The sequence below is a fragment of the Trachurus trachurus genome (genome assembly GCF_905171665.1).
Source record: "Trachurus trachurus genome assembly, chromosome: 20".
In the NCBI taxonomy this organism is placed as follows: Eukaryota; Metazoa; Chordata; class Actinopteri; order Carangiformes; family Carangidae; genus Trachurus; species Trachurus trachurus.
Genome location: NC_139911.1, coordinates 2,263,204 through 2,407,382, shown reverse-complemented (window position 1 = coordinate 2,407,382; position 144,179 = coordinate 2,263,204). Strand labels below are relative to the sequence as shown.

Genomic DNA, 144,179 nt, shown 5'->3' with positions numbered 1-144,179 from the left:
TCTGGTTAACCTTTTCACGCCTGAATTCGACTGCTTTTTTTCTTGTCTTCTTCTCATCTGTTGTGCTCAAACTTCCTGAAAGAAAGTTCCAGAGGGATAAAAAAAAAAGACTGTGAAGAACTGAACTCCCCATCGTCGTTACTGCAGAGCAGATGATTCAGACTCCAGAAGAAATTAACTTTTAAAAGAGTGATAAGATGTTATTATCTTAACTGTAATACTCTGTTATTGTCCCCGCTGGTGTGAGGTGAGTCACTGGCTGGTGGCGTGATTCATCTCGGCGTGCCCACACACACACACACACACACACATGCAGTGATGAGCGTTGGATGTTGGATGTTGCAGTTGCAGGACCAGTTGTTGCTTATTATGGCTCCGTCTCAGCAGCTTGTCCTCCCCCAGCGTGTTGTTCACCACGGACACACTAACAACAATCAGAGGAGTGTGTGTCAGTGTGTGTGTGTGTGTTAATGTGTGTGGAGGTTTGTGAGGGAGTCGGCTGTTTCCTGGCTACACGGAAAGATCACAAATGTTTCATAAACGACTTATTATCACCGACTTATTACCTCCAGTAATAAAAACATAAAAAGACAAACCTTAGGATTTTACAATAGATTGAAAATGAATGAAAAGCAAAAAAAGAAATAGAAAAGAAGAAGTCAAACACTTTGAGTTTCAGTAACCAGACACCACATATCTATTTTAATCAAGTTACTGAATAAAAACAGTGCATGACTCAATAAAAAGAGAGACTGGGCACTTTTTACATAATTGAAAATTATTTTTTATCTATAATTTAATAACTCTTTTTCTTCTTAAGATATTTAAATAATTAACCTTGCAGATTATATATCTTTGTGTAATTTTAAAACTACATATTTACATTTTAAGATAAAATAAGATGCCTTTATTATCACTGTATATTTGAATATAATGAAATTGCAACTGCCCATCACAGTGGTATTACAATCATGGTGCTTTATAAAACTACAACATGCAAGGAAACAAAATGAGGAAGGTAAAAATGTCAAATCATGGCAGGTGAGTATGAAATAAAGTGTTGTGTGTGCAAAATATGTGTAGATACACATACAACAGTACAATGAAACTACATATTACATATAATATAATTGATTTTTACAATAAAAGTACTATTGTAAGTCCTGTGAGTTAGAAGTCGGTGCTGCAGCTTCATGAACATGAAGACAATTGACCCTTTGTTGGCCTTCTGATTGGTTGCTGATCCACCAATCACAGGACCACAACAAAAACGAACAAGGGAGGACGGAGGAACGATAATAAAGATATAATTTATTTACAAATAATAGAATGTGCAACATAACCATAACCAAACAGAAAACAAAGGAAAAAAAGCAACGGTGGCCCGGACAGAGCTTCGCTGGCGGCAGGCAGAGAGAGACCGAGCAGACTCGCAAGCCTCTAATATAGACCACGGGACACAGGTGTTTCACATCAAGGCCCCGCCTCGCCATCAGCCACTGCAGGGGGGAAGGGAGAATACAGAGACGGAGCACATAGACCGGCCTGGGCCGTCACCCCCCCCCCCCCCCCCCGAACAGGAAGAAAAAAAATAAATTCCTGCACTCCTGTGGTGATGATGGCACATGCACGTTATCATGGTGACCCAACTACCTTAATGCATCAACATGTGCTATAACGATGATGACACCTTCCTCATATATATCACCATGTGGGTTGGGTTTTTTTGCTCAAATTCGTTTATTGTTCAGACGTGTCCGAACAAACCACCTCCCTCCTCATCTCGACTCAAGGTGCAGAAAACAGAGACGAGTCCACAACAGAAGTGACGGTTTTCACACCGGCTGTAATGAAGTGAACCAGAGGGCAGAGTGAAGTGAGGTGGTCGGGTGTGAAAGCAGCCGCGACCGGTTCCTCAGATCATTATACCACCACACTGACAGGAAGTGTGTAAGCTGCTCTTGTGTGTGATGTCAGAGAAGCAGTCCAGTGCAGCTGCAGGTATCGATCAAACCCCATCAGAGAAATCGTGACTGGGATGGAAGCTGCACCTCTATTAATAACTGTAATAAGTGACTTCTGATCATTTCCTTTTCCCTTTTTTTTTTATTGCTGCTCCTGCTGACAGCTGGACTGAATTCACTTTGAGTTTGTTCTGCATAATGTTCACTAAATGATCTCAAAATAATCCAGTCACTGTCTGTTCAGGCTGCTCCAAATCCTGCAGCTGCTGACACATGATGCTTTCATCAAGTCCAGAGAAAAAAAGGGAGGCTTGAAGTTTTTTATTCTGTAGAGTGACATGAACATTATTTTATTTTATACATGATCAGAAATTGAAAATGCACAGGAAACACGGTCACAGTCTCCTTCTTCCTGAAGTGTTTTTGCAGAACGTCACCGTGTCGCGGTGTCGAAGTCGACCTCCACTCTTGAATGTTAATTACGCTGCTGTTGCATTAAAGTCCGATGTGCTACATACATCCTTTAATTTACCCCCTTGCTACACAAAGGACACACTGTCTGTGTCATGCTCTGAATGCATAAATAGCAAAAGTGGAAAATTGACCATTATGGAGGAATAATTGCTCTGCATTCTTATCACCGCGGCTCCTGTGAGAGAGTTTTTAGTCCTTAGGTGAAACACCATCAGAAACATCACATCTACAACCACGTCCACCGCTCCACTTAATGAAGAGATTCTCATATTGCCTAAGCAAACATAGTGATGGGTCGTTATTGACCAATCGTTAGCTTTATCGACATCCCGTTAGAGGCCTCCAAGTGTAATGTCAAGTTAAAGACGTCGATAATGGACTGTTTTAGGCTTTTAGGCTTTTTAATGTTCGGCTGCATCGTCGTTGCTCGTTGGGTTTTTTCCCCCCAAAAGGTTCACAGGGTTTATGATCCATTACCAGCTCCTTTCAATCACCGGCTCCTGTGGAGAGGAGCTCCAGATACCAGGATTTAATTTGGTAAAAAAAAACTTTAAAAAGGGAGAAATATGTGAATGTATGACATGTGGATCAATAGTGATGGGTCTGTCCTTTGTGAAGGATGATTAAGGTCTGTTTTACATCAAAGAGAATCTCGCCTGGAGTGTTTTTCTTTGACTCTTTTTGCCTGATCCAGTGAATCCGGGGCTTTAATGGACAGCAGGGGAGGCCGAGTGCTGCAGCCCGCACTGCCGACACTCCTCCATCTGTTTATCTGGAGCCGTGATAGATGGGCTGTGGAAATTTCCTCCCCCCTCTTGTGTAGCTGCAATCAGTCTCCCCATCACTACTGATAACACAGCGTGCCAAAAACACAACCTCACAATGGCAGCGGGTCCTCACAACAAAGTAGGTTAATGATGCAGGAGGACTGCCTGTCACCCTCTGGACTCACAGAGGTCCGGCCTCGTGTTCGTCTGTCTATCACCAGAATTTGCTGCTTCTTCTCCTTCTTCTTCTGCCGTCAGAGCGCCGGCGCTGAAAGAAGCAAACATCACAACTGAGCTATGATAAAGGAACTGATTTTGACTCTTCACCTGAGCACGGACACACACCCTTTTTGTTTTATGGCCTCTTTATATTGAGACCCAGACTGAGACTACGTTTACACGTGCCCGGCAATTTTCATAAACGGACATTTCACCCTCTCCGTTTACAAAATTAAAGCAGAAGTAAGCGATCCGGTGGTTTTGGCTAACTTCCTGTCAGCAGATGGAGTTAGCAGTCCCCGTCCTCGTCCCTACGTCACCACATTCACGCGCATCCCTTGGCTGCACACACAGAGAGGACCGCCCCTTTATGCCGTTCTCTCTCCTCATTGGATAATGGTTGTAGGATACAAGGAAAGTTTTCTCCTCGGCTCAGAGCAGAGTGACTGACAGACCCGTGTTTCAGACCAAACACTCTATAGAAGTGATTGCTGTCGGAAGATACAACTATTTAAGACTTATATTAACACAAACATTCCGCTTACTTCTGCTTTAACAAGTGCCCGGCTATTTTCACGGACATTTCTCCCTATCCGTTTACAAAATTCATATTTTTTCATGTGAGAAAGTAACTGTTTAGATCCCAAATATACGGCCAGTTTATCCAAATGACGACTGTTTAGAAGTTTGCTCCGATGTTTTTTCGGAGAAGTGAAGCTCCACCTGTGTGAGCAGCGACCGGGACATCACAGAGGCAGCAGCTGCTCTGCAGAGCTGCTCGGCCGGCCAACCTCCGTCGTCATCCCGGGGGACAAAACGATCGCTAATTAAAGCAGAAGTATTCTCCATTTGCGTCTAAACGAAGGGTGCAAACGATGGTTAATGTTTAAAAATAACCGCGTACGTGTAAACAGGGCCTGAGTCATAGGAAAAAAGAAACCTGGAGGAAAGGAGTGGAGAAAACAAAGCTGTGACCTTCACAGGCACCAGATCTCAAACAACCATTTTTCTAGTTATTTATATTTTTTTATTATGAATATGTTGTGTATGTGTCACCCGTCTGTACCTGTCACCAAATAAAAACCTATTCATGCTTCACATGATGACACTCGAACAGAGAGCTGCCGAACTGTGCCATTCAAACAACAGCACTTATGATGATGAGTCAGGAGAACTAACTTCTACTGAAGAGCAGCTTTTATTTGTTCTTTTACTCTTTTTATTATTCAGATTATTCACCGTTCACTATTTTTCAGAAAGCTGCAACAATGAGGCCAATATCACGCAGGAGCCACAAACCTGCAGTTCCTCTCCTGACCACTAGAGCGAGTCTCCAGCAGTGAGTCAGTCTCCATAGACTCCCATGTTAACTTTACAGCAGAAATAAACATGTTTACTGGTAAAAGTGTTATACAGTAGCGATATCTGCTGGTTCTGACGAGACCGGACCTGTTAAGCTTGTCAGGGTTTTCAGGAATGCAGGACCCAAATACAGACTCTCAGAAACAAAAAGGGCTTTATTTTACTGGACTCGGCACAAACACAGGAAACATGGAACCAGGAGGACAAATGACAAATGAACCAACAAGAGGAAACACTGAGATTAAATACATGAAGAAATGAGACACAGGTGGTGCAATCAGACACAGGTGAGACACATGAGGTAATCAAACAGGTGGGAGGACACAGGAAGACAAGACATGGATCATGACAGACACAGAACTTCAAAATAACCGCAGAGCGCAGCCGTAAGCTGCTACGCTACGGAGGCTAGTGAGATTTCTTGGTTTCCCTCATCAAACTCATCAAATACACAATCCAACAACTCCACAACGCTCTGGTGGACAAGTTGTGAGCTGCACATTCACCACGCTATGAGATAATAACACAACGTTACCACACAGAGTTGTTTTAGAGGGAAATTCATGCAAAATGGCTGATGCGCGTTGCCTTCAGGGACAGTTTTTCATCAAGCAGTCTCTGCATTTGCTCACGGCTCTGCTCCGCTGCTCCAAAAATAGCTTGCACCAAAAATTAAGGGAAACGAACCTACTGCTATAACTATAGGGATTATGGCAATGGGCCAATTTTCCAAAATGTTGAACTATCCCTTTAACACTTTAATTAGTCAGAAAATGAAGGACACACAGATGTTCAGCTGTGCTAATGATGCTAACAGGACTCTACCTTTGTATTTGAATCTCAGCTCCAGATATGTCCCAGTCATTTTGGATTAGCTGACGGTCAGAGGTGGAGTCGGTCCAATGACAACGTGGCAACAGAGGAGCAGCCGACTCTGAGCTTCATAGCTGCTCTTCAGAAACCTGCAGCATCACAGACGTTACGTCCATCTTTATTTGCATTGTGTGATTTGAACCTCAGTTTGAGTGAAACCTGTGATTTCAAAAGAAAATGTGCAGTTGTATATTCCTCTGTTCCTGAATAAGGTCATAAATCCGGTGAATACGGAGGAGTTTCCCTGGGCTTTTACACAGAAGTAGTTTGCATTTCACCATATTTTTATTTCTCATGGAAAATTATTGTTTTCACTCAGGTTAAACAAATTACAGCCTGTCAAGACATCAGGCTCACAGTGTGTGGAAGAAGAAAGGGAGCAGTGACGGCTTCAGTGTCTTCTGGGACTGTACACAGTCATATTTGTGAGGATATATTTATACATTGTTGTATTTCTTATTATTTCAGTATTACAGTACATGCACTGACTGTAGAGTCAGTTTTTACCTCTGGTGCTGCACTGGCCGCGCTCTCTATTTGTTTTAGAAGTAGCAAGTCATTATTTTTGACCATTATGAAATGACTGCAGAATTTATGAGTCTCCATTAATGATGATCACCAGCCAGAGAGATCAGTCATAATTTGGCAACTCAAAAGTTGTTTGCATTAATGGCTTCTAGCAGGTCTTTACAGCATTAGCGAATGATTTATTCATCATTAATAAATCATTAGGGTAAAATATAAACCCTTTATAAGAGGTGCCTTATTCTAATTGCTGCATTTATGGTCTGGTTATGAGCTCCTTCGTCTATAAAAGGTAAATGAACAGTGTGTGTTGGACTGACAGGTTCTGTTATGAGGAAATCAGACACATGTGATTAAAAGGAGAACGGACTCTTTACATGAAACCGACCAATAATCGTTCCCAGTGTCACTCTGACTCCGACTCGTCCATTTATCTCGGTGTCCTGAAGAGTTAGGTTCAAAAATACATTTAATTTCATTACATCTGCAACATATTGCTTCACATTATTTCATTAAGCACACACAGAGCCGAGGCCGCGGGTTTAGAGCATTAAAGTGACAAAAATATAGCGAGCTTGCTGAAATCCACCGCGGTGGGGCAGGTAATTAGCATTAAGTAAAAAATTTGTGTCATGATTTTCACGCTGCTATTAATTACTTCATCACATGCATTGGCTGCGAGTAACATAATGCCTGAATGTGTCCCAGTAACTTTGCTGAAGAGATTATTTATCATCATGGGTTGTAATTATACCTGGGGCTCGACACATTCAAATGGATTTGCTGCGGAGCTGATAGCATAAATGTTTGATGAGATGATGATGTTTTCATTGATGTGTGACCGGCTCGGCATTACAGCCGCAGAAAGGCTCACAGGTTTCCCTCACTGATAAGTGTTTGCCTCAATCACTGTTGATAAGATTAAGGACTTGGGGAAGGGGGCTTTTCACAACATACCGATTCCACACAACTATCTCATTCATCAGAGGTCAGGGGTGTGAAATAAGTTGGGGGCAATTACCACAACCACTGCATTTCAGTCATAAAGGCCCCGGGGAAACGTACAAGGTTATCCTCTGTCCATTGCCACTCAAAGTCCTGTAGACAAGTGGTTCTCAACTGGTGGGTCGGGACCCAAAAGTGGGTCGCAGACCCGTTTCACGGACAGCTCGTCAAAAAAGTAAATAATATTTAATGCACATCTGATGTTGGACATGTTGGACATGTCTTTTATTTCGAAAAATAACTTATTTTGAAAGGCATGAGACACGTGAACACATGCAGTTGTAATGCTCCTCCTCACTTTCTTATTATTTGCTCCATTTGCACTGAATGCAAAGATATCAGTTTCTTATTAAAGGGACAGTTCAACATTTTTGAAAATTGGCCCATCGCCATGATCCCCCTAGTAATAGCAGTAGGTTCGTTACCTTTAATTGTTGGTCCAAGCTGCTTTTAGATCGGGGGAGAAGAATACCGAGCGGCGCAGCTACACTACGGAGGCTAATGGAATTTCTTGGTTTTGCTCATCAAACTCAGCAAATACACAACCAAAAAACTCAAAAACGCTGTGGTGGACAAGTTGTGACCTGCACATTTACCACGCTATGAGATAATAGCGGAAAGTTAAGAGAAGTGAAGCAAATACTCGGAACTACTTTCTTCAGTGAACCACTGGTCGGAGGGACACAGTGTGCGCACCTCAGCCAGTGCCGTAGTATACGGACGTATCTGCGGTAAACAGGCGCTTTTGAAATCACTCCGCCGAGCAGCCGTCTAGAGTGTAAAGTCCGACTCATAGCGTGGTGAATGTGCAGGTCACAACTTGTCCACCACAGCGTTTTTGAGTTTTTTGGTTGTGTATTTGCTGAGTTTGATGAGCAAAACCAAGAAATTCCATTAGCCTCCGTAGTGTAGCTGCGCCGCTCGGTATTCTTCTCCCCCGATCTAAAAGCAGCTTGGACCAACAATTAAAGGTAACGAACCTACTGCTATTACTAGGGGGATCATGGCGATGGGCCAATTTTCAAAAATGTTGAACTATCCCTTTAATGTGGCCTGAATGCAGTGAGAATACCTTGTTTTGTGGGTCTTTTTTTGTGCAATTTGATATTTATTCACTTTTGTGAACATACTCTGAATGCAGAGATGCATTAGAAGTCAAATATATAATTTTGTTGGTCTCCATTTTGTGCAGTTTGATATTTTTTTATTCACTTCCGTACATGCAGTTGTCATGGTCCTCCTCAGTTTCATTCATGTGCTCTGAAATGCACTTTGCTCAATAAAGAGCAAATGAGTTTTTAAAGGCTTTAAAAAAAAATTATTGGTTTGAATTCTATAAAATTGGGTCGCGACTTAATGACCATGGGGAAATGTGGAGCCCAGAGTGAGACTAGTTGAGAACCGCTGATGTAGACAAACAGGAAGTCCTGAGCTTTACGGTAAAAATAAAATACATCTTTGAATCTTTGAAACTTTCCTAAGATCCAGAAAAAAACCCGGAGCGAGTCGTAAGTGAAGCAGTTCAGCGGGAGATCATCAACAAAAAGCAAAAAAAAATATTAAGCAGAGCGGGACATGATGGTTCAGGATTACAAAACACGCGTCTAAGGAGGCCCATGAATTTTTCATGTGACGTTCTGCCGGCCGTTTATACCTAAAGACATCGCCCAGAGCACACATGGCCTGTTCTCTTCATTAATGATGATGACCCACATTATCATTTATATGTGACTGCTCTGCGGCTGCACAGATCTCATCTCACGACATTAGACATGCAGGACCTCTTGTTGTTCAGCTCATCCCACTTTGCAATCATACTGTTGACTTAAGTGATCTGAGCTGTTACGCAAAGCCATACTAAACACACAGAAAAGATGCCTTCATGCATTTTATATGTAAAGTCGAACAAAAAGCGATTCCGGCACCGTGACCTTCACCGAGGAGGTTGTCCAAAACTTTTTCATCTGTCACTCTAACTGTATGATGTATGCTCAAGTAGATATAGTTATAGTATATAGTATTATAGGACAGCTGATGAGTGGGATACAGTAATGCAGTGTTAATAAATAATGATAATTATGTACCTTACACTATTAAAACCATGTGATATGTCTGATCTACCTCCTGCTACACATCTCAAGCCCTTTCCCTATAGTAATCATCCTCATCTCCTACTGGATCTGGGTATAGGACCTTGGTTAAAGGGATAGTTCACTCAAAATTGAAATTTCCTACTCCCCCTCATGTGGACTAAGGGCTGGGAGAAGTTTCAGAGTCCTCCGTGGCTTCTCTGAGTTACAGGGGGTCTCGGCGTAGCAGTGCATGTCCATATAACGGTTGCAAATGGATACCACTTTTCTTCGCAGGCGCAGATCTCACGAGATTTGGACGGACCAGGAAGAAGAGCTTCCGCTACAAACAAGCTTGAAATATAGACTTATTTAATTTTTTTCAGAACAATTTCGCATTTCGGGGCTTCAATACAAGATTACATACGGACATTACATACGAGCAACATGGAGGTATTTAGATGTTTTTTGGTGTGTCTTTTTGTTACGAAGACAGTTGGTATCCATTTGCAACCGTTATATGGACATGCACTGCTACGCCGAGACCCCCTGTAACTCAGAGAAGCCACGGAGGACTCTGAAACTTCTCCCAGCCCATGAGGGTGAGTAGATAATGAGTGCAATTTGAATTTTGGGAGAACTATCCCTTTAACCTAGCTACTGAGGATACTGATGTCTACATTGAGACACTATCTAACAACTATGACATGAACCTGTGGAAGTGTGAATATGTGAATATGAGCCTTCAATATATGAAGACAGAAGATTCTTTCACAACAGGTGAGTAGTTTAAGTGATGGGTTACTTCAAACCTCATTCCATCTGTCATTGCAGCAAAGGTGGCAAGTAAAGGAAATAGAATTTAAATCAAATCAAATCAAATCATGATAAGTGGCTATGTGATGGAAATTAGAGCTGTTAGCAAATTAACAATGGCTCAGATGGAAATGTTTTATATCAAAGTGGAACTCTGTATAGTTCCTTCTTTCATCTTTTAACTTGTTGCTTTCTAATGTGAAGGTCTCTCTACAGCTGCAGAATAGTTTCAAGACACAGATATTTTCCCTTCAGATGTAAGTGGAGACTCAAACAGAGCAAAAAGTACTGGACCCTAACATGACTCCAAATTAATATTAATGTTGTTCTGGATTTGATGAATGTCTAAAAGCTGAATTGTTGTTGTAACATAACATAACATAACTGTATAAGATAATGTAGCTTGTGCCGCTGCCACCTATAGTGACCAAAAACAAAACGTTATTGTTGCTGTATTTTTGTATCAGTTTATTCCAGTCTCTTCCTTATTCAGGTTTATGAAATCTGTTTGGTTTTTGAGCAGCTAAGTTTTGGTTTTCCACTGTCATGTTATCTTACCATCATTGTTAAAGGCAGAGTGATCCAGTGCTATCTGATAATTGTACTGATGGAGTCCTGTGTGGTCGTACTGCATCAATGTAAATCCCACCATCTTGCAGGTTGCACCACCACAGACCGGTATCGACTAGTCAGGCAAGTTAAGATTTGTTATCAGTGGAGCCCCACGGCTGAGAGAACAACAGCGATAAGCAGCGGCAGATTGACGGCTTTAAGCTCTTGTTGGAAGAATAGTTAATTGAATATCTACCTTGAGTATCAACAACACACTCGTCCTCTAAGCTCCAGAGGTGCTACTGAATATTTGTAAAGCACTGTACAAAAGCAGCATAACCACACACCAAGGCTTTACCAAATCTGAAAATATCAAATCCTTCATGAACGGGCATAAAACTCATGGTGGTGTAGCTACCGTATCAACTCCTCTGGCCACAGCCCTAAAGATGAACTCTGGTGTAAATATTAACAGATGTATTGTGAGTTTTGTGACTTGTGTTGTGTTATGTGCAGAAAAGTAGCTTCAAACCTGCCAGAACTCTGTCAGTGAATATTGTAAAGGAGCGATTTTCCCACAAACAACCTTTGGCATGTTGTTATATGGTTTGGTTTGGTTTGGGCTGGAGAGGTCTGCTAAGCTCGCTTCTTTCCAACTCCATAACCCTAGTTTTTTTTTTATTTTTTTCATTTTCAAACTTGTAGCCTTCAGACCCAATTGCAATTCATCAACCATCACACAGCTCCCTCTGGAGCTACAAAAAGCTTTATACGACTTTTTTTTTTTTTTTTTTTTCTCCACATATAGTATTCCCCACCGCCTGGAGACACACTTTGACATGGAAAATATAAGGTGTTCTCTCCCTTCACATTGCAAAAAAGCAGCGATTTCATCACATTTGCTCCCCAGTTCTTGGCTACTTTTGTTTATGAGCCTGCATGGAAGTGTCAGCTAATGTGTGTTAAATGACTGAGCCACTGAGCACAGTTAAGACCCAGAAAAATAACACAATTTGCAGTGAACAGAGAAGTGTACTACTCACAATATAGTATACAGTGTCTCAGTTGTAATTCTACAGAGGGGGTGATATAACTTTTTATTTATTTAATTATTTTTTATTGATTACCATTTAAGCAAACATTACAAGACAGTTAGACATGTACAGAACCGTATGGGACAAAGGGCTATTACAAAACAAACCAAGAAACTGAGACAGAACAAACAAGAGAATGGGGGGTAGCCTATTACAAAAATAATTTGTTGGGACTAAAAACAGAGAATAAAGAGGTTAATAAAAAGAAAAAGAGGGAACAAAAAAGGGGGGGAAGGAAGGGATGAATGAATGGTGTGAAGTAGTGTTTTGAGGGATCAACTCTGGACAAATTGTATGAATGGAGACCATAGGTGTTATTACTAGTGGGTGATATTATCTTTAATGGTAAATGTCAGTTTTTCCAAATTTGAGTGTTGAGTTAGCAGATTGTACCAATGTGAAAGTTTTGTTCCAATTTAGTAGGAAAAACTTTTTTTGGCCATGGCGGAGGAGATGAGAATGCATATTTGATAATGTTTTGGGATTGATAAAGAGAGGTCACCAAACAGGGTGGGGTAGAGTGGGATGCTGAGGTTGAGGATCTTATGAGAGTAGGCCTATTCACTAATGCTTTGTCATGTCATGTGAAATGGTTTAATAAGGCTGAAACGATCAGAGATATATTTTTATGTCTGTAGCTTTTTTTTTCCAACTTTATTTAAAGTTGTAGCAACAACAACATTTCAGTCTTTCCAGCTCACATTCGTTACAACAGTAGGCCTAACAGTACAGTAAAGTCACAATTTTATGACAGTATAACAAAAGTTAGATAAAAGAGAACAAAACAATCAAGTTAACAATAAAGGAAAATAAATTTGGTGACAGACCTCGTATCCCATTAAAATTACAACAACAAAATTATTGTGACAGATTATTCGTTAAACATTTTATGTCTGTAGCTATAGGAGAGTGAAGGCTATGGTAAAGCTCAATATCAAGGTGGCTCTGTTTTGTGATGGTTCATTTTAAAGCAGAAGTGAGTGGTCCGGTCGTTTTCGCTAATGCTGCGTTCCAGGCAGGCTTTTGAAATCGTAAATTACAGCTTCAAGTCACAACTTACGACTTTGTAGCGTTCCAGGCAACCCACTCGTGTTTTTCCGACCTGTTTTACCGGTGAAAGTCACTATAACGGCCACTCGTAACTTCCGACCGGTGAACTCGTACCAGATCGAACTGGTACCACTTCACGGTCGGAAAAATACGAGTTTCCTTGAACGCACCATAACAGTCCTCGTCGCTACGTCACCACATTCACGGCGTTCCTTGGCTGCACACACAGCCCTGCATGCCGTTCTCTCTCCTCATTGGATAAAAACTGTAGGATACGATAAATGTTTTCTCTTCGGCTCAGAGCAGAGCAGAGTGACTGACAGACCCGTGTTTCAGACCAAACACTCTATGTAAGTGATTGCTGTCGGAAGATATAACTATTTAAGACTTATATTAACACAAATATATCACTCACTTCTGCTTAAATAATGGCAGAGTAAAAAAAAAAAGTTAAAAAGTTAAATAACAGTAAAGTCATAAAAACTCGTTCTTTGTTGGTTTATTCTTTATTGTTAAAATGAGCCGAATCAAAGCTAAAGTTGTGTGCTATCAGTGATCTACTCAGAGGTCTTTGTCTCTATCTGCCGGTCTGAGATCGATTGCTTTAGTCTCCGCCCACAATCGAACATAAAAAACCGCGGTGAAGCTTCAACTTCCGGTCGCAGTCGCTCTCCACATCGTTTCTCTTCGTTTCTCTTCGTTTCTCTCTGGTAAGTTGTTGTTGTGGGTGGATGTTGTTTGTTTACTTGCCAAAAGCGGTTGTGATCATTTTCTAGTTCGTGTTCGGCTGTGAAAGTCATGTTAATAAATGTGAGTTAAAGTGAAGTTTGACAGAAAACAGAGCGAGTGGGCGGGAACCTGCTCGTTAGACCGTTTCACCTGTTTGTGAATGAATCCTCCTGTTCACTAATGTAAATGTGTCACACTGTTGTTTTACATCGTGTTTAGCATTTATTATGAGGTTTTGTGAGAGTTGCTGTTACCACTATAACACCATGATGGCAGATTTATCCTTAAATATGGATTTTAATGGCTGAACTGAACTACCTTCTTTTCCCTCTTTCACTTCATATTTATATGAACTGAGAAATGTATTGGTAACTATGATTAACTTGACAGCGTCTTATTATCATATTTGACTCTCTGGCTCCCAATAGAAGTTTAAATGACAAAAAAAAAGAACAGAACTACCTGTAGTTATTATTTTAACAAAATAAAACATAGTAAACATAGACAGGTAATAATCAAAGGAGTAGGTTACTGAGCTTGGAAATAATATTTTATCCATTTTAGCCAAACAGAGGTGTGAAATGTTGTGATATTTCCAAAGCCCTTTTTAAATAACAACATATGTGCAGTTTTACACCTGTTTCTTATATTACTTTAATTTGTCTTTTATTTTCTCATTTATTTATTTTTTCTCTCCTCTGGTCTATAATCAGTTGTTCCTGTTGTGATCTGTAATTAGCTTGAATGTAACTCGTGCCTCTATTGATTGTATTGTTAAAGGTCAATTTAAAATAAGTTTCAGTGACAATAGGAAATAATAAGAATGAACCCATGCTGTTCTAATCTTAATGAGGGTATTATACTCCACCGAAACAACCTGTTGTGCAGACGTGTTTGTTTGTATATTGTGCATATATTTGATTATTAATTGGAATAAACACTCACTGTACCGCTCTTGTGATAACATGGAGGTGTTTTATTTGTCTTCTGCTGATCATTTATAGATCGTCTCCACACCAAATTTGGATTTCCTGCATCTGGAGAACCCAAATACCAAGATGCAGAAAAGTTTCTTCAGATACTGGTGAGTGACGTCCTGCAGAGCCAAGAGACAGATTGTTACTCATGAATAAACTAAACAAAGCAAAAATCGCAGATTAAACATTGTAATCTGACCTTGACCTTTGAACCCTCCACTCAGAGTGTATAATGGTTTCCTGTGTGTTGCGTTCACAGGCTCGGCTCACAGCTGCTTCCCTCAGAAAAGACACCAGGAGCTTGTCTCATAGCGGCCGTGTCACTGCTCAGACACCAGCGCTGCATCGCTCTGACATCCAGCTGCTTCTACGAGGATGCAACACTTCGCTGGGAGCTCGATGACGATAAGAAGAACTGAGAACCGTCCACCTTGGAAAGGGAAAAGATTAAAGCAGTGGAGCACAAAATAAGCAGTTCAGGTAAACTTAAATGAACAACTTTTTTCATTTAAAAATTGTAATTATATGGAAATATGTCCAGCAGTTTGTTTCAGTGCTGCTTGCTGGGCTTCGGGGCTTATTGATATGCTGCTAGTTGTTCTCCACAACCAGATATTATGACCATGAAACCTTGGGAAGCAAGATAACAAGCGATGAGACAGTTTGGTAGAAGGCATTATTATTGTGGCAGTCACATTAATGAACATTACTGAATGCAAAGGCAATTAATTGCTGCTTGCATCATCACCCTGGAAAAAGTGTTTAATTATTTTTTGATGCACTCTGTTGCACTCGGCGAGCCTGCTGGAGTGTGCTCAGGCTGACAAAATGGATGCTGGCAGGGAACCAGCTAAACTGTAGTTTCACTGCCTAATGGCCATTGTACTGACAGGGCAGATGGTATTTCTTGACAGTGGAGATGCACCGAGGCTGAGGTCTGCTGCCGAAGAGGTGACGCCGTCGCTGACTCCTTCAGTTTGTTTTTTTCATTCAACATTTCTAATGATCAGTGTTTTTACGGCTGAACATCGAGCTCCCAGAGCAAATAGCAAATAAAGAAACGGGCGATATGAAGTAGAGATACTCGAGTCACTTGTTCAAATCAGCTCCTCCTCCTTCCTTCAAGGAGCAAAAAAAAAAGAAGCTTTATTTATTCAGTTAACTGTAAGTCAACTTATAATGTCTGTGACTTTTTATTTTGGCACCGTGGAGATCAACCAGGATACAAAAAGTCAGATTGAGATGGATTGAATCTAAAATACCACATATGTTTCAAACACAAACTCAACCATCAATGCCTAAAAGCTGCAAAACCTCCCACCAAACGTACAAAGACAAAGCGCCACAGTAAATACACTGCCCGTCCAAACAAAAGTGTCACACAATGTAATATTTCGTTGGATCGACTTAAGCTTTGGTTACGGCATCGTTTCAGTAAGCTTCTACAATGTCACAACATTTATTTCCGTCCAGAGTTGCATTAATTTTTCAAGGATTCTCAGTGGGGTTCAGGTCTGGACTCTGTGGTCACATTGGACCACGTTTCTTCCTTGAAGATGATGGTTCTCCATTATCCTTCTAGTTTTTATTAATGCGTTGGACAGTTCTTAACCCAGTTTTAGTCTCGGTAATCTCCTTAGATGTTTTATTTGCTTGATGCCAATAATTTGACCCTTCTGAAACAGATGAACATCTTCCAACATGGTTGTTTAAGAAATGAGACGCCATCAGTTAGTGTTAACTACGTTGTTGCCAGCTGAAACATAATCATCTATGCAGTAATTAGTAAATACTGTATCTATACTGGAGTGACAGCTGATGTTGCTGCCCCCTAGTGGCTGCAGCGGAGCGGGAAGTCATGTGACCTTATCACCGTTTATTCAACACACAGGGAATCAAACCGCTCCGACTCGGCTAACGAGGTCAGGTGGGCGGCTCATTTACATGTGGCGGTGCTCGTTAGTGTTCACTTCCTCTCTATTGTCTCTATATATAACCAGCTCAACTGTCTGGAACACCTCCGATGTCAGACCCCTCGGTTTTTCTTTTTTTTTTTTTTTACATAGATGTGACTTCATCAAATGTCAACAGTCCATAGTTACTGTATTACATGACAGTTCCCTGCAGTGTTTCATAGCAGCGATGTGCAGATACTGTAGCTCTTTGCAGGAAACGGGATCAGCAGGTACCAACATCTTCTCTTCACCTCTGGGCTCTTGTAGTGAGATCCAGCCTCGGTTTTTAAAGGGATAGTTCACCCAAAATTGAAATTTCACTCATTATCTCCTCCCCCTCATGTGGACTAAGGGCTGGGAGAAGTTTCAGAGTCCTCCGTGGCTTCTCTGAGTTACAGGGGGTCTCGGCGTAGCAGTGCATGTCCATATAACGGTTGCAAATGGATACCAACTGTCTTCGTAACAAAAAGACACACCAAATAACATCCAAATACCTCCATGCTGCTCGTATGTAATGTCCCTCTTGTATTGAAGCCCCGAAATGCAAAATTGTCTCGAAAAAAATTAAATAAGTCTATATTTCAAGCCCCTTTAAGGCTTCACTAAAACATCTGGGTCCTTCCTCCTCCTCCTCCTCCTCCTCCTCCTTTACCCATGACAGACAAGTCATTAAATCTTTAAACAGAGTTGCCAGAGGTGATTTTTTTGAACATGTGTCATATTTAGCCGTTTGATCAAACAGCTGTTTTCCCTCGGTGTCAAGAGAAACTAACAAGATCATGAGCTTTGTCTGGAGCTCAGTGACTTTTAATCTATTTAATCAAACATGTTCAACATCAGAGCCCTGAGGAGATAAATTCATATTTACATGTTTCCTGGAGGAGATAACAGCTGAAACATGTAAAGATTAATGAAAAAAAAGTTCCTCGTTGATAAGTCGCTCTGCTGGTAATTTCAAAAAGCTCAACAAAACATAACAGTGAAAGTTTTGTCAAGTGAATCGACTCCATTACGACAGAACAAACTGTTCCCTGATGAGAACCAGGAGATATTAGTTCACCCTTTGATTTGTGCTGTTTTACAACCGACATATTGAAAGTGGTTGTGAGGTTTTTTGCAAAGACAAAGAGAGCGCAGTCGCTCTTTGGTGTCGGACTCGCTGCAGCGTTGACTCTAATTATACCCTTAAAAAATTTATAGTCAGTTGAACTTTATATTCATAAATGAAAATGTGTTGACTTTAGAAACTAGTGAGTCACTTAATTATTAAGTTTTATTAGGAGAGAAGGCAGAGATACAGTTCATCTTCAGACAGTAGCTCTTCAAAAGGAAAAGAATCAAAGGCTCTTTTCTGTCGTACAACAAAAGCTTTCATGTCGAACTGATTTCATTTCATGTCTCCGGTGACTTTGTTTCCATCCGAACCGCCAGGTGCTGCGTGGACACGTCACCTGACTCCAAGGTGACCCTTTTTTTCTTTTTGTTTTTTCATAAACGTGTCCTCATTTTATTTCATTACGTAGCAGCACAACCTCCAAGTGTGAGGAGGACCCTGCGTCTCCTCAGCTCAGCTTCCTCCGACGTGACGAGCAGCTGATTCCTCCTCTTGGTTCACACTGAGCTGACCTCACAACCTCACAACCTCACCACATCATGACCTTGCAGAAGAAAACACTGTGCTCAAAGTTCAGCCCGTCTGAAGTGGAGGCAGTGAGGCGAGGAGTTTTACTTCTGCATGACCCGAGATGTTAATTTCCTAACACACGACACGAGTGGTCGACAGAGAAGTAATCAATCACTTTTAACCTTCATCATCACATTTATTTAACCTTTAATAATGATGTCAATGATGGACATGAGGTAGTTTTAATGAAACTGAAGAGATGAAGAGAAAATAATAATCCATATTTGGAGCTTTCATATAAACTGAAATGAAGCCGTTAGCTTGTGCCTTTATGTGTTTTTGTCAATGACATATTAAGACCAGGGATAGTTGAGTTTATATATCATTATATTGATAGTTTATATTTGATAAAATTACTTCTTGTAGGTTTGCACAATCATTACATAATCAGCGGATCGCAACTATTTTTGCATAATCATTAAAATCATTTCCCTTCATCTGTATAAAAATAGCTGGATGAAACTAACAGAAACACACAACTGTGTGATACATAAATAAACAATTTAAGATTACTTTCAGTCCTCATCTGTATATCGCTCTTCGTCTCATTGCCCAGGCCTTTTCAAGAAATATAGAAAATGCAAATATTTTCAACTGAAAAAGATGTTTTAGCTTCTCAGCATCGTCCAACTACACAAATTTGTTATTTGGATTTACCTTACTAAACAGTTTTTGTTTTATAAAGTCATAGAAAGGACAGTATACTGTAACACAAAATGCATTTCCTTCTCCACCTCTTGGATCTCACACAAAGTACAAATCCTATCGTCTTCTGCTTTGCCAACATATCTGCCTGTTTCAATATGAAGACCAAGTATACAAGCTCTAAATTGATCACACAGGGATCTTTTCTTTTTTTGACAAATTATACTAAACATAATTTCCTGGGCCGAATACCTGCTTTATTTCACAGTAAGTACACAGCTTTGGTTTACCCCAAATATCTAGTGCTGCCCCCACCCTCTGGAAGAAATTATGAGATTATAATGGGTGTGTATTGCACGGAATGTTCGTGTCAGAGTGTGTGACATCATCGGTCAGAGTGGGAGAGAGCCAAAACAATTCTACAATTTTTCTCTTTCCCCTCTCCTCCCGGACACAATTTACACTCGACACATGATTTTTTCCAAATTTGTAGGCAAACTTGTTCTGTCTCTCACAATGTGCTCCAAATATCTGAGAGACTTACAGAATTTGAATTCGCAGCCTCTAAGTGCGGCCACGTCTGTCTCTGCTCCTCATTGACTTCCAATACAAAGATTTTCTGAGAGAAGCAGAACGGACCCCTGATTTAAACTTGCAAGCGTCTTCAAAATATTTACTGTAGAAACACCAAAATCACACCAAACCGTTCAGGAAGTCCTTACAGCGATGACGGTCTGTGTTTCTTTCTGATAGGAGTTACCATTTTGTCAGAGTAAGCCTAAATGTGAGACCAGTGCACAGGCAGAAAATCGCTCTTTTTTTCTCCACGTTTCCGTCTGCCTCAGCCTGGGGGGCCCCTATCGTCATTGGCAACCACCTCAAGTTGCCGTGGTAATCTCTGATCCTCAGGCCAGAGCTCGTTAAGGTTCATAAACAATCCACCTGGAGCTCGTTAACATGTTTATAAACACACACAGATACACAGTTAACCTAATGTGGTTACAGCTCCTCCATATCAGTACTTATAGAAAGATGATCATGTCTGTCTGATCAGCTCTGTCTTGACCATAAGATCGTGGGTTTGATTCCCATGTTGACAAAGATGGCAACCCCGGCCGTATTAGCATCATGGATCGAATGTCTCTTCTTCTGCTTCTTCAGGTGTATGTGTATTACTATTAAACTAAGTTCTGGCCTATACTATAATAATGGAGTAAAATGATCGGAAAGAGAAGATTAAATCGTTAAATGCAATTATTTGTATGGCTATTTATCGTCAACCAAAGTTTCATGATCGTGACAGGCATTTAGCTTCATAGTGGGTCCAGTATATTGATTGATAGTATATATTGATAATTATTGTACATTTTACAAGCATTGCTGGTGATAAACCTGGTTTCAGTCACTTTTCCAACACTCCTGTGCAGCAAATATGAAAATGTTAAAACCCATATTGCTGTAGTATACGATCAGGTGACTCAAACTTTCAAACCCTCTCAGCCGTTAGAATAAAATCACATTTTCCTCCGGCTCCGTACTGAGCTGCGGTGGTGACATATTTATTGTTTCATAAGGCCAACAACGGACAGTTCTGTCACCGTGTGCTGCTCCACCTGCTCCTGCTGCTCTTCCTCCTCCTCCTGCTGCTGCTGCTGCTGCCATATATATTTCCAATCGAGTCTTTGCACTCATACACATTTTTAAAATGTATTTTTTAAGCTATGTGCAGAGACAGTTGTTTTAAAAAGTGCTGTTGTTGCAGCCGCCGAGAAACTTTGGCATTAAAAAGTTGTTGAGGAATCTGCATCCCCCTCCTCCCTCCCTCCCTAACCTCCCCCCCTCTGGGCTCGTGGTTCTTCAGGCTGAACTTGTCAACAATGATTTGTATTGATCTGCTATTTCCTCTTCAGCAGAAAACCATGAGGCACATCAGTTCATTCTTATCTCTGTGAATCTGCTCTCAAAACAGAGCTCCATGTGCATCAGGCAGAATCCAGACTGATCGGATTTAGTTGAAAGAATTCATTGGATTTCAGTGAAACTATTGACGATTGCATCTGTACTACACAAAGAACATGGCGACTGTGGCGTGAGTCGGCGTTTCTGCTGCTTCCAGGTAAAAGGCAGATGACTGGATGTCCTGCTAAAGCTGCTTCTGCTTCTGTGTGACGGCCGTATTTTCTCAAAAATGACAGTTTCCTTTGGTTTCACACGGGTCCTTTGTGTTCCTGTCTGTGCTGCCTTCACTGCTTTATTTAAAGTTGTTGTTTGCTGTTGTTTGTTGTGCTTCAACCGGCCCGCCGTCAATCAAACCAGATGTAAACAACACGCCCACTCACTTAGGGATGAAACACATCAGCTGAACGTGTTTCATCCCAAAATTAAATTTCAAAACCCACATTACAGCTTTTTTTTTTTTTTTTTTTTTAATCAGCAGCTTACCCCAATAAAAAAATATATATACCCACCGCTCTGTGCTCCCTCCAGCTGCATCCCAAAATTTAAACAGAACTGAACCGTAAATAAGATGGAAATCAATCATATCGACCGGTCATAAACATGATTGATCCCAGGGGGAGAAGTATGGTGGCCCTGAGGGCTCAACTCACTGCAGCTTAGGAAAACACACAAAGGCACAAACGTGTTTTCAAATAACGTAGACCAGACTAAAGAAGGCTAATGCTAAGCTAATATGATCAATATGATCAAAAACATGATGGTTGTAATAAACCAAACAAACTCAGCTTATTGTCTAACTGTCTAACAGGAAGCTGTCTGCACAACTTCTAAAGTCAAGAAGAAGAACAATTAAAGGCCTCAGACCGGCCCCTCGCATTTTTGCGACCGGTCCCTCGCTTTATTGTGACCGGTCCCTCGCTTTATTTTGACCGGTCCCTCGCTTTATTGTGACCGGTCCCTCACTTTATTGTGACCGGTCCCTCACTTTATTGTGACCGGTCCCTCGCTTTATTTTGACCGGTCCCTCACTTTATTGTGACCGGTCCCTCGCTTTATTTTGACTGGTCCTTCGCTTTACCGTGTTCCAGACTGGTCCCTCGCTTTATTGTGACTGGTCCCTCACTTTATCTTGTCTCAAGACCGGTCCCTCGCCTGTTGTGTCTCCGGATCGGTCCCTCGCTTCATTGTGTCCTCCAGAAACACTTGCTGTTGTGTTCTTCTGTTGTCTTTGCGTGTGCTTTCTTTAGCTGCAGTGAGTTGACCCTTCAGAGCCACCGTAGCGAGTGAGTTTAAAATAAAATACATAATGGACTCATCATGTATAATTAAATTCTATTGCTTCTGTTTTAGAGAACATAAACCAGTCGGACAGTGAGGAACAGGTCTGTTGGGTAACATTTAATATCATTATTATTATAATAATCAGTGTGGAGCTGCTACAGGATCAGAGCAGCTGACTCTGGATCAGCGTCATGTTTGTTTGTGATGATGGGAGATGGGGAAGTGAAGGACGTGCCACCTGATTGGTTTCCTGAATCAATTAAGAGCAGAACATGCGGAGCGATCTGCGACTTGTGGCTGTTGCAACAAAAAATAGAGAGGAAACAAAAAAAAAAAGGGTGACTCTGCTCAGGAGACCAATAATATTCCAGCAGGATCTCTTCTTCTTCTACCTTAATGACTCTGGACATGGCGCGTTCATGCTTTGCCCTGCACTCACTGGTCCAACCCCCCCACCACCACCCCCCCATCCCTCCTCCTCCTCCTCCCCCTCCCCGTGTGCTCCAAATCTAACGCTAAAATACTGTTTCATAGCCTCCGACACACCCACACTGATCAGTCTCACTTCTTTTCTGCGGCTTTGACACATGCACGGAAGTTTTTCTGCATTTAAAAAAAACAAAACATCTGACTGTGAGGAAAAAAAATAGAAATAGGCGCATCTTTTTTCTTTTTTTAGAAGCACATCAAAAATAATAATAATTAAAGCCGCAAGCGGCGATGGCGGGCCCTCGCTCGCCCATGCCGCCGCGGGGCCTGAGGCACGCCGGGGCCGTGGCGCGGAGCAGAAAGGGAGAAAAAACCTGGAAGGAGGCCAAAAACGCAATGTTTCGTTCATCCACCAGGGGGCAGTCACCGCATGCGGTCTGGTGCGTTCAGGGGCCTCCCCTCATCACTCGTGTGAAGTTTGGAGTGAATCGGACAAAGCATGAGGGAGTTATGAGCAGTTAAAGGTTCGTCCACTAGGGGGCAGTAATGGGATGCGTGCAGGTGTGTTCAGGGTCAGTCCCTCATCACACATGTGAAGTTTCTTGGAAATCGGACAAAGCATGAGGGAGTTATGAGCAGTTAAAGGTTCGTCCACTAGGGGGCAGTAATGGGATGCGTGCAGGTGTGTTCAGGGTCAGCCCCTCATCACACATGTGAAGTTTCGTGGAAATCGGACAAAGCATGAGGGAGTTATGATCAGTTAAAGGTTCGTCCAGTAGGGGGCAGTAATGAGATGCGTGCAGGTGTGTTCAGGGTCAGCCCCTGATCACACATGTGAAGTTTCGTGGAAATCGGACAAAGCATGAGGGAGTTATGAGCAGTTAAAGGTTCGTCCACTAGGGGCAGTAATGAGATGCGTGCAGGTGTGTTCAGGGTCAGCCCCTCATCACACATGTGAAGTTTCGTGGAAATCGGACAATGTTGATGTAAAATATGGCACTTCCTGTTTCCACTAGGGGGCAAAAGGATTGAGATCGCGTATGAGTACAGAGAAACGTTGAGGTCGTGACCCTGGACCTGTGTACCAATTTTCATGTTGATACGAGTTCATTAAAGCCATCCAAAGGGCAAACGTATTGTCATGGCGAGGAATGGTCGCCGCGTCGCCACACGGACGCCATTACTCGTAGCTTCACAGCGTTCATGATGGAGCTTCACCACCTTAGTCTGCATGTTTTAGAAGTGGAATGAAGTTGATGGGGCAAAGTATGTACAATTTCCAAATTTTAGTACACTTCCTGTTACCACCGGGGGGCGCTATGAGTTACGTGGGAAGTTAATATATCGGGACGTTCAGGGCGGAGCCGTCATCATGTCCAGCAAGTTTGAAGTTGATTGGATGAAGTATGTGGGCGTGAGAGCCACTCGTATGGACATGGCGAGCACGCCAAAGTGAATTGAGCGCTGGCAGCCACGCCCTTTGACCTACGGACTCACGGAGCACAAGATAAGCTCAGGTAGGTCTGGAGATGTGGTGTACCTAATTTCAACTTGATCGGGCGAACGCTGTGGGAGGAGTTCGTTTTGAGCGGGAAAAATCAAAACCAAAATGGCCGACTTCCTGTTGTGTTGAGGTCATGAGGTCAAGAGGATTTTTTGTATATCTGGGTATAATACATATGTGTACCGAATTTTGTGTGTGTATGACAAAGTAAGACGATGGCGATGCCATTGACACGTGTTTGTAGGGGGCGCTATTCAGCCATTTGGCCACGCCCATTTCCAACGACTTTAAAATATCAAATTTTTCGCGAGGCCTGATGTGCATGCCAAAATTCACGCGTTTTGGGGCATGTTGAGGCCCCCAAAAATGCGATTTTAGGGAGAATATAATAATAAACATAGCAATTACAATAGGGCTTTCGCTGGGCGACTTGCAGTCGCCGCTCGGGCCCTAATAAAAAAAAAGATGCGAAGATCTGTGCACGGCGGATTTTGAAACAAAAAGCCAGCGGTCAAGGTGACAGCAGCGGGTTCGGGGGTGAGGAGGACTAGATTTGCAGACTCGAGGTGCGGAGTGTGATCCAGTTTAGACTGACGTCTCTCTCTCCGGTAGCGCAGACGGAGACCGCAGCCCGAGCAGTCGACAGCGTCTCCTCCTGCAGAAGACACAGAGACACAGAGACACAGAGAGACACAGAGAAGAGAAGGAGGAAGAGAAGAGAAAGAAGGAGAAAACAAACCTACACAACTTCAGCAACGACTAAGCTGCGGTGTTGTATTTTTTTTATTTTGCACCATGTTCCACCTTCGGCAATCTCCGTTTAAACACACTCGCTCAGCAACTGTTTGATTTTTTCTCCTTTTTTTTTCTTTTTTTGGTGTGTGCTGGTGTGTGTGTGTGTGCTGCGAGTGTCTGCAAGCGAGCGAGCGTGTGTGTGTGAGAGAGTGTGTGTGTGTGTATGTGTGTGTGAGGCTGCTGCCGCTGCTGCTGCTGCTTTTTTCTGGGGGGAGAAGCAGCTTCGTCTTTTTTCCTGCCTTCGGCTCATGTGAAGAAATCTCGCCTCTTCTATACTGGAATGATGTGGACCTCTCATGATACTGTTGGATTTGTTTTCTTTGCCGGGTTTTGTGTGCAGTTGGGATTCTCCCTTGAAGGTAAGAACTGCGTCTTCTTTTTTCTTTTCTTTTTTTTTGGTGTGTGTGTGTGTTTGGTGTGCCGTGTTTTCGGCGGCATTGGGATCGTTGCTCTCTCTCGCTGCTGCTGCTGCCCTGCTTGGTGGTGGAGGAAGAGGAGGCTGCTCGGTCGGAGAAAGTGTTAAAAGTGCGCAGGCTTTTCTGGAAAAGGGCTCAGGAGGCTGATGGAGAGGGAGACGGAGGATGTTTGAAGTCTGGAGGATTTGTCAACGAGCCTCATGCGTCTGATTTGGGCTTTTCCCTCTGTCTCTGTCTCTGTCTGTCCCTTCCCTCGCTTTATTTTCTCTGCTGGTGATGATGATGATGGTGACGGGGGAAAAATGCAACTGGTGATTGTTTGAAATCAAGTCGTTCGGCTTCATGAGGTGGAAAAGAAGCGGTTTATTCCATATATATAGATGTATAGAGACAGATAGCCTTGTGCACACAGGTCGTGGCCGCAGACTGAAGGAAGTTGGTAGAGAAGTGGAGACTGGAGGTTGAGGTTCAGCACCGCGGACAGCTCCTCCTGCTGCATCCGGACTGATCCTGTCCGCCCTGCGCTCCTCTCTCCTCTCCTCTCCTCTCCTCTCTCCTCTCCTCTCCCTCCTTACAGCTGTACAACCTTAGTAAAACCTGCACAAACCTCCCAACAAACACACAGACAAACAGCCCTGTGAGACGCACGTATAGGCTACGGCAGCACAGCGCCTCACACTGAATGTAAATGACGGTGTTTTTGCCATCAAAGTTTGGCTGCACGGAGCGGAGGATCCTCGCCCTTTACTCTGCTCTGGGCTTAAAAAATATATCTCTATATATCCTCCTCCTCTCCCTCCTTTCAAACCAAACCACTGTTCCTGTTTTCCACTTTGTATGTATGTGTGTGTCTCTCTCTGTGTGTGTTGTTCACATTCTGCTACAGACAAGTTGACTCAGTATTTATCTCAGGTTTTGATAGAAAGATAGAAAGATCTGCGCAATGACATGCACGAACCGAGGGATGAAGAAGTCGGAGGAGGAGTGATCGAGGTGGCCGCCGCGGCGCGTTATGTAAATTCCCGATGAAGACGCGTCAGTATCTGTGACATGGGGGTGGAGGAGGGAGGAGGAGGGTGATGGGGTGTGTGGGTGAGGGTGGAGGGGGGGAGGAGGGGTGGAGGGAGCCCCCGCCATCTCCTTCAATTAAAACAAGACGCAGCAGCAGCAGCAGCAGCGTTACCCCCACGGTCACGGTCGTGGGGTGACTGCGGGGGGAGAATCAGTGGACATTTGCATGGTGAAATAACATAAACTGTCCTCATCATATACACCCCCCTCTTCCCCCTCCTCCTCTGCAGGTCGCTTCACGGATATGCCCTCCAACATGACGGTTAAAGAGGGACAAAACATAGAAATGGCGTGCGCTTTCCAGAGCGCGACCGCCTCTGTGTATCTGGAGATCCAGTGGTGGTTCGTCAAAGCGCCAGAACCCACCGACAGCTCCGAGGACGTCGACGCCGAGGAGGTAGCCTACAAATGGACCTTTCTCTCCCTTTTCTCTCTCTCTTTCTCTCTCTTTTTTTTAATTTTATTTATTCTGTGCGCCTCTGTGTTTGAAGCACACCCACTCATGAGGGGAAGAAGGGCACCCAACATGTTTCCTATGCGCTATTACGCACGAACACCCTTATGTCATCGCGCTTCGTGCAACTTTTCTGCCCTACCTGCACGTCCTTGCGAGGACTAACACGTTATTATTACCCCTCACATATCTTCATAAAAGTCCAAACTTCCCCCCAGAATAATCAGCAACACTGTTTCACTCACTGATTTGATTGATTCTTTGGATTCAGAGTCCCTTTTTCTAATTCTACCTAATCAGAAGAGAAAGTTAAAATATTCCCTTCGCACATTGAATAAGGAAAAGGAGGATAAAAAAAGAAAAAAGAAAAAGAGGCACATGAACATTAATCAAAAACTACTGTGGAGAAAAGAAAAAAACACATTCTGGATATTAATTACAAGATAAATGAAGTAAATGAGCCTGACTATTCATGAATGGATAAAAAGTGGCTGAATCAATGCAGCCAAAGCACATTCTGGTAGATTGGCTCATTAAACAGAGCATTGGAGGCGTTTTGGCTTTTTTTTCTCCTTTAATGTTCTTTTATTTCTTTATTTGTGTGTTTTGTTGCTGTTGTTGCATGGCTGCTGGTGCTGGTTGTGATGACAGCTCCCCCTCACCTTCACATAATGATCGTCTACTTGCTTATAGTGGATGAAAGTGACTAAACGTGTTTACTGCACAATTCAAATGGATGGAAATGACTTGCTCGCACATTGTGTGGCAGGTAGCTGCTGCATGTCAAGATTTGGGAAGAGGGGAGCCGGTGTATTGTGGTGACAGGCATCAAACGCTGCTCTTTCTATTTCTGTGACAAAGACACAGAGAGAGAGAGAGAGAGAGAGAGAGAGTGACGGAGGGGATGGTTGGATATCCATGTGGCTTTAATTATTGTTCTATTGTTGCTCTGCTCTCATAGTGGCATCAGCCAGGCTTTGATGTGGGTTTGATCCCACGTGACTCTTGGATGTTGGGGGCTGAAGTGGCCTATTGATGCAGACATCACATTGTTACCCACATTTCTTATCACGGAAGGCTGTTTGAAATGAAAGCTGTTCTCTGTGCGTGTGTGCATTTGTGTGTGTGTGTGTGTTTGTCCTGCAGCGCTGCAGTTTGAATGGGAACACAGTCAAGGCTGTGTGTGTGTGAGAGAGAGAGATGCTGCTGCTTCATGGGAAAAACCAGCTGGTCTCACTCCCTAAGAAATTTAGGAGAGGAAATGATGGCGATGTCTTCGAATGCAAATATTTTATGCAAATACAAAACCACACACACACACACACATTTCCACATTGGAAAGTGAGAGTTGTAGCATCTTTTTTTGGGAAGAGGAGGGGTGTGTGTGACATGAAAACAGACGGCAGTTTCAGATTGAGTCGGTGCGGAGGAAAGGGGAAGTGGGCGGTGACTGCAACGACTGTCAGCGACCTAGGATCAGTCCAACTATACTCCACACTCACACTCTCATATCTCCAGCTTCAAAATTCAGATTCACATCCAAACTAAACCAAACTAAAGCATCCACGGTGACAGATCAACATCTACAGCCACAGAGAGACGATAAAACCAGAGAGAGGGAGAAATTACAGCGATAAATAAAAATAAAAAAGAGTGAAAACTTTTACGACTTGAGTCTCAGATGATGAGTTATTATATCACATTACAAGCACCTTGCGTAACATTCACAAGTAGCCGCAGCCGCGACACGTTTCCTCTGAGGACACACAGAAATCTGATTAAGTGCAATAATAATACGACATTAAAACGTAATTTAAACCCAAACACAGGAGTGAATATTCAGTTTTATGGGTTGTTTTTTTTAAAAGAAATCAACATTAAAACAAATTAAGACATCAAGGTTTTGCAAGGTTGACTCAAGACGTTGAGAGGTTTTATAGTTATATCATTAAAAAAAACAACAACTTTAACTTCCAGTGGCGTCATGATTCGATCAAGGTCATTATGACACCAGTAAAAAACACACATTTCTGGCAGTGACTCAGGGATTTTATACAATAATTAGGACTAAGTTTAACACAGATGTCCAACAGGATAAAATAACCAAAGTGAAGTGATGATGTTTTGTTTTTTTAAAGGATGAAAGGTCAAAGGTTAACCTCGCTGTGACATCATAACGTTCTGTGCAGCCACTTTTTAAAGCTGTTACTCAGGAAGTTGTGACCTTCTTTGGTTTGGTTCACGTTCAGCCTGTGGTGGTTGTATTGATCTGCTTTTGATAGTATTGATCAGTGGTGATCGTATTGATCAGTGGTGATTGTATTGATCTTCTGACGTTGCTCATGTGCAGTTTCCCTGTTGGAAACACAGTCTACTGTCATGGCAACAACATCCTCTCTCTTCTATCAGACTCGGCTTTATCCACCAAACATGTGACACATTTAGAGTTTGACTGTTTCATTGTTCCTGTTTACTAAAATATACAGTAAAAAAAGCTTCACACAGTCAAAATAAATCACTTTTATTGCTTTAATCCTTATGATTTTATTTTATTTATTTTAATGTTTATTTAACAGGGACAATACATTGAACAATGCCACAAAAAAATGTGAACATGTGATGCATATAAGACGTGTAGCTTCGTCTTTGTCCCTGGTTAGGGATAAAATATACTGAATACAATAAATGCAATGAATAGGTACCATGAATAAATGAACACAGCTGCAAATTTCTGATTAAAACACAAGTTAAATGTAGCATGAAACATTAGTAAAGTGCTGTATTGACAATGACTTGAGAGAAGTTCATGTTCACATTTCTGCTGCTGCTTGAGCCAATGTTTAACTTTAACACTAAACCTCTTTAGTTCTGTTTGGGATTTAATTTCTGATGGTAAAGAACTCCATAGGTGTGTATCTACCTTGCACTGAGAGGGATGATTGGCCAAATGTTGTCCTGCATCTTCGGATTTTACAGTTTTGCTTGGTTATGCTGCTTGTCATTGTCTCTCTCTGATGCAACTCGACTGCTTCAGCTTCAGCTTCATCCTCATCCACGGTTTGTAATTGTAGGTTTGACATGCAGCAGCCTGCTGGATTTAAACTGCTCTTTAAGGAGCCTTTATCCCACAGCATTAGGATTCATGCATTAGCTATTACCACGTCGTCCACACTCAACCACTGTGATCTCTCAAAATTGCAATCTGCTGCTTTTGGTTCGACCGAGCTGAGATAGTAGTTTTGGTGATCTGAGGTTAATGCTGCAATTCAGATGTAAGTCTGAGCGCAGAGTGAATGCAGCAAAAGAACATTATTAAAATACATGTCGGCCACAGTTACAGTCAATCATCGTCATGACAAAGCATTTAATCCTGGATATGTAAAGCTTTTATTTTTCTCCTACTGAGTCGTGAACTCTGGAAACTCTGGGACTCAGAAGAGAATTTACTCTTAATCTCTTTATTGACTTTCTTTCTTCTTTATGTCTCAGAGGAAACAACACACAGGCAACATGTAGTCAGATATAAACATGCATTTACTTATTATTACATATAGTCATTTACAAAGATGATGCAGATTGATCATGACAGTTTTAGTCAGCAGTTTGACTTTTAGCTGCGATCTTTAAAAACGTGTCGAGGGAATTGAGATTGGATTTTACAAGATGATGGAAAAAAGGCGGAATTGGAAATAAATATTGTTTCAGACATCACTCCGCTTATTGAAATATTTCCAATACTAACTGACCAGATCTTGACCTATGGATTTATGCACCAGGCGTCGCTTTGTTTTAAAGGATTATGTTAATTTAATAACATATCGCATCTTAAAATGTCTGTTTTTTAAATTTTATTTCTAAAGATTGAATAATCTAGTTATTGATTTAGCATCTAATTACTCAGTGGTCTGAGTAAGTTTTATTGATATAATAACTCTTATATTCTTTAAACTATGGAAGCCCAGAGCGGTCATACTTCCATACATTTTATTTCCTTTGTTTTCCAGAGATAAACTGACAGATTTTCTTTAGATCTTGAAAAAATTAAATGTTGTTTTCCCAAGATAACGACGTAATTACTCAGATACAGACGCTATTTAAACATCGTCAGTGTATTAACGTCAGAGGAGCTGATAAATATTGATCGTCATTGTCGTATATCTCTTCAATCAAGACCTGACAGGCTGAAACGGCTTCAAGCTTTAAGATGCCGATCGCTTTAGGATCGTCTCTAATCGATGCTGTCGTTGTGTTGGGAAAATAAAGTTTGGTTTTCTTGAGATTTTAACCAAAATTAACCCTCCTGTTGTCCTCCTCGGTCAAGGAAGGAAAGAAAGGAAGGATAAAGGGAAAGATGGGAGGAAAGTGGAAGGGAAAAGGAAGATAGATGGAGGGAGGGAACAGATTGGGTCAATTGGGTCAAAAAGGAAGGAAGAAGTAAGGACGGAGGGAAAGAAGGAAGGAAGGGAGGAAAAAGGATTGTGGAAAGAAGGAAGGGAAAAAGGAAGAAAAGAAAGATGGAGGGAGGGAACAGAATCGTCCAAGGGAGGAAGAAAAAGGAAGGAAGAAGGGAAAGAAGGAAGGAAAAATAGATGGAAAGAAAGATAGTTAGTTAGTTAGTTAGTTTTATTTGTCCACGATGTGGAAATTTGTCTTTGGTCTCATAAAAAACAACAAGCAGGACAATAACAGCAACAACAACAACACTTACACACAGACATCTTCATGGCAAAAAAAGATGGAAGGAAAGGAACAGATTGGGTCAATTGGATCAAAAGAGGAAGGAAGAAGAAATGATGACAAAGGGAAGGAAGGAAAGAAAGAAAGGAAAAAGGATTGTGGAAAGAAGGAAGGGAGAAAGTAAGGAAAGAAGGAAGGATGGAGGAAGGGAACAGATCAATTTGACCCAGAAGGACAACAGGAGGGTTAAGCTTTGGGCTTCCGTATGAAACACCTGCATGTGGGACTCGAACAGGAAGAAATCCTTGTTATAGGAACTATTTCCAGTGGCGGATTAACACACGTTTGTGAGTATTTTGGGACATGTCAGTCAGTCAGTCAGTCAGGGCAACAGTGTGACTCACTGATGTGTTTGGTAACTGACTTAATAGGCTCGTTAGTGATTCTGCACATGGAAACATCCATCGTCTTCTTCTCTGTCTGCAGTTATTAACGTGACGTGGAGGGAAACCACACCACAACAACACACAACACAGTGTTTCCTACCTGCATGTGACTGTAGTGGAGAGCAACAGTCGGTGGAGGAACAACATCATCAACAAGTGGTGAATGATGATTTTGCTCTCGGATTATAAACGACTCGTAATTATGCACAAACACAAGCAGGCGGCCGCAAAAATATTCACACCTCCTCCTCCTCCGTGACAAACAGGAGTCGCACCGTCGCCGCTGCTGCTGCTGCTACGACTCGTGATGTTGTTGATTCAAGTCAAAGAGTTGAGATGCACACAGAGAGGAGGAGGAGGGAAGGAGGTGATGATGGAGCGACAGTGTGAGCTAAACATTTGGTGTTGGAGAACATGAGCAGATTGTTGTGACGGAGCCTGAGCACCAAGCTGCTTCATCCTGGATGCAGCTTTTCTATACAAACTGAGGTTTAAACTTGATTTTGTCAGAGTTGGATGTCGATATTCTGGTTCTGGTCTGAGTTTGAATCTACAGCGTGCTCTGTTTTCATATTGTCTTCTACAGATAAAGACACACACACAGTCCATGTGTTTAATTCATAGGAGGACGTGTTTATATCTAATGATGTAGTCGTACAGGGACGAATATATTAAAAAACCAGGAGCTGGAGCAACATGGAAACATGGCTCTTATAATTATATCATAAACACAATCCTCTTCTGCAGTGACAATAACATGTTGATGAACTTTATTTATATTGCACTTATCAAAACAGCGTTACAAAGTGCTTCACAGCCATTTTCTACACAAGGACACTTAAACATGAAGATGAAATTGAGCAAGCAAAGAGAATAAAAGACGACACAACAAAGACAAACGTGAAGGACGCATCAAATTCAAAATGATAATAAAACAAGCATCAGCTAAAAGTGCAACGTCACAAAAACAAAGCAAAAAAAAAAAAAAAAAAGACCAAGATGTGATGAAAGAAGAAGGAATAGAGGAGAAACCATAAAAAGGCTTTTTTGATAAAAGTCTGTCCCCTGAAGTGAAATCCCATAATGATAATTATAATAATGGACTTTAACTGAGGCTTTGCCCTTGGAAACGGAGACCGGGGACAGATTGACGGATCGGAGCGTGAGGATGGATGTCGGGGGTCGGGAGGTGAACGGGGGAAGAGGAGGTCACTGGTTTTAAAAATCAATTCTGAGTCACAGCGGGCGCCAGAGTGAGAGAGAAACCTCGGCTGCAGGATGGAAGATGGAGGATGGAGGTTTGGTGTTTGGACTCAACGGTATCGAGCAGCTTTATTTTTTTGAGTTTGAGCTTTTGAGTTTGTTTGGTTGTGAAAAGCTCGACACCTTGTTCCGATCACCCGTCCAAGTCGACAGTAACGAGCGGTTCACCAGAGGGAGGAGGTGTAGTCTGTCAGTCTCTGCAGAACTGGGACACCGGCTGCTTGTTGTGGATGTTGTCGATCTGGTTTTGACAGTGACCCCCCTCCTCTCCTCCCCCCTTCTCCCTCCCTCTCTCTGCCTCCTCAGTTGTGCATTTCATGAAAAATGAAAACATACAACAACTTCTCCTTCAGTCCTTCAGTCCTCGTCTCGTCCTCCGTTGCCCCCGAGCCTCGAGGTTCTTCTGGGTTCCTTCCTTGTGTACGTTTCCTAGAAATGACGTTTTGTTATTCTGCTAATTTGTTTTGTCGAATTTGCTTTGAAGAAAATGTCATTGCTGCCTGCAGAGAGCTGAGAGCAGCAGGCTGGAGGTCGAGAGGCTGGGGAGCATACTAACACACTAAACACAACACACTAAACACACAAACACACTAACACACTAAACACACGGCTGTACATGGCCACAGTGTGTGTGTGTGTGGTCACATTCAGACAACAACAAATGCTTTGGTCCAGTTCAAAGAAAGTTCATGATTGTGGCTGAACATTGTGGAAACTTTCAGTCTCTGAGTTCATATAAAACATAAAAAAACATGAGATCATTTGATCTTTTCCCATGAAACTGTTCCGATAGTTGATATATTCAAAATCATATGAACATTAAAACTATCAAATTCAAATTTCCTTTCAGCATCTTTAACAAAAAAAAGTACATTTCCAGTCGTTTTGTGGAAAAAACAAACACTAGATAAAAAAAAAAAGAAAAGAGAAAAGAAATACTGGTCCCAATTATTTTTCATTCCCATCCAATTAAACATTAAATGGCCACAGATATTTAATTAAAAGGAGGGGGAGGAGGGGTCAGTGCCCACTAATCACAGACCATAGATCATCACTATAGTAGGTAAAACCACATTATCATCACATTTCTAAAACACTGAAACACACAAAAAACAGGCTATTATAGGAAACACAACTCGGTCACAGTCTTTACAAAACACAATATTCCTGTCAAAGCGTTAAAGGATAGTAGCTCCGTCTGTTTATCCTCATTTTCTAAACTTTACCCACTGACACATCTATTAAATCTCATCTTAACACTAATAATTAAACCCACTGTATCTGTCAAAGTCAAATCTTGACAACAAGCTCCAACCTTCCTTTATGCATCATAATGAGCAGCTGCACAAACGACCAATGAGCTCGTGTCGTTACCTGTTCTCCACCTTTTCTGCTGCCAAAACAAGCAAAACAACAGTCGAGCATAAAATCCCTCAAACACCTTTTAGAGTTTTCATTGTTACATAAACGACGGCTCTGATCCCGTCGCTTCTCACAAGCACGAGTCAGAGGAGGAGAAACCATTTTCAGCCCAGCGGGTGGGGAGGGGAGCGGGGGGGTTAGGATGGAGCAGGTTGTGCAGACTCTGCAGGTGGTCGATCCGCCACCTGCACCTCAGCGCCAGATGAGTTCACGTGAAGCTCAGTTCCTCATGTGGTGTAATCACGCTAAATGGTTAATATTTTGCATATTTTGACGCCTTTTTATCAAAACATGTCGTTTTAGTGACCAACATAGCACAACGTGTCAATGTGAATTAGCAATAGTTACATCTGTAGCACACTTGTAGATATTTTTACATTACTTTATTTTCTCTTTATTTATTTCTATATCTTAAATCTCTGGGGCAATGACTCTTTGCAGCAGGAGAAGCTGTATGGATTACTCTTGGTTTATTTCTTCTATCTTTTCTTTTTTAATTCTTAGGGAGCGATGCGCCTACGTTTCTTTGTGCTTCATTGCTCAGTGTCAATAAAAGAAATTAAATGAAAGTGAATTGAATACAGGAGAGTGAGGACAAACCTGATGATGATCACTGAAACTAAACCAGAACTTCTCAACATGCTGCTGACTCAGGATCTGTTGATTATAGGATCCTTCGTCACGCTCCAAACACAATTTGGTCACATGAACATCTCAGCAGACTGTAGTTTGGGCTGACTCAGGAAATGCAAAATCAATGACTTTTACATTTTACATTGTATCCAAGAACTCATTAAAGTAAATTGGTTAACCTCCATCTTTAGTCTCATTCCTGAAAACAGGGTTAATTAATTAACTTTCTTCTTGTATTGGAAACAAAAAAGAAAATCTTATCTTTCATAAAATAGCAGATTTATTTCTCACATTTGTTTTGGACGCAATACTCGATCAATTAACTTCTTAAAATCTGGTGTTAAACAAATTGGACTACAACCCTCTTCGTCCTTTAAAATGATCCTGTTGGTCCTGTACGCATCGATTTATCAAGGTTTTGTAAACGATCAGTAGTTATGAAAAAGGAGGCTGCAGGGAGGAAAAGCTGCTGTGAGACTTTAAAAAGATAAATCCGAGTGTGCAACGTTGAAAATCAATAAAGATAAAGATAAGCCATGCAAAACATAAAGAACCAAAGTGTAGGTATAGCACAAACAGAGCAGCAGCGTAGCTTTGTGTGTCGTTTATCTTTGTGTTTAGATTTGCAGCGTCGCTCGGTGATAAACAGACGACACTGTAAATCTCACCGGGGCAGATCCAGAATCAGATCAGATCGGATCAGATCGGCCACATGTGAGTCACATCTGTAGCAGCAGCTCTTGTAATATCACACACACGAGTCAGAGGTGAAGCCCATTCTCTGGTGTTGGTGTTGGGGGGGTAATAAATACACGGAGCGTAAATAAGTCTAAAACCCCGGGGTGTGGGTTTCAGCCGTGCTGCTTTGACCTCTATCACAGAAACAGAAGCAGCTTTGGGGGGGAGATGAGGGGAGAGGGGGGGTAATACCTGTGAGGTCCGTGTCACGCATGACGGACCGAGAGCCTCATTTCCATCTATTTCAATTTAAAACACAATACATTAGTCAATTCCAATTCCACTTTTGGTTTTAAAGCCTAAATCCCTCTCAGTCTGAAGAGGTGGATTCGATTCTTCTCCGGGTTTGATCTCTTCTCTTCTCTTTTTTTTATCCATCCAGCTAATCCGCCCCCACTGTTGTTTGCCATAAGATCAATTTATTGAGTAAATCTTTACAACCCTGTCCACTGGTAATTCTATTTGGTGTGGGATTATGTCTGGATATAAGGAGCAGAGTGGTATCTGGGAAGGTAACTGTACAGATCCTTTCAGCCCTCAGCTCAGTGAGTTTGCACTTGTGTATTGATGTTCGTGCTTCGGTTCAGAATAAATACGTGAATAATAATAATAACAGTTTAGAATCAATTTACAGCTTTCTGTGCATAGACGGAGAGAAGAGAGAATAAAAAATAAAAAGCTGGTTGCATGTGTGGAATACCAGAAAGGAACAGTGGCACCTCGCCTGGATGGATGGATGGATGGATGGATGGATGGATGGATGGATGTTTCAGTTTCAGTTTAGTTTATTTGAAAAGGGACAGTGCACATTAATAAACATTATAGAAAAAAAACACATGTAAATGCACCCGAATTAGCTTAAAAAGCTCGTTTTCATTGACTGGAAGGATAGAATAGAATAGAATAGAAAAGAATACAACTTTATTAATCCCTTGCAGGAAATTCTTTCGTCACAGCGCTCCAGTGTACAAAGGTGAAGAATATTATAGCAGAATAATACAATGCAACAACGTAAGATAAATTACAAATCAAATATTACCAGAATTACAAAGTTAAAAACTACAAGAATGAACCCAAAAATTTGCAACTGCCCCCATCTTAACAGTATATACAAAAGAAAATATAAGCATACAATAAATAAATCTCTGTTGAGGTGATGTTGCACCTAGAAATAGGATGGATGGATGGATGGATGGATGGATGGATGGATGGATGGATGGATGGATGGATGGATGGATGGATGGATGGATGGATGGATCTCCAGACTGTATCAAGCAAAAAAAAAAAAAAAAAGCACAAAGACTCAGAGATGGAGCTGGAGACTCGACTCAGATGTGTGCGCTGTTTAAAAATTCATGCTGCATTTCGTTCCTCAAATATAAACCGCCTGGAGTGCATGAACGGCCCCGGACCGACTGTGGATCTGGATTTGCCCGACCCGGGGATGTGTGTGTGTGTGTGTGTGTGTTAAAAGGTGCTGGTGTGTGTGAAGGTGAGCTGAATTTAAAAAAAAAAAGGTAAGCAGATGATGCAAGAGTTTTGTTGGCGAGTGAAACGAGGTGACGAGCCGAGCAGCGCCCCCCCCCTCACCCCCCCGTGGTCAGGACTCATCCACACGTCCATTAGAAACATCCAGAGGTTCAGCCACAGCTTTACCTCCTAACAAGTCAGTTTATAAATCCAGTGGGTGTAACAGCAAGGAAGCATAAAATCCATCGGCTGCCGTGCTCTAGGAGTGACCTTACTGTCCGCCCCCCCCCCCCCCCCCCCCCCCCATCCCTACGCCCCCCCCCACCCTCCATCACTGCCCGACTGCAACCGCTGCTCCTCCTCCAACACTCACTCACATAACTGCACTTTGGGGAGTCGGTCCTGCACTGCAACAACTCAACATCTTTCCAAGAATATCTGTCTTATTTCTAGTCAAAATGTCTAATTTCTAGTCAGAACTATTATAACTACTAGTCAAAACTAACTAACTATTCATTTTCACTTGTTTCAAACTAATTTTCATTTGAAATAAGTAGAAAAATCTGCCAGTGAAAGCAAGTTTTTTGCGCTTGTAATAAGAAAGCAAAACTTGCTCCACTATCAGATTTTTCTACTTAATTCAAGTGAAAATCTGCTTGAAAGAAGTAAAAAGTGTCTAAAAACAAGCTGCTTTTAATGTGATGAGTCTTATTTTACTGTAAGTAGAATGAGATTTGTTTTGACTAGAAATAAGACAAATATTCTTGGTAAGATTTAGAGTTTTTGCAGTGTAGTCTAACTGCTCTCATCAGCTCCGAGGCCTCGTCTGTATAATGATGGTGATGGTTTCCAGAGGGTTTGCGGTGAATACGTGTTCTCCACAGGAGGCGTCCGGTTTAGTTGCGAGACGACCTGCTGCTCAGTCGGACCGCCGTCATCACTCACGCAAAGTGTCAGACTTCCTGTGAAACCACCGATTGCTGCTGCTGCTGCTGCTGCTGCTCCGGCCTGGTGGGTCACACACTCTCAGAAATTACTAGATAAATAAGATAAGATGAGATAAAACTTGTGCAGCCTCTAAAAACAACATTCACATTCTCACACTTATGCATATTAAAAACATAATGTAATCAAACGAGAATCAGGGGCTTCCAATATTGCACCAAGTCACATACTGCACTCTAAGTTGGTGTTATGTGCTCTATGGCGGCCGCGACTGGATGAACTTTGACCATAAAAGAAAACAATAACCTGCAGTTCATGATCTGTGACATTAGACCTGCATGTTGTAGAAATACTAGTTCAGTGCTGAACCACATGATCTCTACTGTAGAGTCACATGACCTTTGACCTTTTACAGTTTAACCTCACACCTCTGGACCAGGTTAACACGACTTTAATGTTTAATATGAGAGAAACAAACATAAAATCACAGTTGGTATGAACTGGAAAAATGCAGTCTGTCAGAAATAATTCCTTGGTCCTTTATAAATAATGTGATATCATTAAATGGCAGCGAGTGGAGCTGAAATGGAGCTGAAAAGTCCCTTTGACCTCTGAGGAGGCTGCTGCTGCTGCTGCTGCTGCTGCTGCCCGAGCACGTGTGATTGACAGCTGACAAGGGCAACGGTCGACGCGGCGTAAACAAACCGAGGCGCCGGGCCAGACCGTGGTTTTATTAGCGCTGGTGCTGAAGCAGAAGAAAGACGTTGGAGAAAAAAAGAAAAGAAAAGAGAAAAGAAAAAAAACTGACCGGTGTTTGACATTTGACGAGGTTTTTGAAGTGTAGCAGCTAATTAGCCGCAGCTTCTGGAAGCGAACGCACCAGTTCAGCAAAACTTAACGTGCACCTTTTACCTTTTCTTTGTGAGTCAGACCTGAAGCAGGAAGTAGATGCAAACGATCGTCCTTTAGCCTCCGAGTGGGAACACTGCAGGAGTCTGCTAATGCGCTAATTTAGCTAAATATCTCTAATATGAGCAGGTAAATATGATTTCAAGTGGATGTTACAGGATGGAGATGAACAATACATATATAATTCGATTAAAAGAAGGAATAGTTGTCTTTGTCTGGGACTATTTTCAGCAGTGGATTGATCCACAGTTGGTTCTCTGGCGCTGCGAGGCCCCGTCGACCGTCTGTGTGTGTGTGTGTTGATGGTAATGAAGGGACGTCACGCTGTGCAGCAGAGTGGCACACTGATGTGTTTTTAATCGCTTTCTGGACAACGACGCGGCTCGATGGCTCCGGGGGGAAGACCGAGGAAGAGGAAGAGGAGGATGAAGCTTCAAGATGTCGCATAATCAGTTAAAAGCACAATTTCCACGGTGAATGGACAGTGGAGTCGACGTCGGAGAGAGAGAGAGGTTGTGTCAAGGTTTGTGTAGTTGGAGGGCATTTACTCTGAGTGTTACGGAGGATGATTGACTGTTGCGGTGTCAGAGAGAGAGTGACAGACGAAGCTCTCAGTCGATTCTACAGGAGAAAAATAAATACAACCCATAATGAAATCCGCAGCTGCTCTTCTCTCCATATTGATAAATCTGATTCCGATGCCTGTCTGCTTTTCTCCTCTTTTTTTAAAAAAGAATCAAAGCGCCGGGTTTGACTCATTGCTCTGTCATGCAGCACAAACATAATGCATTTTGATATTTGAAGGTCAGAGGGATTTTTTTTTTTTTCTAACTGTGCCGCTCAGGATTTTCACACTTTTTTTATTTTTTATTTCTAATTTGCCTCCACTCTCGCGGTGTCGCAGACCTCTTCAGTTTCTATGTTTTTGCTCTTACACAAGGATGTTTTTTGCTTTTTGTTTTTTAAGAGGCTCCAGAAATGAAAGTAATTTAGGCACAAAAACAGCTTGTGCTCACATTCATTCACCACTAAATAAGGTTGATAATAGAATAATGCTGCTGTTTTTTATTTTCTGTATCCTCATTTCTGAAAAAGGCAGTAAAAACCCTGACGTGGAACTTTAAATGGCTCTATTGTTGGATCCAGGGCAGCGTCCGCTCATGTGCTGAGGAAGAATTAAATGACAGAGAGAGGGAAAGAAAAGGAAGGACGGGAGAGGAGAGGAGAGAAGAGGAGAAGAGATGGACAGATGGATAAAACATATGGGAGGTGTGATGCAATAAGGATACAGGAAACCTCTGGGGAAATATCTGGAAGAGATTCATACGTGCAGACACGCAGAGAAGATCCTCATCTACTGTCCTGAGTGTGTTCACACACACACACACACACACACACACACACACACACACACACACACACACACACACACACACACACACACACACACACACACACACACACACACACCACACTGTATCACATGAACAGAGCTGAGACTTGATGTTTAATTGAACCGAGCTGTTCATGCTGCTCCTCCCTGGCAGCTAACGGCGAACAGCTAACAGCTACTGTACGACTACAAACCTGCAGTGTCATGAGGAAAGGTTAAAGGAGACGTATTCTTCCCCTTTTTCAAAAAAAAAAAAAAATTAAAATAGTTGCCAGGTGTCTTAAAGATATGTCATTGACATGCTTCTGTTTAAAATCCCCCAAAAATCAAACATCACAGCTCTTCTCATCCTCTCTAAACAGCCCTGTTCAGAACGGCTGGTTTCAGTGTCTGTCCCTTTAAATGCAAATGAACCATTCAACAATGAAACATTCAAAAACTAATGACATCATTGTCAAACAACATTTTGGGGCCCGGAAGGCAAAACAAACACCCAAATTTATGTTAAATAGCCTTCAGAAAGTGATATTTCTCTAATATGTCCCCCTCTAGTGCAGCAGATTAAAACCTCTGTATGGAACCAAAAACTGTTTCTATGTTTCATAGATCATGAATTATTCCAACTATAGTTTGGCTGCCATTTTGCATGTCATCTTCACTACAACATTTCACATATAGCTGTTAATGAACAGCAACAACAAAACCAGTCCGGTCCGTGGGATGAATTTGCCAAGTGTGAAAATTACATAAAAGAAAATTGTTGAAACTGCACAAATCAAGAAATTCTCAAGAAATTTCAGGTTGTTCATAATGTTTTGTACAGTTCAGTGCTTCCTGATGTACTTGTTCGTCTTTGCACTGAAACAAAGGGAATTGTTATTTATAGGTTATCATGCTGTTATTCTACTGGTCCACTTGAGATCCAATTGCGCTGTATGAGGCCCCTGACACCACAGGGCTTTCAACCACAATTAATTGATGTTGATATTGGAGATAATATTGGTGCAATACCCGGAAGCCATCTTGAAAAATGGCAGCCATATTGAATTTTTTTGAGTGGCCAGCCCCAAAAGATCGACCCTTAGAGAGCGTCTGTGCCAAATTTGAAATTACAGACTGTGCTTTTTTTAATCAGATTAATGGAAATGCACCAGTTCACACCAGTATAACGATCTTCCTCCTCCTCCTCTTCTTCCTCCTCCTCCTCCTCCTCCTCCAGGTTGTGGCCCAGACTCTCTGTGAGATTTTAAAGTGGGGCAGTTTGTGGCCCAGTTGCCACCCCGGTGCCTCTCAGAGTTTAGAGACGGATGACTCTCTCTCTCTCTCTGTGACTCGGTGACACACTTGGTTAATTTGATCCGGGGTCGGAAGGAAAATAAGAATTAGTGCAGCTTTAAATACGAGCACATTACTCACTGAGAAATATGAAAATCATTGCGAACTGCGACCGATGTGGAGCCCCAAACGTCACCAACTTAAAGGGATAGTTCAACATTTTGTCAAATTGGCCCCATTGCCATAATCCCTATAGTCATAGCAGTAGGTTCGTTACCTTTTAATTGTCGGTGCAAGCTATTTTTAGAACGGCGGAGCAGAGCCGTGAGCTGCTCAGAGCTACGCTACGGAGGAGGCTCATGGGATTTCTTGGTTTCCCTCATCAAACTCATCAAATACACAATCCAACAACTCCACAACGCTCTGGTGGACAAGTTGTGACCTGCACATTCACCACGCTATGAGATAATAACACAACGTTACCACACAGAGTTGTTTTAGAGGGAAATTCACGCGAAACCGTTGATGCAGCTGTCGGGGGGGCAGTTTTCCGGCATCCAATCTCTGCATTTATCTGAATGTGCAGGTCACAACTTGTCCACCAGAGAGTTTTGGGGTTGTTGGATTGTGTATTTGATGAGTTTGATGAGGGAAACCAAAATGTTGAACTATCCCTTAAAAAAAAACCTAACTTATCAACCAGATGGGATCGATTGAGAGGAATCGGACAGAGAGTTGAACATCAGTCACTGCTGCTCTCTCATGCCCATACATCCTCATCCTCATCCTCGTCCTCTGCAGCCAATATTATATATTTACCAGCAGCTTCCACATAATCCACCATATTCCTTTTGGTGCTTTAATCAGCGGCAGATAATGACCAGTGATGGCAGAAAAAGGGCTTATATGCATCACAGTGGGACAGGAAATTAAACATGGATTAGGGAGATGGTTTATCTCTGCTGTGTTGATAGTGGAGGGAGATTATAATACATGCGTAATGACGGAGGTGTTAAGGTTTTTGCTGTGACTTTAACACCGTGGCAATCAGCTTATACACACTGCCTATTCTCTTCATGTTGATGTTGAATGCACAGGCTTTATTTTATATCTTTTTATTGCTGATACGGCAGCGAGGATTAGGTTTAAAATAGGACCTGCCGCCGCCGCCGCCGCCTGATGTGATACGTGTGTTTATTCAAACTAGCTGTGCTTTTGCTTTTGCTTTTGCTTTTGCTTTTTTCTTCCAGTGGGCAGTGGTTTATCTGGTGCTGGTGCTCCTCAGCCTCCACCTATAGACGCTCTCTTTCTCTCTGTGGACTCGTTTTTAAAATGGGTTTTTAATCCTGCTTTGGTGGGAAAATCTGAACACACACCTGAAACCACACACAACAGTCTTATTCTTCCCCGATTGGACACACACTCGTTATTCTGCGTTAAGCGTGGCGTCGTATTGTTCCCCCTCTCCTCCCTCCAACACTTAGCAGATACAGCACCTTGACTTTTTGTCATGTTAAAACCACAAATTTAAATGTATTTTATTGGGATTTCATGTGGTAGACCAACATAAAGTAGAGCTTCATTGTGAAGTGGAAGGAAAATGATACATTGTGATTGATTTTTTTTGCCACAATTGACTTTTTTAGCTTTTGTTTACAGTTGCTGCTTACAGCGCCTTGCAAAAGTATTTACACCCCTTGAACCTTTCCACATTTTGTCTTGTTACAACCACAAAATGTGTTTTATTGGGATTTTCTGTGATAGAGCAACACAAAGTAGTGCATCATTGTGAAGTGGAAGGAAAATGATACATTGTGATTGATTTTTTTTGCCACAATTGAACTTTTTGGCCACATATGCAAAATGGAAGTTCACCTTCCAGCAGGACGACCGCCTTAAACACACAGCCAGAGCTACAATAGACTGGTTTACATCACAGCAGATCCATGTGTCAAAGTCCAACAGACCTAAATCCTGCTGAGAATCTGTGGCAAAGACCTGAAAACTGCTGTTCACAGACGTGACTCTCCATCCAATCGGACTCAACTGGAGCTATTTTACAAAGAAGAATAGGTAGAAACTGCAAAAAAGCTGCAGCAACAAATTTAAACGTATTTTATTGGGATGTTAAGTCACAGACCAACACAAAGTAGCGCATCATTGTAAAGTGGAAGGAAAATTATATACTTTTTACAAATAAAAATCTGGAAAGTGTGGCACCGTGCATATATATGTATTTATCCCCCCTGAGTCAGTACTTTACAGCTGCAGGTCTTTTGGGATTCGTCTTCAGCAGCTTTTTCTGCCCATTCTTCTTTGCAGAATAGCTCCAGTTGAGTCCGATTGGATGGAGAGTCACGTCTGTGAACAGCAGTTTTCAAGTCTTTGCCACAGATTCTCAGCAGGATTTAGGTCTGCTTTGATGTAAACCAGTCTATTGTAGCTCTGCCTGTGTGTTTAGGGTGGTCGTCCTGCTGGAAGCTGAACCTCCGTTTTGCATGTGTGGCCAAAAAGTTCAATTGTGGCAAAAAAATCTATCACAATGTACTGTATCATTTTCCTTCCACTTCACATTTATGCACTACTTTGTGTTGCTCTATCACATAAAATCCCAATAAAACACATTTAAGACACATTTAGTTGAAAGAGTTCAAGGGGTGTAAATTCGTTTGCAAGGCGCTGTTTGCAGCAGCCGTAAACAAAAGCTAAAAAAGTCCCTTTCCTGGCGCCTGGCGAGCCGGTCCACGCTGCAGAGGAGAGGGGCGGTTGATCTGGTCTCGGCCCAGCGGCTGCAGATAATTCAATCAGCCGATCCTCCGCTGTCACTGCTCCTCTTGACCCCTCTGTTGCGCTGTCACTAAGAGGAAACTGAACCCATTTGGTGTCACAACAGCAGCTGTCAGACTCAGAGAAGTACTTTTCAAATTGAATCGGAGGCTCGCTCCAAATGCCTACAGATGATGCCTTTGATGTCGACTCTGTCGGAAGACTTTCCCATTGTTGGAGCCGTCGCCGAGCGGCAACACCCCCTTCCCCTTTTCCCTTTTTCCCTCTGTCACTCTTCTTCCTCTGCTGCTGTTGTTGTATCCGAGGCAGCAGGGATGTATTTTTGTTTATTTGTAGTGTACTTGTAGATCGCGGCTCCTTGTGTCTATAGTGTCGGGAAGGAAGGCAGAGTCTGATTGGCATCGTGTTAGAGGGGAGGGGAGAGGGAGGGAGGGGGGGTTGGATATCTGCCTCGGCTCATTCAGGAAACATGATGAGGAAGAAGGAAGCAGTGATTTGTCACAACACGATACAAAACAAGTCAAAGCCAGTTTGATTAGAAGAAATGGAAACTAGTCCGCAGTTATCTGCAGGGTAACGTAGTGTTGAGGAACCCCCAGTCCCAAACCAATCTGACAGAAATACAAATATCCTTTTTTGAATCGCATCATTGCAGATTTAGTACGGGTTCCTGAAAACAAAATATGCTATTTCAGTGCTGTACATCATCTACCTGTGCAGTATTTCACAATAAAAGCCTCAATGAAGAGATTAATGGAGATTGTCTGGGCTCATAATTTGAAAGTAACACAGGAAGTGTTGAGTTTGTAGGAGTATGAGTGAATCAAAATCATCCAAATGTGTCTTTTTATTAAAATATGACCAATTTCCCATTAAAACATATGGGACTGTGAAAAATTCTAATTAGCTTAGCTTTTGCAGTTTAAGACAGTGACGATGGCTCCGGTCACTGTTACAGTAAAAATGACAAATATCTGTAAAAGTCATTCAGTAAAATGACATTTTATCGTTTACAGTATTGCAGTTCCACCAAGCACCACTAGGGCTCTGAGTATCTGGTTGAGAAACACTGTTGCTGTTGTAGATGATGCAATAGTTGAATAGACGAACCAGAGAACATGAACTTGTTTCTTCGAGTCCCTGAAGTAACCATCAGCTCTCTGAGAAGATAACGAAGCAGCGATTTTTGGAAAAAGACAGAAAAAAAGATTTTTTATTCCTCATCAGGAATTTATTTTGACTCAGAAGCAGAGGTGCAATTTGGAAAAAAAAATTCTTTTTCTTTTTTTCATTCAGATGTCTCGAAAAATCCCTTCAGAACAACTTGGGGAGTTATTTAACGACCTTTGGGTTTTTTATTTTCACAGGTTAATTATCTTTCAGAGAAGCTGCTGGTTTCTGCTCTTCTCTGTCAACATGTCTCATAATATTGGTTGTGAGGTTCATGATGTCGCCGACAAGTTTTTATGATGACAGTTTATGTTTTACATGAGTACAAACACAAATGCAGTTTAACGATGAAGCTTCAAAATGATTTCAAATGTCAAAATATTGAGCTATAGTGAGCTTGTCTTTTTTTTATCGCAGTTTTTCATTTTTATGTTTCCACACAGTGTGGATCGTGGGCTTCTTCACAGTATTGGCAGATGATACAATTTACAGATGTGGCCCTAAACGCCTCATACAATAGGTAAACCATACCCCCTAAACGCCTCGCAGTCAGACTATTGGCAGATGCTGTAATTTACAGAAGCCCTGTACTGTACTGTAAAGGCTGCACAGTGCAGATGCTACATATTTACAAACGGCACCTAAACGCCTCACATGCAGGAAATGGGTAATAGTGCACTGTATTGAGTGTTTGTGAGAGGTTTAAATATTTTTCCTGCTTCGGCAAAACTTTCCTTTTGAGTCATTTTATGTCATTTTATCTCAAATCAAAGACTTGAGTATCAAACGCTGCTTTATCGGTGGAAAATATAAATGCACATACACAACAACAACTCGGCGCCGTAGCTCTAATGGAAGTGGCGCCGTGTTTTCAGTTTTCAGGTGAATAAATGAGGAGGGAACATGTTCAGTCTGATAACAGCTTTGATTTGCAGAGCGAACGAACGGCTGCTTGAATGTGTTGGGTCAATACTGACTCATCTTCATCTTCATCATCTTCAGCTCATCACTGTCGATTTGTGTCACTTTGATCGTTGAGATTTTTCAAAAGCAAAAAAAAAGCTTTCACACTGAGTGCATTTAGTGTAGTTTGTCCCTCCATGGAGCCTGTAGTTTGGAGTCAATCCCAACTTCCTGAAGCTCCGAAAACGAGCGTGATTAATCTTTAGCTGCGATGATCTTAATTAATATGCTGATGTTTTTCAATATTTTTATCATCTGTTGCTATCTCTTCCTTGAGATTTATTTTAGTTTTCCTTTATAAACTCATTACAGCGAGAAATAAAAAATGAAAATAAATCAAATTAATATCTTAACAGTGCTGAGATCAATTAGTCGACTCCTGATAATGACTCAGTTTGTGTAATCTATCACAGTGTTTATCATTAAGTCCACGTCGTTTTATTTCAAAGTTACCGTGGCAGCCTGTTTTAATGCGGCGCATGGGCTTCTTCATTAATTAATTAATTAATTAGTGCTGTTAAATAAACTTGTGCAAACTTGATGATGTTCATGTGACAAATTACACAACTCGAGTTCGTTCAAGTGTTTTGTTGATTGAGTCTTTAAATGGGAATTAGTGGCTGTCGGAGGGAAAACACCGAACTGGTCCTTTATTAATCACGTGGAAGGTTGTTTGTTTATTTTTTTGACCACTTGCTGAGTGAAGTTTTCCTGAGCCGATCTTCAAACACACTGACACACACGCTGACACACACTCCCTAGGACAGTCTCACACTTTTCCCGCTGATCATCAGTCGGTGGTGTTGACAGATCAGGAAACACAGGGAGGGAATGTGTCGGGAACGAGGAGGAAGAAGGAGAAGAGGAGGAACAAGAAGCAATGACACAACAATAATATAATGAATATAAAAGAAAAAGATGAAGAATAATTCTGCTTTTTTATATTAATTCTGTGTTTAAAACCTGAGTACAACACCTGTCCTTTGTCTCTGTGATTCACATCTTTGTGCTGGAGATGCAGTGAGTCTGTGATGGAGCAGCTGCAGCTCCGACTCGGTTTCCTCTCAGTATTCAACACGGCATAAAGCTTTTTGCATGAGATCGTGTTTTATTCTCTACGAACGAACGAACGAACGTGTGCATGTTGAATAATACAGTAATATTTACCTTTTTATGTTTATTTGACTTCTGCTTCAGCTGCATGTTCCCGCTTGAATAATTCATCATACTTCATGTTGCTGTGAGAGAAACCAGTGACACATAGAGGGATGAGTAAAATCTAAAATACAGTAGCAGGTCGTCATTTCTGTGAGTTTTTCCCGATTTCACTATCCACCTTGACCTTTGACCTTCGATGACCAAAGTCCAACTGAACATTTGTGCAAAATTTGAGGAGATTTCCTTGAGGATTTCTGCAAAAGTCACATCTTAAGATCTGAGCCTGAACTTCTTTTAAAGGGATAGTTTAACATTTTGGCAAATGGGCCCATTGCCATAATCCCTATAGTCATAGCAGTAGGTTCGTTACCTTTAATTGTCGGTGCAAGCTGTTTTTAGAACGGCGGAGCAGAGCCGCGAGCTGCTCAGAGCTACGCTACGGAGGCTCATGGGATTTCTCAGTTGGTTTCCCTCATCAAACTCATCAAATACACAATCCAACAACTCCAAAACGCTCTGGTGGACAAGTTGTGAGCTGCACATTCACCACGCTATGAGATAATAACACAATGTTACCACACAGAGTTGTTTTAGAGGGAAATACAGAGACTGCTTGATGAAAAACTGTCCCTGAAGGCAATGGCATCAGCGGTTTTGCACGAATTTACCTCTAAAACGGCTCTTAAGGAGATTTCCTTGAGGATTTCTGCAGATGTTTCAGCCAAAGTCATGACTTCAGCGTATACCTTTGGACTCCCACAGTCTCATCACTTCATCTTCACCTTTGGGAATGTTTATGCCAACATCTGAAGAAGCTCCATGAAGGTGTTGCTGAAACAGAATCGGTGAAGCTCACAGCTGAAGTCGGAGCTGCTTTTGCTGCTGCTGCTGCTTCCATTTAACCCCCGATCATAACGACGGCAGGAAGAGCTGAGGATGATTTGTCTCAGCTTACAGGACTCACGGCCCCATAATGCTCTTCCCCCGAGGAGCTGGGATCTAATGTAGTGGACTTTTATTGGCCCATCATGATTAATTCCTCTAATGGCTCGAGGTCTTTCTACTCACCTATCTTCACTCAGATATAGATAATTATACGCCAGCTGCCAGATTTCAAACATAGACTCTATTGTTCCGTATTTAGCAGAAAGAAAGAATGACTTTAAACCGTTTTGCTGCTTTATTTTATTTGACTTTATTTAGTTGAGGAAAGGAAGCCTGGAAGGAAGCGGCGGCTGCTGCTGCTGAATCACAGTGAATGGAGCCACCGTCAAAGTCTTGGCAGGAAAACGTTTAAGGTTTCTAAAGATTTTAAAACCCCCCCAAACAAAAAAGTCACACAGAATTATCTCCGGCTTTTTCCTGGAGAAGTCAGAGCCAAAAAAAAAATCCAACAATAGCTGATTCATATTTTATAGAAAGCAGCAGGAAATAAGAGAGTCATGCTTTATTGTCTCGGCGGCTCAATGGGACCTGTTTGGGAGATAAAATATAAATAAATAAATAACCAAATAGTTGCGACAAGATGGAGTCATTACAAATCATTAACAGTAACAGGGCCGGATTAAAGCGGGAGGGGGGGGCCGGGGCCAGATAAACGAGCTGTCAGCCTCTATTGACCGTCCGAGCTTCCTCCACACTGTGTTGCACCGTGGGGATCTAACAGGATATAAATACATTACTGTGACATGAGGAGATAATATGTTCTGAACAGATCTGAGCTGCAGAGCGGCGCCGCTGCCGCTGCTGCTGCCGCTGCAGTCGGCTCAACTCTCTGTTTCCTGGGAGAAAAAAAAAAGCAAAAAAAAAACCATCTTCAGATTTTGTCGGAGGAATGAAAATGAAAAGGAAACATGACGACACCGCGGCACAACGTCTTCATCTCATGACCTGATATTGAAATCTCCTTCGTCTCTGCTCTGAACAACAACAACCTTCATTTGCTTAACAAGCTTTGATGCTTCCTCTTCCTCCTCCTCCTCCTCCTCCTTCTTTCTAATATGGCATCGTTGACTCTTTCTCTTGTTTCCTCTCATTTACGACGTCTTAAAACTTAAAACAACCTGGATTTCATCACTGTTTTAAAACCACAGCAGAGAAGCTCAGCTCATTGTGTCGTGCAGTCATTAACCATCAGTGAATCATTTGCTTAAAACAGTGCAAATCTATTAACCCTCTCTCAAATGCTGAGTGATAGTGACGTAATTCTTTTTTTTTATTGAAACGAGGACACTTCGACCTTTAAAGAGTCGACTGGTGAGTCTGTAGCTCAGCCAGAACAGAAGCAGAGTGGTCCTGCCTCAGACATCCCTGTCCAATAGGAGACTCCTCTTCATTTACATCCAGACTCTGTTGCTTTGTATGGTCGCGATTATCGGAAAATCAGTCGTATAAATGCAATAAATAATGCCTAGATTACCATTTAAGCATTTTACAGAAGCTAGGACCAAGACATGGGGCCTGATATGGAAGGAGATCCCAGACAAAAAAGCCTGTGTGTGCACCGATGGAAATGTCAGACTTGCAAAGTGGTTCTCTGCCTCATTGCAGACAGAATAATACAGTACAGTAATACAATGATAATAAATAATGTAAATAATATATTTTGTATCAGAGCCCTTATTCTTTTCCCCCTAACCCCAAAGACCTCAAAGAACAGTTATACAGTGTCTACAAAAGAAGTTTATAATCATTTTCCAACAAATATGTGAAATTTATTTTCCATTTTTTTATTTCCCTTTCTTTTTCTGACCATGTAGTTTTTTCTACATTCATGTGACATCGCTCCAGCGTAGATATTCTGAAAGCCCAGGTTGTCCTTTAAAAAAGTACATCAATTATTTGGTTGTGCATCACAGGGCTGAGGTTTTACAGCCCTGCATTAACACACAAGGAGACCAGGGCAGAGAAATAACAGAAGAAAAGGCTCTGAAGGGTAAATGAAATGCGTCATGATAAGAAAAAGAAGAGAAGTAGATGTTACATTTGGATGTAATGAAGCTGTGAGAGTTGCTGCTGCCTTCATCTGACTTAGTCAAACTAATTTAAATGAATCACATGACGGCGGAGACGGAGCCTCTGGACCGAAGCCAGAACATTAATTAATGTGCTGCATGTTCTGCACCAACCCCAGCTCGTATTAGCACAAATGAATTATTATTATTAGTTGTATTTCAGAAGATTTTTTCAGATTACAGCGAGAAATCCTTTTCTAATGTGACGGCTGAGAGTTACAGAGTGTAAGTGCAGAATATCCTGCTAATTGCCACCTTTTGATTTTCCATTTCCAACACGTTGGTGCGAGGACTCGACATTTTACTTGACAGTTTGAATCCCCATGCAGGGCCAACTGAGAAACAAAACAGTACAATACAAAGTGGTCATTATGGTCTGTCTGTCTGCAGCCTTTTGTTCCACTAAGAACCAGAGTGAAAAGCTGCAGTTGAACTTTAACCTGACGTCACTCTGACTACATGCTTAGTCACCGCCGAGCTCGGGGATAAATACTAATGTGGGCCGCGCCGACACACTCAACGGTGCCGTGTTGAGATGCAGGCGGAGTGTGAGCCGCGCAGATGATCTGGATTATTATTGGATATGATGAACAGAAACATGAACACTCCTCTCTCAGGAGTTTCTCTTTGTGTGTCATCTTCATGCAAACTGAGCTTTAAGTCGCTGTAAAAACTGAGCTTTTGAAAAACTCTTTGCAGGGTGAACAGAAGTAGGTACAGGAAGAAAAAGAAAAAGTTTATTTATCCCACACATGGGAATATGTGTTACAGTTGCATTGTAGCATAAAAGGAAAAAGAAAAGTACAAAAATATACAGATATAGAAATATAAAATGATATAAAACGAACATATAAAAGTATAAAAGACAAGCTGAGAGAGAAAAACTTCTTTCAAGAGTGTATACAGTTATTTACAAGAATAGAATTGAAATTATACAAGAAAAGATGAGGAGTCGTATGGGAGTGTACAGGAGTAAAGTGTGCAGTTGGTACACAAAAATTTAAGTGTTGGTCATAAATAGATAAATAAACTCTGTAAATCAGCCTGGAGATGTTTGACTCGTGCATAAAGGCCGTTATCTCCTTCTGTTTACCTGAAGTGATTCTGAACGACCTGCTGGTGTCGGCTCTTCACGGTGACTGACGGCTGCATGTCGCTGTGTTTTCATGTGGACGGAGGAAAAAAAGCAAAAGTGTTTTTATGTTTTCACGTTGATTTCAGACGCTGAGTTCAACCTTTGTCGTCCGTTCGTGATGTATTTTCTCTGGAGTTTTCTGCAGATTACAACAAGTGGTGCTGCTCATCTGTTCTTCTAGTTAATAACAGCAGAGTCATTAAAGGGACAACGAGGAGTTTTGTTAAAGCGAAGTGTTTCCACACTACATCTATGAGCCTCCGCACCGTGAAATTCTTTGACCGGTGCAAGACAGACTCATGTTTTCATTCACCAAGAATTAAAGTCAGAGGTTGGAAGACGATCACATACCGTCGTAGTTCCCACCATAAACGGAGATTCGGCGGCGTTATTCTCATGACTCGCCACGAAACCGAAAGTAAAGAAACGCTGGTCGGCTCGCCCAGCATTTCCACCACCACTAATAATAACAAAATAACCATAGAGACAAAACCATAGATTTATCTAAAATGGACCATTAACAAGTGGTAACGTAGATTCATCCACATTAATATGAGACTTTTTTATTGTCGCGGAATTTTTCGTTCTGCCGACGGAGAAACTCCTCGTTGTCCCTTTAAAACACACACGTCGTTATCAAAGCGCCATGACGACGAGCTCAGAGACGGTGACGCCTGCACTGCAGTGAGTCAGAGTGAAGGTGTGAACGCCGCCAGAACCGGAGCAGCTCCAGCAGCAGATCAACTAACGCTCTGGGGTCATTACAGATGCTTGTGTGTCTATGTCTGTGTGTGTGTGTGTGTGTGTGTGTGTTCTTGTACATGCTACATTGTGAGAACCGGAACGAGTTTTTAACCAACGGAGTGAGGACATTTTGGCCGGTCCTCACTTTTTCCAAGGGCTGTTTGAGGGTTAAGATGTTAGGTTATAATTAGGTTTAGAGTTAATGGTTAAGTTTAGGCATTAGTTTTGGATGGTCAAGGTTAGGGGTAAGGGGCTATAGGGAATACATTATGTCAATGACATGTCCTCACTAAGATAGATTTACAAGGGTGTGTGTGTGTGTGTGTGTGTAGCTGGCGAGGCTGCAGGAACCTGCTACACCTCATTAAAGCCGACCCACTGACAGGGAAGTGACAGAAAAACCAGTCAGGACTCAGGACAGCTGCATGCAGTAGTGTGACTTCCTCCGGCTCATCAGTCAGCGCTCGCCGCTCGCCGCACGGGGACGGGACGAGCCTGTCGTCTTCCTGTCGTCTTCCTGTCGTCTTCCTCTGAGGCTGAGACTCTTCTTAACCACAAATACAGTTGTTCACGAGGCGTAAATGTATGTATATCTGCTGAGGGAGAGGAGAAGTTGGAGTGGAGTGGATTTTCCCTTTGATTTTAATGAATAAATAGCGGATAGCTTTCAGAGGGATTTGTGGGGATTTTCTTGCAACATTCATGTAAAACACCTCATAAAATAAATATGACTGAGAATATTTAAGCTCAAAAAAAAAATAAACAGCGAGGCTTAGCAGGTCAAATATCACCGTCTCTACAAGATAATGGGGCGCCGTCGGGCCGTTGTTGAGCATCTGTGGCCGATGGCCGCCTGCAGCTCTGGCAGAGCGGTTGGCTTTGTCTCCTCGCCGCCATCGGCCTCGTCAGCCTCCTCTCTCTGCTTGTCTGGGCAGAGACTCGTGTTGAATCAACAGCAGAAGCAGCCGGAGAGTCGCAGCTGTGAGACTGTGGCTGAAGCTCCCCCACACACACACACACACACACACACACACACACACACACACACACACACACACACACACACACACCGACCTTCAGCAGAGAAATCTGAATAAACCAGTGAGTGAGGAATAATCACAACAAAAAAAGCTCTGACCTGTGTGTTTTATAGTGTTTGGCTCCATCATCCTGCTCCTCTCATTCCCTTTAATTAATCAAACACCTCAAACAATAACCAGAGCAACAGGCGGTTCATATGAGGGATGGGATGCACGTAGGGCTGCAACTAATCTGTCAACTATTTAAACGATTCATCGATTAGTTGTTTGGTCAATAAACTGTTAAAAACGTTGAAAAACATCAATCAGTGTTTAAACACCAGACGACATCGTCCTCAAATGTCTTGTTTTGTCCACAAACCAAAGAGAGAGTCAGTTTATTGTCATAAAGGAACAAAGAAACCAGAAATATTCACATTGAAGAAGCTGGAATCAGAGAATTTGGACTTTTTTCTTTAAAAAAACTACTCGAACCGATTATTTGGTTATCAGAGTAGTTGGTGATTAATTTAATAATCGATTATTGTTCGATTAATCAACTAATTGTTGCAGCTCTAGATGCACAATAACTATCGGTACAGATAATCATCAAAATATACAGATAAGTCTGATAGTTATACAGATAATTATAGTTTATTATAATTAGCCAACATTGCCTTGATTTTTCTAGAGTCCTAGTTCTGGTTAAACCACTGCCTTGTCACCGGCTTCGTTGGAAACAGATGCACATGGAGGAGAGGAGGGTTAGAGACACAGAGCTGAGAGCTGTGATGTTAAATTCATCTTTACTCGCTACATCTCCGTCTTTTTAACCTCAGTGTGGATATAAACTATTAAAAATGTTTCTGGTGTCGGTGGATAAAAGCAGTTAGCGTGCATGTAGCTCATACTGTCGTCTTCATCGATCATCATCATCAAACTCTACTGGCCATGTTTCCATCAGTAATGTTAATATTTAGTCTGAGTTTTAAGTCTAGATAGATATTTTCAAACCAACTCTCTAAGAGCCAGAGCTTCTTTCTCTCTCTCTCTCTCTGCTGCCGGAGTAAAAACCTCTAAATTGTCTCTAACAGGAGGTCGGAGGCTTTGACTAAAACCTGTTTAATAGTAGAAGTCGGAACGTCGTCTCTCTCTCTCTCCGTGTTCCTCCTCCGATGTGTTTTCACCAAGGACACACCGGCACCAGCCCAGTCAGTGTCCTTAATGGCTTCTGCTTATTTGTCTGGACGGCTCGTTGCAGCAGCGTTAGTGTTGCTGTTTAGCCTTCAGAAGAGACAGAGAGAAAAGGAGGGGGGGGTAATTCTGAAAGATTTATTCGAGATCATTTCCAGCGTCCGGTCGGTGGATCCGTTGGTCAATGAAGCAAAGTATTATGTGTCAGAATTAACAAATGTAGGCAAAAAAATAAAAGATAATAATAAATATAAAACCTCTACTCCTCTACGTTGTACCTGGAGAACCAGAGGAAACCCGATGCACATTAAAGAGCGGAGATTAGATGAAAAGCTCTGTCACCGATGATGATGATGAGGCTCTGACAGTGACGAGGTGGGAAAGACTGATGCTGACAGACGGACGGACAGGGAGACAGAGCGAGGGATGAGGGAGAGGGAGATGGGAAGTAATGAAGGAGAGAGTAAGATAATATGAGTTTATGTTTAGCAGATATCTGTAAGTTGTAGTTTCAACTGATTGTCTTCAAATGAGGTGTTTGGGGAACATCTGTAAATTGCAGTGTCTATGTTTAAGGGGACATCTCTATTTTGTAGTCTCTTTACCAATGGTGCATGTGAGGTGTTTAGGGGACATCTGTAAATTCTAGTGTCTTCTATTAGCCTCCATATGAGATGTTTGGGGTATATCTGTAAATTCTAGTGTGTACCAATAGTCTACATGTGAGATGTTCAGGGAAAATCTGTAAACTCTAGTTTCTACGTATGTTTAAGCGGACATCTCTACCGATGGTGCATGTGAGGTGTTCAGGGGACATCTGTAAATTGTAGCATCTATGTTTAGGAGGGCATCTCTACATTGTAGTAGTCTGCATGTGAGGTGTTTAGGGGACATCTGTAAATTAAAGTGTCCACCGTTAGCATCTGTATGAGATGTTTACGGAACATCTGTAAATTCTAGTGTCTCCCAATAGTCTGCATGTGAGATGTTCAGGGTACACCTGTAAATCCTAGTGTCTACTGTATGTTTAAGTGGATATCTCTGCCTTGTAGTCTCCACTGGTGGTGCATGTGAGGTGTTCAGGGGACATCTGTAAATTAAAGTGTCTACCGTTAGCCTACATACGTATGAGATGCTGACAGTGACGAGGTGGGATTTCATTTCAATGGTGAAAGAAAAAGACGGATGGACAGACAGGGAGACGGAGCGAGGGATGAAGGAAGAGGGAAGCTAATGAAAGAGAGAGTAAGAAAATAGCAGCAGGGATTATTTCACAGTAAGGATGTTTGTTTGTTTGTAGTTGTTGGGGAGAAAATAGCTGAAAACGTGAAAGGTCGGTGTATTATGTGTGTGATAGCGCGGCGGTGTATCTACTCCACTGCAGATAGTTAAAGACAGATGAGAGAGTGTGTGTGTGTGTGTGTGTGTGTGTGTGTGTGTGTGTGTGTGTGTGTGTGTGTGTGTGTGCAGCAGCAGCAGAGAAATGGGACTTCACTAGGCCTCCTATATCCAGGGATAATAGAGCTGTCACAGTGTTTTGACTCGGGGCATTGATTCTGCCTTTAATTGCTTCAGGCCTCGGCCGGCTGCATCGCAGTCCGAGGATATTAAACGTAATGTATTGTTGCACTGGAACAGTTATGACACTGATCACACACTGATATGTACTCATGTGTTGTCAGTGCCAATAATCCTTTCATCGATCGGGGAGGAGGAGGAAGACGAGGAGGGGGGAGCGGCCGCCTCCCAAACAATTATGGCGATTGTTTAGGGGCATAACTCAGACGGAGACTCGCTCCGTTTCCATCCCGCGTGGATATTTTATCGAGCCAAACTAATGATTTCCTGCATCCCACCTCCTCTTCATCCTCCTCCTCCTCTTCCTCCTCTGTCGTCTCCATAGGGATGTCACGATTACTTGTTTTCATGATTAAAGCAGAAGTAAGCGATCCGGTCGTTTTGGCTAATGCTGCATTCCAGGCAGGCTTTTGAAACCGTAAATTACAGATTCAAGTCACAACTTACGACTTTGTAGCGTTCCAGGCAACCCACTCGTGTTTCTCCGACCTGTTTTACCTGTGAAAGTCACTATAACGGCCACTCGTAACTTCTGACCCGTGAACTCGTACCAGATCGAACTGGTACCACTTCACAGGTCGGAAAAACACGAGTTACGAGTTGCCTTGAACGCACCATAACGTCTTGTCAGCCGATGGAGTTAGCAGCCCCCGCCCTCGTCATGGATCTATTGGTCCTCGTCCCTACGTCACCACATTCAGGCGCATCCCTTGGCTGCACACACAGAGAGGACCGCCCCTTTATGCCGTTCTCTCTCCTCATTGGATAAAACTTGTAGGATACAAGGAAAGTTTTCTCCTCGGCTCAGAGCAGAGCAGAGTGACTGACAGACCCGTGTTTCAGACCAAACACTCTATAGAAGTGATTGCTGTGGGAAGATATAACTATTTAAGACTTATGTTAACACAAAAATATCGCTTAATTCTGCTTTAATCGTGGTATAAAAAGCCACAATTAATTTATCGCAAAGATTCCTAAATACCGTTACTTTCCCAAAAAGATGATGTTGGAACCATATCGGCAGATGTGGCGCCAGAATAAAGGTAAATGCACAGATACTGGTCCATGTAACTAACATAACATTGAATTGGTAGGAATTTAAATGTTAGCATGTCATTTCTAATGAAAAAAACAACAACAAAAAATTAAAATAAATGAAACATTTGGTATAGATGACAATTTATGACTTGAATATTTGAAACGTTTCCCCTGGGGGTCAATAATTGGTCATATATTAATGGATACTTGAAATATTTTGTGTAAACAATGAGTAATGTCATTATATTCTGACTATATTTGATTTTACACATTCATAGTGTTGTGAAATTAATTAATCGTGATAATCGTAGTACCGTGGTTATTTCTCTGACAATTATCACACCAAGAAAATGTATAATCGTGACATTCCTAGTCTCCACGCTTCTTTACTGTATCTGCGGTGATTTTCTACAGAGCAGGACTCAAATGCATCACACGTCAGCTTCGTCCAATTAAACCTAAATGCTTTTTTTTTACAGTGTCAACTTCTCTGTCAGTTTTTTTTTTACTTTTTATTATTTTAAATGATAGTGTTTGCCAAGAAGCCGCCCCACCACCTCCCCCCGGGTCCATTTACTAAAACACTCAGTTTGCTCTGCTTCATTCATTCTCCACTGTTTCAAAGTCTGGATGAAGTGTCATTCAATCATGTCTGAAAGTGGTTAAATGGCCTCGGTGGGAGAAAAAAAACGAGCTGCTGACTCATTGAATGTTTTTTTTTGTTTTTTTTTCCTCCTCGTAAATCTTTCATCTCAAAGTTCATTTTCACAAACAACAACCTCCACACCGTCGACGTCGATATGTGGACATTTGAAAACTAAATGTCAGACTCAGACATGAAGTCGGTGAAAACTGAAGAGTGAAGAGTTTCCAAATAAAGAGTTCTTTAAGGATTCACAATCGATTCAGGCAGGTGACATTTTACCGTATTATACAGACTCTGATGCTGAAGCTGCTGCCGCCGTCTATTCAATTATACATGCGAGGCATTTAGGGGACATCTGTAAATTGTAGTGTCAACTGCTAGTCCCCTTATGAGATGTTTGGGGCACATTTGTAAATCATAGTGTCTATGTTTAGTGGATATCTGTAAGCTGTAGTTTTAATTATTTGTCTTCATATGAGATGTTTAGGGCACATCTGTTAATTGTAGTGTCTATGTTTAAGCGGCTATCTCTACTTTATAGTCTCTTTACCAATGGTGCATGTGAGGTGTTTAGGGGACATCTGTAAATTCTAGTGTCTACCAAAAGTCTCCATGTGAGGTGTTTAGGGGACATTTATAAACTGTTGTTTCAACTGATTGTCTTCAAATGAGATGTTTATGGTGCGTCTGTAAATTGTAGTGTCTTTGTACAAAGGACATCTCTACTTTTGATAGCTGCATGTGAGGTGTTCAGAGGACATCTGTAAATTATAGTGTCGACCATTAGCCTCCATATGAGACGTTTGGGGCATATCTATAAGTTCTAGTGTCTACCAATAGTCTGCATGTGAGATGTTAAAGGGATAGTTCAACATTTTGGCAAATTGGCCCATTGCCATAATCCCTATAGTCATAGCAGTAGGTTTGTTACCTTTATTTGTCGGTGTAAGCTATTTTTAGAACGGAGGAGCGGAGCGGCAGGCTGTTCAGAGCTACACTATGGAGGCTAATGGAATTTCTTGGTTTCCCTCATCAAACTCATCAAATAAAAAATCCCAAAACTCCAAAAGGCTGTCGTGGACAAGTTGTGAGCTGCACATTCACCACGCTATGAGATAATAACAGAACGTTACGAGACAGAGTTGTTTTAGAGGTAAATTCATGCAAAACCGCTGATGCGCGTTGCGTTCAGGGACAGTTTTTCAGCAAGCAGACTCTGTATTTACCTCGAAAACGGCTCCGTTTCGTAACGTTCCATTATTATCTCATAGCGTGGTGAATGTGCAGGTCACAACTTGTCCACGAAAGCGTTTTGGAGTTTTGGGATTTTGTATTTGATGAGTTTGATGAGGGAAACCAAGAAATTCCATTAGCCTCCATAGTGTAGCTCTGAACAGCCTGTCGCTCCGCTCCTCCGTTCTAAAAATAGCTTACACCGACAAATAAAGGTAACGAACCTACTGCTATGACTATAGGGATTATGGCAATGGGCCAATTTGCCAAAATGTTGAACTATCCCTTTAAGGGAAAATCTGTAAATTGTAGTGTCTATGTTTAAGCGGACATCTCTACCGATGGTGCCTGTGAGGTGTTCAGGGGACATCTGTAAATTAAAGCATCTACCGTTAGCCTACATATGGATGATTAAGGAACATCTGTAAATTCTACTTTCTACCGACAGTCTGCATGTGAGATGTTCAGGGAACATCTGTAAATTGTAGTGTGTGTCTATGTTTAAGCGGTGTCCGATGAACCGATGGTGCATGTGAGATGTTAAGGGAAAATCTGTAAATTCTAGTTTCTATGTTTGAGTGGACCTCTTATCGATGGTGCATGTGAGGTGTTCAGGGGACATCTGTAAATTAAAGTGTCTACTGTTAGCCTACATATAAGATGTTTGGGGCAAATCTGTAAATTCTAGTGTCTATGTTTAAGCGGACATCTCTACTTTGTAGTCTCCACCGATGGTGCATGTGAGGTGTTCAGGGGACATCTGTAAATGATAGCGTTGACCATATGAGGTGTCTGGGGAAACGTCTTTAAATTCAGATGTCTACCAACAGCCTGTGAGGCGTTTAGGGAACACACTAACAACGAGTGAGACAGAGAACGAGTGTCAGCTGCATTTGAACTCTAACCGGACATCGTGCTGAGTCACTGTGGCGCTCAGAGCTAAATCTTAACGATGACGGCGACATGAACACGCAACAACAACCATCTCCTCACTGTTAAAGATTAAACTGTAAATCCTTATAGTCAGGGCCGTTGTATAGGGGAGAAAGGTGATGATAACTCTAGGGGCCCAGCGCCCAGTGGGGCCCATAAAAAACCCCAGTAGTCTAATCTTTGTATGACTGATTTATTCTGCATAAGACCCTGACTAATACTCATAGTACACTGTAAAAACTCAACATCTTTCAAAGAATATTTGTCTTATTTCTTGTCCAAATGTCTCATTTCTAGTCAAAACTAATCTTTTTCCACTTAAAATAAGACTCATTACCTAAAAATTAACTTGTATTTAGATCATTTTCACTTAAATTCACAATAAATAAATAAAAAAAATCTGCCATTGAAAGTAATTTTTTTTGTGCTTGTAATAAGGAAGAAAAACTTGCTCCACTATCAGATTTTTTCTACTTATTTCAAGTGAAAATCTGCTTGAAAGAAGTAAAAAGTGTCTAAAAACAATCTACTTTTAATATGTGTCTTTTAGTAGAATGAGATTTGTTTTGACTAGAAATGACATTTTGACTAGAAATAAGACAAATATTCTTGCTAAGATACTTGAGTTTTTGCAGTGTAATGCTGCATTAGCATCAAAACAAAGAAGGCTAAATAAAAAACTTTAGTATTCTTTAAGGGGGCCCAGAATTCCTAGCAACGGCCCTGCTCATAGTGTCTATAGTACTGATAGTGAGTCTGCATATGAGGCGTTCAGGGGACACGTCCTCCATCATCCTCCTACAGCAGCTGGCCCTCGGTGCCGCCGCCGCCGCTGTGCAACAAGCTGCATGAAAGAAGCGGTTTCATTTCAACAGACCAGAGCTGACTAATGTGTTTACAGAGGAAGCAGCTTGAATAAGTTCCTAATGAGGATGTAAAGTAGGAGGAGGAGGAGGAGGAATCATGACAGACAAGGCTTATTTATTATTATTACAGGAAATTAGAGACTATTTATGTGCACAGTCTATATGTATATTCAATACGAGGACATGTTACCAACGCCTCATTATCAAACGCCGGCTGAAATTAGAACCGTGTTGATTTTTACATCCTCGTCTCCACACGTCGATGAGATGAAGATGGCGAGAGCAGCGAGAGCTCTGTAATTTAAGTGCTTCTTCTCCTTCTTCTCCTTCTTGCTCCTCTCGATGCAGCCATGCTAACAGTGCCTCCTGATCCCAGCCTTAAATCTGTGTAGTGGCGGCTGCTCTGAGATGAAAATGATATTGATCTACTCATCTGACTCTGGGTATAAGACGGCAATCAATGTGCATTTCCCAAAATGTCAGGCTGTTTATTTTAACGCGCCGCGCTACAGCCATGTCTCACTTTAGCGGCTCCAAATGACAGCAGGAGATTGCAGCTGGTGTTTTAAAAGAAGTGTTGATGGATTTTATTACCCAGAAGCCAATGGGAGTGAGTTTATTATTTGTTCCTCCTCCTCTTCACTTTTTGTCTAGTGCCACTTCCCCAGCACTAGACTTTATTTTACATTTAAACTGCACCGATCCATTGTGTCGTCGCTCACAATGTTTCTACTGAAAAATCACAAAGCGCTAACAGAGCGCAGGGCCGTTGCTAGGAATTCTGGGCCCCCTTAAAGAATACTAAAGTGGGCCCCTCCCCCTAACTTTTCCTTTTTTTTTCTTAGACTACGTATGTATTATCGTTTTTTATTTAGCCTTCTTTGTTTTGATGCTAATGCAGCATTACACTGCAAAAACTCAAGTATCTTAGCAAGAATATTTGTCTTATTTCTAGTCAAAATGTCATTTCTAGTCAAAACAAATCTCATTCTACTTAAAATAAGACACATCATATTAAAAGCAGCTTGTTTTTTAGACACTTTTTACTTCTTTCAAGCAGATTTTCACTTGGAATAAGTAGAAAAAATCTGATAGTGGAGCAAGTTTTTCTTCCTTATTACAAGCACAAAAAAACTTGCTTTCACTGGCAGATTTTTCTATTTATTGTGAATTTAAGTGAAAATGATCTAAAAACAAGTTAATTTTTAGGTGATGAGTCTTATTTTAAGTGGAACAACATTAGTTTTGACTAGAAATGAGACATTTGGACAAGAAATAAGACAAATATTCTTGGAAAGATGTTGAGTTTTTACAGTGTACTATGAGTATTAGTCAGGGTCTTACGCAGAATAAATCAGTCATACAAAGACTAGACTACTGGGGTTTTTTATGGGCCCCACTGGGCGCTGGGCCCCTAGAGTTATCATCACCTTTCTCCCCTGTACAACGGCCCTGACAGAGCAAACAGGCAATTTCCCACTCAAATATCCGACAGTGAACACAACATACTGTATAGCCGCCTGTCTGATAAATAAAACGCAATGATATTCAGTTTTCTGTTTGCTCAACAGCTACTTTGAAGAATTAAGACGCCCGGATGCTTTATTGACCTTGTAATTTTCCAAAATACAGATCTGAAATAACAATAAAAACTTAAATACACAATGAAATAAGTTGAACACTACAGAACAGCACTCATCAGCACATTAAGCTGCTTTTAAGGGACTTTCCCTTCCAGCCTCTTGATTTTGCAGCGTTTAAAACCCGGCAGCTATTTTTACACAACGTTGAGAAGCTGCTTGAAAAAAAACATAAAACAGGCAATTATATATGTACTGACAGTTTAACTCCCTTCATAATAATATTAATAATGATAATATGCAGTATGTATAGCAGCTTAGTGAAAACACTTGGCTTCAGAGATGTTTGTAAATCGTCCAGGGAGCGACACGGGGCCCCGCGGGGAGGTTTCCTACTGAGATGTCGCTGCAAATCGCCCGTTAGTTGTTGTTGTTTTTAAAAAGAGAAGGAGGGGGGGAATGAAAAATAAAAGTAATGCGTTTGGAGACATTGCTGTAGAGTTAAGTGTGTCAGCCCTCGGGGGGCGGGGTAGGGGGGGTGGGGGGGGCCTGGGGGCCTCGGAGCATTCGGCTGCTTTTTCCTCTTCACAAGCTGCGTCTCAGCTGGAGCCGGTTTGGCTGCAGAGAGCCGATGTTCGATGCCGCCGGCCGGGCCCTCGCTGCCCTTCACCGCCACGACCGGCGGCTCAGTGCTGCAGCAGAACATCCACTCAACCACTCAGCCTGCATTCCTCCTTCATCTCCTGAGGTCTGAAGTTTAGTTTGAGCTGTTGTGTCAGTGCCATTATTTTATTTTATTCATTTATTTTATTTCACATTAAAAACCAAGCAATTAAGCTTAACATGTTTGAAGGAGCATCTTGAACATGTAAGCACAGAACAAAGATAATGATGGAAGATGAAAGCAGTAGATACAAACTAACACAATTACAATCAGCAGGATTGTTTCCCTTTGTAAGAACGACAGAATGACCATTTCTTGTCCGGTCAAAGTCATTCAGTATCTTATCCAATTTTTGAAAATTGGCCACTTTGCAATTGTTAGAATTTGTTTTTTCATAAAGAGGAACTATGCAAGTCTGGTCGCTTTTCCTCTGTGTCTCTAACCCAAAAAATCAATCCATGGAGCGGTAGATAACGTTATATAACATATACGATGTTACGACGTGTATATCTGTGCAGTCTTAACTGTCATAAACAAAAGTTTACGGGTTACGGAGCGCGTTCGTATCGCAAGAGCTGGGAAACCGGGGCGGTGGTCAGCTACTACACTGATGTTGCAAGGTTGGTTTTCAGCCGTGAGATGCCAGGTGGAAGGCAGAGAACTTCCGTTCTCACAAGTCATGTAATTAACTATCAGAATTAATCCGCAGCTTTTTAATTAAGGTAAAAATGTAGCATAGCCGCGGGAGAAATCCTGCTTAGTTTCCTCTTTAAGAGCTGTTCTTTATGTATACTAATGTAGATTTAATCAGCTGTTACCATCGTCCGTTGGCCTTTGTGACCGAGTCGCTGTGGTTTTATATTAATCAGCTAATTAGTGAAGACTGTTCTGCAGCGCGGCTCCGTTGTGTAGTTAATGTGTTGCAGCTCGTGGCCTTGAACCCTGAACAATAGATCATGGACGCTGACAGGCCGAGTCGACGTACATATATATAGTATATAGGCTACAGCTGCAACAACTTCCTGTTAAAGCCGTAATAAAGCAGAGTGGAGAGGACGATATTGTTTTCATGGTCGTGCAGCCGCCGCTCTGCAGCTCATCGTTGCCTCACACTGTTGGAGGCTAATTGGCGGCTGCAGTTAGCTCAGGTTAATGCTGCAGCTCTGTGTTGTGTTGTGTTGTGTTGTGTTGTGTTGTGTTGTGTTGTGTTGTGTTGTGTTGTGTGGCTGCTGCTGCACAGTGTTTACAGACAGGAGGCTGCTAACGAGACCAGGCAGCGGCAGCGCAGAGAGACAAAGAGCTAAGTGGGACAGTTAGGAGGAGACTTGTGTCCCACTTCTGCAGCCCAGTGAGACACGGACGGAGATGCAGACCGTGCTGTTGATGATGGGATGCCACCGACAGACAGACACACAGCTGCTGCAGGAATTTAAAGCTAATTATGAATGAGCTGGAAGGTTTGATCGTCCATTCTTGAACTGAATGAGTGTTACAATGACAGACTCGATGAGACATTTATGTGTTTCCTTAAAAGAGCTTTAATATAATTGAAGCCTGAGAGATTCTGTAGCTCAGGAAACGGAGAAAGAAGAGAAAAGATTCAGTCTTGTGAAACCTGCACGTGGGAGCAGCTGTGGTTAAGTTTTTGGTCGACGTCCAAAGAAAGAAAGAAAGAAAGAAAGAAAAAAAAATCGATCAATGTGTGGAGCTCGTCCAGCGAGTTTTAGAGGTTGGTGAAGGGCTCTGGTCCTTGATACAGCACCGGGGAGTTGTAGTGGTTGGCAGCGCTAAAAACAAACCAACACAACACAACACAACATGTTAAATGACAGGATTATAGGAAGACGACGTCTGGAAAGAGTTTCTTTAAAAAAAACACAACACCAAATACATCAAAGTTACAGCATCAGAGGATTTAATTGGTGAAAGCTGCGAACATGAAGCAGCAGCAGTACGACTACACACTCTACACACTGTACTTCTACTACAGTTTATTACCATCTCTACTTCCTGTGTCACATCGCATCTCACATTCTTGTTGAAAACATGGTAACGATCTCTCTTCTTCTGCTACGAAGCCAAGATGGCGGCCACCTGAGGATGAGATGTGGCCATGGTTTGACCCTTCCAGCTTCCTGTATCTACATGTTGCAGTAGGCTACTTGTCAGTGTAACCGGTGTACAGTAAACTCTGAGTTGTGTTGTAGAGAAGTAAACTCAAGCCACCCGAGCCCCTACAAGAACGAACATAACATGAATATATTGCAAAACATTGAATGAAGGTCAAATAAAACATAAAAGAAAAGAAAACGCTCAGCTCTCCCTCAGAGGAAGAAGAAAAGAGAGTTTCAGCTGGACATGGACATTTTATCCAAAGACAAGAATGCAGAGACACACAGGACAAAAGCTCTGCTCGAGGAGGAATATCTGTCAGGTAACTCAAATGAAAACAATTTTGTGTGATTATATGAGATGCATAACCCCTGTTACATTAGGAGTCAACTGATTATCGGCATGGTCGATAATATCGGCCTTTTTTTTTTCTTTTGATCAAAACAAAAAATACACAATTCACACATGAAATAGTCAAGTCTAGTTCCTGTCCAGACAAACGAACAGACTTCCCAGTTCCCCCCCCCACCCCAGGTACTGTTAACTGGACCCCGGCAGAATTCAATGCATCCGACATATTCAAACATGAGTTTGCAGATTCATACATTTATAAATAATATATCTAGGTTAACAAAAGTGATTGTGATTGAAATGTTTATTTCGAATATGAAAATAAAGTAATAAAAAAAGAGAATAAGACAAAACATTTAAACATGAAAAAATAGAATACATATTCGAAAAGGAGTGAGAAGAAGTAAAACTTATAAACTCCCATCCCCTCTCCTTATATATGTCTAGCTAAGATCCTTGTCTAAACATATCTTATGTTACAAAATCATGAATATAGTTTATTTATAATTTACTTTACGTTTTAATTTAATTTACGTTTACTAATAAACTAAAGACATGTCGGCATTTTTATGATAATCGACATCTGACATGTTTTTCTGATGATAACGGCTTAGATACATGTATTTTAGAACGCAGCCTGAAGTCGCCACGCTCCTCCGCTGCGTAACAACGTCCCGCCCACTGATTGGTTACACGGCACAAGTGAAAACCAATCAGCACTGAAGCCTCTACATGCAGCGCCATGCACAGACCAGGAGGTTGTTCATTTTTACTGCAAATGAATATCAGTTATTGGTTTCGGTATTGGTGTTGGCCCTGAAAAAAAAACATAGTACTTTTGTCAAAGTGAATGCACTCATGCACTCAGTGTCTTTTTATGATGATTATTATGAAGCTTTTGTTGTGTGAGATGTTAGTTCAGTTTGTCGTCCACTCTGGATCATCTGAGCTGTTTGTTTTGTTGTTTTTAAACATATTTCTGCTGACGACAGCTGTCTGAAGCTGCAGGTTGATGACAGTGGACGTTTTTTTTTATTTTTTATTTCTGCTTCACTTTGTTTCTGAAGTAAATCTGCAATTTCTGTGCCCTCCCCACTTGAAAAAAACATATTTGCACAGGCTGGAAACCCCAAACAAGGAGCTCTTAAATTGGGCTAAACGCTGCACAGAGCTGCAGGCGGGGGCTGTTATTTCCCAGTGGGTCACAATTACTATCATCCTCTCTTTTTTTTTTTTTTTTTTTACATTACATTACACAGTCATCTGATTTAATTTTAATATCAAAACAGCCCCTTAACGGAGCTTTAATGCAAACTGAAGGATCCTGACTGGCTGCTGGGTCAAGGTCACCTCCGCCGCAGCCCGACACACATCGCTGTTCGTGTTTTCTTTTCCTTTTTTCTTTTTTTTTAACATCGCTCTTTTCATTATGTTTGATTTTCTGTGGCGGCGAGCGGCGGATGAGCTCATCTGAAGCCTGTCTCATCCGGTGACATCGCCTCATCACCTGAGACTCTGCATTCATTCCCCTCTAAGTCCTCACACCTAATTTAAATGGCCACTTAAATCCTCGGCTCATCCTGTGGGTTTTTTTTCTTTAAATTACTTTCAACATCAGATTTTTTTCCTTTTTTTTTACCCGTCGTCTCTCTCTCTCTCTCTTTCCTTTTCTTTTCTTTTTTAACCTCTCAGTGTGGAACAATGGCGTTACCATGGCAATCAGAGTAGCTGTCAAGTAAAAAAAAAACACACACATAACAACAGAGAGTGGATGTGGAAGGGGAATGGGTGGAGGAGTTGTCACCAGCTCCTACAAACAGTTGGATTAACATTTAGGCAATTTTCCACAGCGTGCTTGAGATGATGAAGCGGCGCCACTTTCGCATTCAGGGGAACTGAAATTACACCCGCAGCGATGCTTTATTTAAAGTATTATCTGTGGTCTCCCCTTACGTAACCCCCCCCTAGATGAGATGCCACAGCTCTGACATGTGCTGCTTTGCTGCTGCCAAGGTGTTATTACACAAGCCGGCCGGGGGAATGTGACTGTAAATCACACAAACCAACCAACAACCACCACCACCACACGCCGTTTGCTCTCCGTGTCCCCGCGTCCCCGGAAATTGGAGGAATAATTCAACTCAGTCAAATGAGATAATACAATCTCTGCTCTCTTTCTCTTTCTCCACTTCCTTGTTTATAATGCAAAACTATTGTTGCAGCAGATGAGTGAGTGAGTGAGTTGTGGCCGGATTAGGATAATTAAATATACACCCAGACTGCAGAAACTTTGTATTGACACACACAGCTCTATCAGTCAGACTCAGGTCAACGGCACCACAACGTCTAAAGAGCAGCGTATACAGGGTATATACAGGAATCTTCTCAACATTTTTTAATGTTTAATGTTTAATTTTCAAGCTGTAACCATTTACATCAGTGACACTTTTAACTGAACAGTTTTAGTTTTTGTGATAAAGACTCTAGACCACTATGATACAACAGAATTAAAAAAAAGGCTGGGATAATAAATCAAAGGCAAAGTTTATAAAAAAAAAAAAAACATTGCTCAACTCTCAGAAAAACAAAAACAACAATCTTCTTTTCTTTTTCATGAACCGGTTCATCTTTGTTTTTTAATAAAACAAATAAATTCACACACTTTCACAATGTTTTTTACAACTCAAACTCTTGGACAGCGAATTCAGAAAAAAATACCTTCAATATTTAAGACTTTATAAAGTCGTGAAAAGACTTTTTAATACTTTTTAAGGGTCTTAATTTTCCCAAAATTGATTTATCACCTTTTAATACTTTTCAAGACCCCGCGGATACCCTGGTATAGTTTTGAAGGAAGAAAGGGGAAAATTGTGTATGTGTGTGTGTGTGTGTGTGTAGCGGGGATGCAGCAGGAATTTCTGATTCAATAACCTCAGGTGGGAGCAGACAGAAAGCACTTTGGGTGAGTAAAGAAAGTCATTTCAAACTGTCGATCAAAGCGAATCACTGACATCTGCCTGAAGATGGAGGTATCAATCACCCAGAGTGCAGCCGGGGTTTAAACTGGTAACACGGCCACATTACGGCCCCGGACCCAGGGACTGGGAACTGGAGATTACACTACACACTGCTCTGCTCCGTGTGTGTGTGTGTGTGTGTGTGTGTGTGTGTGTGTGTGTGTGTGTGCAGAGTCGAAGTCGAAGTTGAGTTGAGTTGGGAACTGGGAGATTGAACCGCTGCAAACCAACCGGGGGGTGAATGAGAATTTTCAAACCTGATCAGTGGGTTCGGCTGCGTGATCGACATTCACCACCACCGCCGCTGCTGCTGCTGCTGCTGCTGCTGCTGCTGCTGCTGCTGCTGCTGCTGCTGCTGCTGCTGCTGCTGCTGCTGCTGCTGCTGCTGCTGCTGCTGCTGCTTCAGCTTCTCATTAGTCCACTGGAAACTTTTGCATACAAATGTTGTGCAGAGAGGAGAATCAGTCGGCAGTCACCAGTGTTTCATCCAAACTACTTTGATTTATTGTTCAGGAACAGTGGTGGGAATAACAGAGTAAATCAAAAAAGTTACAGTTTCCTCCCTTATAATGCGTTGACTGTTACTGACAATAAAATACACCGTTACTTGACTCAAGAAGTCCCGACACAAAATAATAATCAACCTGTTTAAAGGGATAGTTCAACATTTTGGCAAATTGGCCCATTGCCATAATCCCTGTAGTCATAGCAGTAGGTTCATTACCTTTAATTGTCGGTGCAAGCTGTTTTTAGAACGGCGGAGCAGAGCCGTGAGCTGCTCAGAGCTACGCTACGGAGGCTCATTATGGGATTTCTTGGTTTCCCTCATCAAATACACAATCCAACAACTCCACAACGCTCTGGTGGACAAGTTGTGAGCTGCACATTCACCACGCTATGAGATAATAACACAACGTTACCACACAGAGTTGTTTTAAAGGGAAATACAGAGACTGTTGATGAAAAACTGTCCCTGAAGGCAACGTGCATCAGCGGTTTTGCATGAATTTACTGCTCTGCTCCGCCGTTCTAAAAATAGCTTGCACCGACAATGAAAGGTAACAAACCTACTGTATAGGGATTATGGCAATGGGCCAATTTGCCAAAATGTTGAACTATCCCTTTAAGTTTACGTTATGTAAGGTTACGTTATGCAGGGATACTGAGTGAGTGGGTTAGTTCAAGTCATTTTTACATATTTTAGCATTATATTTAGGAAAAAAGTAACTCAATAGTTACTTTTCCTGGTAATGAGTTACTTTTATATTGTATTAACTCACTTAAAGTAACCAGTAACTCTAACTAATTACTTTTTAAAGTAACACTGTTCAGGAACTCTCTCTCTCTCTCTCTCTGTGTATAATTAAACCACTAAATGACTAAGTGATAAATCAGGACCCAGCTGATGTTCTTCAGGTTTCCAAATAAACAAATTTGCTTGTGATGATGAGAATTAGCAAAACTAATCTGTTACCAGGCGCCCCGGGGTCGGCGGCTTCGCTTTGTAACCCACTCATTTAATAAATCTCTATTCATCCTGACGTTAGACAAACAAAAGGTTTTTTTTTTTTACAATTTCCATCACAGCTGAAGTTAAACCTGATCTCATCGTCCCTGGAGAATGATGCAGCAAAAAAGAAGAAGAAAAGAGCTTCTGAATTAATATTTAAACCTTTAATCTTAGGAAGCTTTAGGGTCTTGGGTCAGAATAATGTATGTTATTAGATGTTAGATGGAAAATAAACTGAAACTGAAACTGATTTAAACCACTAATTATCATAATAAAGGTCAATGTGTGTTATAGAACAGCTGACCGAAAGCCAGTTTGCTTTACTCTCTATTAGTTTCTATTCTAGTTTCTATTAATCTTGATAAAACAATAAATAAGAGCAACAAAAAGCTTAAACATATACACATACATATGCATTAAAAAAACAACGTCCATAAAAACACTTGACACCAACATGATGACATTTATTTAACGCTTCAACAGAACATAAAGGACATTTACATATTGAAGTGTTGCTGTGCAGCTGCAGATGAACGACTCCTCCCATCTTTACCTCATTATTTCCTCCATGTTCCACATTTGCTCTGCACATCTTCAGTCCCAGCAGCGACAAACACACACACACACACACACACACACACACACACACACACACACACACACACACACACACACACACACACACTGCACCAATCTCAGGATGTCACGGTAAAATAATAAATAAAAAATAAACTAAAAACATTAAAGGCAGCAGACTTCAATCACAAATCCTTCACAAAGCCGATGCTAATATTTCAGCAGCGAGTCGACGTGTTATCACTTTGTTTTTAAAAAGAAAAGTTACCATGAAAGGCTGTTGGATGTTTTAAGTTCTCTGCATTAAAACGACTAAAGAGACTTCTTTAAATTGACAACTTTTTTATTTGTGACTTTCTGACTCAGATAGCGTATCGGACAGAATCAAATCAAAAACGTCCAGGACTCAAACTCATAGAAAAAAGAAAAGAAAAAAAGAGAAAAGACTAGAAATGTTCCCAGAATATGTAATAAGAGCGACAAGAGGAGCAGCGTTGATCTAGAGCTGCTGCTGCTGCTGCTGCTGCTGCTGCTGAGCTGAACGTTGGTTAAAGAGAAGCTTTCCTGTTGATAGACAGTCGGTGAGATTAAGGTTCAGTTTTGTTGCGATAAGGCCGGAGGATCTGATGGCTGCTGACAACATCGCTGAGCTGTTTCCAAGGACGGAGCCACGCTACCCACAATGCATTTCAACAGAGAGCTTTTACACTCCTTTCCTTCCTTCTTTCCTTCCTTTTTTTTTTTACCTTAGACAAACTGAACTGGATTTGTATGTAGAAGACTCTGTGACAATGTTATCCTTAGTTTATTATTCAGCAGCGGTGACGGATGTGGGAGGTTGTTAAGGTTAGAAGAGGAAGAAGAAGTGTTTGTGTCAGAGGTTTAATCTTCTCCATGTTCAACACATGAGGTGAAGAAGTTCTCAGGTTTGCAGAGTTGATCCGATCCGTTGACGTATAATTGACCTGTTGACTTTTTACCACCTGTGTCTGCACGGTTCGTCCAGTGTGCTCGACGTGTTCTTCAGCTGCTCTTCAGTTTTTCCTCTTGGAAATCAAAATGGCGGTGAAAGGTCGTCACAAGGTCACGGCCAAAACCTGTCTCAGCTTCCACGGATACATGACAGTGATGGTTTGGATCATGATTGAAGAAGAAGAAGAAAAATACTTTATTCATCCCCTGGAGGAAAATTCAATCTGGTGATCGTGGCACCAGATGTTACACCAGAAGAATCACAATGTTGTTGTTGTACTTAGGTTTTTACCGGAGTGAAGCTACAAACTCAGACCTCATCCACTTCTCCCAAAATGATCTTTTTCTTGTTTGTTTTGATGCAAAAAAGGCAGAAATATCTGTTCAAAATTCATGTATTATTGAGTTACGACAATTTTATTTATTTTCATTTAGACCAACTTATCAAATTAAGTTATCAACTCATTATAATGTATATGCATAACAAACTTATTTTTTTAAGCAGAAAAAGCTCTTGATTTTGAGCTATACAAACTAACCCCATGAATCACTTTTTAGAGTGTACATGAAAACGATCGAGCAGCGTTTGCAAATAATAAAGTTTTTGCCTCCACAAAACGCTGTTTCCATCTGGACGAAACGATAAAAAACTGAATGCAAATTCACTGAAACCTGAGAGTGTGATTGTGTATTTTATGAATTTAAAGTCAAGGGTGGTGCATCCTGCAGCCAGCGAGCATGAATATGCAAAGAGTAAATTTTGCATTTTCATTGTGCACAAGAGGAGGAGTTTTGGGCCTGACGGTGACATCAGACTAAAGACCAGAGGGTTGGTTGATCCTCTGGGGACCGTGAGCATCAACAGCAAATATCATCTCCCTCATTAATAATCACATCCCAGAGTCACGAAGTCGAGGAGCAAAGTAAAGTGTCGTCGAGAGGATTCATTTTCTCTAATTGCTGCGGCGGATGGAGTTTCCCTCTGGACTCGTAGAAACTCACAACAACAGCAGCAAAGTGTTTTACTGAGATTTACTGGAAACGCTGCTTTTCTTTTCTTTTCTTTTCTTTCCCTCAGAGACTCAGTGTGGTGAAGCACTCACAGCTCTCCACTCTCCACCCGCCATCACCGCAATTAATCAGCACTTTCAGCGTCACATCATTAAAGTCAAACCTTTTCCCGTCATAACTGCAAACAACACGGGAAAACGCTCTTCATATTTTTCCCGCAATTTACTGTACTGTACTACGCCTCTCAGCTCCCCCCATCATCCTCCAGCGTCTCCGTGATGGTTGAGCTCATAAAATTGATGAAGACACTAATGCCCGATGCCGATGAGAGGCTGGAAGACGTCGTCCAAGGTTTCTCCATTATCCAGCAGCAACACGCTGTTAAAGTTTACGGACGGGCCCTTTATCTGTATGTGTGACGGAGTGACGGGAGGATTTGTGGGTCCTGGAAGCTGAGTGAAAGCTTTAACAGCGGCCGTAATATGAGCGTTCACTCACTCGCTGATTTATGAAAATGTTTTACAAATAATGTTTTAATGATGTAATCTAAACCCAACACACCTCAGTTCATCGTGCACGAGGAATCAAACTTTAGCAGTTTCACAATCTTTTTTTTTTTAAAGGAATGTGACATCGAAGCGCAATTTCTCCTCATCCAACCGTTGCTCTCTCTCCTTTTAACTTTGGGAAATTTTTGTGATAATTATTTTATTACCTTCTGAAGTCAGGCATGTGAACTTCAAAGCTGATATGGATTCATGGCAAAGTATTCTGAAGAGACTTCTCTCCCTCTCTTTCCCTCTCCCTCTCTTCGTCTCTCTGGCAAACTTTTTATCTGCTTAAAGAGGTCTATTGCTTATGGAATCAAAGCACCGCTGGAGCACAGCCTCTCAATAATGCAGCACACACACACACACACACACACACACACACACACACACACACACACACACACACACACACAGACACACACACCTTCCCTGGCTCTGGTTCACAGGAGGAGGAAAGTGAAAGAGGTCTGACTCTAAACCCCACAGCAATTGTTAAATAACAATGATTTGAATCACCTCTGGTGTGATGATTCATTTCCCCCCGAGCCAAACAAAACCAGCAGCTGCTTTGTTTGGTTTCTCACACACACACACACACACACTGACACACACACCTCCGACACAACATCTCCATCATCATAACTCTTGTCAGCGTGTCGGGACATGAATATGACTCCTCCTGTCACCTTGTGTTTTTTGTTTGGATCATAATTAAGCCTGTGATTGAACGTAGCATCGTGCGTTAATGCTCCCGCTGTGGAAAAAAGAGCAAACTCCTGAATATTTGACTGATGTGCCAATTAATTTACATAAAATAAGATCATATCTTCACACCGTTATTATTATTTTTATTATTATTATAATAAAACGCTGCATAAGTAATTGCTATAACCATGGCAATTAGTCAACATGGATGTGACAAAACGTCTCAACACCAAAACTAACTGATGGGACCAACATGGAGCAGTACTGTAATCTATCTATAGAAAAAAGAAGAAGGAGAAAAAGAAAAGATAGATAGATGAGTGGTGTCACTGCTATTTTGCTCGTTTGTTTTCTTGTTAATATTATATGTTTCATCATCTTTCATTTTTTGAAATAAGAGTATAATATTGGTGTTGATAGTAAGCCGATTCAATTATAACAATAAAAAGGGGCAGGTACTACGTTTTTCTTCATCCTGCTCCTTTTCAATTATGGTGACTGTGTGTGCATTATGTAAATACTGTATGCAGGGCTGTTGCTAGGAATTCCAGGCCCCTTTAAAGAATACTAAAGTGGGTCCCTCCCCCTAACTTTTCCAGTTTTTTTTTCTTAGACTACGTATATATTATCATTTTTTATTTAGCCTACTTTTTTGATGCTAATGCAGCATTACACTGCAAAAACTCAAGTATCTTAGCAAGAATATTTGTCTTATTTCTAGTCAAAACAAATCTCATTCTACTTAAAATAAGACTCATCACATTAAAAGGAGCTTGTTTTTAGACACTTTTTACTTCTTTCAAGCAGATTTTCACTTGAAATAAGTAGAAAAATCTGATAGTGGAGCAAGTTTTTCTTCCTTATTACAAGCACAAAAAACCTGCTTTCACTGGCAGATTTTTCTATTTATTTCAAGTGAAAATTAGTTTGAAACAAGTGAAAATGATCTAAAAAAAAAAAAAAAAAAGTTAATTTTTAGGTGATGACTCTTATTTTAAGTGGAAAGAGATTAGTTTTGACTAGAAATGAGACATTTGGACAAGAAATAAGACAAATATTATTGGAAAGATGTTGAGTTTTTACAGTGTACTATGAGTATTAGTCAGGGTCTTATGCAGAATAAATCAGTCATACAAAGATTAGACTACTGGGGTTTTTTATGGGCCCCTAGAGTTATCATCACCTTTCTCCCCTATACAACGGCCCTGACTGTATGTGCAACCATGTGTAGTATGTATACCATGAATGGAATAAATCAAAGTCTTCGGTCTTGTCGGGCTGCAGCCGGAGATCTGAGGGGGATTTCCCGAATGTTTCCGACTTGACCAGGAAAAAAAACACACAAAATCTGAGAGACAGCAGCGTTCTGCAATCTGTCTCTTCTCATCTTCAGTGATCAAAACTCAGTTGGTGGCTGTTGAGGTCACGACAGATGAGGGGAGCGAGTTGAAACTTCTGAGTGATAAAAAAAAAAAAACTTCTCTAAGACTCACGACGACTTATCACTGCGAGGAGCCGGAGAATTGCCCTGTTTGCAAATGCTGCTGCGTCTGCTGCCTTATCCCTGATGAAGACCATGATAACGATGACAATTTAATTCCTAAAGCAACGCTGTGCACTGCCGAGCATTTTGTTCTCTTCATAATAGAGTTTGGTAGTTACTCTTTTTTTTTTTTTTTTTTTTTACTTTTTCATCTCTTTTTAAAAAGATATCAAAGGTTTCCTGTGTCCAATTTTTTCTTTCACGTTACATAACAAACTCCCTATCTAAAGCATTGAAGCAATATACACATTTGTACCACAGCAAATCATGTGGTGCTCTTTTTTTACAATTACCCAGTAAAACAAGTTGTTCAGGATGAAATCAGACACCAAACCTGAATGTTAACGTGTTCATTTCTGCTGTAAAGTCGGACGTTGACTCACCGCTGCAGCCGCACTCTAGTGGTCGTTAGAGGAACTGCAGCTTCTGGTTCATTTTGCAGCTCTGGAAGCGGCTGCGTGTCTCTGCCAGATCATTAATTAGGCCTAATTGTGTTAAATCCTTTGCATCTGCCCACAGTCTGTTACATAATCCTCCATTTTTATTAATTTACCGTGCATTTGCATGAGTCCACTCCATCTACTGTGCAATTACCACTCGTAGCCTACGTACTGTAGCTGCATTAACAGCAGAGCCCCCGCTGTGCTCAGGTTCTGCCTGCATCTGTCAGACAGCGTTGGTTTTACACCAATCAAATATTATGTAATATTAATGTATCTGTCGTTAAATGTCAGTCTGGAAAAACACAGTAATGCTGTGTCATTAGGAAAGTCTGTGGACAGCAACAGCTTGAAGTGAAGCTGTCAGTGTATGTGTGTGTGTTGGATGCATGCGTTTCTGTTTGGGTTTATCCTTATGTCAGATTTTCACTTTCGGAAAAACATCAACAACTGTGCTGGAAAAAAAAGAGTAAAAAATCAATTTATTTTGAAGTATCCATCAGCTGTGTCTGAATACATTTTAGAGCTAAGAAATAGGTCATGCAGTTGCTGAATCGTACTTTACTGTAGCCTACAGTCCACACTCTTGGTTGTTGATGAGGTTCAGGAGTTTTTGAGATGCAACAGCTGCAGCGGTTCACTGCCGGGCCGAGCTGAACCAGTTCCTCGGTGCACGGTGCTCCATCTTTAAAACCACCGGGGTAAATGAGGTTTCATGATGGAGGCTCAGATATGCATCCACATAATGTAATGTGCACCGTTCTGATCTATATTTGGAAGCACACTGAGTGCAGCGCACGTACAACCGTATCAAGGTGCCTCCATTATGAGCCTAATACATGAGAAGTGCATTTAAAAGCAATACAATCTAAATTTAGCCGCCAAAATCGAATTTGTCTCATATGAAGGAGCTTAAAGAGCCGCCCCGTTCAGGCAAGGCCACTTCAGTCGCTCCTGCATAGATTATAATGCATAAGGCGCTGTAGGAATAATGAAGCAGGGATGGAAACACATTTTACAACAGCGACTAAAACACAGCAAATTAAACCAGCAGGGCGCTGTGGGCAGGAATTAACTTTAGCTACTTACTGGGCTCTTGTTTTGGTTCATTTGATTAAGCCGCAGATTTGCAGAGGGGATATGCACCATGCAAACGTTGATGTATGTTGATGCACAGATGAATTGAAACAGAATGAATACTCGGGGTCTGAGAAACCCCCAGAGAGTCTGAGCAACGAGGAGGAAATTGGGTGAAAAATTTGAGACCCAAATCAAAACTGACCAGTGGAAAAATGCTCCCGAGCCACGTGTGCAATGCATGTGTTAACCATAAATCAATCTGAAACCAGAAAAGGGACCTCAGCCTGGATAAAAAATATATAATAAAACACATCTGTGAATGAAATAAAAGAATCTCCAGGAGGACGGAGCGAGCGATGCATTGAGAAATTATATTAAATTGGATTCCAGCACTGTCCGTGTTCCAGTGGATCAACCATTCATCCCTTTGTTGCTCTCCATCTGAATCCCCCTTTTAGAAAAGATTAACATAGCTAAACATGTCCTGATCCACGACAAGCAGCCTAAACACTGGGCCACCGATCCCGTAAATATAGAAAAATGCCCAGCCATCAGTGATGTGTGATGAGAAACGAGACACAATAAAAACCCACCAAGGCCTCTGTTTTTTGGGGTTTTTCCGTCCGTATACAAACTCACGTTGCTGGAAACGACGACCGCCAGGAAGCCTCAGTCCTCAGAGAACGGGGAATATTGAAAGAACACATTTTATGAGCAGAACAGAAAAATATAACGTATGATGCCACCTCAGAGGCAGATATTTCCCTTTTTTTTCTTCTTTTGTGGGGGATGATAGATGCTCTGCCTCCCCTTCTCCCTTTGGTATTTGCCTTTTTTGCTATGAAACACCACGACTCAGGCTGGTAAACATCGTGTGCAAGCGGGGTGCGGTATAATGCTGGAGTTTTTAGTGATCAATAGTTAAGTACTATCTCGCTTTTTATACGGTGTTGAAAATGCATCCTGCAGCTTAAGTTGTCAAGATGCAAGGTAATATACCATGACAACATGCGGTGAAAGGTTTGTTTCCTTTTCTTTCTTTCTTTTTAAAGAAGAGACAAATATTCAGATAAAAGGAAATAGAGCAGCATTCATCCTCTCTTCTCTCCAGTGAGTCGAACTGCGCAGCAACAACAAAACAACAGCATATGTTATATCTGGGATGTAGCTATAGGTACAGTAAAGCTGGCGGGCCCGGGAGGCACGCTGCTTTATGAACAGCGGCTTTGAACGGGTTTTGTGAGGAGTTATTTGTCTGAAACAACATGGTGCGCCGGTTTTTACCTTTCAAAAGTAACACAAGATATTAGGTTTGAAGATGAAGGAAGAAACATCACTAGACATATGTATTTATTAAGCTTTTCCATAACTTAAAGGTCCCATATTGTAGGAAGTGACATTTCCCCAAGTCTTGTTGGATTATAAAGCAGCTCTAGGTTCTATATTAATACTGTGAAAGTATCAAAGCCTCAGTCCACAGAGAAATGCACACAGCCTGTATTCAGAAACTGAGCCTTTAAAAACCAGCCGTCAGGACTTCCTGTCACTTTGTGATGTCACAACAAAGCAGTCACACTAAGCCCCGCCCACCACCATCAAAAACAACTTGCAGGATTTGGTTTCTCTGAGTGTTTTATTCTGAAATCTGCTCTATTTAAAAGAAAAAAAAGTATCATTCAGAAAACTTTCAGCCAATCAGAAGAGATTCTCAGAGCCTCTTCCTCTCTTCTGATTGGCCGACACCAACCTGTTGTTACTAGAGCTCCAGAGAGAAGCTGAGATTGTTTTAGGCTCTTCAAAAGTTCAAATAAAACACTGGGAAAAGAAAATGATCCGACCTTTAACTTTGACTCATCAAATAAATCTCAATCATCTTAGAAACTGAACTGAATCCTTTGCAATCCAAAATTAATGGACATTTATGCTAATTACTCTTCTGTAAGAGTTCAAGCACTGACACGACCAACACACAAACACTCAAAAATCTTTCCTCAGTTATTTATTGTGTCATAATTCCCAAACATCACAATATTCTGTTTTGCCGGTGTAACATTTAGTAGCTGCAGAACTGGCTTCGTCTGCTCGAGTTAAGTTTTCGTCCAAGGACAAAGTAGAGAAGTGAACAATTAGCACATCTACAGAAGATACAAGATGTTCAGAATATATACGGCCTCTTGAGGAGAAAAACCCCCAAACCATTCCTGTGGCCAGCGATGGATTTTGTGTCCAGTTTAACAACAGAGAACAGAATAAAGTGCTCAGAGCGTTGACCTCAGAGACAATAAAAGGTGAGATTTGGATTCAACACAAAGCCTCATTTTATTGTGCAGAGTCATGGTGGAGACAGAAATCAGCTCGCTGCAGAGAGTCGAGGGGGGGGAAGGTCATGATACGATTTGGGTTAAAATAAATCTGAGAGTGGAAGAAGGTTTATTGTGATAGGTTGTTACAGGAAGCAGAAGACTGGCATCAGTGACACATTTTAATGACACTTCAATCCACTCGCTCTTCTCCATGAAAGTCTCGACTTGTTTAATCTCGCTCTAGTTTTGCTTTTGTTCTTGAAAGACAGGAGAATTAATTCACGCAGCTGTTACACGTCTTTGTTGTTTATTGACGACTGAACACTTGACTCCCGCTGCTGCTGCAGGAACCGAGAAAACACACCTCAACTCAACTACACTGCAAAAACTCTAAATCTTAACAAGAATATTTGTCTAATTTTTAGTCAAAATGTCATTTCTAGTCAAAACCTATCTCATTCTACTTAAAATAAGACTCATCACATTAAAAAGTAGCTTGTTTTTAAGACACTTTTTACTTCTTTCAAGCAGATTTTCACGTGAAATAATCTGATAGTGGAGCATGTTGTTCTTTCTTATAACGAGCATAAAAAAACTTGCTTTCACTGGCAGATTTTTCTACTTATTTCACGTGAAAATTTTGATTGAAACAAGTGAAAATGATCTAAAAACAAGTTGATTTGTAGGTGATGAGTCTTATTTTAAGTGAAAAGAGATTGATTTTGACTAGAAATGAAACATTTCAACAAGAAATAAGACAAATATTCTTGGAAATATTTTGAGTTTTTGCAGTGTAGTGAATACTTAGGAACATACACTGCAAAAACTCCAAGAATATTTGTCTTATTTCTAGTCAAAACTAATCTCTTTCCACTTAAAATAAGACTCATCACCTTAAAAAGTAGCTTGTTTTTAGACACTTTTTACTTTTTCCAAGTCTATTTTCACTTGAAATAAGTAGAAAAGTCTGATAGTGGAGCATGTTTTTCTTTCTTATTACAAGCACAAAAAACTTGCTTTCACTGGCAGATTTTGTTTTACTTATTTCAATTGAAAATTAGTTTGAAACAAGTGAAAACTGTCTTAAAACAAGTTAATTTTTAGGTGATGAGTCTTATTTTAAGTGGAAAGAGTTTAGTTTTGACTAGAAATGAGACATTTTGACAAGAAATAAGACAAATATTCTTGGAGAGATTTTTAGTTTTTGCAGTGTAGTACCCATAATAACACACCACTGTAGGAAACATCGTGTGCAGCTCATCCCCTGTTTCACCTCGACTTGAACCGACTGCAACCGAATGTTTCGCTCTCCGCCGTATTGTTTTGTTTTGTTTTGATAAGTTTGTTTTGGAGGCTGTTAAACTGTCTCGGTGTTGATGAAGCAGCTCTAATTATTTGGGCGGTTAAGCATAATGATGAGGTCGTCATCAGGGACATCGTTCGTGTCTTCTGACCTCGTCTGTCTCGTCTGCCACCTCAACACAAACACACACACACACACACAGATCTGGGCCGGTGTGTTTCAGACATTTCTATTACACTCTGATTGTCGTCCTTGAACGAGGCCCCGTGCACCTCTACACGACCTCGGGTAGAAGAATGTTTTTCCGAAGGCAACTCTCCAGTTTTAACAGTTTTGTGCACAAAATTGTCACCAGTGTTCATTTTACAGTCGTTGTGTACCATATTAAGGTGAGAAAAAACATTGGTTTTTCATGCACTGGTCAATTTTGAGATTTGGGGGTTATTTTGCTTTGTGTCTTCTTTTAGATTGGAGGAAAAGAATGGTAGAAAATTCGCTTTATTTTGTTTTCTTTCATCTGTAGATTTCTCCTAAATTCACCAAAAATTAAAATACTACTCTAACCCATGTCATTGTAAAGCTCTTTCTCCTGGACGATGATGTAGGCTCCAAAAATAGTAATATATTTTGTATCAGCAACAAATCGTAAAAATATGATTGACAATAACAATCTATGGAATTTTACAATACAAATCTTAAAAGGCCGTTTTCTCAAAATGAGTTTTTCAGACTCTGAGCTAGAAATATCCACTTCAGCAGCACTTACAGACACCAAACCTTCCACTTTTATTATGTGCTATATTCTGAAGGTTTTTACAGAGGGGTTTGTTGATATATCATTCACAGCCTCATTTATACAACATTTTATTCCTAAAAACATGGCAAAATTTTTTTCAAGTATTTTTATTTACAGAGTGATAAAAAGTGATATCCAGAATCCTCTCTGTAAAAACTTCTGACTCTAATATGACAACAAAATGAAACAAGAAGTTTAAAAGTGGCTTTATCCAATATGCAGATTTCTGTTACAAAATATGCAAAGTAGTGCATATTTAATTGGATATGTTGTCATTTACATATTTAAACATAAAATTTGACAAAACTTGTAATACAAAAAATATTTATCTTAATATAAGTGATAAACTTGGGAAGCTTCATGGTGATATCTGTTAGTTAATTTTTTTACCCTATTCACCTGTAGTGCAGAGATGTGGTTTTGCTGTGAATCCCAGTTCCCAGTGCACAATGTGTGTTATCAGTGGGAATTATTATTGCCATCTTCATGCTCCAGTAGATGCACATGTTGATATATGTTGATATTATCATTATGGACATTAATACAGTACATAATGTCCTCATATTGCCAGACAACATCTAACTATTCTTCCTGTGGTCGCCGTGGCTCCAAACTTCTTCCACTTTTCCTTGCTTGCTGCTGCTGACACACAAACTGCTAATTGTCATTCAACTTGATTTGACTCGTCGCTGCTGAGGCTGAATTTGTAATTGTGATCCAGTTATTTCAAAGACCCCCTTTCCCTTTTTTTTTTTCATGCGCCGTTCCCATTATTATTGTACAGCACCACCCCTGTGGCTCTTTTTTAACAGGCTCACACCATCACTGTAACTTGTCTGCAACGCTTTGAACGCACACTCTCCCAAACTGTTGTGGGGAAGGCTTTTTAAGTTTTTGTGAACTCATTAGGGATTTGTGTGGTACACCTCAATGTTTGGACCATATTGTGCTAAGATCATCAGGAAGTGAGTCTGGTAGATATTATAACAGGGATTTTTGGGTTGTTTTGTGCTGACATGTGATGTATAGAGAGAATAAAAGGAGTTGATTGGATTCCCCCAAAGAAAGAAAGAAAGAGCAAGAGTTCATTTGGAAGTTGGATTGAAGCTGTAACAGGCTGAACATGGACGGAGGAGTGACCTGTCTGAGAAGGGCTTTCCATTAAAGGGATACTTCACCCAAAAATTGAAATTTCACTCATTATCTACTCCCCCTCATGTGGATTAAGGGCTGGGAGAAGTTTCAGAGTCCTCCGTGGCTTCTCTGAGTTACAGGGGGTCTCGGCGTAGCAGTGCATGTCCATATAACGGTTGCAAATGGATACCAACTGTCTTCATAACAAAAAGACACACCAAAAAACATCCAAATACCTCCATGCTGCTCGTATGTAATGTCCGTCTTGTATTGAAGCCCCGAAATGCAAAATTGTCCTGAAAAAAATTAAATAAGTCTATAGTTCAAGCTTGTTTTTTAGCGGAAGCTTCTCGAAGCTCCTCTTCCCGGTTCGTCAAATTTGGACGGAAATTTGGTTCGTCCATTTCGGGGCTTCAATACAAGACGGACATTACATACGAGCAACATGGAGGTATTTGGATGTTTTTTGGTGTGTCTTTTTGTTACGAAGACAGTTGGTATCCATTTGCAACCGTTATATGGACATGCACTGCTACGCCGAGACCCCCTGTAACTCAGAGAAGCCACGGAGGACTCTGAAACTTCTCCCAGCCCTTAGTCCACGTGAGGGGGAGTATAGATAATGAGTGACATTTCAATTTTGGGTGAACTATCCCTTTAATTAAGCAGCTGTACTTTCTCCCTCTTTGTCCAAATTAAATGCTATTCTGGGGGGAAATCTACACATCTCTGCTGAAGCACCGAGCTCAGTGATGCTCGGTCCAGATAAAGTTGGACAGACCTCGTCACCTTTGAGGTTTTTCCAGCCCAGTTTTTTTTCTTTTCTTTCGTATCCAAACAGTCGTCAGTAGAAGCTGCTGCCAACGTACAGAATAGAGTAAAGCCCCAAAGCTTTAAAAACTCGACTGGAGCTGTCACAATTCGCCCGTTCTCTCCAAATGTCACCCCCCCCCCCCCCCCAGCCCTCATCAGGCATTCCCATTGCGAGTAGTAAGTACTTTGTCATTCTGCTAGCCGTCGACTTGAATTGACATTTCACTCAGTGTCTCTCTCATTTCATTCAGTATTCTTCTGAGGCTGCCTTTGCCTTTGCCTCTGCCTCTGCCCCCCCCCCTCCCCACCCCCATCTCTTTATTTTCAGCCATGCCATTTCACCTTTCTGTCTCCCTGGGAATGGATTATCCAGCCAGCCAGCATAAAAAATTAAACTGCCAAATCAATTAAGGCTCATCGAAGGTGCACGTTCATTTTCATGCTTGTTCATCATCATGGCTTTCTCTTTCTTTTTCTTTTTCTTTTTCTCTCGGCTTGTATGTTTCCACTCCTGCATCACTGGTTGCACAAAGGTGGACGTTTAAAAGAAGAAAAAGAGGAAGAAGAGATGCTGTTTTTTTCCGATTCTGACTCTGAACATGTAATTTTAACGGTTATGAAAGAAAAGCTCTGAAGCTCCTGTTGGAGGGGAGTTATCACAGTGATTCAGTTCTGCAGTTTTATTGTTCAAGTCAAATTAGTGAAGATAGTTTAAAGGTTGATGCTTATTAAAGTAAAAAAAGAAAAAAAAGATGCTACCAAGAGAAGGTACCAATCATATTATATTAAAAATTGTTGTTGTAGGGTTGTTGTTTTTCTCAGGTTAGAAACATCAACACAATCTTTTTTATCGTCTAATTCAACTTCCGAATCAAAGCCGTGCTCACAGGGAACTATTGATGAGCAGCTGCATGTGAAGAGCCGATTGATCCGGCGGATGTGAAACCATAAAGTTATCGACGTCACGTTGACGTATAGACGTGCAAAGTCACCGACTCCCAATATTTTAGACACATTTCCGATAATCGTATTGGTGCTGTAATCTCTAAAACAGCAACGATTGATCTCTCTTCTTGATCCGACCCAACCACCTTCTGATGAAATGAAACTTGAGCTGCTTCTTATCTGGTTGCAGGGCCGTTGTATAGGAGAGAAAGGTGATGATAACTCTAGGGGCCCAGCGCCCAGTGGGGCCCTTAAAAAACCCCAGTAGTCTAATCTTTGTATGACTGATTTATTCTGCATTAGAACACGGCTCTCTTGAATACTCGATTCTGATTGGTCAATCACCAATATTCTGCGGTGTTTATTTCTCGATAGACCACCGCTGAGCGGATCGTTGCTAGGGACTCCATAGCAACGGCCGACTCTGCATGTCCGGTCACGGCCGCTGTTTTGCTGAGCCTCCTCCCGTTCGTGCATTTGAAGCCTTTGATAATCAATCAGTGGATCGATGGATTACCATACACGTTACCATGTAATTTGTGTAGTCGTATCTGTCATAAACAAGAGATTACGGGGCGCGGGGTGCGTTTGTGTCGCAGAGGAGAGGAGGAGCTGTGACACGGGTCAGAGGCTTTGATGCAAGTTTGCTTTTCAGCCACGATGTGGAAATAAGGAGACTCCGGCCTCCACTCTCCCTGTAACAGGTTACAAGTCGTTTATCTAACATCACAATTAGTCCGAAGCTGTTTAATGACGGTAAAAATGAAACATAAAGTAAATATCCTGCATACTTTCTCTTTTCTGTGCTGCGCTGATCAGAGCGGTGTCCCTAGCAACGGCATAATTTTACACGAATAAAATATATTTTAATCATTATTTTGTGTTACATTATTGAATGATTTAGTTGTAGGCCGTGTTCTAAGCGGGATAATGTATAGTTGGTCGGTTGTTATGGAGAAATAAACCCCTTCATGTTGTATGAAACCATTCCATACAACCTGTCGGGGTTTATTTCTCCATAACAACCTCCGAACTATACATTATCCCTTACTTAGACCCTGACTAATACTCATAGTACACTGTAAAAACTCAACATCTTTCCAAGAATATTTGTCTTATTTCTTGTCCAAATGTCTCATTTCTAGTCAAAACGAATCTCTTTCCACTTAAAATAAGACTCATTACCTAAAAATTAACTTGTTTTTAGATAATTTTCACTTAAATTCACAATAAATAGAAAAATCTGCCAGTGAAAGTAAGTTTTTTGTGCTTGTAATAAGGAAGAAAAACTTGCTCCACTATCACATTTTTTATACTTATTCCAAGTGAAAATCTGCTTGAAAGAAGTAAAAAGTGTCTAAAAACAAGCTACTTTTAATATGATGAGTCTTATTTTAAGTATAATGATATTTGTTTTGACTAGAAATGACATTTTGACTAGAAATAAGACAAATATTCTTGCTAAGATACTTGAGTTTTTGCAGTGTAATGCTGCATTAGCATCAAAACAAAGAAGGCTAAATAAAAAAACGATAATACATACGTAGTCTAAGAAAAAAAAAAGAAAAGTTAGGTGGAGGGGCCCACTTTAGTATTCTTTAAGGGGGCCCAGAATTCCTAGCAACGGCCCTGTCTGGTTGACAGCTGATGAGTGGATGTTCATGTTGTGTTTTCTCCTTCTCGTCGTCGTGCTTCACTTTCATCCAGACAGTGATGGGCTGTGGGGCCGTGTGCACAAATCAGTGTCACCGGCGTAGTTTAACATTTATGATCCCGTCATAAACGCGGGGCGGAGAGAAACACCCAGCTGTGTCCAGAGGTTGTTGTATAGTGGGGAGAGGGAGATGATGATGAAGGCTCGGTCCTCAGGGATGTGATCATGTCAGCGAGGTCCCGTGTCTCCGTGACCGCTCTGCAGATCACAGCGGTGACGTGACGTTACAGTGGAGATGATGGATGGCTTGTTTGTCGTGGAGCGAAGCCAGTCAGAGTGTAATTGTATCTGCGTTCTGCTGGGAAAGAGAGAGAGATAACTTACACTGCTTAAAGGGATAGTTCAACATTTGGGCAAATTGGTCCCATTGCCATAATCCCTATAGTCATAGCAGTAGGTTCGTTACCTTTAATTGTCGGTGCAAGCTATTTTCAGAACGGCGGAGCAGAGCCGTGAGCTGCTCAGAGCTACGCTACGGAGGCTCATTATGGGATGTCTTGGTTTCCCTCATCAAACTCATCAAATACACAATCCAACAACTCCACAACGCTCTGGTGGACAAGTTGTGAGCTGCACATTCACCACACTATGAGATAATAACACAACGTTACCACACAGAGTTGTTTTAGAGGGAAATACAGAGACTGTTGATGAAAAACTGTCCCTGAAGGCAACACGCATCAGTGGTTTTGCATGAATTTCCCTCTAAAACAACTCTGTCTGGTAACGTTGTGTTATTATCTCATAGCGTGGTGAATGTGCAGGTCACAACTTGTCCACCAGAGCGTTGTGGAGTTGTTGGATTGTGTATTTGATGAGTTTGTTGATGAGGGAAACCAAGAAATCCCATAATGAGCCTCCGTAGCGTAGCTCTGAGCAGCTCACGGCTCTGCTCCGCCGTTCCAAAAACAGCTTGCACCGACAATTAAAGGTAACGAACCTACTGCTATGACTATAGGGATTATGGCAATGGGCCAGTTTCCCAAAATGTTGAACCATCTCTTTTAATGTGGATGAGCAGCGTGTTGCAGAGCCTCATCAGTCACTGGCCGTGCAGTGCGGAATGACCTCGATTTGTGCTCCGACAAGCTGCCGTGTTCGTTCACCGGTGGGAGTTCAGTCAGGACCAGATCACCTGGACCAGATCTGGGGAGTTGTAGGAGAAGCTGCTTCCATGTGCAGCCTGGTTTGTTAGTTCAGACTCTCTGGGACATAATGACTCACTGCTGCTGCTGCTGCTGCTGCTGCTGCTGCTCGTGTCCTCACGGCTCAGGCCTCTTCACCGAGCATGTGCAGAGTCTGTGGACTGTTTTACAGTTAACTACAGAGGTCGGACATTTTCATCACACACAGTTTCTCCTACGACACAAAGCTGGAAGCGTCCAGTTAAGACATTTTAGTCATTCTCCTCATAAATTTAATTGAACTCCTGCCTGTCAATTGGGGCTGATTGGTTCACCTGCATTAATGATCAAAATAATTTTAATATTCTGCATTTTCTGAGCAGTGCACCACCTATCACACAGCTGTAAAGACAGATAAAAACATTACATATGTGCAAAAGCTCACAAACATTTAGTGGTCTGTAAAAAAAAAAAGAGAAGGCTGCCCATGCACAGCGACAGTTGAGGTGCCAGTATTGTGGCGAAGGAATAAGGTGAAAACATATTTAACAATCAAACATCAATGGCTAGGGAGTACCATTATACCATATAGAAATTGAAATTTTATATGGTATAATGCACTCCCTAGCCATTGATGTTTGATTTGATTGTTAAATATTTTTTCACATTGTTTAATTCCGTATGTAAATTGATTGAGTACCGTTACCTTTAAAAATCCCATGACTTCCTGGTCTCAGCATGATCTTCAGGCTCGTGCTGAGACCTTCTGACCGATGGACGACTCTGTTACTGCCACAGTTTCACCAAAAACACAACAAGGACGATATACTGTATTTAACATCCAGTAATTAAGACATGACACGGTGTGACAAGAGAAATAAACATGTGTTGTGTTGGACTTCATAGTAAGAATCAGCCAATCTGAATGTCGGAGTGAGTTCAGTGTTCATCCTCCACCTCGGAGCTTTGAATTGGTGCACTGCTGAGGAGGAGGAGGAAGAGGAAGATGAGGAGGAGGCGTCTCGTCTTTGTCTCTTCATCACGAGCCAGACCGTGGAGCTCGTTTGATGTGCCGGTCCGGCTGCTTGCCAGGTAGAAACCGACTGAGGACGACGCCAACGCAGTTCAACCTCCGCCCCCAGAGACTGATCCACGACCGCTGCATTATTTAATTAGTTATCTATTTCTGATGTTTGCCCGAGTCAGATAGTAAAATGAAAATGAGCGTACAACAAACAACAACGGTTCCAGATGTTGTTGCAAAGACTTAAAACCTTCTATTTTATTGTATTGTATTTTATTAGCACATAAAAGATATATAAAACAGCATATTAAAAAGTGGAACAACAACAAGAACAAAAAGACATACAAAGTATACAGTAGATAAAGCAAATGTGCCAGGGAAACCAAAAAAAAACCCTAAGGGCTCGTCAAGTGGTCCTCCTAAAGACAAACATTCAACATAAATGTAATTTACAGAATGAAAAAAACAACATAAAACAACTAAAAAGAGAGAAAATCAATATTGTGTGAAAATTCAAGATAAACATTCAACATAAATTCAGTTTACAGTCATGTGAAGAACAACATAAAACGTATTGTTGTATGTTTCATTTATCGGTTGCAGTCGCTGTGTTGTCCAATAGGCAGATTTATCAAGTTTTATCTGAACACACACACACACACACACTGGGAGGCTGTTTTTGGTTTGCACAGATTCGGTAGATCCATAAGATCTGTAAACAGGAAGAAGACGGGCGTGTGAGTGCAATTTGAGGCGAAGGCAAAAATTGCGTTTCTTATCACAACGTGCTGATTAAAATTTCCAACCGAGGACAAAAGGCAAGTGCACGAAAACAGCTGCTTAATTACAGTAACGAGTAATTACAGCTGCAGGCAGTAATACAGTGACCAGGCTCCAGTGTAGTTTAGTGTCTGAGAGGGAAGGAAATGAAACACGGTGATTTAGTGGGTGGATTCGCTCTTTTTTAGGACACAAGTTCAAGATTCACTCTTTTAGATCAGATGTGGATCTTAAAGCTGCAGATTTAACATTGTTCCTGTATTTTATTTTTCCATCTCTGAGCCTCTCCTCTGTTTTTTTGAGTGATCCAATAAAAATAGAGCAGATTTCAGAATAAAAAACACTCAGAGAAACCAAATCCTGCAAGTTTTTGGATGTTGGTGGGCGGGGCTTTGTTGTGACATCACAAAGTGACAGGAAGTCCTGACGGCTGGTTTTAAGGCTCAGTTTCTGAATCCAGGCTGTGTGCATTTCTCTGTGGACTGACGCTTTGATACTTTCACAGTATTAATATAGAACCTAGAGCTGCTTTATAATCACACTACACATGGACATCTACCTTTATACTGTATGGAGCTTTAACACAAACATCTACCTTTATACTGTATGGAGCTTTAACACAAACATCTACCTTTATACTGTATGGATCTTTAATACAAACATCTACCTTTATACTGTATGGAGCTTTAACACAAACATCTACCTTTATACTGTATGGAGCTTTAACACAAACATCTACCTTTATACTGTATGGAGCTTTAACACAAACATCTACCTTTATACTGTATGGAGCTTTACCACAAACATCTACCTTTATACTGTATGGATCTTTAATACAAACATCTACCTTTATACTGTATGGAGCTTTAACACAAACATCTACCTTTATACTGTATGGAGCTTTAACACAAACATCTACCTTTATTTGAAGGAGCTTTAACCTTTATATTATGTGAAGTAGACGTATTGATCTCATGTCTGAGACAGGAAGTGCAGTGTTGAAATGTGATGAAATGTGAACAGATGATTGAAGAGCTAGAAACGCTGCAGCAGGTCGTTGAGCCCAGGAAACTAATTGTAATTGAGTGAAGCTGCCACAGTGGGAATCTGATGCTCCACTGTTTCCCCCCTGCACACACACACACACACACACACACACACACACACACACACACACACACACACACACACACACACACACACACACACACACACACACACACACACTTTTGACTGCAGAATTAGCACATATGAGTGGTTTTTTAAAGGTGGGTCAACCTGCTGAAAAAACGGGCGATTGACTCCTCTCACACTGCCAGAGAGGACACACACACACACACACAAACTGCAGGGAGCAGTGTCATCACTTGCACTTACAGAGCACACACACACACACACACACACACACACACTCAGACACACACACAGATGCAGATTCAAAGAGTGAGCTGTTAGCTGTGCTGTGCTGTGCAGACTGGTAAAATGGATCCGTGGCATCTCATCCCCGGCGCGGTGCTGCTGCTGTAAGAGCCTCAGTGTGTGTGAGACGCTCCACTGGGCGACTGTGTGTCTTTGCAGCAGCAGCAGCAGCAGCAGCAGCAGCAGCAGCAGCAGCATCATCTCTCTCTCAGTGGAAGGTGTAACCAGGGTGTTCCTGGTTGAGCGGCACCACGCTGGGCAGGTGACAGCTCCGTTCACAGTGTTTGTGCACTGAGAGCAGGAATATGCAACAGTGTGTTCCTGCAGACGAGACGAGGCTGTGGTGTCTGTCTTCTTACTATAGGGGTGTAGCCTACAGCCAGTGCACTATTTGGATTTGGATTCAGATTCAGGCTTTTAAAGAAAACTTAGGATTCAGATTCGAATTCGGGAAGAAACTGGAAGTGGGCGCACTGACTTCAGCCGAGCTAGTGCTACGCCGAGCTAACCGGCTAACTTCCGCATTAGCTCTTTCTTTCCAAACGTAATCGGACTGAATGGATCAAATTCTGGTGGTGAAACGAGTCGTTTCGCGGGGGTTGTGACACTTTATAGCCGCTTCTTTTCCCATTATTGTCTATGAGAAAAATGCTAAGTTGTTGTACGGTGACGTGGCTGCAGCCGGCAGTGCTGTCTGCTCATGTTTGACACTCTACTGGTGTTGTGCTTCTATGGCGGCGCACCAACGTTAAGGTGCGTTAGTGCCACCTACTGTGTTAGAGTGTGAACCAGAATCACCTGGTTATGTGCTGTTGCTGATCCAAACGTTTCTTTTTCTTTAGAAAAATCTCCTGAATAATGAGGAGAAACTTCGGACAGCAAAACTATTTAGCATTATTTGTGTACTTCCAAATACGTATTCGGGTTCGGGTACGCCCCTACTTCTTTTTTTCGGTTTGAGTTGTTGAGCACATTAAAAGTTCCCAGAAGCTACAGCCTCCAGATGTGCAGGGATAAGAGAAACCCTGGCGTCATGTTTATTACATCACTGCTGAGGCGTCTGAACCTGGAGTGAGTCCAGATTCTACCTGGAGACAGAAGCCTGATGTTCCCAGATGTCAGAGGATGAACAAAAGAGGTACTGAATACAGTAAAGGTCTTGAAAATGGTCTCGCATTGGTTTGCTCTTGGTCTTGACTTGGTCATGGGTTAGGTGGTCTTGACTTCAACACTAAATGAGGCTGAAACTGTTTTAGTTTAAAAACTGAGGTTGTGTTGTAGTCTGGGTGAAAACAGACCACCAGAGGTGAAAACAACACAGATACATGAAATGCATTTTTCCGATTTTTCATCTTTGCTGCAGCTGTTGTCCAATTAAATTCAGCATCTAAACACTGCAGCTCTTTGTTGTCCCCTGTTCACAGTCTTGATGGCAGCCAGTCTACCTGATTGTTCAGGTCTGTTTTCAATTTCAAGTCCAAGTTCATGTCCGACCTGAGACCTGATCACTAGCTGATGTTTTTCTCCTCCTGCCTCCTTGTTTCCTGCCTCCTTGTTTCCTCCTCTCAGACCCTCCCACCGTCCAGCAGCTTCTCCTCTTTGCTTTCCTTTAATTCCTGTAACATTGACTTGTCAAAGGATCATTTTCCCTTCAGTGGAGAAAGTAATGGAGTAATTGTACACAATTCAAGTACTTTCATGTTTTTGCACGCGCACAATTGCAGGCTTTACATGTAATTAACATAGCTCTTGTCATAAAGCAATGGGCTGTGAAGGGGATTAGTGTTTGCATGTGAATGGGACCCCTGTCAGCTGTGCAGTGTAATTAGGGTTAACAACTAAGCTCAGACCCAAAACATCTTCAAGTGGGAGTCAGTGAGCATTGTAATTAGGATGCACTTCACACGGTGCGCCACTGTGCTTCATGTACTCTGACTTTACACCCACTATGACCTCACTTTGTTGTGAGCAGAAGGGCTGCAATGCCCCCGGGTGGTGGGGGTGGGAGGGGGTGGGAGGGTGATATGGGGATTGAAATGCATGCAACATTCATAACTCATTAGCAGATATGATGAAGTCGTCGCGGCTCTAATGGATTTCGATGGCGACAGAAACAACAAACACATCCATCATGATCGGAGACTTGTCATTTACAACGATCTATACACAGGTAGCTTCCACCACGTGCAGCCGCTGTTCATCCATCGCTTCGCCCCCAGGGGAACAGCAAAAACTCAAAATCTTTCCAAGAATATTTGTCTTATTTCTTGTCAAAATGTTTAATTTCTAGTCAAAACTAAACTCTTTTCACTTAAAATAAGACTCATCACCTACAAATTAACTTGTTTTTAGATCATTTTCACTTGTTTCAAACAAATTTTCACTTGAAATAAGTAGAAAAATCTGCCAGTGAAAGCAAGTTTTTTGTGCTTGTAATAAGAAAGAAAAACTTGCTCCATTATCAGATTTTTCTTCTTATTTCAAGTGAAAATCTGCTTGAAAGAAGTAAAAAGTGTCTAAAACAAGCTACTTTTTATGTGGTGAGTCTTATTTGAAGTATAATGAGATTTGTTTTGACTAGAAATGACATTTTGACTAGAAATAAGACAAATATTCTTGGTAAGATATTGAGTTTTTGCAGTGAGGGGGGGAGGGGTTGTGGAGCTCTCAGGCCGGACGGCGGCAGCTTTGAAAACAGTTGGAGGAGAGAAGGAGGGAAGGAGCGCGTTTTAAATCCAACTTTGTTCAGTTCACAGGATTTTACATGGAACATTTCCCAGTTACTTTTTCCGACGGTGAGAGAAGTGAAACTGAACTTCTCTACGGCAACAAACAAGTGTAGAGAATGTGTAAGCCGAGGCAGAAACCTGGAGATTCTCTTTGGTTTTTACAGACGGTGGCGAGGAGGAGGAAGCTCTCCGTTACCTCAGCTCACCGCCTGCAGACAGAACGGAGATGGATGTGTTTATATCTGGTTTGTGAGGTGGATTTTTGAATGAATGAATGAATGAATGGACAAATTAGTCTCTGGAAACCTTCATCCTGCACCTCGGCTTCTTCTGTGAGCGACCACACTAATTCTGTAATAGGAATTGTACAGGGATAGTTCAACATTTTGGCAAATTGGCTCTAAAACAACTCAAAAACTGTCCCTGAAGGCAACGTGCATCAGTGGTTTTGCATGAATTTCCCTCTAAAACAACTCTGTGTGGTAACGTTGTGTTATTATCTCACAGCGTGGTGAATGTGCAGGTCACAACTTGTCCACCAGAGCGTTGTGGAGTTGTTGGATTGTGTATTTGTTGTGTAGTTTGATGAGGGAAACCAAGAAATCCCATGAGCCTCCGTAGTGTAGCTCTGAGCAGCTCACGGCTCTGCTCCGCCGTTCTAAAAACACCTTGCACCGACAATTAAAGGTAACGAACCTACTGCTATGACTATAGGGATTATGGCAATGGGCCAATTTGCCAAAATGTTGAACTATCCCTTTAATGTCAACCTGCTGGTTCAGTACGACTACATCACAGCTACAGAATAAAGAGACAGCTGGATGTTTTTCCAGTTTGGACTTAAGTGTTTGTTTTGTCTTTTCAACCTTGTGACTGAGACGTCGGTCCAAACATTTCACTTTTCAATTTAGCAGCAGAAACATTTCACATAACACGACTTCAGTGACATTTCTCAATATATTTACAGTTTGCTTTTCATGTTGAACTCCACATACTTCAAAAAGTCTGACAACAAACTACCTAACACATAAACCACCTGTCACCTGTCTGACATGTCATTTAATTATTTCTTCCTTTGTTTAATTACGACTGTCTTTCTTTAAGCCCATTAGCTCAGACAGACTTTTACTGTGAAAGGGACAAATGAAGATGCAACTATATTTTTTATCGTCTCAACTACTGTACATTTCCCAAAATAAATGCATACAAATGCTAATGTTGTTATTTTTACATCGTTTTTATCAGCTGAGTGGATTAAAATAAAACTGCCTGGTGTTGAAGACGGCGCAGAGAGAGTTGATATCTCTTCATGTTATTGATCAAAGTTCAATACTGTATATTTTAGAGGATGATGTAAGAATCGGTGTCAATCCCAGTGTTTGATGTTTCACTGCTCTGCCGTCTTGTCGTTTCTTTACAACCTTGATAGAAGAGAAGATTATTCTGTTTATCACCGCTCGTCTTCTCGTGATATTCATCACATCAAACGACCTGTAGCTATTTGACTTCAGGTCGATGTTTCTTTCGACAGCGGCACATCTTCCATTGTTAAAGCTGATCAGTTTGTGATGCTGGACGAGTCTCGTGTTGCCTCATCCACTCAGATATCCTGATGTACGATGCTGTGAGAGGCCTTGAACGCATCGTTGTCAATAATAAAGTGTGTGTGTGTGTGTATAAGCATGTAGGTTCAGTCTAACCTGCAACACGTCGTGGTGTTGTTCCAGCAGATGTTGGTTTCTCTCCTTCTGCTGTGGGAGGAGAAGCTGTTACCGCGACGACTTTCTCCTCCTGTCATTACGGTGCATTAGTGGAAAATGGCGGCCGTGGCTCTACGGAGGGGGAGAGGGGGGGAAAGAAGTCTCTGGCTCTTTGATTACAGGAGAGTGACACAGAGATGTGGTGTTTTCAGATCTCCGGGACATTTTTCTGTTATCAAACCTCATTGATGCTGCAGCAGAGATGAGACGTCGCTGACAGACATTACACCACATTGTGCACATTTGGCCTGTTAAGCAACAACAACAACAATGGCAGCAGCAGCAGCAGCAGCAGCAGCAGCAGCAGCAGCAGCAGCTAATAACAAAATGGATCCAGATGTGCAGGAAACGGAGCCAAGAGTGGATTTATCAGAGACAGAAAACCGTTGTTTCATATCTATTCATAGTTTGTTTGTGTAGGACAGAAACATCTCATAACAAATGATCTAAAAGTCCCAACCTGAAGGACTGAGAGCAGTTTATTATCCGTCCTATAGCCTACTCAAAGTCGCTGTCACATTAGGAACTAAGACTAATAAATGCTTCATAATGAGGCTGTTTAAATGATTTAAAAACATAAACAAACATTTATTAGCCCAGATGCAAGGTTGAGTCAATGCTCATTTAACTAATCATGCACTAATATATATATAATTACTAAAAGGATCTTTATTGTGAAATGTGAAACCAGCATCATTTATTAATGAGTTTCTATTCATAGCTGGTAAAATGAGCCGTATAGTAACTCACTGTTTACACACACACAGCCACAGACAAACTGTGTGTTTCTCCAGTAACGTTGTCAGTTTCAGTGTTAAATACTTCTCTGTGTTATGATGTAACAGACTGTGACAGAGTTGCATCAGTGTTTTTCCTCTTTCTGTTTAATCGTTAGCGTGTGGATAGAAATAGAGTTTAATTCACTGTCACCGTGAAGCAGCGAGAATGAAACTGAAAAGGTTTAATGTTCAGATCCACTCTTCATCTGTTGTTTTCTTAACATCGGTCAACATTTCACACAGTAGATCCTGCAGCATAGCGCTTAGCTTAGCTTAGCTTAGCTTAGCTTAGCTTAGCTTAGCTTAGCTTAGCACAAAGACTGGAAGCAGAGGCAACATTTAAAGTTGTGTCACAATGACAGATTGTTTTTACTGTGAAATACAACACAAACAACACAGTGAACAAAGTGTGAACAAGGTGAGTGTGTGTGTAATTCAGGTAGGTTAGGCCTATATAATATGAATGGTGGTTATAGTAGTAATAATGATATCAGTAACAAAGAGAGAAATAAATGAATAATAATAGTAATATCACACAGCAAAAACTCAAAATCTTTCCAAGAATATTTGTCAATTTCTTGTCAAAATGTCATTTCTAGTCAAAACTAATCCCTTACCACTTAAAATAAGACTCATCACCTAAATATTAACTTGTTTTTAGATCATTTTCACTTGTTTCAAACAAATTTTCACTTGAAATAAGTAGAAAAATCTGCCAGTGAAAGCAAGATTTTTGTGCTTGTAATAAGGAAGAAAAACCTGCTCCACTGTCAGATTTTTCTACTTATTTCAAGTGAAAATCTGCTTGAAAGAAGTACTTTTTTTATGTGATGAGTCTTATTTTAAGTATAATGAGATTTGTTTTGACTAGAAATTACATTTTGAGTAGAAACAAGACAAATATTATTGGTAGGATTTTGAGTTTTTGCAGTGCAGTCATAATAATAATAATAATAACAATATTCATAATAATAGTTGTGACAGCAATAGCTTGACAGAAATAATAATAGTGATAATAACAGCAATAATTCTAAAAAAAAATAAGAAAGAAAAATAAGAACAAAAGATGAAAGAAGGATGGGTAAATAAATGAAATTATGAGAGAGGGGGGAAAATAAATCAAAGTAAATATAAATTAATAAATAAAATGGGGCCAGTTTGTAAGATGCCTCAGATCCATTGACCAGCAGGTCGTTGGCCCGCGGTCGCCCACCCCCCTTGGGTTTTAATCTTTTAAATGTGGGGTCAGACTATTACTTGGCCAGAGGTGATGACTTCCTGCCTGAGGTCTTGCATCATCATCATCATCATCATCTTCACCCTCGGTTGTCAGGCAACCAGGAGAGACCTCACAGAGGCGGTGGCGGCGGCTCTAATTTACCTGTCAATCAAAGCGTCAGCTGACAGCGGCAGGTGAGAGCTGCGTTCCCCAGCTGCAGCTCCACACTGACACAACACCACCAACCGGTGTTAAAATTAGCTCCGTTTAACAAGGCAACGCATCAAAACATCACACGGCGGCGACGGCGGCAGCGGTTCACGAGCGCTGGCGACATTTCTGAAGTTATTTTCATGCTCCATTTGATTTCTACCCAGAAGTATTTTATCTTTCTTTTATAATGATTAAATCCACTGTTTTAAGATTAAATTGAAGCATTTACCAGCTCAGAGGCATTTCAGTTAAACACTATAGTTTAATATCAAATGTGAGATGAATTCAGATTTTCCTCCTCCACTCAGACGCCATCATATTATAACGGCTTTGATGAACTCCTCACACACACGTTTCCTCCGTCACCACTGGGTCTCATGTGTCAGATAAAGCCTCTGACCTGAGTTTAACCTCCTCGCTGTGTTTGTGTCTGTTACTAAAAAAGAAAAAACCCAATAACTGCTGCACAAACTCATTTTAATATTGTCTGTATTGATGTGTTTTTATTGCAGTAGATCTCATCCTGCTGCCGTAAAAAACCTTGTTACCCAATCACAGAAACGCAGGTGGTCTGCTCTGTGTTCCCGTTTCTTTTTTTAAATGATGACCTCTTTTCTTTCATGTGACGTTAATTTAGTCTCACCGACTCAATGAAGCTTTTTTTATTTTATTTTATTCTTTCTTTTTTTATATGCACAATAATTGTGGAGCACATTTTACAAGAAGTCAATTTGAGATTTGCATGAAGAATAGCCGAGTGTCATGGCGGAAGGGTTTTGCAATAAAGAGACAAGCGATTGAAATTGAGATACTTGCAAGTGGCTGCGGCTTCGGCTCAGAAAGCACTCATGCGATAGAAATGAAATATAAATGGGAAAATAATGGAGGTTTCCTCCTACGGTGTCATTGAAAACTTTCACTCTGCTGTCTGTCTGTCACAGGCTGGAAACTTAAGTTGAGGGAGCGTTTGTCAGGTACACGTTTAGATAAGGAAGAGTCCGTGCTGATGAGTTAAACCAGTTCAACACAACGAGAGAGATTACTCCCTCTGAGCTCTTTGACCTTTTTATCCACTGCTCCTCTTCAGGACCGACGAGGCCGACGAGGCAACATCTCACTGGCAGATAAACGACTTTTACATCAGATGATAAATGTCAAGAATCTGAATTGATATCGAACATTCATTATGTCACAATTACCTTAATTGCTCTTGTCCAGTTCTGGGTGAATAATGGCTTCATAAAACACCATCTAACTTCTTTTTTTTGCTTTTCTTTTCTCTTAAAGGGATAGTTAAACATTTTTGGCAAATTAGCCCATCGCCATAATCCCTATAGTCATAGCAGTAGGTTAGTTACCTTTAATTGTCGGTGCAAGCTGTTTTTAGAACGGCGGAGCAGAGCCGTGAGCTGCTCAGAGCTACGCTACGGAGGCTCATTATGGGATTTCTTGGTTTCCCTCATCAAACTCATCAAATACACAATCCAACAACTCCACAACGCTCTGGTGGACAAATTGTGACCTGCACATTCACCACGCTATGAGATAATAACACAACGTTACCACACAGAGTTGTTTTAGAGGGAAATACAGAGACTGTTGATGAAAAACTGTCCCTGAAGGCAACACGCATCAGCGGTTTTGCATGAAGGTGAATGCGCAGGTCACAACTTGTCCACCAGAGCGTGGAGTTGTTGGATTGTGTATTTGATGAGTATGATGAGGGAAACCAAGAAATCCCATGAGCCTCTGTAGCGTAGCTCTGAGCAGCTCACGGCTCTGCTCCGCCGTTCTAAAAATAGCTTGCACCGACAATTAAAGGTAACGAACCTACTGCTATGACTATAGGGATTATGGCAATGGACCAATTTGCCAAAATGTTGAACTATCCCTTTAAGTTTGAAATATCCTGTGTTTGCAAAGAGTCGGTTCAGGTGAAAATATTTTTGAAACAGCCGAGATACAGAGGTGAACGCTGACGTGCAGTTATTCTGAATATGTGCACAAAGCAGCAACAGTCATCTGACCTGGAGTCAGTGGGGAAACTGTCGTCACGAAAACAAAAATATGATTCATATTTTCATTCCTTTTAACCCCGACGCTCTGTTTCCCACAAGGTCAGAGCTGCCGGCTCGTTAAAACTCAGCTGTGTGTGATTAGTGTGCGGCCCGATGCTCAGTGTGTGTGTGTGTGTGTGTGTGTGTGTGTGTGTGTGTGTGTGTGTGTGTGAACTGTACTGCAGCATCATAAATCTGTGAGTTTGACTAATGTAGATGTGTCATCACATGTTTGATCTTCCTCCTCCGTTCGGTTGCGCACGGTGACGAGAGTCTCGCTCCTTAGTGTTAAAAGTAAAACCAACTCTCTCCTCAGCACCGCCCTCTTAGTTACTGTTGCTATGGCGAACTCGCTACAGTATGAATCATCAATATAGTCACATCCATATGATGATGATGCTGCATCTGCACTGTATCCTCTATTTATACTCACTGGCCACTTTATTAGGGACAGCTTGCTGCTACCAGGTCAGACCTTCTACCTTCATAAATGTCTTAAAGGAATAGTACACCAAAAAATGACATTCAGTGATTATTGACTCACCCTCATGCTGATGAATACTTCAGAGTAGTTTTTTATTCCTCAAAGTGCATCTGGAGACCGGGGAGGCCGGTTCGAGTTTACTCCAAATTCAATCCAGGACTGTTTAGGCTGTAAAAATGTCCTAAATGACATTGTTTCCAGTAAACTCTGGACTATCTCCCTTCAGGACACTTGGATTGCAGTGGACGAGCAGTGTGGAGGAATATTAAATGGTTTTTGTGTAGTTTTATGGACATTTTTGTGTGTCGGGCCCTATTACTCTCATATAAAGTTTTGGTTGGACTACGTTGAACCGGCCTCCCGGGTCTCCAGATGCACTTTGAGGAATAAAAAACTACTCTGGAGTATTCATCAGCATGAGGGGGAGTCACTAATGACTGGATTTCATTTTTTGGTGAACTATTCCTTTAATTCAACAGAGTGTGTGGTCAGAACGTGATTGTGAATGTTAGATTTTTGTGATACCTACCAGCTGAACAGGTGTATTGCACCTAACAAAGTGGCCGGTGGATGCAGGTGTAATAATTCCTATTTAGTCTCTCATCGTGTTACTTATTCGCTCTGTAAAGCATCCTCATGTGTCTTTAACGGTACATATAAATAAAATGCATAAGTACTGTAATTATTATTATGGTAATTATAACATTTCGTATCCTTATTCTTATCCTCAGAAAGTCTCGGTAACACACAGTGAGTCTGAGACCATTAGAAACAACAGATGACCGGGGTTTTGTCCACACATCGGTGCTTAACTCTGATTTATGGATCGAGGCAGAGAGAAGCTGCTCAGGATGAATCGGTCGAGTCGAACTGTGTGAACTACGTCTCCTGTGCATTATTTTATTTTTCCACATGCAGGATATTTAATATCCTCTGTGTACTCATTCTGTAATTACATCATTTTGAAGCGTCCACTGCCAGTAGTATTTTATTTTTTGTCGGTGGTTAGCTACTGGAGGGAAGCCTGGCCGGAGGGTTTGGAGAGGAGGCGGCCTCGAGAGACGTTTACAAAGATTTATTTACACAGCGCACAATCCAAATGAGACTGCAGCTAAAATGTAAAGAGCTTAATGTAATCAGGGCTGTCTGGGCTGCTCTCTCACCTCACATACACAAGTGCCACTTGTATTAGTCATCATTAGTACAAACGACTCTCAATATTCATCACCATATGCTGAGAGTGGAGAATATAAACTTCCCAGAGCTGCTGCTAAAGGATTTATATTCTATATATTTATATTTATAGCACATGTGAACTGTTTTGCATTTCCAGTAGGTGCATGCAGTGGAGGCTTGAACTTAAACCCTTTTGTGGGACTGTGTTTCCAACATCAGCATAAAAACCTATATATAGATAATTTATACATACAATGCATAAAGGAAATGAGAGTTAGATGTGTTCAGCTGCTCGGACTCGCAGTCGGCGCGTTTGATGCATTTTTTTCTCCAGTTAGCATCAGAGGAGTTTGCGATGATTAAAAAGAAAAATGAAATCAAAGTGAGTAAAAAAATAAAAAATAAAATAAAACACACAGTCCAGCTGCAGGAAGTTGCTCCTGAACACATCACTGTTTAAGTGTTAAGTTGTTAAAGAATTTAACTCTTTTACTGGCAGGCCCTTTTTAATCAGCCTCAACAGAAGCAACAGTGAAACAATGCGTCGTTGCTTATTTCACAAAAGGCTTCCTCCTCCACGACGCATGAAATCTGAAGTTCACTGAGTGTTCATGTTAATCAGGGGAAGTAGTTAGAGCCTGAAGAAACACTGGCAAACTGTCAGACTTCATTCATTTGTAATTTTCCTCGTAAAAAAAGGAAACAAGACAGAATTTATTCTAGTTTTCACAAGCTTTGACTAGTTAAAGGTCTCATCTTTTACTCTTACAGTATTTGATTTGAAATTTTAATAGTAGTTTTAGATTCTTGATCTATGAAAACAACCTTCATCACTTCTTATTTTAAAGGGATAGTTCAACATTTTTGGCAAATCTCTATAGTCATAGCAGTAGGTTCGTTACCTTTATTTGTCGGTGTAAGCTATTTTTAGAAATATAAATTCAGAGTCTGCTTGCTGAAAAACTGTCCCTGAAGGCAACGCGCATCAGCGGTTTTGTATGTATTTGCCTCTAAAACAACTCTGTGTGGTAACGTTGTGTTATTATCTCATAGCGTGGTGAATGTGCAGGTCACAACTTGTCCACCAGAGCGTTGTGGAGTTTTTGGATTGTGTATTTGATGAGTTTGATGAGGGAAACCAAGAAATCCCATAATGAGCCTCCGTAGCGTAGCTCTGAGCAGCTCGCGGCTCTGCTCCGCCGTTCTAAAAACAGCTTGCACCGACAATTAAAGGTAACAAACTTACTGCTATGACTATAGGGATTATGGCAATTGGCCAATTTGCCAAAATGTTGAACTATCCCTTTAAAGCCTGTGTGGAGCAGAGAGCAAAAATAAAAACATTCACACTTGCAGCAGCTCTAGTATTTGTGCTTTAATGAATTCTTACGTCTTCTCTCTCAGGCCTCGCTCTACATCTGTAGTTGCCACGGCGGTGTTTTGTGTGTGTGTGTGTCTCTGAGCCTCTCCTCCGTCTGATTGGCTGGCTGTGGTGCGCTGTCTGGCCAACCACATGCAGGTACAGTAACTATATAACTAAACCACAGGTTGCTGCTGAGCCGATGCTCCGGCGGTGAAATGATAAAACGGGCGACGCCGATGCTGAAATGGGTCAAACAGATGGTCAAAGTCAGAATAAAAAAATAAAAACGCTCCAGTATTTCAGAGAAAATAGACCCAGTGGTGTGATATTACTCTGCTCCTTGGGTGGGTGGGGGGGGGTGTGGTGATGTATTGGCCTCCTGACATCCAGCCAATTGTGCAGCGTCTTCTCAATATTTTTTGGTCCAGTCTGTCGTGCAGCGTCATGAGCTCAGGGATGGAACGGGACGACTCCGGTTGTGTGTTAATAAAGTTGTGGGGTGGGTGGGGTGTCATATTCCTGACAGTAATAACAGCTGTGCCCTCCACTGTGGCCCCCCGATTGAGCTCGGCTGTTATTATTACATCCATATAGCTGTGCAAGGCCGGCGTGCTTTTGTGACATCACAAAGTTACAGAAGTCAGGATGGCTCATCAGTTTCTGAAAAAAGACGGATGAATTAAGAAATACTCAAAATCCGAGAAACCAAATCCTGCAGATGTTACACTGAGCCTCTCTTCTGATTGGCTGACTGTTTTTTTGAGTGATCCAATGAAAATAGAGCAGATTTCAGAATAAAACACTCAGAGAAACCAAATCCTGCAACTTTTTGGATGGTGGTGGGCGGGGCTTGTTGTGACTGCTGTTTTGTGACATCACAAAGTGACAGGAAGTCCTGACGGCTGGTTTTAAGGCTCAGTTTCTGAATACAGGCTGTGTGTATTTATCTGTGGACTGAGGCTTTGATACTTTCACAGTATTAATATAGAACCTAGAGCTGCTTTATAATCACACTACACATGGACATCTACCTTTATACTGTATGGAGCTTTAACACAAACATCTACCTTTATACTGTATGGAGCTTTAACACAAACATCTACCTTTATACTGTATGGAGCTTTAACACAAACATCTACCTTTATACTGTATGGAGCTTTAACACAAACATCTACCTTTATACTGTATGGAGCTTTAACACAAACATCTACCTTTATACTGTATGGAGCTTTAATACAAACATCTACCTTTATACTGTATGGAGCTTTAACACAAACATCTACCTTTATACTGTATGGAGCTTTAATACAAACATCTACCTTTATACTGTATGGAGCTTTAACACAAACATCTACCTTTATACTGTATGGAGCTTTAACACAAACATCTACCTTTATACTGTATGGAGCTTTAAAGCAGAAGTAAGTGATATATTTGTGTTAATATAAGTCTTAAATAGTTATATCTTCCGACAGCAATCACTTACATAGAGTGTTTGGACTGAAACACGGGTCTGTCAGTCACTCTGCTCTGAGCCCAGGAGAAAACTTTTCTTGTATCCTACAATTTTTATCCAATGAGGAGAGAGAACGGCATAAAGGGGCAGTCCTCTCTGTGTGTGCAGCCAAGGGATGCGCCTGAATGTGGTGACGTAGGGACGAGGACCAATAGATCCATGACGAGGGCGGGGGCTGCTAACTCCATCGGCTGACAAGAAGTTATGGTGCGTTCAGGGCAACCCGTAACTCGTGTTTTTCCGACCTGTGAAGTCGTACCAGTTCGATCTGGTACGAGTTCACGGGTCGGAAGTTACGAGTGGCTGTTATAGTGACTTTCACAGGTAAAACAGGTCGGAGAAACGCGAGTTGTGGGTTGCCTGGAACGCTACAAAGTCGTAAGTCGTGACTTGAAGCTGTAACTTACGGTTTCAAAAGCCTGCCTGGAACGCAGCATTAGCTAAAACGACCGGATCGCTTACTTCTGCTTTAACACAAACATCTACCTTTGTACTGTATGGAGCTTTAACACAAACATCTACCTTTATACTGTATGGAGCTTTAACACAAACATCTACCTTTATTTTGAAGGAGCTTTAATACAAACATCTACCTTTATTTTGAAGGAGCTTTAACACAAACATCTACCTTTATACTGTATGGAGCTTTAATAAAAATATCTATGAAGCCTTTAAATTTAACAAAATTTCCCAGACGATGGCCTGTCCATGTTTTTTCTAACTAAGTCATCAATGCAGCGATCACATTCTGCTTGTTTAAATGCTCTGAGAAGAGTCGGTAAAGGATTTTAATTAAAACAAAGAATTAAAAGCATTCATTTTATATAACAGAAAATGCACTAATCAATTAAACGCTGGAAGCTGGAAAATAATAGAGTTCAGCTGTGTTGTGGTGAAAAGCCATTTTAATAGCCCCATAGGATTTTCAATAATGAAATGTGTGAGAGGCAATTAAACCATTTTGCTCCGTCTTCTTTGTCACTGTGAGTGCAGTCGCTATATGCAAACCAGAGCTGAGCATCTGTCCTGCACTGGAGCTGCTCCTCCTTCCTCCTCCTCCTCCTCCTCCTCCTCCTCAGGTGACATATATAGACTACGCACTCGGCCCTTTTAACCACGGCGAAGTTTGTAAAAAAAAGACGAGGCTTGAAATTGATGGCGTGAAACGGTCCGATGCCAAAGAACGGAGGGAACAATTAATCCTGCCTCGCCATTAAAGACGTCTCTCCTTGATACAATAGAGGGATGCCAGGTCCATCTGTGGAGTGGAGATGTAGGAGTCGTGCATACGAGCAGACAGGGGGAAAGCTACGGCTCCTAATTCTGCTCATTAATCACCTGTCTGCCCAACATCCTCCAGAGAAAAGCGCTCGGTTCCTCCGAGGTAATTACAGTACTTGAAGGAGCGCTCTCTCCAGCAAATGCTCATAAGTAGCCATCTTATCCCCCGTCCTGCCCTTCCCTTCTTCTTTTTCTTTTTTGTCTCAGCCATGGAGCCAATAGCTTCCATGTCCTCTGGAGAAACTTCCTCCTCCTCCTCCTCCTCCTCCTCCTCCAGCTCTCCAGCCCTTTCTGCCGCACCACCACTCTTGCCTTGCTCTTCTTCAGCTTTGTAGTCAGCAGACTCTTTTTTCCGGGCACACATCCATTTGGCATCCGATGTGGGATAAATAAATTATAGCCTCTAAAATCGATGCCCAGTCCATGATGTAGGCTGTAGGCTTAGTGCTTGCCACCGTGCTAGAATTATGCCACTGGGGCTCAGACGGGCATTTTCTTTGAGCCCAGGAGCTATGATAGTCTCAGTGTGTTGCTTTTTTTTTTTTTACTGAAAAGCCAATTCCCATCCTTCTGACATTTTATTATTTGTCATATGTTTTTATGGCTAATATTACTTTTACTGCAGAGACTGATGGAGGTGTTGAGGCGTCATTTGTCTCTACAGGAACCGGTTTGCCTCTTCTTTCCCCTGGATTCACCTTTGGAGGCCGCCTTTAATTTTCTCCACAAAAACCACTCAAAGAATCTAAGAATACATAAAAGAAAAAAGAAAGAAAGAGTGACATCTTTTTGTGCATTTATTTTTAGAGGTAGAGCGGTCTGTAAACTATGCGCTGATGTTGGGATGAATGATTTATAACCATCATAGGATTGATGATGAAGCCTTCTCTCAAAGATGTCATTGGTTTTTAGGGAGTAGAGCTACGTCACCGTCGGGGCTTTCACTGAAATGCATCTTGTCCTCAGAGTGGCTCTCTGCTTCTCTCATGCTCTGTTTCCCCTTTGCTTTCTGTTTTCACAGATGGAGATGATACCAGAGCCCGATCCTGACGACGAGGGGACCAAAATAAGTGTAAGTTCCTCCAGGTCACACAGGGTTTTTCTTTTTTTTTTTGGAAATCTTTAGAAAGTTTGCTGTTGAAAAGGTGTAGAAAGATTTGTATTTGTGAAGAAAGAGACTCGGTGTGACTCTCTATGAATTTTCTTTGAAGGCGTGTTGTCAGTGGAGAGGTCACAGGAGGCTTTTGTAAACAGACACAAAGCTCAGCGTTCAAAGTTCCCACACTGTGAGTGACACTGAAGTCTCACGAATACAAATTCTGACCTCTTTTCTTTTCTTACTGAAACTGAATCAGATTTAAATATGAGGAGCATCGCCACAGGTCATGAAAGGTTGATGGACTCAACAAAAGACAAATCTTTTCTTTTTCCCGCACATGAAAGTATTTATAATCATTTCTGTCGTCTTTTTTAACGACACATTCTGAGCCCGGTTCCTCTCCACATGTGCAGCGCGTCGTTGCAGGCGAACACAACAGCAGCTGATTTCACCAAATAACACACCTTCAGCCGGAGAAAGGAGCTAATCAGTGAAATCAGTGGCAGTCTATTATTACTGTCAGAGTGCGGAGCGTGCTGCGTTCATGGCCCAGCAGCTGATCCGCCTCGCTTTTTTTTTCCCTGGCTCTCTCTGAATGTACATCCTGTTCCCAGAGGAGGTTTTCATCGCCGCTGCCCAGTCCACCGGGTCACACACAGACTCACAGTCCAAGCTACTGATCTGGGATCAGGCTGATTGTATATCTGTTATTTAACAGATAAACTCCAGTTTATCTCTTCCTGTAGTTAATGCTGATATTATACCAGGAATGTGATGACATCATTATTATAAAGTTGGAAGAGGCCGTCAGATAAGAGAGGTCATAACCGTCACTTTTTTTTTAAGTTTAGATGCTAATTTCACAAGTTCATGTTCACAGATCTCTGCAATTAACCTGAGCTGACCTGAGCTCAGGGTTCAGACCGTCAGGATGGACGGACAGAGTCACAGTGGGTTTAGGAAAAAGAGATTAAATCCAATAATGAAGTTTTGCTACTGCTGCAAAGCTAACGTTGGACTACAGATGGAAATGAGCTCTCAGCTAAATCTGGTACACTCATCTTTACATTCTTTTGTTTAAAGAGATAGTTCAACATTTTGGCAAATTGGCCCATTGCCATAATCCCTATAGTCACAGCAGTAGGTTTGTTACCTTTATAATTGTCGGTGCAAGCTATTTTTAGAACGGCGGAGTAGAGCCGTGAGCTGCTCAGAGCTACGCTACGGAGGCTAATGGGATTTCTTGGTTTCCCTCATCAAACTCATCAAATACACAATCCAACAACTCCACAACGCTCTGGTGGACAAGTTGTGACCTGCACATTCACCACGCTATGAGATAATAACACAACGATACCCTTCAGGGACAGTTTTTCATCAAGCAGTCTCTGTATTTCCCTCTAAAACAACTCTGTGTGGTAACGTTGTGTTATTATCTCATAGCGTGGTGAATGTGCAGCTCACAACTTGTCCACCAGAGCGTTGTGGAGTTGTTGGATTGTGTATTTGATGAGTTTGATGAGGGAAACCAAGAAATCCCATAATGAGCCTCCGTAGCGTAGCTCTGAGCAGCTCACGGCTCTGCTCCGCCGTTCTAAAAATAGCTTGCACTGACAATTAAAGGTAACAAACCTACTGCTATGACTATAGGGATTATGGCAATGGGCCAATTTGACAAAATGTTATATCCCTCTAATGTCTGTGTACACTATCCATAAACTTAATAAAATAAAATAAATACTAACATTAGCATTAGCAGCTAAAGTTCAGCACCAGACTTAGCATGCTAACTAGCTAAGCCCCAGCTTGTCAACTCACCACGGCCTCCGATCCGATCTGCCCTGGAGATGGAGTTTAACTCAGAGGAGGTCAAATGACTTCAAGCATCAGAAAGAGAAAACAGTATCTGAAGCTGCTGTCAGCACCAAGCGTCAAGAAACCACCGCTATCAGCAGAAAAACCTCCAAACAGCCTCAGTTCTTTAGTTCAGTCTCATTGAGACTAAATGTTATCTCTAGCAGGTTGCATGTTGTTTTCTTTTCTTTTCTTTTCTTTTATTGTGAGCTGTGTTCATGCTCTGAGCTCAGTTGTTGGAGGAACTTTCATGAACTGTCGGCACAGAGCAGAAGAAGTGCGCCCACTTTAAAACCTGTCGACTTCCACTAAACTCTCTCCTGCTGGTTCGGTTTATGTGCTCTGACTTGCAAGCAAATGTCACTGTGTTTACAAATGCTAACTCTGAAAAAAACAGGGATTTGTGCAGCATGATGTCATTTGTAATTTGACCTATACCCTAAATTTACTTCCTCAAAGTTCCCCATACGGTAACATGTTGTATCTTGGATCATCACATTATATCCTGAGGTTTTTCTCAGTTTGATGCTTAGAGCCAGAAAGGCAAGGCAAGGCAAGGCATCTTTATTTATATAGCGCATTTCATACCAAGGCAACTCAATGTGCTTTACATAAAGACAAAACATTTAAAAAAAAGCATAAGACAGAATAAAAACAAACAAAACACTAAAAACAGAGTTAAAAGCAGAAAATCAAAGGTTTTAACTCCATTGCCATCAATTTAAAGATGTCATTCTGTTCTCTATATAGGTTAAAATACATAAATCCAACCAGCCTGTAGTGGCATATAGAGTTATGATAGGTGATGAACCCTGGTATTAAACCGTATCCCTCAGTGCGATGTTATGACACCCCGGTCTCTTCTGATTCCTCTAACAGACAGTGAAAGTCCAGGGCAACGACATCTCACACAAGCTGCAGATGTCCAGAGTCAGCAAGAACGACGAGGGACTGTACGAGTGCCGCGTGACGCGAGCCAACTACGGAGAGATCGTGGAGTACAAAGCCCAGGCCTGGCTGAAGGTCAACGCCACGGCCAGACCACGACGACCCCTCACGCCCCCCAAGGAGAGCTCCCCGCTGCACCTGACGGACAAGAAGCCCAGAAAGTCCAGCTCAGCGCTGGGCCAGGACAGCATGAGCTCAGACCAGAGGGTCACCTCCACCTCCACCTCTCACACAGACTCCAAACCAGCTAAACACAACCCCGGCTCAGGTAAGACCCCGAGGGGGGGGGGGGGGGGGGGGGGCAGTTACATAACGAGGGCAGTTACATAACGAGGGCAACACAGAAACAGAAACACAACTCCTCCTGCAGCCAGAGATTTTACTGCAGACATAAAGTTTGATGCAGACGGAGGTCGATGCACATGCATCATTCTGACTCAGGTGATTGATCCTCTGGGTCTAATGAGAGTGCTCCCTTAAAGGGATAGTTCACCCAAAATTCTAATTTCAGAGTCCTCCGTTCCTTCTCTGAGTTACGGGGGGGGGTCCGCGCAGCAGTATTTGTCCATATAATGGTTGTGAATGGATACCAACTTTCTTCGTCCAAAAAGACACACCAAAAAACATCCAAATACCTCCATAGTGCTCGTATGTAATGTCCCTCTGGTATTGAAGCCCCGACATGAGAAATTGTTCCGCCGGTCAGTGCAAATCACGCGAGATTTGCACTGACACAGGAAGAGCAGTGAACTGAGACACTGGGAGCTTCCGCTACAAACAAGCTTGAAACATAGACTTATTTAATTTTTTTCGGAACAATTTCTCATGTCGGGGCTTCAATACAAGACGGACATTACATACGAGCAGCATGGAGGTATTTGGATGTTTTTTGGTGTGTCTTTTTGGACGAAGAAAGTTGGTATCCATTCACAACCATTATATGGACAAATACTGCAGCTCTTAGTCGACATGAGGGTGAGTAGATAATGAGTGAAATTTTAATTTTGGGTGAACTATCACTTTAAATCTCTGGAGACTCGACGCCGTGGAGAGGATCTGGTCTCACGGAGGCAAAATCCAGGTTCTGCACAGAAACATAAAAGCTTCTTCTTACTGCACATTAAAATGGTCGTAACAACAACTGAATTAGAATCAGAGCAGCGTGTAAATCTGGTGGTGGAAATCGAAGTCCTTGCCTTCAGTCGCCCCTGATGATGTGCAGAGGTCCCACATCTCATCTTTGCAGGAGTTGCTGTTGATCTTTGACTCTGTGTTTGAAGCTGTGAGTGAATCTGCAGCAGTTTGAGACGATGCTGAAGGAAAAAATCGGAAAAGCAGCATGTGGTGTTTGTTCGGTTGATTCCTTAGGATCTTTAGTTGAGGTTTTAATTTGAAAGAGTCAGGTTTTATTGGAGGACTTGTGTCAGGGGAGGACTGTACTTGTGTGGTTGCTTCTATGGAAACAGCTAAAACCATCAAAAGCCAGAAAAACACTTGACGAATGAGTAACGAGGTCGATTCATTGGTTTTTCTGATTGTTTTGGACGCTGAGTCTGGAAGTGGTTTGATCAGCCAATCGTCGATCATCAGCATCAGTTTGCAGACGCTGCAGTCTTTTCTTTTTACAACAAGACTGTGCAGAGGAACCATTCACTGTCATATCAATACTAATTATCATTGATTAGCAAAGGGAGGGTGGTGCAGGCTCGTTGTGCGCCAGCCGAGGATCGCAGCCAAAGCGACGATACTGAAGACTTTGGTTTAGTTCCATCAGGCTGGACCGAAGCCTTTATTCGAGGATGTGCTACAAGTGGAGCCTCCAGCCGCCCCAAAATGTTGCTTCAAGGCTCTCGACTAATTCTAAGAGCTGAGAACATATTTCTCTGCCTCTCTTCTTTGGCTGCCCCTGAGTTTAGAAATGGATTTTGAAGACTTGAGTGTTAATGTTTGAGGCGCTACATGTTCATCCCCCCAGCAGAGCTGAGATCCTCAGGCAGCCTCCTCTGCTGCGTCTCAAACTCACTTTAATAATTTGGTATAATCACATAAAAATGCTTCACATACCGGCTTAAAGTTATTATTATTTTTTATTGAACTTGAACAAATGTGATTCATGAGATTTAATGCAGTGGATCTTTGTCATCAGCGGAGCCGCGGCACATCTTTATCTGTCAGTCCATTCTCATCTCCAGACTATAATTACCTGCAGCAGATCACTAAAAATATTAATGTTACCTTTGTCCTTCATCAAACACGCCAACACGTGAATCCCTTCAAAGACAGAGTGTGCAGAGTAATTCCTACTGAGCAAACAAGCTCAGCCACGGGAAGGAATTGAAAAACGTGGAGGATAATTTAACCCTTTGTGAATATCTCCGATGGGAAATAAACAAAGTGACTTTGACTGAGACACTCGAACAGAAACAGGCTGTTGGGAGAGAAACCAGCAACAGGGGGCGTTCATGGTCGTGCACAGGAAAAAGGGAAAGAAGAAGCGATGAGAGGAAATGTGCAGAAGGCAACAGTGGGAGGGAGAGATGGTGAATCTGGGCTGATGTAAGAGTTGCAAGAGAAGGAGAGAAGTCTATCGACCCTCTGAGTTTTGACTGCATTGATTGGGAAACGAGCGCATGGAGGAAATGTTCACCAGCTGTGATGAGATGGTGAAACAGACTCCACGATGTAATCGCGTTTTCAAAGGAGAAACAGAGGAAGAGCCAAAGAGGAGAAGGTCAGAGAAACAATAAAGAGTTGTGTTATCATTGGTGAAACGTCCCAGAGTAAAGACTTCAGCCTGACCGACCTGCAGCCTGAATGACCGGCAGTGAAAGACCGACAAGGGAGGAGGTAAAAATAAATCTTTAAAATCTTAATGGAAAGATGTTTTGACAGTTTACTACAATTTGTGGAGAGTTTTTGAGAGTTAAGAGGTTTCTCAGCTCCTGTCTGACAGGTGGGTGACGTTAGTTCTGCTATACAACAGGTCTAAGATATGCGTTTACGTCACGTTGCTCTGGGACACGCCCCTTCTGTTCGGACTGAGTGGCAAAACAAACATCCCTCAACCTGGTGAAGCCAGAAGTGGTGGACACAGAGAAACCCTGTAAAACATGTATTATCAAAACAAATTGAGTTAGGAAGGACTCGACAATGATCCGTACCAGAACCCAAAACCATCTAGTCCACGATGGTCCATCCACAAATCATTGAATCATTTCACAATTATTATTATCAGCCATTAGATTTAAACAGAAACTAAAGCTAACCACTGGTCTCCGCCGCCTCTTGCAGTATCTACATGTCCTATACAGTCACATTGTTTACGTTGTGTGTTTTAATCAGTCCTGTAACCGTGGTACCGGCAGGGAGACAGACAGGCTCATTGTTAATGTGCAGAGGAACAAAACTACAGCTGTTACCTTGGTCCCAACACTTAAACCTGAATTTCTTCTATAATGAAAAACTCTGACATGTCAAACTGTAGGATGTGTTAGAGACTGATTCATCTGTCGAACCATCATATACTGTACATGAAACGGTAAACACAGCTGATCGAATTTTCACCGCTCGAATGAGTTCCCTTTCCTTCATTGAAAACAGGTTCTTGAATGTAACTCGGTCAAAGTAAGACAGTTCTGTTAGGTCATGCTGCTGCACATGTTGACAAAGTTACACATGTCAGACTTGTGTGGGCTCGGAGAAAATCGCTTTCTTACTTTCGCCGATTTTAAACTTTGGCGGCTCTGCCACTCGTCTGTTGCCACTCAGTGGACATTCCACAGCGACTTCCGAGTACCGTGACGCCACGTGGTTAATTCCATTTGCTAATGTTTGCATTATCTAACCCCAACTTGTGAATTTCTGTGTCCATGTTTGGGTTTGGGTCTTCTAGTTTTCCAAGATGCAGTTTGTTGTGATGCTAGCTTCAGTAGCAGGAGTAGCAATCACATTGTTTACTCCTGTTCGTTGCTTATCTATTTATCTGGACACTGACATTTTTGTTTATTTGTGGCACAATGGATTTGTTTGGTTGGATGTTCAATTCAAAATGCTGTTAGCTTAGCTACAAACCACCACCGCCTTATGTTCCCACCGCCTTATGTTCCCACAGTTCTAAGATTTTTCTCAAAATTAGGCCCTATGTTCCCTCTGGACTCTCTCTACCTATCTGAACTCTCTCTATCTGGCCTGTCTAGCCTCTACCTGGTCTTTTTACTAAACTTAACCAACTCTTTTCTTCATTGCCTAAACCCAACCAATGGTGGGACCAAAGGGCCGTGGGAACATAGGGCCTAATTTTCAGTGACAACCAAAGTTAGAAATGTGAGAACATAAGGCTGTGGGAACATAGGAATGACCCCGTTTGTTTTTGCTTCGGTCATGAGAAAGAGCTTCGACATGAATCCAAAACGCTCTAGATTTTATCCACTGTGTCGTTGCTTTGGCAGCACATGTCCATGAATTCAGGGGGCGGAGCTTCAGAAGGAACTTTGCACTTAAACGTTGTCTTTACCAAAGATCAAGGACTCCTCTGAGAAAGGGTTTTTATCTCACATTCAATTTTTTTTTTGGTAAGATAAAGTCACAGACAAGATTTTATGAGCTGATGATAAAACATTTACATAAAATAAAAAAATGGACCGGACTTCACCAGTGATATTTAATAATAATGTCTGTGATTATGATTTTATTCTCATTTTATGTCTCAGTAACTTGTCGTCGTGGAAAAGCTGTGACAATCACCGTCATGGACTTGAAGGTGGAGTTGTGTAGTAACAAATCTGTGCTTCTGTTGCTGTGATTGGCTGTTTGGCTGTGATGTCAGAGGACATTTGCATAAAACTGAGCTTTCCTCCCCCTCCCCTGTAGTGTAGCTGGAGCTCAGTGAGAAATAACAATGAACAACAGGTGTTAATTTGTCCCATAAGAGACAGTTGCATGTGTTAATAGTATTATCCTGCAGTAAGCACAGACTGGTGAACGCACCCTGTGAGAGTTTGGATTAGCCACTTTACTGTAGTCTGTATTTAGGAATGAAATTATATGCAAACAGTCTTCGCTCTCAATTATTAATGAAGCAGCAGCAGCAACAACCAGGAGAGAAAGTCTGACTGTGTTGTTGGTGCAACGATCTGTCGCCAACGGTTTCAAATCAAGACATTTAACACCAGAGTTTGATAATAAAATATACATTATACAGAATATTACAGAGAGAGATATGATTGACAAAATATTTCCACTAACTTCTCCAGACTCCAATAATATGAAGCAATTTCCCCAAAAATTAGTCGAGTAAAATTAGCACAATGATGATGTTGTAGCAGCGTAATTACTGGAAATGAGTGTAAAAGCATCACATTGGAACTCATTGTCATGGTAACTGGCATCTATAGCATTAATATTTCCCTTTGTGTTGTGAAGCGTGGCTGTCAGCAGCTAATACCGAGTCTCATGTTGCAACAGAGACGTAACTGTCAGTGTAATAAAACCGTGTGTGTGTTTGTCTCAGGTCTCAATAAGCCGAGAGCCGTCGTAGCCAAGGTCGTTTATTAAAAGCAAACAGCAGCAGATGTGGAGAAACATCACTGTAGTCAACCCACGTCTTCACTTTAAACCACTACAATAACCTTCAGCCTCTGAATTAAAGGAGGCACCAGATTAATGTGGATTTTAATCTAAAGGTGAAGATCACATGGATCACAGACCGTTCATCACTGACCTTCACAAAAAAAACAACCTATAGAGATTTTATCTTCTGGTCCAGGAAACCAAATCATCTTCTCACCTCATATTAGGTTCATAGTCAAGACAAACTAACATCGTAACATCAATCCTCATGTTTCCTGACACAAGAAGTTTGGTTGTGTGTTCGTATGGCAAGCAGATTTAACATTTAAAAGCTAAGTTTGACTCTCCGGAATTAAAATTGTAGATAATAATAAATTTTATTTAGAAGCGCCTTTCACGCCACTCAAGGACAAGATAGATATCAACAACGTCTTTCTGACTTGTCGTAATTGCATTTTGAATAGTTGGATTTTTCATTCAAGATATCTGTAATTCAGTTTTGCCTCTAGTCAAAAACAACATTTCAGATCCACAACTACATTCTTCCTATAGACAAATTACGTCACTTTTGCCATTCATGTGTATGGGGTTTGTCATTACAGATATCTACAATTCAGTTGCAGATATCCACTATGTGAATTACGGATATCTGCAACAGAATTACAACTATTCCTAATTCCAGTTTGAGATATCTACAACGTCATTTTGCCTAGTCAAAACTTAATTTAAGATATCTGAAAATAAAAGGGATATTTAGATATCTTTAATTGAGGTGAATTAAATATATCTTGAACTGGAATTATTACTAGTCAGAATTAATTGTAAACTGGAATTAGGAATTGTCATAATTCTGTTGCAGATATCCGTAATTCACATAGCGGATATCTGCAACTGAATTGTAGATATCTGTAATGACAATGAATGGCAAAAGTGACGTCATTTGTCCTTGTGGATATCTGAAATGTTGTTTTTGACGAGGCAAAACAGAATTACAGATATCTGCAACACATATCCAGTCTGGCTTTTAAATGTTAAAATGGCTTGCCGTAGTTTTTGCTACTTGACGAACCATCAATGCTGATCAGAGCAGGTCAATCTAAAGCTGATAAAACAGTGTTGTGTCCGGATCGTCAGTCTAAACACAGATGTCTGTAGAAACCAGCTGTAAAGGAGCATTATATGGTCTCAGAGAATAAACTGCACCTTCACATTGTCCAGATTTCTTTTTTTCTATCCGTTAGACTTCAGAAACCTATACGTTAACCCTGTGGTGTGATAGCTTCAGTGTAAATCTGCAATGTTTTAAATTCTCTATTAAAAAAAAGAAGAAGTTATAATTGCACCGGCTCCTCTCATCTATAAACGCCAGTCATTTTCCCGACCGGTCAGATGGTTCAAACAGCGCGCCGGCCCCCGCTCTGGGCTCAGATAGCCCCTCTGCACCCTGAAGCAGAAAACACAGAGAAGATATTACTCACTCGCCACTGAATGAACGGAGGTAAAAAGTTGAATAATCCCCGGGGCTGCAGAGTCGGAGATTATGAGGCAGCCAAATTATGCTGACAACTGTGTTGCAGTGAGTCCTGTGTGTGTGTGCGGTGTGTCTGACACTGATAAATGCCTCTCGCTCGCTGCTCAGGCGGCCTTGGCCCCCGACTCTGAGCGGCGGAGAGGAGAGGAGAGGAGAGGTGTTACGGCCGAGGGCGACTGAGCTCTATTACCCCCCCCCCCCCCCCCCCGACTGAGGCGGACGGGCAACAATAGGTAAATGTTGCTGAGATGAAATTAAACATGGGATAGTGCAGATTTTTTTTTTCCTTTTTCCGCATTGCTGCATCTGTAAACAATGAGGCAGTTTTCCAGATGGGGGGGTCGGGGCTGTGGCTGGTGGAGCGGCTGCAGCGGCTGTAAGTAACTCTAAAAATGACATTTCTGGTAAAAAGAGATTCACTTCCTGTGCTTTTATTTTGGCGATCAGGCGCCGGAAGTAACAAGCTCCCGTATAGAGAGCTGAAGCGGAAGCAGGAAGTAACGGCCCCATGGGTCCTCAAATCGAAAAAAGTCTCCATAGAAATGAACGAGACTCCAAGTTTTATTTCGTGATCCGTTTGAATTGTGACATGACAAAAAAATATGACCTCTACCTGTTTAAAACATCACGTTTCATGAAGAGAAATCAGCAGTTTATCGTAAAACGGCAACAGAAGAATGTATTTTGTGTGAAGACGCTCTACCGACTACAGATCTGTGTTCCACAAAAAATACGTCACCAACTGACACGGGAAAGGGCGCCATGTGGTGACGTCACCTACGCGACTTGTAGTCTTTCTGGTTGCGGACTCTTCGGAATTTTATTTTACAATAGTTTTACAACAAACGGCTGATTTCTTGGCATGAAACGTGATGTTTTAAACAGGTGGAGGACATAATTTTTTCTCATGGCACAATTCAAACGGATCACGAAATAAAACTTGGAGTCAAATAAGGATGACGGCTGAGCATTTTAAATAAAGGCTTCTTGAAAACATCAGTAAGCTTCACCGTTGTCTGGCTGTGGTTCGCTGCAGCGGCTGCAGCAGCAGCAGAGTGGTGGTGGTTGTAGTTGTAGTTGTGGTTGTTCACAGCTACTTCCCACCAGTGTGTCAGCTGCTGTTAGATCACAGCCCGGCCGCTGCTGTTCTCTCAGAGCTCAGAGGTGACCGGGGCTGAATGCAAACACACACACACACACACACACACACACACACACAGAAAAAAAAAAAAAAAAAAAAAGAGAGAAAGAAATATGTCCCCTAAGCTGGACTTGCCCCCCCCCCCCCCCCCTGAAGGCCTGCCTGGTTCCTGCATGAAAGAACAACAAATACAGACTCAGCTTCATTGCATAAGCATTCATCCAAAAATAACTAAACTAAACAAAACAAAAAAAAAGAATCACTGACCTTGTTTTTAAGAATCATCGTATTTTTATTTTCTTCAAAATCTGCCTGGACGGCGTTGTTGTTGGTCTGAGGAGGAACTCCTCTGAGTCATCACTGCTGCTGTTGTTCATGGTTGTGATCGAATGACTCAAGCAGTCGCACGCAACAATGTCAACACAGAGGACGTCGTGTTGTGTGGTGGTGGGAGCTTCTCACTCTGACTAACGTCGACTAATGCATCTGTGAAGTCTGTTCTCCGCGGGAGAAAAGGGAAAAGGGAAAAGGCCAGACGCTCGGGAACGCTGAGGTCCGGTGGTGGATGGAGGTCGTCACCAAAACCAAGCCTATTTTTTAGGCCTTTTCTCGAAAATTGCATATCCATAATAAAATGAGTAGGCTACATCTCTGCAACCACAAGGTCTATTTGAATACTTTTGGTGTCATAGTAAAGGGAAAAAATTGAGGAATTACTGAGATGTGTAAATTTCAGTATATCTGTTACTGGTGAAGAGTAAATGAAGAGTTTTTTTTTTACTACAAAATATTCAGGCAAACTTTTCCAAAATGTCTATTTTTGGCACAGCTTGGAACCACCTGCCACTATAAACCATTGTTTAATCTTTATTTTCACACAATTTGCATAAACTAACTGAAAGTGAATCAACCATGACTAAATAAGAATTGCATTCCTAAAGATTGTGGAGAAGAAAGCTCCATCTGACTTAATCACCCTCTGAGGTCGGGTCATTTACGCACGCATTTACGGTCTCGATATGTTCATTTTTTTATATTTAGGTAATTTTACGCCATAGAAAAGTGATTCAACTACGCCTCTTTGCATTATGACGTCATTATTCAGACTCTCTTATCTCACATTTGAGACATTTGGTAAAAATAGATATTACAACATTTCATTTTAGACCTTTTTTCTATGCTTATCTATTATTTTATTCATATATTCCACTGCTTTGAGAAGCTAAGACTTTGGTAAATCCATTTCAAGCACCAGAAAGGTTCATCCTCATGACCAGAGCTGTGTTTTCACAAGAGATTTGAACATTTTCAAAAAGTGGACTTCAAATTTTCAGCATTTGGCCTAAATTATTTCTTCATACATAGTGCTGTAGGACAAAAAATGGTCCTAAGAGTACATAGAGCTGAGATTGTTCTGAATATTTAGATATAAAACACTCATTGGGTGTTGTTATATCTTATAAGTAGCTTAAAAAGGTGAATTTAAGAAAGCATGTAAAAATCTAGAGACGATGAAGCATGAAAAGAGAAACACAGTTTGTTTTTCGTCCTCGTTTCCTTCAGTCACGTCAGAGACTCGTTCCCCTGGAGAAGTTCTGTGTGTGTGCAGCCAAACGCTGGTTTCTGGGATGGAGACGCCAACTCACTCATTTTCTTATATTTAAGAATAATAATTTGACTTCTCTGGAGTCTTGTGTTTGGCATCATCACATCCAGTTAGTTACCGTGCCGACACTTCTGTTAATAGACGGTTTATTCCAATAGAAACAGAAGCAAAGTAGAAAAACAAAAAACAACCTGTGATCCATCAGAGTCGTAGTGAAGCTTTGTTAGTTTGTTAAAGTTTAAGAGGCCAAATTAAAAATGAGGTTTCCATCTGTTTTTTGGTTTCATTCACGTTATAATAACCCATAGTTACATTTTGTTACTGGGCGACATCTAGTGGTCATAGTGGATACGACAGCAGCAAAGAGAAAGGTGCAGTGATGTTGTGAAAGGAGATAAACAATAGTCATAATACCGTACTTTCCGGACTATAGAACGCACCTGAGTATCAGCCGCACCAGCTACATTTTAAAAGAAAATACACATATAGTCCGCACTTGAATATAAGCGGCAGGTTTTCATGTTGTAACATGAGATATTTACACAGAAAGACAGTAGGGAACTGTGCATGTCCGCTCGCTTTTCCTCTGTTCTGGTTACGCTCCTCTCCTCCATGTGCATCTGTTGACAACAAAGCCGACGAGAAATCAATAAATGGAGCGGTGGAAAACGTTACATAACATATACGATGTTACGACATGTGTGATTGTGTCGTCTTAACCGTCATAAACAAGAGATTACAGCTTACGGAGCGCGTTTGTGTCGCGGTGCAGCAGAGACGAGAGCTGGGACACCGGGGCGGGGCGGGGGGAAAAGTAGCGGCTTATAGTCCGGAAAGTACAGTAACTTTATTTATATAGCAGCTTTAAAACAGAAGTTTACAAAGTGCTTTGATAAAAAAACAACAGGAACACAAGAAGATGGAAGTTACCTCAACCGAAATCACTTTATACCCGTAATAATGAGTGTTATGATCTTCTGCTCTGATCAGCTGCTGGTCTCAGGTCAGTTGTGTCTGTAGCTACAGTACACAGTGGTGTTGTTGTAACGGCTCAAATCAAACAGCTCTCAATGTGCTGGATGTTTGTTTGTTTGTGGGGCTTTTTGCATCATATACACACACTCACACACACAACAGACTGTTATCGAATTGATCCCAACAGTGCAGCTAGCAGCTAACGGCAGCCAGTCGTATTTAACGAGCAGACACAACACAACACAACCAAACACAACAGAGAGGAAGAGACAGAGAGGTAGAGACAGAGAGGTCGGTAGAGAGGTAGAGAGAGGTAGAGAGAGGTACAGAGGGAGAGAGGGAGCAGCAGGAGGATGTGGATGTGGGTCTGGCTCGGGTCCAGCCTCGGCCTCGGTTCCCTGTGGAGCTGCTGTGGTGATTCACCTCTCTGCCTCGCTGGCCCCAGATCGATACGCCGCATTTCACCATCTCGCCGAGCCAAAAACATTCTGGCAAAAGGCGCCAGTGTTGTGTTAGGTTAAGTAGGACAAAATGAAAAGTATTCAGCGTGGATCACACACACACACACACACACACACACACACACACACACACACACACACACAGCAGGCACCAAGGAAGCCTCACTCATTAAACCTGCACAGATAATCCAGCGTGCAGCTTCTGTGCACAGCAAATACACCGTCCAGAAGAAAAAGAAAGAGTGGCACGGTGCACGTTAAAGGGACATTGTGTAACTTTTCCTGTTATCTATTCACAAAAACCTATTATTTGGTTCAAAAGTCTGTTTTTCATTAATCAGTAATCCCCCTTTATCCCCCATCTCCTACCTCATGTGTCCTACCTCCTATCTCCTGTCTCCTACCTCCTTATCTCCTGTCTCCTATCTCCTTATCTCCTGTCTCCTATCTCCTACCTCATGTCTCCTACCTCCTTATCTCCTATCTCCTTATCTCCTACCTCCTTATCTCCTGTCTCCTATCTCCTACCTCCTTATCTCCTGTCTCCTATCTCCTACCTCCTGTCTCCTATCTCCTACCTCCTTATCTCCTTATCGCAGTGAGGAGGAACGGAGCGTTCACCTGCATTCACCTGTAGTCAGGCAGACGGCCGTCGCTAACAAACCAGATGTCATTTTAGTCACAGAAGTCCAGAGAAAGCCGGTAAAACAATACCACATCGCCATGACAACATATTGTCACGTGTATTGTGTTGCCTCGTGCTGACGGACCACTTGTTTACATAGAGGCTTGTTTATGTGGTCCGTCTGCTGTCTGCCCAATTTTGAGTGAATGCAGCATGAAAAATACGACTGAGTTGCTTGTGATGTACAACCACAACACTAGATGGGAGGAATTCCTACACAATGTCCCTTTAAATCTTCCTGAGACGTTGTTTAAAAGTCTGTGAATCATTTCCATCAGGCTTCCCTCTCCTCTCAGCTGGAAACTCGTCCCACATGACGGGTGAAGACGCGGTGAAGATGCGGTAAAGACGCTGTGACCTTGTCAGGCTGCGCTGACAGGAAGTGAGCAGAGACGAGTTGTTGAGTTTATTTATTTTTTATTTTTCATGGATAAATGGAATCATGCATCAGTGCCGCAGCATCCAGGGTTTGTTTGCTTTTGTTGTTGTTTTGTGAGCGTTCAAGCTGAAGAGCGTGACTTTGTGTTTTCATTTTTTTTTTCATTTTTTTTTTTTTTGCTCGGCAATTAAAATGCACAAAAGCAACAATAACGCACAAATGTTCTTCTCTTTGTTGTTTTCTAAAAATAGCTTCAGAGCAGAAGCACAGAAGGAACAGTTACCTTTAGTTTGCTTCCTGGCAAGGTTAGTCCAGAAGTGGAAAACAGCTCACACACACACACACACACACACACACACACACACACAAACAAAACTAAACTAAAGTGTGATGTGTATGTGAGGTAAACAGCTTCAGACGGCGCTGCTCTACAGTCGTATGCGGCTGAGCTAAAGAGTCAGTCTTAGGTTTTCTAGTGTGTGTGTGTGTGTGTGTGTGTGTGTCTGTGTGTGTGTGTGTGTGTCATTAACAGAGGCCAAAAAACCAGTTCCTCCAAACTTTATCTGGAGGAGAAATTTTAGTTAGTTTGTTGGTTTTGTTCGTTTGTGCAGCAGAGACCAAACAAAAACACAAGAGTTTCTAAAAATGAATTTAAAAAAGCAGAAACGAGAAAAAAACTCGAAGAAGTAGAAGAATCAACAGTCCTGAGTAAAACGCAACAAACAAAAACTTAAAGTGAGATTTGTGTTCAGATTCATGAGGCTGTTCTTGTACGTATACACACTTTTTGTAGTTATATGCACTCTGTGTATTACCCTAACGACTTTAATTAGAAAATTCATCTGCCATCTTCATTCTGCCGTCAAACAGCCTTTTATTCTGAAAGTACATTCTGTTTACTTCCTGGTTCTTTAATCGTTCTTCTTTCTGTTTTATATCGTTGTCATCTCACATTATTTTTCTATTATGTAACATTATTTAAAGGTGTTCAGAAACGGCCGTTTGTCCTGTTTGTCGCGCCTCCTTCTACGAGTTTCCGCACGAGTTTACCCGAGTAAGGAAAACGAATTTGATTGGTCGTTATTGAGCGGGCGGGATATTCAATGTTTGGGGCGAGACCGAGCTCGGTGTGTGTGTGCGTGTCTCAGACATTTGATCGACGGATGACGGATCCGATATCAGTGGCTGGTGAATCGTGAGCAACGTGACGTCTGGTTGGTTGGTTGGTTGGTTGGTTGACTTTATTAATCCCTGTGAAGGGAAATGATTGTCACTCTGTACGTACAACATCCAACACACAATACTACAACATGACAAGCATTGACAACTAAGGCAGTACAATAAGTGCAATGCAATGCCTGCAATGCAATGCCTGCATTACCCAATGCAAAAAAAAAAATACCACACTTTCATCCCAGATTTCATCAAAAATAGAGTTTAGCACAAAGTTTGGGCTACATCTTCTGATAGATGAGTTATTACACTGATGTTAAGACCCACAGTGGAGTCAAATTCAGTTTTCTTTTGTGAACGCAGGTGTTACATGACTCAGACGGTGGCGGTCGGGTCAGGATGACACGTCGTCCCCTCGTCTGAAACCTGCTCGTCTGTTTTAGTTTTTATTTTATTTTCCCGTCAGACTCAGATTGTTTTCATCTCTCTTTGATCCGTCGTCTCATTTAGGACTCGGACTCGGGCGGTTTGATGTGTTTTATTGACGACGTATCAATCAGCCTTTTGTCAGAGACGGAGACGAACACAGAACAGACTCTTCACCCTGATGAAAAGATTACACTTCTCCTTCTTCTTCTATACCGGCTCTGATTTCATGTTTGCGGGGCGAGATAATAATGACTTTCATTTTAAAATATTCAGCAGAAAGTTTTTCTAGATCAGAACAAAAGAGCCGACGTCTGAACTACACAACAATCTGACACCGAGGAGATTTCACTTGATGTCGTCTCTTCTTGCAGTTTGTCTGAGTGCGTGTCGTCTGGGGGTGTAGACGACGACAACATGGCCGACGATGATGATCTTTAAAGGGATAGTTCACCCAAAATTGAAATTGAAAGAATTGAATCCACCCTCATGTGGACTAAGGGCTGGGAGAAGTTTCAGAGTCCTCCGTGGCTTCTCTGAGTTACAGGGGGTCTCGGCGTAGCAGTGCATGTCCATATAACGGTTGCAAATGGATACCAACTGTCTTCGTAACAAAAAGACACACCAAAAAACATCCAAATACCTCCATGCTGCTCGTATGTAATGTCCGTCTTGTATTGAAGCACCGACATGAGAAATTGTTCAGAAAAAAATTAAATAAGTCTATGTTTTAAGCTTGCTTGTAGCGGAAGCTCCTCTTCCTGGTCCGTCCAAATCTCGCGTGATTTGCACTGACCGGCGGAACAATTTCTCATGTTGGGGCTTCAATACAAGAGGGACATTACAGACGAGCAGCATGGAGGTATTTGGATGTTTTTTGGTGTGTCTTTTTGGAAGAAGACAGTTGGTATCCATTTGCAACCATTATATGGACAAATACTGCTACACCGATACCCCCTGTAACTCAGAGAAGCCACGGAGGACTCTGAAACTTCTCCCAGCCCTTAGTCCACATGATGAGTGAAATTTCAATTTTGAGTGAACTATCCCTTTAAGCTGCTGCTTCTTCTTCTCCTTGTTGTTTGTGTTTCCTCCGACAGCCGAGCCGGAAAAATGACTTAGCAAAGCAGCAGATAAAACAATAGAAGCCACACGACGGCCGATCAATAATGTATGAATGGAAACCCCCCTACACCCCCCTCTGCCCCCCCTCCCCCCCCCCCCCCCCCTCAACACCCTCAACCCCCCCACCCTGCTGCTGCTCAGTCCTGATCTCCAGATCCTGCAGGAAGCGCCGACATGTTCAGGGTCGACTCGTCGACTCTGAGGATTTTAACGAGTCCATCTGGACGGTGTCAGCAGTGACACAGCTGTGCAGCGACCCGTCGTTCTGGTTGATACCCAGAGGGGCGACACCATGACACCATGACCCCCCCTCCTCCCCCCCAATCCCCTCCCGTCGCCATGGCTTCAGTATCTCTCTGCTGTATCTTCACTTCCACATCATCCACAAAACCACTAAATACAGCTTCTGGTGGAGCAATAAACTACTAAAAGTACAAATAAATGTCAACTCAGTCTTTATCTATTCTACTGAAATAAGAATTTACAATCAACTATTAACAATTATATTTAATTTGAGTAAAGTTTTTCTCAATTTAACAGGACCTGTAGATTTTAGCAACCATCTGCATGTGATGCATTCAGGGGACATCTGTAGAGTGCAGCATCTTGCAATCATCTGTATGTGAGATGTTTAAGGGTAATATCTGTAAAGTTTATAATATAATAATATATGTGAGGGGTTCCAGGTGACAACTGTAAATTATAGCATCTCTACTAATTGCCTACATGTGAGGCATTTAGGGGACATCTTTTAATTGGAGCATATTTGTGATTATCTGTACGTGAGGCGTTCAGGGCGTATCTGTAAAGTCTAGCATCTGTAAATTGTACCATCTACCGATAGCCTGCATATGAGATGTTTAACTAAATCCCTAAATTGACACAAATTAGACCACAGATCCCCACTGGACAAAATTGACAAAAATGAGAACCATTGGTTTTGTGGACATCTGTAAAGTTTTACATCTTCTTATAACCTGCATGTGAAGTGTTCAGTTCAGTTCAGTTCAAGTTTATTTATATAGCACGTTTAAAAACAACCATTGTTGACCAAAGTGCTGTACAAGTCATATCAGACACATAATATCAAACACATTCAGGTGACATCTGTAAATTGCACTACTGTACTTACCAAAAGCCTGCATTTGAGATGTTCAAGGACATCTGTAAAATATACAATCTGCATGAGGGAGGGGTCTTTATTCTATCCATGACTCTGTTTCCCAGCAGGTTTGAACTTTTCTTCTCGTCTCAAAGTCCATTTGCACATTAATCTGGACGAGTTAGTAATAATGTAGTTTGTATAAAACGGTTTTTAAATTCAGCAGAACAGCTGGTCTCTGTGGCGTTCAGGGGACCGAGTGAAAAAATAAACTCCAGCGTTGAGTGTGAGTGTGTTCATGGTAATGAAGGGACGTGTCACACAGGGCAGCGGTGATGTGTTTTTAATAGTGTGTGTGGACAGAAGAGCGGCTCAGAGGAATAAGAGATATGAAGCACACGGCAGCACTTGTTAGAGGGAGGAGGAGGAGGGGTGATGAGAATATTAAAATATGTAACATCACCAGCTTCATCTTTACACCATGTCCTCATAAAGCTGCTCCCATTACCTTTCATACAACACATCACATGAGAGTCGCTTTAATGCCAGTCCATCTGTGCATACTGTAGGTTTTTTTTATTTGAGCCTGTGATGAACGGAGCTCATTGAACGCAGCAAGAGTCTAGGATCACGCTCGATTAAACGTGTTAAGAAATAAAAATGCACAGAAAAATATTTGCTCGTCTCGTCTGCAGTTTAAGCAAAGAAATGCTTAAAAAAACTGATGCAATCGAGTTGATGCAGCGAGTAAATCAACACAACTGAAGTACAGGCTGCTGTTGGAAATGTTTGCAAACGCTGCACGTCTAAAATAAAATTTAAAAAAGCAGCCGGTTGATTGGCTGAAAGTGTTTTATTTGTTGTTTTGTTTTGTCAGAGAGGAAATTCACTCCTGCACCGAGGCACAGGAATTAAAATGTTTGTGTCGTCGTGATCAGATCAGCGTTTTGGTTTATGCAGCATGTAAATTACAGAGAATCACTTCACCTTCATGTTTCAGGTGTAAAACTAAATATTTAGTCACATCCCAACGTGATCCGTGGCTCCGCAGAGACTCAGCATCTAGAAAAGTCGATTTTGCATAAAGTGACTTTACTTTTTAAAGTGAAGATTTTTTAAGTATTCATCAGTTCACAGTCGAACACAAACTTGATGATGACGATGACGATCAGCGAGGCGACAGCTGAAGGTGTCGATGAATCACTGCAGCTGCTTCAAGGCCGTCGTCTGACCATCACTGTATTCAGTCCCAGTCCTCATAATAATCATGTGTCTTGATATTTACATTATTCCTCCTCAGCTACAAAGAAAAGATGATTTGATCTAAAATCTAAACCATATTTAAAGGGATAGTTCAGCATTTTGGCAAATTGACCCATTACCATAATCCCTATAGTCATAGCAGTAGGTTCGTTACCTTTTAATTGTCGGTGCAAGCTATTTTTAGAACGGCGGAGCAGAGCCGCGAGCTGCTCAGAGCTATAATACGGAGGCTCATTATGGGATTTCTTGGTTTCCCTCATCAAACTCATCAAATACACAATCCAACAACTCCACAACGCTCTGGTGGACAAGTTGTGAGCATAGACTGTAAAAAGAATGGACGTAGCGTCCGTGACTTCACCCATTGGTTTGGAGGAGTCTGTTTTGTGCCGCTACTACGGGGGTTTGAACCGCGCCATGTTGGATTCTACTTGCCATATTTGGAGCGGTGCGGCCGTTGGCCGGCCGAGAGCCCGCCCACTGGCCCTAATAATTGTAAAACGGTAGAGTTTAAAAATAATTCACCCCCCTCAGAGTGTGTGCGGGGGTAGAAACTATCGATTGAGACCAAAAAAATAAAATGTACCAGGCTGTAAATATGTTTTTTTAAGCTGTAAAATCGGCTATTTTAACATGGGGCTCGATTGGAGTTGCTCCCTTCTGGAGCCAGCCCCCAGCGACAGCCGAGGGGATTGCAGCTTTTTGAACGCGGAAGTGAGCTTCACTTCTCAGACCGACAACTGCCCCCTTGGTTGTGAGCTGCACATTCACCACGCTATGAGATAATAACACAACGTTACCAGACAGAGTTGTTTTAGAGGGAAATACAGAGACTGTTGATGAAAAACTGTCCCTGAAGGCAACGAGCATCGGCGGTTTTGCATGAATTTCCCTCTAAAACAACTCTGTGTGGTAACGTTGTGTTATTATCACCGACAATTAAAGGTAACGAACCTACTGCTATGACTGTAGGGATTATGACAATGGGCCAATTTGCCAAAATGTTGAACTATCCCTTTAAAATAAAGATGTCACAGAGAGTCCAGCTCGACCGGTCTCGAGTACCAAAACACTAAACAGAGCTGAGCTTCACTTTGTTTCAATGGGGAAGATGAAACCAACACTTCAACAGATGAACTCCTGCACTCGTCCTATAACGCTGCTGCATCCAATTAAACTCAGTTTCTCCACATTGTTTTTCGTTCCTCCTGCTTAAAAAAAATATATAAGGCTACTATAAATTCTTCCAGTCGCCATGGCAACCTGCTGCTACCTATACTGTAGTTTGATCCCCACCAGACTCATCTGTCTACGAGGTCGGCAGGTGGAGGAGGAAGAGGAGGAGGAGGAAGAAGTGCAGCTTGTTTCCTACTGTCTCTCCAATGCTATTGGCTGCTGCAGCTGTCAATCAATCAATATCCATGACAAGTCCCGCCTCCCATGTGATGATGTGGAGCTGGATGGGATCAGACTTGCATTTAAAAGTGTTTTTTTTTTTCTTTTTTCTTTTTTTTGCATTTTCATGACTAATGTGCAATGCATTATGGGGTAGATTTTTGGCATTTCGAGCTGCACCGTTGACACTTTAGTAAAAAAACGTGTCCAGATGAGTCACAGTGAACTGATCCCACACACACACACACAGATGGAGGCTTATGGCTTTGCGTTACCTCGACGACGCTGCTGCTGCTGCTGCTGTGTGACTTTCAGGACAAAGTGGAGCAGCCGCAGCCTCTCAGGTGGTTTCCTGTCTGAGACGGGGACACGTCCTCCTCCGTCCTCCTCTGTCTCTCCACTGCTGGACGGAGGAGAGAAGATGTTGGTGGATTAGTAGCAGGTTTCTGTTGCACCGGTTCCTCTGCTCTCTCCCTCTCCCTCTCCTCTCTCCTCCCTCTCTCCTGTAGCTGCAGGCTGATTAATTATTCTCTGTGTGAAGGATGTTTTGGCCCAGAGTGATCGCTGCTCCTCTGTGGCTCTGCTGTTCTGCAGATCACCTCCAGCTAAATGAGATGTGGAGCCGGTGGAGGAGGAGGAGGAGGAGGAGGGAAGGAGAGGGGATGAAGGGTCAAAGCCCTGCGTGTCTGTCCTCCATTCCTCCCTCTCTCCTTTATTTTCTCCCTCCCGTATACTTCCCTTCATCCACAGATCCCCAGCAGCAGCAGCAGCAGCAGCAGCTCAGCTCAGGGCTGCGAGGAACAAAGTGTCCCTCGGTCCTTCTCCATCTCAGAGCCGTTTCTCTGCACTGCAAAAACTCAAAATCTTTCCAAGAATATTTGTCTTATTTCTTGTCGAAATGTCTCATTTCTAGTCAAAACTAATCTCTTTCCACTTAAAATAAGACTCGTCACCTAAAAATTAACTTGTTTTTAGATAATTTTCACTCGTTTCAAACTAATTTTCACTTGAAATAAGTAGAAAAATCTGCCTGTGAAAGCAGGTTTTTTGTGTATGTAATAAGAAATGAAAACTTGCTCCACTATCAGATTTTTCTACTTATTTCAAGTGAAAATCTGCTTGAAAGAAGTAAAAAGTGTCTAAAAACAAGCTACTTTTCATGTGTTGAGTCTTATTTTAAGTATAATGAGATTTTTTTTGACTAGAAATGACATTTTGAGTAAGATATTTGAGTTTTTGCAGTGTGCTGTTGCTGCTGCTGCTGCTGCTGCCTGACACTGAATCCAGTAAAAGTCAATATGATTGAGAGAAGATCTCACTTTGTTTTCACAGCGTTTACAACTTCATACCTCTCCTGTCCCTCTCTCCGTCCGTCTTTCTTCTTTATCCGAGCAGCAGCAGCAGCAGCAGCAGCAGCAGCAGCAGCAGCAGCAGCAGCAGCAGCAGCAGCAGTAAAAGAAAATCCAATTCGTTTTTGTCTCATTTGTCATCTATTCTGCGTCTCCTCAGGTTGGACGTGGTCCTTCCAGACTGAGCTCCGGCTGCAGCGAGTCGTTAGCGTCGGTGTCAGGCGCTGCTCGGTAAACAGCGGCAGCCGCCTGCAGCTTGTCAGGGCTCCACAGTTCAGCGGCTGTTTGCTCTGCTCTTGTCGTTGGGATCATGTCTGAGAGCGTGAGCGCGTCAGAATAAACAGAAGTCCGATCGGCACGAGTCTTTGTGTGTGTGTGAGGCAGGAAACATTTCAGGGTGTCGGGTCACTGTGTGTGTGTGTGTGTGTGTGAACATCACGGCTCCATCAACAGTTTAGAAGCTGCAGAACCTGCTCTAGGAGATGTATAACCTCGATGATGCATATAAGTTATAACCTCCTGTAAAGCACAAAGCTCTGCAGCTGCACCCAGACCTGCTGCTCACCTGGTACATGTGAGGCGTTCAGGGAATGTCTGTAAATCGTTGCAGATGCTGCAGAACTTTAAAGCAACATTACCAAAACGATCAGGTGGAGGCTGCAGCATGAAATGAATGAAAGTTCATTGTTGTTTTGAAGTTGTTTTATTTTATTTGATCAATTATGATGCACAAAGAGCCTAAAAGGAAATTTAAAGGAGCCTTTTTACACCACCTTTTTCACAGATTCAAATATTTCCCAGGTTCTTAAAGACATGTCTGTGACATGCTTCGGTCAAAACCCCCCAAGGATCAAACATCACAGCTCTTTCTGTTCAGAACGGCCGGTTTCAGTGTCTGTCTTTTTAATGAATGAACCACTGCTCACCAGGCCACGCCCCCTCTGCTGGTACCTGTACTCACAGGTAGGGGTGGGGTTATGCAAATTAAAAAAACTAATGACATCATTGTCAGACTGAGGCAACAGCTGGTAAAACCATGTGGATTTCAAACTCAGGAGCCTGAAAATAAAAGGATTTTTTTGGTCAATTCTCACATTTTGGGGCCGAAAGGCAAACAAGAGTCTTCAGAAAGTGATATTTCCATAATATGTCCCCTTTAAAAAAAATAAACGAAGGTCCAGAACCAAGAACTGGACCAAGCCTAAAAAGATATAGAAACTCAAAGTGAGACAACTCCCTTTTTTTTCCCCCTTCATCATCACTATCCTCATTTTTTAAGAGAACATGCCTTTGACCTCTGTCTCTTCCTCTTCTTCTTCTTCCTCCTCTGCAGGAACAAGAATATCCTCCAGCTGTGGCCTGGCCGTCCTGCTGCTGGCCTGTGGTCTGCTGACGGATGTCTTGTTATAAACCTGAAGAACTGACATGAGTTACTCCCCGATCTCTCTCCTCCTCTCCTCTGTCTCTCTGTCTATCCCTCTCTCTTTCTATCTCTCTCTTATTCTCTTGCCTGTTTTACCCCCTCCTCCTCTTCCTTCCTCCTCTTCCTCTTCCTCTTCCTCCTCCTCCTCCCTTTCCCACCATGCGGACAGCACAGTTGGCCTCTCATTTCCCAGCAGCCACTTCTGCTCTCTCTTGCACCCGGCACATTGTTCTCTCTATCAGCCACTGTAAAACACCGGTTCTTCACCTTTAAAAAGCAGCTGGATTTTACCTTTTTTTGTACAGACGACTGTCGACTCAACGCTCCGGTGTGTGAGGGGGACAAAAACGGACTCTTGTGTCTTTATCGGATAAATCTCACAATGGACGAATGGACTTTCTTATGGTTTATGATGTTCCAGTTCATCACGTGTTCATCGCTCAAAAGTGAACGAGATAAAAAAAAAAGAAAAGGAGAATCTATATTTGTGTAATATATATATAATATGACTCCAGATGTATATCTGTTTTATTTCAATCACCTAGAATTAACTGTGTGTGCTGTAAAACATGGCCGCCGACACTCACGGAGCTTCATTGTGAATCCGCTCTCAAAGAAACTCTCAAAGTTCATGTTAAATCAGACTGTTAACTTCCACCTTCAGGTTCAATAAGGTTCAACTGCTCTGTTTTCTTTTCCTGCTGTTATACTGGCCTGATCCCAAAAGAAAAAGAAAAAAAAAACATCCTATAATGTGCATCATTTTACATCTTATTGTTATTGATTGACATACGCAGGTGTGCATGCTTTTATTTTGTCGGACTGAAGGCTTTAGAGGACAGGAAGTGAATAGGAAACAGTCAGAGCTCAGTGTTACAGTGTGTTTTTAGTTTTTAATTTTAATGTGCAAAAACCTTTGGTGTGACAAAAAAAAATAACAAAATAACAAAAAGAAAAGATAAAATGTCCCTTGTCATTTTAATTTGTAAACTGCATCCTCAGTAGGAATAAAAAAAACAGGATGTGACGATTTATGAGTCATTTCAAAACAAAACAAAAAAAATCCACGAGGTGATTAATTTTAATTGACCTGCACTGTTTTTTTTTTTTTTTTAAGAGGCGTGTTTCACCTCATCATGATGATTATTATGGTTATTATTATCACAGAGGGGAGATGTGTGCAGGATTTAAGCGCACAAACACACACAACCACACACACACAAGCGGCTGTAGGGTAGATTGTCTTCATCATCGTGTTATAAATGGAAGAATACGTATAAAAACATTCACATATTCTATATATTTTTATCTTTAGCTTCATTTTCTGATGATTTATCACTGATTTTATTTTATTTTTTCCTCCGTGCAGAACATTTATGAGCAAAACGCTTTGACAATCTGACTCGAGCGCAGACGTGGAGGTTGTTGCTCCTGTATTCAGATCATCGCCACCAACATTTAAACTCTGAACCTCTGGATTCTTTTCGTTGTTGTTTGTTGTCTGTTTGCTGTGTGTTGCTGTTTGTTGTTAACGTTTGAGCTGAGAGTGAGAGGGAGAAACTGTGTGCTCCGATGCAAAAGACACCCAGACACCTATAAATAAATAAATAATAGAGCAGCTGATTTATGTCTGAAGACGAAGAAGATACAGAAGAGGAGGAAGAAGAAGTCGTTGCTGTACGGGGGATGTTACTTCAGCATCAGCAGCAAAAAGCAGCGTTTTATTTTGGCGGGGTCGGTCAAACAGGAAGCATGATTATCTGCTATAATCTAACATCACATACAGACCAGAGCGAAGCAGAACGCTGCACCTCACTTTGTGCTTTTATTCCGCTTTGCAAAACGACGAAGCAGCTCCTCTTTCCCTTCCTTCCCTTCCCTCCCTTCCTTTCCTTCTCTCCTTCCCTTCCCTCCTTCCCTTCCATGTATAGTTGTTCTGCATTTCCCAAAGAACTGTTGTTAGTGGTGGGAAACCCTGTAGATTCAGCGGCGGTGTTTAAACGGCCGACGGAGCGCGACGGTCTCGCTCTGGGATCAGAGCTGAGCAGAGCTGGACTCAGGAGGACGAGGGTCCGTGATCCCCTGTCCGATTCCCCCCTCCCCCCCCCTCGAGGTCCGGATATAGCTTCAGGGTGGACAGTTAATCTAGCATCACTTTCATATTAAATATATATATAAATATAAATATGCCACTCTGCTGTGACGGAGGGGAAACCGATGGACGGACGAAGACGAAGACGAAGAAGCAGAAGAAGCTGAAGTTTATTTTGGGGCAGTGGGATGTTGATGTGCACAGTGTGAGTGGACATGTTGACTGTGTCCCCCCCCTAAAAACCCCCTCCTCATGTAAAAAGTTACAGATCTGTACAACTTGTAAATGAAATAATCAGCATGTTAACAAATGTTTTTTGTTTTTTGTTCATTTGTTTTAGTTTTGTTTTTTAAATGAGTTTATTAAAAAGGCAGCGGCCAGTGATGTTCTGTACTTGTAACAATGGTTGTCATGTAAGTAACTCATATTCAAGTGTTAACAAGTCCAAAAAAAAAAAAAAAGTGGGTCTTCATCATCTCTTCGAAAATGAACTTGGGTAAAAAAAATGTATTAAAAAAAGGAAAAAAAAAGAGAAAAAGTTACTTATATCGATATATATATTAGAAACATCTCCTTTATGAAGCTTTTTCAACAAACACTGACTGAACTATCGGAGCGAAGACAAAACGGAGGAGTGAGAGATTTGGTTTGGACGGAGGAGAAGAAGCAAAAGGAGGAAGAAGAAGGAGAAGACGAAGCGTTGACGGCGACGGCGAGCGCAGCAGTGACATCATCACACGGTCATTTCCTGTTCTGTTTCCTCCTCATCCACCTCCTCTAGATGTGTTGGTTTGTTTCCTCTTCTTCCTATTCTATTCTGATGTGTTTCATTATTTCGATGCCGGTCCTGTCCTGTTCGTTGAGCTGTCGAAAAAAACTGAAAAACTGATGATGATGATGAATTATGAATTATGAATTCTCACTTTTTTCTTTTCTTTTTTTCTTTTTTTTCTTTTTTTTTCTCCCTTTGGTTTTATTGTGTGAGGCTTCTGTACTGGAACATTGCAACGAGTTTGTATTATAATGACAATATCAGAATAATATTTAAATAAATCATTTTCACAGATGAAATTCAAACACTGAAGGAATCCATCTGTTTGGGAGGGAAACACACTGAGACAGAGAGAGAGAGAGATGCTGACGCTGAGTAAAACTGCTTGGCCCAGTTTCCAACTCAGGAGAAAAGTTGTGAGTTTAATCACTTTTCATTCGCTGGTCGTGCTAATGTTACACAAACCCAACCGGCCCTTCATTTACACAACAACACACACACTGTGGGAATAAGAATAAAAGCTGAATGAGAAAACAGTCCCAGAGTAAAGAGCCTGTTCACACCGCTCATCAAAGGGATAGTTCAACATTTTGACAAATTGGCCCATCACCATAATCCCTATAGTCATAGCAGTAGGTTTGTTACCTTTCATTGTCGGTGCAAGCTATTTTTAGAGCGGCGGAGCAGAGCCGTGAGCTGCTCAGAGCTACGCTACGGAGGCTCATTATGGGATTTCTTGGTTTCCCTCATCAAACTCATCAAATACACAATCCAACAACTCCAAAATTCAAGAGGGAAATTCATGCAAAACCACTGATGCGCGTTGCCTTCAGGGACAGTTTTTCATCAGTCTCTGTATCTCCCTCTACAACAACTCTGTCTGGTAACGTTGTGTTATTATCTCATAGCGTGGTGAATGTGCAGCTCACAACTTGTCCACCAGAGCGTTGTGGAGTTGTTGGATTGTGTATTTGATGAGTTTGATGAGGGAAACCAAGCAGCTTGCAGCTCTGCTCTGCCGTTCTAAAAACAGCTTGCACCGACAATTAAAGGTAACAAACCTACTGCTATGACTATAGGGATTATGGGCAATGGGCCAATTTGCCAAAATGTTGAACTATCCCTTTAAAATGCACCTGGAGTGATCAGAGCACAAGTGATTAACCCTAAATATACATGTACGCGTTTATCCATATCTCATTACTCAACATGCATTTTAATGACGGGTGTAAAAAGGCTCAAACATCTGATCACTGTTTGACTTTGCTGCACATTTACACAACTTTACAATCATAAGAAATAATAGTTAAAACATTGACTGAGTTAATTATATCACACTATAGAAGTCAGACTGTACAGGTTATTATTATAATAACTTAATGCGATCAGAAATTGAAAGTGAATGTAAACAGTGACAGTATAAACACACTGAGGCTGCAGGTACGGTGGCCCTGAGAGGTCAACATCACTGCTGCTTGAGTACACACATGCAAACACTCACAACACCGGAGTGTCGGGTGATAAAAGCTGCAAACACACAACAAGTGATGAAGATGTAAAAGTAAATTGAAGAAGAAAAGTGTCAAATGCAAAAATGTTAAAACTCCCAAACCCATGATCTTGTTTTGGCTTCGTCACGGTAACGCTGGTTCGTCCTCGTCTCTGTTGTGTCGTGAATATTTGCATTGAGTTTTGTGTAGTTGCAGTTCGTTGTGACCTCTGCGGGCCACCGTACAAATGGGTTTTTAATAGACTCAGATGCTTTACATTATTCATAAAGTGTAGGTGAGGTCATTATAACGACATTATGTGAGTGTGTCTACAAATATAAACACAGTTCACAGTGTGTGTGTGTGTGTGTGTGTGTGTACAGGTGTGTGAGCCTCTATGGACTCTAACGCACAACATCAGTCATGTGACTCATTATGAGATCATTACTTCAGATCATCGATAGTCGATCGATGTGCAACACAACGTGGTCACACCTGCAGAGCGTGTTTCAATCGATGCAGTCGTTCACAGAATCAGGCACAAGATGAAATATGAAACTTTAAAAAGCTGCATCGTCCACACACACACACACAGGTTTTTAAAGGGATAGTTCAACATTTTGGCAAATTGGCCCATTGCCAAAATCCCTATAGTCATATCAGCAGGTTCGTTACCTTTAATTGTCGGTGCAAGCTATTTTTAGAACGGCGGAGCAGAGCCGTGAGCTGCTCAGAGCTACGCTACGGAGGCTCATTATGGGATTTCTCAGTTGGTTTCCCTCATCAAACTCATCAAATACACAATCCAACAACTCCACAACGCTCTGGTGGACAAGTTGTGAGCTGCACATTCACCACACTATGAGATAATAACACAACGTTACCACACAGAGTTGTTTTAGAGGTAAATTCATGCAAAACCACTGATGCACGTTGCCTTCAGGGACAGTTTTCCATAAAGCAGTCTCTGCATTTCCCTCTAAAACAACTCTGTGTGGTAACGTTGTGTTATTATCTCATAGCGTGGTGAATGTGCAGCTCACAACTTGTCCACCAGAGCGTTGTGGAGTTGTTGGATTGTGTATTTGATGAGTTTGATGAGGGAAACCAAGAAATCCCATAATGAGCCTCCATAGCGTAGCTCTGAGCAGCTCACGGCTCTGCTCCGCCGTTCTAAAAACAGCTTGCACCGTTTGTACCAATTAAAGGTAACCTACTGCTATGACTATAGGGATTATGGCAATGGGCCAATTTGCCAAAATGTTGAACTATCCCTTTAAGACTAAAACAACTGCTGCTCGTTTCTGGAGTTTAAAGCTGTGATTGAGACAGTTTCCTGAACGCAACACAATCCTGAGACCTCACAAACGATTCCTGTGATGTTTAAGGAGGTAGATGACGAGGAGGAGGAGGAGGAGGAGGAGGAGGATGAGTTGGTTAGATCCTGATGCTGCTGCTGCTGCTGCAAATTGGTTTTTACTGCAGGTCTCTTGGTTTTGGCAGTCAGCCTTCATCAGCGTGAGGAAACTACCTCTGTGTTCGGTAAAAATGGGCCTGTCAAATCTCATCATCCACTCATCTGTTTGAAAGACAAGATGGAGGAATGGGAAATGAGAAGAGAGAGAGAGAGGAAAGAGGAAAGAAGAAGATCCTTCTCCGGAGCAGAGGGAGGTATTCGGCGGCGACTAATCAGGCTTTTACTTCATCAGTGAACTCTGAACGCAACAATAAGACATGAACCCTCGGCCTGCGTTTGTTAATTCAGCAGCAGTGACGCATTTTTCCACATGGAGCCGTCCAATCAGAGCTCCTCTCACTGCAAAAACTCAAAATCTTACCAAGAAATGTTTTCTTATTTCTAGTCAAAATGTCATTTCTAGTCAAAACTAATCTCATTATACTTAAAATAAGACCCATCACATTAAAAAGTAGCTTGTTTTTAGACACATTTTACTTCTTTCAAGCAGATTTTCACTTGAAATAATCTGATAGTGGAGCAAGTTTTTCTTCCTTATTACAAGCACTAAAAACCTGCTTTCACTGGCAGATTATTCTACTTATTTCAAGTGAAAATTTGTTTGAAACAAGTGAAAATTTGTTTGAAACAAGTGAAAATGATCTAAAAACAAGTTGATTTTTAGGTGATGAGTCTTATTTTAAGTGGAAAGAGATTAGTTTAGAGTAGAAATGAGACATTTTGACAAGAAATAAGACAAATATTCTTGGAAAGATTTTGAGTTTTTGCAGTGCTGAATCTCTCACATTCCTAGTCGATGACGAGATCTGCTCCTCGTTTCATGTGTGTTTTCTTTTTTTTCCTTATTCCATTTGAGAAAAAAAGAGAAAGATTTCCAATCGAGGAAAAAAAAAGAGAAAGAGAAAACACAGCGAGATAACTGAGGTTTACATTTTCATACGCTCATGAAATATACATACGTTGGTTTGTGGAGACAGATTCCACGCTGAGCCACAGAGCCGCTGTGATCCCGGCATCAATATAAAGCACCCCACTGCTCAACACGGCGTGAGCGCGACAATGTGTTCTCCTCTGTTTCCTCCACGGCGCCGCTGGGATCACGCTTTATATCTGATATAAAAAATAAATAATAAAATAAAAAATAACGGAGGAAGATCCAAAAAGGAGGAACTCTGCGGGAACGCTGCGGCCTGAAGGTTAGAGAAGTGGAAAGTGGAAGTTTCTGAGCCAGACAACGTGACATTGTGTTGTTTCCCTGAAGGGAACTGGAAAACAGCAACGGCCTGTTTTCAGTTTTGTAACGTTTAACTTCAGCGTCTCGAGGGTTTTTCTGGATTTGTGACATCACAGCAGTTGGTATAAAACAGCATTTGTTCTGTGATAGTTTTCAGATTATAGCGGCTTTGAACGACCAAAACTAAGAAAACAAACATTTAAATGAAAAATGCATCTCAAACTGAGAACTTCCATTTGCAGAATGCCTTTTTCTCAAGTTTGAAAATACAGTATGATCTTCCTTTTACAGGCGCGTAGCAACCAAAACATAATAACTGCCAATAATTTAATCAAATGTTTGAGCCAAAAACATAATAACTTTTTTGTGCCAATAATGTAATAGGTTATTACATTATTGGCCTAGTATTGAAAAACCCTTTGACAAATTTAATACCTGGCTGGTACCAATAATTATCTTCTACCCTGAAAATAAAAAGAATAAAAAAACATATAGAGATACATTCAGTGCATTATAACATTATCTGCTCCAGTTATTACAATGTCAAAAGTTGTTTTAATACTACACCAATAACATAATAACAACCCAATAATGTAAGAACTTATTACATTATTGGCAAAAAAGTTATTACATTAACATTTTAGTACATTATTGGTTTAATTACATTTAAAATGGACAAAATTATTATGTTATCGGCCGTTATTACAAGGCGCCATCTTGACCTTTTGAGGTCTGACTCCAAATACTTTATATATAACACAACATGACTAACTCTATTTAATGTTCTTATGGTTCCATGTTCTCAAATAAAATGACAATTAATCAAATTATCAATAACTACTGACCAGATTAATAACACAAAGCTCCGGTTCAGAACAGAGAACAGTGATGTTTTCTAAAAAATCCAGCCAAAGGCAAAAAGGAAGTGAAGGGCGTTAAACTTTAGTAAAGTTTCTGTTTCTTGTTAATGTGCGTGAGTGAGTGCGAGTGTGTGTGTGTGTGTGTGTGTGTGTGTGTGTGTGTGTGTGTGTGTGTGTGTGAGCGGTGCTGCATTATTTATTTGCACTCATTAAAAGTAATCAATTGAAGCTGGCATTGATGTAAGGGTCTTTATTGGGCTTTCAGGAATCCGTCACTGTAATGTACCGAGTGACTTTCTCACCCTGCCTGATTGTTTTTTTGTTCGGTAGGAAAAAAAAAAAAACTCCACGGGGACGGAAACGTGTTTACGTGGTGGACACATCAGCACTAAACGCCGCTCGCTGCTACTGCGAGATTCAACCGACCCCCAGAGGACGAGGACGAGGAGGTAAAAAGGAAAAATCATATCAGCTCATCAGCAGGACCGAGTGCGACCGTGACGGACGGACGGCCATGTTGGCTCGATGCGTACCAAGAAGATGAAGACGCAGAAGCTGCAGGAGATGGATGAAGGCAGTTATGGAAATGTGCTGCAGAGCTGTAAGTGAGTGGGAGTGTTGATTAAAAACAGAAAACCCCCGAGAATCCAGTGTTGAATGTGTGTTGACAGAATATGAAGCCTCATTAAACTGTGTGTGTGATGCAGCCACGCCGCACTTCACAGCTAAGTGAAACACTTCCAGCAAGAAATCCTCCCCTCTTCTTCCTCTTCTTCCTCTTCTACTCTAAACCCTCACAGGTTGCCATAGGGACCTGAAGGAGGCGGGTGGCGGGTGTTGGTGTGAAGTGGACGGCGGACAGTGAAACCGTCCTGTCAAACCAAGTCAAGGTTGTTTTGGTGCATCGAAGGTACAGAAAACAAGTCAATCTGACACTGGAACTAAATCCAGAGACTAAAATATTGACGTTGATCTTTGTCATTTCATAAAACACATTATTTTCTGCTTTTATCAGAAAAAAGAGCAGTGACTCTGACCTTTTCAAACTCTTCAAACATTAACATTGAGTTAGAAAGCAGATTACACTGTGATCAAGTGGAAAGTTGGGGAAAAAAGTGACATTGTGTCATTGCAGGTCAATGACATCTGACCTGCAGTACCGCTACAGTCCAGTAGGGGGTTAGGCTAGTTTAGCACAAAAACTATAGCATCTGTCAATATACGAGCTAGCCTACCACAATATTTCTATTAACACAAATTACAACAATAATGATGATGAAGTAGCTGGCAAAAATTTCATGAACATTTTGTATATTAATATAAAACACATAATATGTTTGCCCAGAATTTTTTTGAACAGGAATAAAAACAAAGTTTCACACGTCAACGTCCAGTGTGTACAGTAGGGCTTTGGTGTTTTTCATTATGATGCTGTAGCTTGCGTAGCATGATCTACGGAGGCCTGGAGGTGACATAAAAAAAAACAAAAAAACAATATCCTTCTTTATTTGAGCTGCTGTTCAATTTGTCCTGTCTGGGCTCCTGTAGAAACATGGTGGTCCAAGATGGCCGACTATCAGGGCTCAGTTAGATCTAACAGAAACGAAACACATCAACACATTAATTTAAAGTGTTATGGTTATTATTTAACATAAATAAATCCCACATTGATGCTTTAAATGTGCAAAATGGTGCAAAATCAGAAATATCATTACTTTTAACCCACGTATTACCCACAATGCAGCTGAAAACAACTCCATTGACTCTTACTTTGAGCTCTAACAGCTTCCTCTCTCTGCCTGATTCATCTGAGCTTCCACACAGATGGAGAGTGGTGGATCATGTTGTGAACGACACAGAACCTGTTTTTATCTCCTTTTTCTTTATCTTCTTTTTTTTTTTTTTTTACCAAATCAGGACAAAAACACTTGCGTCAACCCTTCAAGTGAAACCTCGTGTCTGCAGCTTCATGTGAAGAAACATCCATTACTGATGACGTCTGCACAGCGGGATGGCCCGCTCGCTCCGAGGCTGCTGACTCATCAGGTGAGTTCTTTTTCTCTCTTTAACCAGAAACACACACAAAAAAAAGGTTGTTTAGAGAAATATAATCGATGAAACCACAACTCAGACGTCCACTTTGAGCAGATTCTTATTGAAATAACATTTTAAAGACTAATGTCTTTGCTGAAAGGACGAGACAGGCCTGAGCCTTGACTGCAGATAATGGAAACCTGAATAAAAGGTAATTAGTTAGTTTTATAGGAGAGCTTCTGTTATGATGACGAGTTAAAGGCAAAAGAGTCTGAAAATAAAACATTAAACTCTAAATCTGAGCTTCGGGGTAAAAGGAGGTGACGGCTGACTAAGTGAGAGCCAGGACGACGGTTTAAAGGGATAGTTCACCCAAAATTGAAATGAAATAAGTCTATATTTCAAGCTTGTTTTGTAGCGTAAGCTCCTCTTCCCGGTTCTTTGGTTCGTCCAAATTGGACGAACCGGGAAGAGAAGCTTCGAGAAGCTTCCGCTACCAACAAGCTTGAAATATAGACTTATTTCATTTTTTTCGGGACAATTTCGCATTTCGGGGCTTCAATACAAGACGGACATTACATACGAGCAGCATGGAGGTATTTGGATGTTTTTTGGTGTGTCTTTTTGTTACGAAGACAGTTGGTATCCATTTGCAACCGTCATATGGACATGCACTGCTACGCCGAGACCCCCTGTAACTCAGAGAAGCCACGGAGGACTCTGAAACTTCTCCCAGCCCTTAGTCCACATGAGGGGGAGGAGATCATAAGTGCAATTTCAATTTTGGGTGAACTATCCCTTTAAAGAAGACGATGGAGAAGAAACTCGAGAATGCATTTCCTGAAGGAAATACGTGTGAATGCTGAAATGAGACCGTTTGTGTGAAGCGTTTTCATGGAGACACATTCGTCGAGTGTTTTGTGCTTCCTTCATTTAGCAGCGAGCCAGGTCTGCTGGTCTGTCCCGGTTCGACCCGACTGAAGCTTTGTTCTGCTGCAGTCTGCTGTGTCAAATCAGCTGCAGTGGCCAATCAATACGTTTCAATTGAAGGGAGGAAGTGTTCGATGAAGGAGGAGATCCCCCACAGGAGGATCGAGCCCCGATTTATCCAACAACATCATCATCATCTTTGTCCAGGAGGGAAGTCTCTGAGTTTAATATTTAGATTCAGTTCAGTTTGCATGGAAACTAAACTTTTGCTCCTTTTAGAGAAATATGAACTAAACAGCTGTTTGTATGATACAGATGATCCAAGAAGTCAAAGGTCGGACACACCGTCAGCAGCTTTAACTCCACTAAACCACTGGACTCAGAATAAAAAAGAGCTGCTTGAAGTTGTGAAAGTTTCCAGAGCTCTGGACTCGTCCGATCCCTGAACCCTCGAGGCTCCGACAGCAAAAAAAAAAACTTCATCTCTGCTTAAAAACAAGGAGCTGCTCGGACCGGAGGGTTTTTCAGAGGAACTTGATGTTCTTAACTCAGTTCCTCCTGAAGCTCCGGAGCAGAAAGAAACATGAAGTGATGATAACAAAAACATCTGAGAGTCGACCTTTGACTTTCTGTTGTAAATCACTGTCTCTGACTTTGAAACTATAGATGCTGGTGGAGAAAACAGAGAGACTGAGAGCTCTTCATTTGTTGGATGTGATGTCATACAGGCTGAATAATAAAAAAAAAAGTGTGTGATGGAGCCGTTCACATGACAACGACATTAATAAAGTGCTTGTTGGTTATTAATGTGAGTGTGAGTCTGTCGTTTCCCTGACGATGAGCGACTGAGCTGATGTTTTTCCAGATTCATGAGGCAGGTTGGTAATTTAGCAAAAAACAGAAGGTTTGATACCACAGGAACATAATTAAGGATAATTACAGTGTAATTCGAGTGTTTGCTCAGTTTTTTACTCTCTTTTTTTTCTTTTTTCTTTTTACATTTTACATCCAGTCAGTCTGCAGCATGTTACAGCTGCGTTCACACTCACTGCTGATGTCTGTTCAATTCTCAACTGTACAAAACAAACACTTTAAATCTCTGAAATATCAATACATTCAACATGATACTTTAGTTTTTTAATATCAAATTGTTGAGGTAAGTTTTGGGCCATGTATGGTGGCCCTGAGGGGTCAATGCACTGCAACTCGAAAAACATGCAAAGACATGAAATGTGCTAAAAATTTCAAAAACAACTTTTGTTTCTGGAGGACACAATAAAGTGACGGACCGGTCTGGGGCCTTTAGTTGTTTAGAAGTTGTGCAGACAGTTTCCTGTTAGTGGGTTTGACAATAATCTGAGTTTGTTTGGTTTATTATTACAACGTCAATATCACATGATTCACATGTTATTGATCATATGGACTGTTAGCTTAGCATTAGCCTTTAGCCTGGTCCGTCACTTTATTGTGTCCCCACAGAAACACTTCCTGTTGTGTTGTGAGTTTTTTATCAAACTGAAATTATAGCATCAAAAAATGTTCAAGCAAAGGAGCGCTTCGTGGACTCGTTGTTTAAAAAGAGGTGCTCTTTGGAAAGGGATCAAGGATGTGGGAAAACAAAAGAAAAATTCCAAGGCACTCTCTTAACTATAAAATGCCTTTATTAAATTATAGCATGTTTGTGTTTTTTTGTGTGTTTTCTTTAGCTGCAGTGATTTGACCTCTTGCGGCCACCGTAGTTTGGGGCTAAAAACCTCTCTGAGGTCACACTGACCTTGACCTTTGACCTTTGCACCTACTCAGTTCATCCTTGAATCCCAGTTTGAACAAGAAGAGAATCCGTTTCTGCGTTTCTCACGAGGTCAAAACTACATTTTCTGACCTTTGACTTTGACCTTTAACCATCAAAACCTAAAGAGACTTTGACTGAAACATTTGAGCTTTACAATGAGGATCTATGAGAACACTATGTAGTCTCCAGTAGCATTATAATAAAGTGAATACCACATGCACATCTTCCTCTTCCTCTTCTGATGTGAAACGGCATCGTGGCGTCCAGGCAGGAGGGAGGTTAGATGGAGTGACCTGAAAAAGAAAAAAACGACGGCAGCCCTGCTCGTCTGGGTCTGGCTACAGGGACAGTCTAATTAACATTTTAATTAACACAAAATATAGCTAACTGGAGGCCATCCTCTGAGCCATGTCTGGGACACACTCATTACATTCGCTGTTTGCCTCTCGCTCGCTGCCCTTCGACGTGCTACCTGAGAAAATGTCATCTGTCCCGAGGAGCCGGGATAAAAAAAAAACAACCACTGCAGTTTGGACTTTGGATTTTCAATCAAACATGTCAGATTTTACTTTTCTTTTTTTTTCTTTCTTTTTGAATCACAGGCAGAGTGAACTCGTGGACGACATTAAACTG

At 41.6% G+C, this 144,179-nt stretch overlaps 1 protein-coding gene across 1 annotated transcript; it reads left to right on the top strand.

The window, feature by feature from the left end:
- Positions 1-25,008: 25,008 nt before the first annotated feature.
- Positions 25,009-130,852, top strand: vstm2a (V-set and transmembrane domain containing 2A; the record flags this gene model as incomplete). The annotated part of the gene is made up of 5 exons (XM_083995855.1): positions 25,009-25,087; positions 26,446-26,612; positions 106,384-106,434; positions 109,195-109,531; positions 130,776-130,852. The coding sequence occupies 5 exons, from the start codon at positions 25,009-25,011 to the stop codon at positions 130,850-130,852; spliced, it is 711 nt and encodes a 236-aa protein (XP_083851981.1).
- Between the last annotated feature and the right edge of the window lie 13,327 nt (positions 130,853-144,179).